At 42.1% G+C, this 144,179-nt stretch overlaps 1 protein-coding gene across 1 annotated transcript; it reads right to left on the bottom strand.

Moving 5' to 3' along the window:
* Positions 1–30,408: 30,408 nt before the first annotated feature.
* On the bottom strand, positions 30,409–119,147 carry LOC309568773 (uncharacterized protein). Its single transcript, XM_082274553.1, has 4 exons — positions 118,994–119,147; positions 113,533–113,620; positions 106,316–106,414; positions 30,409–30,694 (listed from the first exon to the last, which is right to left on the bottom strand). The coding sequence occupies exons 1-4, from the start codon at positions 119,113–119,115 to the stop codon at positions 30,473–30,475; spliced, it is 531 nt and encodes a 176-aa protein (XP_082130679.1). The 5' UTR covers positions 119,116–119,147; the 3' UTR covers positions 30,409–30,472.
* Between the last annotated feature and the right edge of the window lie 25,032 nt (positions 119,148–144,179).

The following is a 144,179-nucleotide window of genomic DNA, read 5'->3' as shown; positions in this document are numbered from 1 at the left end:
GGGACCTGCAAGAGAAACAGGTCACAAAAGAATGAAAAAACAAACAAAGTACATTAAAAAAAAGTACATTAGGAAGAGTAGGACATATAAAATGACTGACACAACAAAAGTTTTTGGATTCTCATCATTAACCGCCCAAACAACCACCCACTGAATTTAATGATGGGTATACACGGCGCTATCCACGTATACCAAAATAAGATTTTAACTGCAGTGCTGAAATCAGAAAATCACCACAGCTGCTATCAGCAAAGGTATCCATATATGCTGAGCGCAAACGCTGTTTGTGTCAGAATATATAAAATCAATGCGTGGTAGCCGACAATTACCTGCAAGAGAAACAGGTCACAAAAGAATGAAAAAACAAACAAAGTACATTAAAAAAAAGTACATTAGGAAGAGTAGGACATATAAAATGACTGACACAACAAAAAATTTTGGATTCTCATCATTAACCGCCCAAACAACCACCCACTGAATTTAATGATGGGTATACACGGCGCTATCCACATATACCAAAATAAGATTTTAACTGCAGTGCTGAAATCAGAAAATCACCACAGCTGCTATCAGCAAAGGGATCCATATATGCTGAGCGCAAACGCTGTTTGTGTCAGAATATATAAAATCAATGCGTGGTAGCCGACAATTACCTGCAAGAGAAACAGGTCACAAAAGAATGAAAAAACAAACAAAGGACATTGAAAAAAGTATAGTAGGAAGGAGTAGAAGGACATATAAAATTACTGACACCACAACAGTTTTTGGATCCTTTTATTTTTCTTTATAACTGTTCCTTTATTTCTTGATTTGGGAGGGAGTGCGATCTTCTGCGATCTTCTCTTCCAGCTTGGGTCTCTCAAAATGTCGATGGACATCCAACATCCTTCGAGACCCTGTGTTTATGTGCCCTACACTGTGTCGTGCTGTACCCTACACTAATACTCCACTAGTGTATGGTAGCGCTCAAAACATTCCCCGATGCAGAGACCAGGATGGTCAGGACATTTGGGACAATAATAACGGGTGTCACGCCTAAATCCGCGCCTGCTACAGACACGACATCGTCTTTGGGGTCGTATTTGGGTAGGGGTACTCGGGAGGGCATAAGGAAAATGCCTCTCATGCAGCCGGCTCACTGCATCTGGAAGGGGAAGTTGGGCAGGCATGCCTCCTGGGTACAGGTAGGCAAGGATGACCGCTTCCTGGAATTCCCGGAAGGGTCCAGTTCGTCCTGACGCCCTGTATAGGACAAAGGCGTTCAGCATAGCCAATTGGAAAAGGTAAACAGACACTTTTTTGTACCAGCGTCTGGCTTTACGGGCAACTAAATACGGCGCCAAAAGCTGGTCGTTAAGGTCCACCCCTCCCATGTTAAGGTTATATTCGTGGACACAGAGGGGTTTCTCCATAACGCCAGTTGCCGTAGGGATTTGGACTGTCGTGTCTGCGTGAAGGGAGGACAGAACATAAACATCCCGTGTATCCTTCCACTTCACCGCAAGTAATTTGTCCGTTTTCAAGCAGGCTCTCGCCCCCCGACTAAGACGGGAATTTACAAGCCGTTGGGGGAAGCCCCGGCGATTAGGTCGCACGGTGCCACATGCGCCAATTTGTAAATCAAGCAGGTGACTAAATAGTGGCACGCTTGTGTAAAAATTGTCCACGTACAAATGGTACCCCTTTCCGGATAAGGGTGACACCAAGTCCCAAACAATCTTACCGCTGCTCCCTATGTAGTCTGGGCAGTTCGGGGGCTCCACAGTGCTATCTTTTCCCTCATAGACACGGAAATTAACTGTATAGCCTGTGGCCCTGTCACAGAGCTTATACAACTTGACCCCGTATCTGGCACGCTTGCTGGGGAGGTACTGTTTGATAGCAAGACGGCCAGTAAATTTAATCAGGGACTCGTCAATGCAGACAACTTGTTCGGGGGTAAACAAGGCTGCAAACCGCTGATTGAAGTGGTCTATGAGGGGCCGAATTTTGTGGAGCCGATCGTATGCAGGGTCTCCCCGAGGACGACAGATTTCATTGTCGCTGAAATGCATAAATCGCAGAATTTGCTCGTATCTCCCCCTGGACATGGAGGCAGAGTACATGCGCATATGGTGAGCTGGGCTAGTGGACCAATATAGCCGCAATTCACTTTGTTTAGTTATGCCCATGTGGAGGGAAAGGCCCAGAAAGATCTTAAATTCGGAAACCGTTATAGGATTCCAGCCGAATCGTCTGGCAAGGTGCGAATTTGGGTTGGCGGCGATAAATTGTTGAGCATATAAATTTGATTGATCCACAATAGATCTGAAAAGATCTTCCGTGAAGAACAGCTCAAAAAAGTTCAGGGGCGTAAAACCAGCTGTCTCCACGTGGATTCCAGGTTGGGCGGTGAATGGGGGAAGTACTGGCGCTGTAGAATCAGTGGGTTGCCAATTGGGATATGCCAGCGCATCAGGGAGGGCACTATGGGCTCTACGGGCCTGTCTTCGAATACGCGGTGGCTGCGGGCCACTACTTGTGCTAGCCACCGCACCAGCTTCAACTGCACTTAGGGGACTCGCCACGTCACCAGGTCTTACTGCAGTGCTGGTTGTACTAGGTCCAGGTTGTACTAGGCCGCTGGCGCTTGCCAGGTCGCCAGAAGGATGAGCGGCACTAGTACCCACACTCTGCTCCATACGAGCACCCTGCGATTCCTGCATTTCAACAACACCAGAATGGGGTCGGGTACGCCTGGGTCTAACAGGGACCCATCTGTCGTCGGAGCTGTCTGTCAGGGAGCCGCTGCTGTCATCTGGTTCGTATACTGACCCTGATTCTGCCGGTGAGGCTTCCCCATCGCTCTCACCTGACATGGTCATCATATTGTAAATAGCTTCATCACTGTACGAACGTTTAGACATTTTGGTAACTAAATTTACCCGTACAGTGATGCGACTCACAGGTAATAAAAGCACCTGGTTGTCGAAGACTATTTCAAGCGCTACCAAAAAAACTGCTAATGCTAGCAGGGATCAGGCCTGACTCTGCTAACACAGCGGTTTTGTGTCTTGTGTTTTTTGTAAGTGACAGTAATCTATTGATTACTACACTTACCTGGGTGAAAGGGTTAAACGCAGGTGCTGGCCGGAATCAGTGCTGATCGTGCAAACACCGCGTTTTGGGAACCCTAAACTATGGGGGCGCTAGTATAGCTCTGATCAGATCAGATATTGATCTGTTCAAACACTATACTAGAAATGGAAGTGTAGGTGCGTGCGTGCGTGTGTGGTGATCAAGGGGTTACTTCTAAACTATGCGCCGGGGATCTGGGGGGGGGTGGCGGGGACCCTAAACCTCCTTTGGGAAAGAAACTAGCTAGCTAGCGCAACCTCAAGTCACAATGACACCAATACAAAATACAGTAAAAACAGTATATTATGTGTGTATTAGTGCTAATGTGACAGAGGGTGTAGGGGTTAACGGGATGTGATCAGGGGGGGATCAGGGGTTTAAATCTTTATTGGGAGGGACTGGCGGGTATCCTAAGGATAAAAGGAACGGTGGCAAGCGCTAAACCTGGTCACAAGTCACACTTATACGGGTATATAGAAAATGCTATATACTGTATACAGTGTGCGTTGTGGCAGGGGGTGTAGGGGTGATCAGGGGGGGATCAGGGGATTAAATCTTTATTGGGCGGGTGGCGGGGACCCTAAACCTCCTTGGGACACAAACTTAGTCGCCTGCGCTAATTCTGATCACAATCACACTAATACAAAAATACAAAAACACAGTATATTACGTTTGTATTAGTGCTGATGTGACAGAGGGTGTAGGAGTTAACTAGCGGTGATCAGGGGGGGGTCAGGGGAGATCAGGGGCTCAAATCTTTATTAGGGGGGGGTGGCGGGTAATTCAAGTGGAAAAAAGGGGGTCGCAAGCGCTAGACCTGACCACAAATCACACTTATACGGGTATATAGCAAAATGCTATATACTGTATACGGTGTGTGTTATGGCAGGGGGTGTAGGGGTGATCAGGGGGGGGTCAGGGGCTTAAATCTTTATTGGGCGGGTGGCGGGGACCCTAAACCTTCTTGGGACAGAAACTTAGTCGCCTGCGCTAATTCTGATCACAATCACACTAATACAAAAATACAATAACACCGTATATTGCGTTTGTATTAGTGCTGATGTGACAGAGGGTGTAGGGGTTAACGGCGGTGATCAGGGGGGGGTCAGGGGAGATCAGTGGGTTAAATCTTTATTAGGGGGGGGTGGGGGGTAATTTGAGTGGAAAAGGGGGGGTCGCAAGGGCTACACCTGTTCACAAATCACACTTATACAGGTATATAGGTATATGCTATATGCTGTATATAGTGTGTGTTGTGTCAGGTGCTGTAGGGGTTAATTGGGGGGGCGATCGGGGGTGAAATGTGCCTATCTAAGTGTGTATGTACGTGCTTGGTGCTGTACTTACAATTAGATGTGCTCTCCTCTCACGCTGGATCCGAAAAGACCGTTGGGAGGGGAGGGCACATCTCCTCTAAGCCTGTGTTTACATTTCACAGGCTTAGAGGGAGATCTGATTGGGCAGGACCGATCAACAGGTCCAGACCAAAAATGATTGGCCTGGACCTGATGACTGATCGGTTCTGAACCCAATTGAGTCATCGGCGGGACCGCGGGTGCGCGCGTGCGCGCGCCAGAGCGGCGAAGGCTAGTGACGTACCGCTACGTCACTCTGCCTGGCCGGGGCTGACCGCCGCAGTATATAGTCGTGCGGCGGTCGGCAACCGGTTAAGGACATTATCTTTATTAAGTTTTTTTTCATCATTATGACCTACCTTTGCTATTATTTCTGATTTACTTAAAGTTTATCACAATTTAGGTTTGTGTTCAGTGCAGCTTTTTTTTACTAATTTATGCTCATCCATTAAGGATATTTTCTTCGCTAATAAATATTATTATGCTTACTTATTGTTATACTTACATTGCTTCAAGCTGGACAAATGTAACTATGTAAAAATTGCCATACCTAAACTTCAGCTTTATGTTTTTGCTAATTCACTGTGTGTCATGGACCAATGCCATATTTTTTTTCCAAAATGACAGTTTTCAACTTTATTTTTATCATTTTTTTCACATTGCTGCTGATCTCCTTCATCCTTTTTTTAGGTTCTCATTGCTTTCACACACTTAATCCAGCATTGGCCGGTTGCTTTGGATCATCTCCTTGGTCGAGCATAACTGTGCAATGTGTGTTGGCACGGTTGATTGCAGTCTCTATCAGGGATACATATGGCAAGGTGACAGACTTGGGAGAATGCTGTCATCCTAGAACAGTCAGGATAACCAGGTATTATTTTAATGAAAGCTGGAGATTAAAAAATATTAAAAATTTGTTTTGAAATGACACAACATGTTAGCAGATTTTAGAAGATTTTAGTGATTATGTTTACATATACCTTACCACCTGTTTTCAAACCTCTTAAATATCTGCTGTAATGCAGCAATACAAACACACACCTTATTGATGTTAGAGGCCATAAACTAGAATGCTACATCTAGGCATATAATGCGTATCCATATACACTGGTCAGCAATAACTTTATGACCACCCACCTAATATTGAGTAGGTCCCCGTTTTGCCACCAAAACAGCCCTGAACCTTTGAGAAATGGACTCCAATCATTCTACAGATATTTTTTATTGAATTTATGGGCACTTGCACTTCAATCCAAAATTATAAAACAAGCTAATATTTATGAACAAAGTCATAAAACCCTGGAGGGTCATTAATTAATCATAAAATTGTAATAAAAAGACAATGCACTCTAGATGTAGGACATGGTGTGATCCCCTATACAACACACATGGGAGCTGTATAATTGGCTTAGTATGATACACCGAGTATTTCCAACTCCTTAAGGTGCAGGAGTTTCACCTTCCACAATATGTAGCTGTACATCTTTCACGACAGGGTCACTTTGTTAAGGAGCTTGTGGTGCAAGATACATATAATGAATATAGGATGGTGTACATACATAGTCCTTTTTAGTATCCAAATAATATAACACTTACTGACTATAAAATGCAAAACTATACACACACTTTTAGAGTTAGGTGGGGACCTCATGAACTGACAGCAGCAACAAATCCTGGCCAGCACACGCATGCCGCCACACTTGATCCACCCAGCCAGGTTGGTAATGGACCAACTGCGCCAGCCACATCTAGGGGTAAGGGCATGCACAGAAGAGACAGGATCAAAATGGCATTGTGCCAAAACAGGATCCTATAGGAGCCACATTGACCACCCAAGGAGCACCATGTCATTGCCCAGCAGAGGGGGTTGCTGCAGGCAGTGAAACCTGTGGCTTAGCAGCCGCAGACCCACTAGGATTTACATCAACGCCAGCCACCAGAATCCCCACACATGCCCTGTAATGATACTAAACATACTGTAACAAAGGTCTTGAGCAATGCCCCAAATTGGTAATCTCCTCTAGAGATACATTAATACAAAATAGGTTTTTACATTGTGTATACTATACTCGGTGAGACTGCAAAGAATATACCCAGATAGAGACCCTCATTGTCATCGCTACCAGACTCAGTTGGGTACCTACTTTCACATGTTTTGAGAGTGCCCTCAAACTTCTACCTTTTGGTCAGCTGTACTTGACCTTTTTAACCTTCGGCCTAAGTTGTTGCGCCCTATGTCTCCAGAACAGGCCCTGTTGGGGATCCACGATGGTGCACAAAGGTCCCATCATAGCAAATTATTGATTTTTTTATGTATTATTGTATGCCAAAAGGAAATTCTCTGTAAGTGGTCCTCCCCCACTCCTCCTGCTGTATCGTCCCGGGAAACCATGATTGATGCTGCATTGCCTCTTTACAAACTGAAATACATTAGTTGTGGTTGGCAATGGAAATACGACAAGGTTTGGCAGCCATGGACTTCCCAGTAGAGTGGATTGGATGTGTCCCCTCCCTCCCCTTGACAAGTGGGCTGAGGTGTTTAGCAACTGTTCCTCCTGACCTTAAATGTGGTCATATAATCTCTGTCTGAATTGGTGGATAGTTTTGCCAATGTAATATGCTCCACACTTGCAGTAAATGCACAATCCCCTGTGTCCCACATTAGCATGGAACCGTAGGGTGAGGGTTTTACCATTTGGCAGCTGGAAGCGCATACCTGTCATGATCCATGGGCAATAAGAGCATTGTCCACATCTATGAACACCCCGGGGTTTGGCCATGGTCATATAAATAAGTGTGCATATCAAATAGTGCAGCGCTAAAAAGTAACTATATTGAATATATTGCAAAAATCATTAGTGCAGTGAAGTCAAACAAAGCCAACATATGAAAGTCCATGAAAATCATGAATCCCAGACATGGATCTGAGGTGGAGAGAAAAAAGTCCAAAAAGAAGGTGAGGTCCCAAGATATGGTGAGCAGGAAGAAAACACCCGTGGTGAATAGATAAAGGTGGCTGCTTACCAAAGGGAATGGGCCCCCAACTTAATGGACAGGCCACTCAAGCTTGAGACAAAACCACTCAGGATAGACTCTTTCCTCCACATAAATGGACATGGATCACCTCCAACAACTTCTTAAATCTCCATGGTATAACATACAGCCATGGTAAAGCTTATGGATAGCTCTGGTGTAAATGGTAAACCAAATGGGAAGGAAGAAGGAAGGAGACCATAGCGTATTTAAGAAGTCGTTGGAGGTGATCCATGTCCATTTATGTGGAGGAAAGAGTCTGCACTATTTGATACGCATTACTGTTTGGATTTCTATAGGTCCAGTGTTCTAGCTGCTAAACAGTATTTGATCTTCTGCCTTTATCATCATCTAGCGCAGGATTCCCCCCTTGATTGTATATATAAATAAATGTGCAATAGCTAGCTGTTATTCTAACCCGGAGGGATGTGGCTTTCCGAAATACTATCTCTGGACGATCCTTAAAGTGGTTGTTAATCCCATTCATGAAATTTGAGCTAAGCACATATATCTGTAGTGTTTACTTATCTTTCTCTGAAGCTCGGGAGACAATGGGCGATTAAAAAAAAAAGTTTGACATTCGGCCCGTGTGTACGTCGGACATGCATGCTGGAAAACGAGCAGCCAACTGACTCCCGATCAGCGCTCTCAGCCAATGGCAGAGAGCGCTGGTCAGAGTGTTTTGGTAGGGGGGCTGTACCCCTGTCAGAACACAACAGCTCAACAAGGGAGTTTGCTTACCTAAGCTTACATAGTTAGTAGGGGAGTTTGCTTACCTAACCTCGCATAGTTAGTACAGTGGCTCCAACCGGAGCTGACAGTTTTTTTTTTTCATTCAACCCGTGGAAAAACGAATAGTGTGTACCCAACTTAATTGTTGTTTATCTCTGGTGTTTCGTTCTTCTGTTATCAGCATAAGTTACTTCTGACAAGTTCTCCGACACATGAGATAACATGAGCTCAAAATTTGTGTCGGGAGGGAGCTTAGAGGGAGATAAGTACATAGCTTGTCTATTCAGAATATAGCTCTGCATGTTCCTTTGTTCCTCTCCCTATGTGGAGGGGGTTAGTGTCCCTTTCCTCTAATCAACTCTCACCCAGTGTAAGTCCAGTCTCCCCACCCACCCCTATGTAATGCTGAAAGATTTTTAACACTATCTGCACTTTTCAAAGGGTAAAGAAAGTGGAAGACAGCAGATATACAAGTAAAACTTATGTAGGAGAATTTGTTTAATCTCTGTGTATCATCTGAGGCTATTCAGTTCACTGGGTATATGTGAGGATTTAAAACCACTTTAATATATTTAGTTATTGTGGCATCCTCCTGCAGGAGGCACCAGTGTCGTAAAGTAGTACACAACTCTTGGTGCTTGGCTGAAAACCTCGTAATACATTTTATTGTAGAGTGTTCTGTCTTAGGTATGTGTGTCTGGTACAGCAGAAATATCCTAGGCCTACCAAGGGCTTTATTATAGGCTTTGCGTAAAAGAGACTAACTATAGGCTTATTGTAGGGGGTGTTGTTGCAACTGTGCAGCTTGTATTTGAAAATCTTGTACAGTTGCCCACTGTATTTTTGTGATATAGCCTGGTTACTAGACAGCTGTCCGTATCTTTATAGATCTGATGGACCAAGAAAGCAATAGATTCTATTTGCCAATTCACAGTAAATTATAGCTGTTCTGATTGAGTTTACTCAACAATTCTTTCAGCTGTTCAATCGTGCCAGTCCAGACAACAAAAATATCATCTATATACCTTAACCAGCAAATTGCATGGTCCAGGTGTTGCTGCATGTTGTCATTGAGCCATAAAGGACATTCATATATTATAATGTAAGACTAATTGTCATGCAATTTCTCCTTTTGGCGAGAGAGAGAGAGAAAGAGAGAAACATATACTGCGGCAAGTCGGCTCTATTGCGCAAAACAATGTACCCTTATGTTGTTTTGTGCATTAGCCAGAAGGGGAGCCAATCAGTGGGTTGGGCTGACAGGATGTATTCTGGCCACCCACGATTGCTCCCCAGAGAGACAGAACAGCGGTCTCTCTAGGTACACAGGGCAGACCTCAGTTCTGTCACAGATCAACACAGGGATCTCGTGTTCCTGCTATTTAGGAACACAGATCTCTATGTTCATCTAGTGAGTACATCCCCCACACAGTTAGTAAGCAACCCCTAGGGACACCCTTTGATCGCCCCTGGTGTTAACCCCTTCCTTGCCAGTGTCATTAGAACACTAACAGAGCATATTTTTAGCACTGATTACTGTAGTAATGTCACTGGTCCCCTCAAATGTGTCAGTTAGGTGTCTGATCTGACAGCTTTTTGGCATACAGAAGTACTGTATATCTCCAGCATTGTCCTTACCTGAAGGACGAGTGAGCTTACTTTTAGCCCATGGTTCTTTGGGCTTCTCTGTGCCCCGTGTGATCCTCTGTGGAATAGCTGCTCCGGCCCCATGTTGACTGTCCTGAGCCGCTGTGTCTTCTTTAGGCCTCATGCACACTGGACGTTTTTACAGCTGCTGTTAGCAGCGTCAGACGTTTTTTTTTGCAGCTGCAGAACGCCCATCCATGTTATTCTATGGCCTCATGCACACATAGAGCTTTTAGGAGCTCCAAGTGGCATAGGCGTTTTACAGCTCCAAAAAAAACCCAGGAACTGTGGGTTCAGGAGCTCCAGCGTCAAGCTGCAAAAAACGTCTGACGCTGCTAAAGGCTCCATAAGGCTTCATAACGTTGCTTAACGTGCGTTAAGCCACGTTATACGTTTTTTTTCTTCCATTCAAAATCAATGGTTCCCTATGGGAGCCTATTGATTTGAATGGAAGTCACACCGCAGGTCGGATCGGGGTGATCCGACTTGCGGTGCGACCTGCACTGTGAGAATCTTGAGGGGGAACTCCACGCCAAAATGGGGAAAAAAATGGCGTGGGGTTCCCCCCCAGGTTCCAAACCAGGCCCTTCGGGTCCGGTATGGAATTTGAGGGTAGCCCCGCGCCGAAAAAACGGCGTGGGGTCCCCCCCAAAATCCATACCAGACCCTTATCCGAGCATGCAGTCCGGCATGCCGGGAAAGGGGAGGGGACGAGCGAGCGGCCCCACCCCCCCTGGATCATACCAGGCCACACGCCCTCAACATGGGGGGGGTGTGGGTGCTTTGGGGCAGGGGGGGCTCTGCACCCCGCACCTCAAAGCACCTTGCCCCCATGTTGATGAGGACAAGGGCCTCATCCCCACAACCCTGGCCGGTGGTTGTGGGGGTCTGCGGGCAGGGGGCTCATCGGAATCTGGAAGCCCCCTTTAACAAGGGGGCCCCCCCAGATCCCGGACCCCCTCCCTATGTGAATGGGTATGGGGTACACTGTACCCCTACTCATTCACCCCATATAATGCAGTGTATGGAAATAACGACAGGAGACGTTTTGGAAAATTTATTAAAAAACTTCATCCGGCTCTTGTCCTCTCCGGGGGTCTTCTGCTCTTTTGCTGTCCGCCAGCTACTGTGGCCAAACGTGCAATAACGCTAGTAGAAAAAGCTACTGAAAGCACGTTTTTACAGCTGCTGTTTCCCGGCGTTATGTAAACAGCTTTGGAGCACGTTTTTATGACGCCCTGTGTGCATGGAGCCTTACTCTTCCACCCTCTGGTAATGGCTGCATGTAAGCAGGTCACCCGAGGTACCGATGTGATCAGGGGAGCCCGCTGCAGCTTTTGGCCGCAGTGTCATCACCAATTACGACTGGGGAAATGATCATTTACAGGATGCAGAACGGGAGCTCAGTAAGACTGATCCACTCACATGCCCTGCACAGCCACGCCCCCTTCAGTAACAACATGTTTACTTGCTGCCTGATATATCCCACCCACTTTCAGATGCTATTTTAATGGAATAATCAATATTATTCACTTTACCTGTCAGTGGTTATAAAGTTATGGCTGATCGGTGTACAATACGCAAGTAGATATAGGAGGAGTCTCTTGTAGTGCAGTAGCACATCTTTCCCAGCAAGGAGTGTTGTCTCCAAGGGTTGGAGAGGCTGGATTCACCCCTTTTTTATGGATAGTGTAGGACTCACTGATAATGGGGTACTTTGACGCAGTGGTGGGCTTGAGCACGATATGGCCATATGGTGGGACTAAATCCCCATTTTTATTTATGGATTGTCTCCATATTTGATAGTCATTTCTTTTGCATGTGTGCGCTATTCTTTTTTAATATACATGTTGCTTGGTCCATAGCTGCACTGGCTTTAGATATACAAGTTCAGGGTTTGCTCCCCCAATTTTTTGCTTGTTCAATATTATTCACTTTACCTGTCAGTGGTTATAAAGTTTTGGCTGATCGGTGTACAATACGCAAATGTTTTTTTTTTTGTTCAATATGTTGTTATTGAAAAGAAGGTAAAACAACACGTCAATAGAAATTGTAGGACATCAAATGTTATGCCAAAGTAAGCAGCAAATGAAGTAACATTCTGTGCCAATAGTAACCTAACAAAAGTACAAAACAGCATCCAGTCAGAAGACATATGGTAGTATAATGGGTAGAGAAGACCTTGAGGGGAGGGAAGAGGGGGACAAAGGGAATGCTCAGAGACAAAAGGAACAAAGAAAAGAATAGACAAATGTTTTATAGTCAGATTTCTCTACTAACTACAGACAGGAGTATAAATTCTTCATTCTTTTTTTGTTTTGGCAGCTGCATACAAAAAAAATGTGGTTAGCTCTAGCTGGGTGCAGTGATGGTATTTGACCTCAGTGAGGACCCTCAGGAATTGGTTCGCAGTCCCTGTTCACTAAGGATTTTACTCAGTTTCCATGTTCCTCCCACTATCTGTGAATTGTTTCTATAGGGTTCATTAACCACTTCTGGACTGGAAGGTTTTCCCCCTTAATGATCAGGCCATCTTTTTGTTAAATCGACACTGCGTTAGTTTAACTGACAATTGCGTGATCGTGCGACAATGTACCCAAATAAAATTGATGTCCTTTTTTTCCCCACAAATAGAGCATTCTTTTGGCGGTATTTGATCACCTGTGCAATTTTTATTTTTTGCGTTATAAACAAAAAATAGCAACTTTCTGCTATATAACATTCCCAATAAAAAATGTAAAAATCTAAATTTTTCATCATTTTAGGCCAATTTGTATTCTGCTACATATTTTTGTTAAAAAAATTCCAATAAGCATTGTGACGGGAGTCACTTTGGGCATGGAGAGGTTGGGGGGCACCATGCCCAGCCTTATGGGGCTCTCTTATGTTTAAATCACCCTGCATCTGTTATGGATGCAGGGTGAACAGGAGGGTGGTGAACACAGAAAATATGGTTTGGACTACTACAAATGGGACAGTAATATTCAGGAATAATGTCGCCCTTGTAACATGAAGACTTTTGTTCCCTTTGCCATGAGGTTTCTGAGCAGGAAGCCCACTCCTAATATGGTCATCCCAGGAAGTTCTGAGGAGCCGGACTGTCTAAGGTGGCTCTCCCATTCAGCTATTGTCAGGTGTGCTAATGACCGCACCTGTTGTCTGCTAAGGGAGGTATTGACACAGAGTAATGTGTATTGAGGGCTCGTTAGGGAACCATTGTTCTGTGTCTGACTATTATGTACATTGATTGCCCCCTGGGGCTTCTGTCTTCTTGCATTGGTCAAAGCTATCTGACCAATCCCGGTGGACTCATTTTCAAGTCCTCATTTGCATTTCCTGGTCAAGCTATCTGACCAATCACTACTGACTCATTTTCAAGCCCTCATTTGCATGTCTGGGGAGGACCTGAATGGAAACTGCAGGTACTTTACAATTGACCAATAGGAAAGCGGTTGTTGGGGGCAGGATGTTCCAAATTCTGTATAAAAGTGTGCCGTGTTCTTCCAATAAATTGTCTTCCTGTTTGAACTTACATACAGCCTGATTGGTGTTTGTTCTAATGGATTCCGAACGGCACATAGCTGTAGTTCGGATCCCGGATCCTTGGTTGACCGAACCATCAGACGATGCGATCTGCAAGCTGGAGAGCGGACAGAGCGAGCAAGGGTCTCGTCACATTTGTTGGCAGCGGTGGGATTTGCTCTCTAGTAACCGGGACACTCCAAACCACCACAGTCAATGACCAGCTATGCAGCATGCAGGAGAACCACGCTGAAAGACTTACTTGAGAGCCGCAGAGGGACCGGTGGGACAAAGAACAAGGCCACCCTGATCAGTGAGCTATCCGAGATGGATAAGAGGGATGGTGATGCAGGACCCCGGTCAGTTGAAGACTTGTTTCAGCAACGGGTTCGGGAGCGGTTGGCATTATATGGTGCTAACCCATCAGAGACCGCCATACAGAATGCCATTAGAGACATCCAGCTGCAGGATGAGCGACAAGAGAAAGAACGAGAACGACAAGAGAGGGAATGAGAGCGGCAACATGAGCAGAGAATGGCAGAAATACGACAATCGGAGAAAACACCGAAAGATGCAACGTCCCCATATGAGGAGGAGTTTCGCTGGAGGTTGCAGCAACACTTGGTCCAACAGGATGGGCCTGGATCAGAGGAAGCCATACTGGACTGGAGAGATTTTACTCGAAAGGAAATGTGGTATGAGGCTTTAGAGGATGTGCAGTGGAGGCGGAGAGAGAACCTTCCCAGCGAAGAACAGCGGTTCCAGGTATACGTTGCCCTGGGGTTACCTTTCCTAGGAGAGCAACCCCGGGATGAGTGGGTGACGGAGCTGTGGAACCTGATTTGGAAGGAGATGTGGCTGGGTGAAGCTTACCGGGCACTAAAGTGGTATGCCACCAGCTACAACCACTGGATGGCTGATGACAATATGCCGGAAGGTGAGGGCTATAGTGGCCCGGGCTTGCTGTGGAAGGCCTTTGAGGAGAGGGACTTTGGATGTCCAGCAGATTTTCGGCGCTGGGAAATCCAGGACACCAGGGAAGCCCTACTGGGTCTCCCCAAAGCGAATGACCTGTGGTCAGACCTGATTAATCTGGTCAGAATGGAGTGGGAACTGGAGCAGGACTACCAACGCCTGCTCTGCTCCGTTCCACCCCAATCTACCCTGCAAGCAGAGCCGGAGTCCTGGGTGGCAGATCCAGACCCACAACCCTTCCGTTGGAGAGACAATACAGACTGGTGGTACTGTGAATACCCACCGATGGCAGGTGGAGATGGGACCGAGGTCTCTCTACCAGCCCTACAGGGAGGCTGGGCAGCCGGCCCAGGTCCCCAGCTACAGCAGGAGTTACAGGGAGCTGAAGGTGTCGTCCTTCCTTCCAGGCAGCAGTGTACCTTCCAGGGAGAGGAGACAACTAATCGTTCTCCCCCAACCACAGGTAGACAACAGCCCTGATCCCAATGGTGCAGATGGGACCGCAGTCTCTGCACCAGACCTACAGGGATGCTGGAGGGCCAGGCCAGATCCCCAACCTGCTCCGCAGGAATACCAGGAGGAGGTAGGCGATCCCTCCACTCTACAGCAGACCCCCAACCAGGTCCTGGGGGTAGTATTCGCCAACCCCAACCCAGCAGAAGAGCTGGCAACAGGGCAGAGTGTTACCGACCTCTGCCCAGCTACAGTCTTCACTTGTACACCCCAGGGAGACAACAGACCTGATCCCAATGGTGCAGATGGGACTGCAGTCTCTGCACCAGGCCTACAGGGATGGTGGGCGGCCGGTCCAGATCCCCAACCTGCCCCGCAGGAATACCAGGAGGAGGAGGTAGGTGATCCCTCCTCTCTACAGCAGACCCCCAACCAGGTTCTGGGGGTAGAATTTCCCAACCCAGCAGAAGAGCTGGCAACAGGGCAGAGTGCTACCAACCTCTGCCCAGCACCCGCAAAAGCTACAATCTCCACCTGTACACCCCAGGGATGCTGGGCAGTCGGCCCAGATCTCCAAAAGCATGAGGAAGTGAGCCACACCACCCTGTCTTCTCTCCAGCGGCTGAAAGGACTCCCAGGAGAAGGGCCAGTCCACACTTATCCACAGCAGCGGGGATGTTCTACAAGAGTGACAGAGGTTGGCTGGGTGAGTGATGTTCTGTCCCGGACAATTTGTTTGGGGTACTTTGTGGGTGCAGACATTGGAGGACTGGAACTATGGACTAACTTCAAAGTAAACCCGGTTAGGGTCTCCTTCTGTGTTAGTCTCCTGCCTAAAGGGGAGAAATGTGACGGGAGTCACTTTGGGCATGGGGGTTGTGGACCCCAAATTCCTTTAGAGAGGTTGGGGGGCACCATGCCCAGCATTATGGGGCTCTCTTATGTTTAAATCACCCTGCATCTGTTATGGATGCAGGGTGACCAGGAGGGTGGTGAACACCGAAAATATGGTTTGGACTACTACAAATGGGACAGTAATATTCAGGAATAATGTCGCCCTTGTAACATGAAGACTTTTGTTCCCTTTGCCATGAGGTTTCTGAGCAGGAAGCCCACTCCTAATATGGTCATCCCAGGAAGTTCTGAGGAGCTGGACTGTCTAAGGTGGCTCCCCCATTCAGCTATTGTCAGGTGTGCTAATGACCGCACCTGTTGTCTGCTAAGGGAGGTATTGACACAGAGTAATGTGTATTGAGGGCTCGTTAGGGAACCATTGTTCTGTGTCTGACTATTATGTACATTGATTGCCCCCTGGGGCTTCTGTCTTCTTGCATTGGTCAAAGCTATCTGACCAATCCCGGTGGACTCATTTTCAAGTCCTCATTTGCATTTCCTGGTCAAGCTATCTGACCAATCACTACTGACTCATTTTCAAGCCCTCATTTGCATGTCTGGGGAGGACCTGAATGGAAACTGCAGGTACTTTACAATTGACCAATAGGAAAGCGGTTGTTGGGGGCAGGATGTTCCAAATTCTGTATAAAAGTGTGCCGTGTTCTTCCAATAAATTGTCTTCCTGTTTGAACTTACATACAGCCTGCTTGGTGTTTGTTCTAATGGATTCCGAACGGCACATAGCTGTAGTTCGGATCCCGGATCCTTGTTTGACCGAACCATCAGATGATGCGATCTGCAAGCTGACTGACTAGAAACAGAGGAGTGTCGGGAGAGCGGACAGAGTGAGCAAGGGTCTCGTCACAAGCATATATTGATTGGTTTGCGCAAAAGTTAGGGGAAAGATTTATGTCATTTTTATATATTTTTTTTTACTAGTAATGGTGGCGATCAGCGATTTTTAGCAGAACTGGGACATTGCGGCAGACAGATCGGACACCTAACTGACATTTTTGGGGGGGACCAGTGACATTACTACAGTAATCAGTGATAAAAATATGCACTATTACTGTACTAATGACACTGGTAGGGAAAGGGTTAAAACCAGGGGCGATCAAAGAGTTAAATGTGTCCCTAGGGAGTGCTTTCTACCTGTGGGGGCTTCATGAACACAGAGACCTGTGTTCCTAAATCAGAGGAACACAGGATCCCTGTGTTCATAACTCACAGAAAAGCAGCCTGCCATGTTTACAATGACCGCCGTTCTGTCTCCACAGGGAGTGATTGCTGGTGCCCAGCGGCAATCACAGCCGCCGGACCCGCTGATTGGTTCCCTCTGTAGCCAACTGGTGCATGCTCGCATGCGCCCCCACTAGCAGTCCACAAAACGATGTACAGTCAATTCGTTTCACGGGACAGAGCCGACTTGCTGCAATATATGTACTGCCGGAGGTCGGCAAGTGGTTAAAGTGTTACTAAACCCAGAACCCTGCATTCAGTATATCTGGTCTCCCACAGTACACAGAACATGGAAATGCAATTATTTTAGTAAATATAAACTGCTATAACCTATTCCATCAGCAGTTAAAGCAATCTTCTGACTTCTGTCAGTGTCTGGTTAAAGCTTGTAGGAGTTTTCATTCTGCTCTGACTGTCCTTTAAGGCTGCAGGACCCCTGACCCTCTGCCTGGACAGTGCTGATTGGCCCAGTGCTGATTCACTCTCCCAAGAAAAAATCTATCAATACACATAAAACTGAGCATGTGCAGCTTGTCCACTCGCCTCTGTTCTATCAAGAGATGATTTGGGGACAGAGGAGGAAGGGGAGGAACAGAGAAGACAGGATCAAACAGTCTCTTTACACAATGCAGAATATTAACCCCTTAGGTTCCACATAACAGGCATGCTTTACTGCATATACAGACTGACTTTACTGTTGTGGGTTTCGTAAAACCTTAACACAAGCCTAAAACGCCATGTTTAGATGCGCACAGTGTAAAGTTTTGTACGAATCTAAACACAGCACTATCAGAATCAATGGAGAAATACACACAGCTGTGTCTATAAAGCAAAATGTGTTCCGCATTTAGAGGCATACCGAAAAATAGGACACAGTGGTGCCCGAGGTTGTATATATCTGCAGATTTTATGAGCATATGCCTGTAAATGCATCTTTTTGTACACACATTTATAAATCATAAATACTTTAGGTACGTGTTTCGAAGGATCTTCTGCTAGTAAGAAACCTGCATTCCGTGCAGAAAATCCACATGTGACCGTGTGAATGAAAACTGATATCCTCCTGAAAGTCTTTGAATGCTCTAGGTGGCGCTGTTGTACTATAAATGAGCCTAATAATTGAACAATTCAGCAAATGCCAGATAAACCTCGCTTTTTTTGGTACAGCTATAGACATCCATCTCAGCCATATTGTAATCTATATCTGAGACCACAATAAAGATATCAAAATGAAATTGACAGTGATAGTGCATTCCAGGACTGAATATGCTTGCATATACTTTCCAAGTTCTTGTGGTTCTTACGACTCCCAATGTCCCTGATTTCGAGGGACTTTTCCTGATTTCGAAGGACTGTCCCAAAGTCCCTCTGTCCCTCTTTCCTCCTCATTTGTCCTTCATTTTGGTCTGATCTATATAGTTGTATATAAAATGCACTTTTTATCTTTTCAAAAAGTGTTTCCCAGTGCTAAATATTTAATCCAATTTCTAAATTGCTGCATTTGTAAGTTTCAAAAGCCAGTATACAGGAATAATAGTGTCAAAAATGCACACGTGGGTCTAACTAATCCTTTTTTTGTATAATTCACTTTTAAAGTGTTACTAAGCCTAGGACCCTGCATTCACAATATCTGGTACGCAGTACACCAGGGATGGGGAACCTTTTTTCTGCCGAGGGCCATTTGGGTATTTTTAAAATCATTCGGGGGCCGTACAAACTTATCAACTTAAAAATGTGCCTGTTATATTTGGGCAAACATTTAATTAACTCACCCCTAATGTGATGGCTGCAACTGCTTCTCTTTGGTGAGGTGTGTGATGTTAGCTGGTATTGATGATGTTGCTACTGGCAACTGGTTTTTCAGGTTTGCGCCCCTTAATGCAGAGTGATTAGTGCCCCATCAATGCAGAGTGATTAGTGCCCCTATCAATGCAGAGTGATGAGTGCCCCCATCAATACAGAGTGATTAGTGCCCCAATCAATGCAGAGTGATTAGTGCCCCCCTTAATGCAGAGTTATTAGTGCCCCCCATCAATGCAGAGTGATTAGTGCCCCCATCAATGCAGAGGGATTATTGCCCCTATCAATGCAGAGTGATTAGTGCCCCCATCAATGCAGAGTGATTAGTGCCCCCATCAATGCAGAGTGGTTAGTGCCCCCATCAATGCAGAGTGATTAGTGCCCCCATCAATGCAGAGTGATTAGTGCCCCCAATCAATGCAGAGTGATTAGTGCCCCCCATCAATGCAGAGTAAATTGTGCCCCAATCAATGCAGAGTGATTAGTGCCCCAATCAATGCAGAGTGATTAGTGCCCCCCATCAATGCAGAGTGATTAGTGCCCCAATCAATGCAGAGTGATTAGTGCCCCCCATCAATGCAGAGTGATTAGTGCCCCCCATCAATGCATAGTGGTTAGTGCCCCCATCAATGCAGAGTGATTAGTGCCCTAATCAATGCAGAGTGATTAGTGCCCCCAATAAATGCAGAGTGATTAGTGCTCCAGTCAATGCAGAATGATTAGTGCCCCCCATCAATGCAGAGTGATTAGTGCCCCAATCAATGCAGAATGATTAGTGCCCCCATCAATGCAGAGTGATTAGCGCCCCCATCAATGCAGAGTGATTGATGCCCCCCATCAATGCAGAGTGAATGGGGATTAGAGCGCCTCCTGATTACACACAGAGCAGGGTTCTTCTACTTACCCGGCATGGGCGAGGGCGCACTCACATGAAGTCCTCCTGGACCGACTCCTATGATAGACGTCACCACTGTGCTGTCTATCATAGGTAGTAGGGATGCACCGAAATTTCGGCCACCGAAATTTTCGGCCGAAAATGGGCCTATCCCATTTCGGCCGAAAATGGGTTAAAAATTCCGAAAGTAATGGCCGCCGTGAGGAAGAAGGAGGGCGCAGCGCAGGTTTGAAAAGACACGCCTCTGGCCGGCCGCTCGCCTCTCAATGATGTCCATACTACTAAGATCTGTGCATGAATGAACTAACAGACCGGGAGAGAGGGCGGGCGAGCGGCCGCTAATAGCTGTAACTATGTAAGCACTTCACTTCCCTGTCAGCGGGACGATGTGCATGAATGAACTGACACTCCGGGCGGGCGGGAGGGCAGGGAGAGCGGCCGCGAATAACTGTAACTATGTGAGCGCATCACTTCCCTGTCATGCGGGTATCTCCTCTGACAGGGAAGTGAAGCGCTCACATAGTTATAGCTATTAGCGGCCGCTCCCCCCGCCCTCCCGCCTGGAGTGTCAGCTCATTCATGCACAATTGCACAGATCGTAGTAGTAGTGACATCACCGGGAGGCGGGCCGCCGGCCAGAGGCGCGTCTTTTGAATGAAGGACACCGGAGGAGCTGTGTGAGTAGGAGAGGGACGCTGAGGCGGGGGGGGGGGGGGGGGAGCTGAAGCGAGCTTACCATTGGTATTAGTAATGTGCAGCATGGGTGGGTTAATGTATTTTCCCTGCTGGTCACTGATGCGTTAGTGACCAACCAGTGGCAGTTAATTAACCCCTGTGTGCTGCATTAGTGCAACCAGTGTTAATTAACACTGATATTGGTTGCACTAATGCAGCACAAAGGGGTTAATTAACTGCCACTAGTTGGTCACTAATGCATCAGTGACCAGCAGTGGCAATACATTAACCCCCTCATGCTGCATAATACAAATACCATTGGTAATAAAATTAACCACTTGCTAACCCGTCACAGTACATATACTGTGACAGGGTGGCAGCGACAGGTGTACGTCGCTGCCTGTTTTTGGTGTATGCCCCTCTTCTATCTAATTTAAAATTATTTGGGGGAAAAAGTCATTTTCGGTTTCGGTTTTCGACCAAGGGCATCCTGCATTTTTGGTTTCGGCCCAAAATTTTCATTTCGGTGCATCCCTAATAGGTAGGAGGCGTTACTTTATATGACAGAGGCCACGCCAGGTAAGCAGAGGAACCCACCCTGTGTGTAATCAGGAAGCACTCCCCCCTCCCCTTCCCCTCCAGAGGCAGCCCAATGGCAGGGCCAGGATCAGATGGCTTCGGGGGCCGCATACGGCCCGCGGGACGTAGGTTCCCCACCCCTGCAGTACACAGAACATGGAAATGCAATTGCGGTATATTAGTAAATATAAACTGCCAAATACCTTTTCTCATTAGCAGTATTTAGCAGTCTTGGGACTACTATTAATTTCTGGCTAAAGCCTGTAGGAGGTGTTTTCATTCACCTCTGACTGTCCAATGAGGCTGCAGGACCCCTGACTTTCTGTTTGGACAGTGCTGACTGGCCCTGTACAGATCACATGCACTCTCCCCAAAAAATCTCCAGGAGATGGATTAGGGGCAGTGGAAGAAGGGGAGGATCAGAGAAGACCCCTAGGTTCCACAGTGAGTATAACAAGCATACTTTACTGCATATGCAGACTGATTTTACTGTTGTGGGTTTAGTAACACTTTAGGGGGGCATGGGAGGGGTTGTGTCCTATGTCTACATACTTTTACTAATAGGTGCCCCTCGTTTCCATCTCAAAAATTTGAGAGGTATGTATCCCCAGACCTCCAAATACCAAAGTATTCTGGTATAAAAATGTGAATCTGTGAATGCCAGCCTTTTCCAGCTCCTTCTATGCACTTCTATGGTCTCATCATTGTGTTTGGTGACTTTCTAGTGAGGCTCAGGAAGGTAGAAGTGGGTGGGCAAAGTAGGAAACCAGGTTGCTGCATTTTGGAGAATTTAGGTACTCTGGGGATGGTCTACAAGAAACTGGAAAGGGGAGATGTAATGTTCTTTTTATAACTTTATTGTAGTTACAGAAACAATTCTTCTTTTATCCTAAGGACCCATTCACACTAGGAACTCCATGTGAATCACATAGGAACGCTGTACAGTTCCTGTATGATTCACATGCAGTTCTGTGCAGTGCGATTTCAGCCCTTTTCATTTTGAATGGACTTAAATCGTACCGCACCAAAATGAGTGCATGCACTACTTTCTAAAACAGTGGTACTTTTGTACCATGCGAACTGGTGCGGGCATATGCACTGCATTTGGGGTGTAGTTAACATTGCACTGGCCCCAGCAGCGGATCACAAGGCAGTGTGATTGAAATGCGGTGCGGGAAGTCACCCAGAAACGCTGCTTTCCCGCACTGCATTCTAGTGTGAACAGGCCTTTAGCTGTCTGTCTGTCTGTCATTGATATTGTGGTGTGTATGAAGACAGTTTGACATTAACATGAATGAGAATCAGACATACAGATTGGCTCTAAGGGCTTGCTCAGACCTGTGGCGAGGGGGGCAGTAAAAGCAGGTGGTTTAGGTTGAGATGGTTTTACTGCTCCCAAACCACCCACCTAAACAAAGATATGCAGCCACTCAGGTCTGTACACATGCTGCAGCTGCAAAGGTTGTTTTTTTTTTTTTTTTGACTGCTAAACAGAGTTTATTTATTGTGGGAACAGACCACAACTGCAAGACAAGGGTTTGGCTTGAGGTTGCAGCGTGGTTCTATTCACTTACATGGGAGAGTTTCACAGAAGCTTGTTAACCTTGTCATGCTCTATTAAAAATGCTGCGGCTGTCGCAATGTGTACTCACTCAAGCAGCACCTTGTTCGCCTGTAGGTGGGCTGTCAAGGGTGGTAAAAACAGGAATCAACCACCTATTTCACTATTTCAGTCCACTGGCCGCCAGTGTGAAAAGAACCAAAAGTTCATGGGGTTGTGCCGAATTCGCCTAGCAACCACGAGCAATGCAAGCAATTTTGGCATGGTGGTTCGGCCTTTTTAGGTCTCTTGCACACAGGATGTTTAAATTTCTCCTCTAAATGTGCAAAAAAAGAAAAGAAAAAAGCATAGACACCGCAGAAGCTATCATCCAAGAATAATTTATTATGATAAAAATCTCAACACAAACAGTGTAAATTGCAAAAAGGCTGTAAACTGGTGCTTACACACCTCGGATCCTCAAGTGATAGGCAGCCAGCCATAGGACCTATGGACCATAAGCCAGTTGGAAAACTGCATAAATAATGTTACATAGTACATAGTAGGTGAGGTTGAATAAAGACAAAAGTCCATCCAGTTCAACCTGTGTAGGTGTGTGTGGCTGTAATCATCTCGCATACCCCTGAATGTTCTGATCCTTGAGATGTACGTCTAGTAGTCTTTTGAAAGCCACCATACTACCCGCAGAAACCTCCTCTTGTGGTAGAGAATTCCACAATCTTGTAGCCCTAACACTAAAGAAGCCCCCACGTTGCCTGAGGTTAAAACGCTTCTCCTCTAATAGCATTGTATGCCCTCGAGTCCTCATGCAATCCCTTCGACTGAATAGCTTTTTTTCTAAGCTGAGATCCCCATTGAGATATTTAAAAATTGCTATCATGTCCCCCCTCAGGTGTCTCTTCTCCAGGGAGAATAAATCAAGCGATTGCAGACGCTCTTCATAATTAAGGTCCTCCAATCCCCTAATTAGTTTAGTTGCCCTTCTCTGGACTCTCTCCAGCTCCAACACATCCCTCCTGAGGACTGGCGACCAGAACTGGACAGAATACTCCAGATGCGGTCGGACCAGAGTTTTATAAAGTGGAAGGATTATAGTCTTATCTCTGGAATACATACCTTTCTTTATGCATGCTAATATTCTGCCGGCTTTGGCAGCTGCCGCTTGACATTGCATGCTATTGCTTAGTCTATCATCTACCAATACTCCCAGATCTTTCTCCATTTTTGATAATGGGCTCAGACTTAAAACAAACTATATACCAGCAAGTCCAAGTGTAACCCGAAACAAAATGTATACAATATAGCAGATGCTAGAAGGTGAGTAATCCAATGATTCACAACTGAAAGCCAATATAGGCAGTTGTTGCTCCAAGGGTAATTATGTATGTACAAGGATGGAAAATGCTAACAAATAGGAAGTCCAGAAGTCCACGTCATAGGATCATTGGCTATAATGATGTCAGGGCTTCTTCACTCAGGGACTGAATGACTGGAATACCAATGCTTGCAGATAGAAACAGTCTATATCCCTGACATGCAATGGATATGTGAAGATTCTGGTTAGCTAATGCTAGCAGGTAAGCAGTTGAATAGAGACAGTATACAACCTTGACTTCTTATGTGTGCGCACCCTTTTGCATTAGGGTGTGTACCTCTAATGCAAAAGGGTGCGCCGTGATAAATGGTGGATGCCGTGTAAACCGTGATAAATGGTGGATGCCGTGTAAACCGTGATAAATGGTGGATGCGGCCAGATTGTGTTTATTGTGGGAGGGGCTTATAGAGTATGGTTAAATAAAACAAAAGCCTTCCTGTACCCATAGAATATGCTTTTGGTCCCCCCCCCCCCTTCCCAGTAGGGTGCATTCACACTGATGCCGTATGGTTTACAAGGTTGCAGCGCAGTGTACCTGCAGTTTCCGTTTGGGTTACTTGCTTTTTGCCATAGACCTCTATTATATCCCGCGGTTTTGGTGCGTTTTCTGAAAACAAAAACTGAAAGGGTGGTTTTGGTGCGCTTTTAGAAAGTGCATCAAACCCGTGGAACATAATAGAAATCTATTGCAAAGTGCAGCTAACCCACACAAAAGCGTACATTGTGCTGCACCCATGGTGTGAGAAAATGGCACCACATTAGGCCTCTTGCACACTGCAGCTTAAAAATGCTCAGTACAGATTTTTTTTTTTCTGAGCTAAAATATAGCCCATTAATTCTTAATGTGCCTATGCACACAGCCGCGTAAATGAGCACCGCGTTTTCTTCAGTAAGAACAAAATAGAAAAATCTGCATTTTTGGTCAGTAATTTGCACCTGATGCGCGCAAATGTGCTCAAATGACCCAAAATGCCAAGTGAATATCAAGAACGCTAGAATAAATTTACGTGCAAATGCGTGAAAATGCGCACATTACAATTACGCCAGAAAACGTAGATGCTCTAACAGGAGTATCGTGTGTAAGCTGCCTTAGTCTGAAAGCCTCCCGCCTCCCTGTGCCGCCCTTTAGTACTCGCCCCTTCCCTGACATAATCAAACAACGTTTCCTCTGTAGCTGTCTATGAGGAGCACAGTTGCAGGGGAGACACAGAGCTGTTTCTCTGGAGCCGAGTGCTGGAACATGTTCTGCCACTGGGACCCGGCAGTTGGGAGGCATGCACATGGGGTGATTAGGGTGTGCCCAGGCACACCCAGTGCACAAGCCTATGCCTGACTTACAATGAATGTGTGGAAATCCTCTAAGCATGATAGTTGCCAGGTATGTGTAACTGTATGAGCATTAAATAAATAAACACCTTCAATGCACTTCTGGAGTTGGGCAGCATCCATCAATCATCTAAACATGGTTCAGTCCTGGTAGCCAGAGATAGGGCATGTAATAATAAGATAATAACTGCTGTTACTCACATAACCTGGTCAGTCCTTCAGACATCCTTCACAATCGATCTCATAGATAGTGCATGGCAATGCTGTAAGTGCTGTTTATCTCCTCAGCCAACCACTCCACCATATATTGCTTGCAGTGTTAAGCCAATGCACCGATGGATTAGGTGCAGACCTGCAGCATAGGTATGCACCTGAAGTGCATCTACATGGCCATACGAGGCACAGGACTTGCGTAAGGGAGGGGGGAAGGGACAGGACCCCACATCTACATATTTCATCCCAACACTGGAGCTTCCTCACAGACTCTCACTGGTCATCATACTGTATATCACACTGGGCTACCCCCTAATTCCATCTAATCCTTAAGGTGCCCATCTCAGATGAGCCTACTTAACCCATGTCATGCCTATGGGGAAAGGGAAAAGACTCAAAATACCTCTGCAACACAAAAACTAATATATATATATATATATATATATATATATATATATATAGACATAGACATTCTCATCCAAAGCAAGAAGATATGAAGGGCTATTCATTAAGGTAATCCTTATAGTGGCGGCAACATACTGCTAAGTATTGGGGGGCACTGGTCAAGGGGGAGGAGCCAGGAGGAGGATTGGGGCTGCTCTGTGGAAAACCATTGCATAGAGCAAGTAAGTATAGCAAGTTTGTTATTTAAAAAAAAAATACTTTAATATCACTTTATTCAATACAGGGCTGTATTAATTTGTAACTTTATATTAGCCTAGAGTTCAGCTTCAGTGGTCTGCAAAATAAGCAATGACATTATAGAGCACTTAATGTGATAAAAGTGTGTTTATTTCCAGACATCAAACAGTTATAAAGAAAAGGCATAGATTTGATATACAATAATTGTTTTTTTTTCACACAGGATTAAGAATATTTGCCCATTGTAACATTTCTGCAGCCCTAACATTTTTAATCAATAGGAGAAAAAAAAAGTATTTTCTACAGGAATCCTGATGAAAAATTGTGCTTTTAACACATACAAAAATAATTTGTTTATTATATATTTTTAGCCTTTGAAGCTGAATTAAATAGAGGTGCTAAAACAGCAAAATCTAAGTGCCAGCATCTGGTTTGCTATCTTGTTCTGTAATTGACAATGTAGTCTGAGTAGTGGCTGTGCACTTAAGACAGTTTATTGAAAGTGTTACCACGCAGCTGACCGTATTATATCTACTATATAGACTAAAACTTCTGGTCACACTAAAATATATCTGCTAATCACATAAAAACAGAAAAAAAAAAAAATAAGGGAAACAACACTAAAATTATAATTGAAGAAGAATCTGCTAGGACGTAGGTGCCTCCTTTATTGTTAAAAAAAAAAAAAAAAAAACTTTTAGAGAATTTTCCCCTTAGCCTATACCCAAAGGGCTGGGGGTCCTACAGCACCACTCTATATACTGGCAGAGGGGAGTTCATTATTTACCAGATGCATTCTTTACATACCGCCCTCTCTCCTTAGATAGGGTTCATTTCCAAAGCTGGTAATTTACGGTTAGATTTTCATTCAAGCATTCATAGAAAAATAGTTACTTAGAACATACTTTGTTGCTATCAACTAAGTCAACTCATTTTGTTCAAAAACCCTTAAAAATTCTTCCAGACCTGTTATTTGAATAAAATCTGAGATATAGTAAACAGGTTTCATTACAATATGTGTGACTTTTTCCAAATGAAAACCACATTCACAGGTAAAATTAAATTTATGTTCCTTCAAGATAATTTTTCCGTACTCCCCCCTTTTGAATATTCTAATCGAAAAAGGTCAAAAACCATTGCAAAATCAAATAAATATTGTGAAAAGAATTTTTTTTAACAAAATTCTACTAGTGTGAGGCCAGCTTGTGGCATACTGCCAACAGGGAGCAGGGCCTGTCTTGCTGGCCAGAAGGGAGTTATATACTGTATGTGCCAATATGTGTTCAAGCACGACTGTCTCTGAGCACCACAAACTGAAAATACTATTTATATATTTAAAGTAAATCAACCCATCCATCCATGTCTCCATGCTTTATTTTGTTGAGAAATTATGTTAAAAAAATAGCCTCCTAAAATTTCTAGCTGCGGCCATCTTGAGTAAGGGAAGATGATTCATCTAACATTTACTTCCTGGAATCCATCTGCCCGTAGCTCAGGCATGCTAGTTGGAGGGTGTGCTTAGCTGAGAAAGCCCCTCCTCTGTATGAAAGAAAAAAAATGCCCATAAAGACTCCTGGGTTGTATGGCATATTTTAGCTTAGGTTAGAAGCCAGGACGCATCTGAAGAAATCTAAAATGAAAAACATTTAAAACAAGTAAATATAATAAACCTTCATATCCATTTACTGATTCATCATAAAGATTAAAAATAGCTAATGTTTATTGAGTTGAGAGATGAGAGTTTTGTTCCACTTTTACATTGTTTACCCCTACTAAATAAATCTATACAAAAAAATGAAAAATTTAATCATATAATTTTAGTAAAGTGGATTGGCTCAGGAATGGTTTTTCACAGGGAATCCAAGGGGATGTTGGGAACAAATGTCACAGTACATTAGAAGTAGAAATGGGGAATTAAGCAAAAATAATGTTCCTTTCAGGGGGGTCAGGTAACACATTTGGGCACATAGTTATCTCCCCTCCCAGGCTTTAAAGGCTAAATTCCCCTTAAAAAAAATAAATAAATAAATAAATAAATGCACATATTTTTTCAGGGAAGAACATTTGCATTTATTTATTTTTTCTGGAGCCGTTAGAACATTGCATTGGAGATCAGCAGATTGTGGGTGCATTGCCAATATCCTGCAGACACCCAGTATAGCTGTCTGCCCATACCTATCGTACAGCAGACAGTAAGTGGAGAGCCAGAAGATCAATGATCTATTAGAGTGCTCACCAGCGCCCCATGGTGGCAGACAGTAATTGTAGTTTATTTATTCACAGATCACTGTGAATTTTTGATTTGGCCATGTGGGCGGAGCCCTGCACAGCCACACTCTTTTTAAATTGTGAAATCCGGTACAGGAAGAAGATCCCCCACCTGCTGTCACAGCACGGGATTGGAGGGGTGCAAGCAGCTGCTCTTTGGTAACATGTTACATCCTAAATACGAGTGTAATATGTAACATGTTACCAAAGGTGAACTTATCCTTAAAAATAGATGGTGTTGTATGGTACTTGATTTTTATGGTTAGAAGCAGGGGCAAATGTATTGGGAGTATGGTTTCGGAAACTCCAGTAAACTCTTATTGGATATATAGTGTGTATGCCTCTAAGTTTTAGTGTGCCAACATCCCTGGTTAGAAATCCATAGGTATTTGGTTCCTCAGGCCTGAGGAACCAAATACCTATTGGCAGGGGCAAATGTATAACTATTTTTTTTCAAATTATAACAGGTGGCAAAGGGATGAGTAGCGTTGAGGTGGTTTGGAGGGACATGTGACTATATTTTGTATTTTTTTTTGAACTGTGTTAGCACTTGAAATTGCAAATTGCAGAAGCAGCCTATCTTATCCAGTGCTGAAAAGGTTTACTGAGCACTGACAGCTGACAATTGACCAAGAGAGAGGAGAAAGGGGCGGCGGTGGGGGTAGGGTGGCAAGCAGCTAACTTTTTACCCGTGCACTTAACTTTCATTACAGCTTACACTTTAGTAGCACACATTTTGTAATATTGACTAATTTTCACTGCATAAACTTTCAATGCAAAGCTTTAGAACATTTGGCAATACAAAACTATGTTAAATAATTTAACATGTACAGATATATTTTTGGAAGTTCAATGCAGACTTTGCATGGTACAAAGAAATATGTCATTTTTGGGTAGGAGTAGAAGAAAATACAATATACAATACAGTATAGTTTGATTTTAAGGACTGTAAAATTAAAAATAAATCAATAACAGGAAAAACTAGAATTAACAATACTTGTAAAACATAAATGTTATAATATACAGTAAATTATACTGTCCCTTTTATCCTACTTTTTTCAAATGAAATGTAACAGTTTAAAATCTAGAATCATCTCTCTAATTACAATTGTAAATTAAAATGTTTGTATATCCATGCACCAGGTGCTCATGTTAGGTAAGAACACTTTGGTCCTTTTTCAGACACACCACTTCAACAAAAAGGCAACCCCATTTCTTGGCATTTACCATTTTGACAATGAAAAGTAAAAGGGGAGGCTTGGAGGGAACGCGCTGTTTAGAGAGTAAAGGCCCGTACACACGTACCGATCGTCGGCATACAAACGTCGGTGGACGAAGGATCTGCCGATTGTACGCGTGTTAGTATGGTGCCTCCGACAGATGTCTGCGCACAATCCGCGGACAAAAGTCTTTCGTGCAAACATGAAAATATTTGTATGCCGACACCAGAACGGACGATTGTTCGCCTGTCAGTACACAATTCGGCCGACAGACCGCAGATTTGCAAGACTGGGCATGCTCAGAAAATAGAAAACACAGGGAAAGTTAACCATTACATGACATCACTTCTGCAGTCGGCGGACAAAATTCTTGTGCTGTCCTTGTGCTGTCTTTGCACTTTTCAGCAGACACCGACATCCCGGGGAGAAAAGAGGAACATTTGTAAGCCGACCATCGGTACGTGTGTACGGGGCTTAAAGGCCCGTACACACGTACCGATCGTCGGCATACAAACGTCGGTGGACGAAGGATCTGCCGATTGTACGCGTGTTAGTATGGTGCCTCCGACAGATGTCTGCGCACAATCCGCGGACAAAAGTCTTTCGTGCAAACATGAAAATATTTGTATGCCGACACCAGAACGGACGATTGTTCGCCTGTCAGTACACAATTCGGCCGACAGACCGCAGATTTGCAAGACTGGGCATGCTCAGAAAATAGAAAACACAGGGAAAGTTAACCATTACATGACATCACTTCTGCAGTCGGCGGACAAAATTCTTGTGCTGTCCTTGTGCTGTCTTTGCACTTTTCAGCAGACACCGACATCCCGGGGAGAAAAGAGGAACATTTGTAAGCCGACCATCGGTACGTGTGTACGGGGCTTAAGGGTAAACTGAATGGAACTAGGTCGTTGGATCTGGCATGCGGGTTCCAGCAGGTGAACACATTCAAACATATTGCTCTTTAGGGCATACATATGGTGCCCGTGAGCCGGCTGCAGGGTAACAGAAGGTAGACTCTGGTGCCTGTCGGGCTTGTGAGTCCTGCATGAAGAATGAAAGTGGCACATAACCAGGATGTAACTGATCCAAGTAGTCCTCCTCGTGGGAGCAGCAATTATTCAGGTACTCGTGACCGGCCAAAATGTCCGTGCAATGTTCTCCATACATCTGCAGGAACAATTAAAAAACAGTGATCAACATTTATTTGGCAATAAACATACATTTTTAATCAAAACTTATGGGAAAAACATTTCCAACTTTCTTGCTTCAAATGGATATTGGAGAGGAGTGTTCCCATCCCTTTTTGTTTTGTAATGTTGGTAAGGAGAATACTAAAATTTATTTTCAAGGTTACCTAATAAGACAAAGTGCAAAGAACCATAAAAACGGAAGTGCAGTAACTATAGCAACAAGATCTCACCTTTTACCTTCGATCATTTTCAAGTTGTCAAAGCAAAAAAAAAAGATGTTGATTTGTGGTAATAGGTTACTACGCCTTCTCTTTTTAAATAAGCTCGCAGGATACTTATCTCCTATATGGAATTGGTTTAAAAAGATATTACTTCTGCTTTAGAATTTTAAGCATTGTATAGAAAACTATATTTTTACCATTATCTGCCACATTTCCTTGGTTTATTAAAAGATGTAATTTTTCTTACTACGGGTTTGAGATGTTAGTCATTAAATTTGGGATGGTCCATTTATCTTGCTGATTAGCCTCAAAGTTCCCTGATAAATCGTATTTGCTGGAGAAAATGTAATACTGAAACAAATCAGAAGACAGTTTTAACCTGTCTAGTTACACTTAATACTGCCAACAGGGTGTGGAAAGCCCTGGAAGCAAGCATCTATTTCCTAATTAATGGACTGTATATTAGTTTACAGCGATGGTGCAGGAATAAAGGACCAACATGTAGGAAGGTGCAGTCTGTACTCCCCACTGTAGGTGGCACTCGACTGAAGCGACAATGCAGGAGGGGAAGGAAGTCGCAAGGAACTTGGTTTCTCTATGCCTTTATGCGGTCAACTGGGGGAACAGCTGTCTAATTAGACGCTGATACCCCCGTAACCTCAGTGGCCATCTTAGGTCTTGGCAGTGTCTATTTAAGACACTTGCCCCCGGGTATGGAACACATTTTGCGAGTAGCCAAAATTAGAGACAGGTTCCCTGTCTGACAGGGAAAGAGCTTAGAGACCGGGAAAGGCTCTGGAAGAGGAGGGACAGTGCAGGGACTATGTCTACCTCCTTTAAGCAAGCCTGCCTTTTGGGTGTGAACTAGGCCAGAACACATTCCGCACCTCATTGCAGATGCTGTCGGCATCTTCAAAGTCTACAGACTGCTGTTACAGTTCATAAGTGGCTCCAAATGGTTGTGCCTACCTGCCGGGCCTAGTTGGAACTTTTCATAATATATTATTCTGTGCCCGCTACACCACGCTGCACCTTGCTCTCAAATATCATGTTTATAGGCTTCACACACAGGTATTCACCTACATGACCAATTTCTTCACTGCTAAATCTTTGGTAGGAGTTCTGAATTCCATTAATCGTTGCCTCATAATGACTTTAGATGCCAATGAAGACATTATTTCCTGTTAGCATAATTACCAATGTGGCATAATGCAAATACAACGTGAGGGCTTGTACCTGGGCTCTGCAGCTCTGTATCAATGAATACAATTCAGCATATGGCAAAGAAACAGATATGGTCCCTCTGATTTAAAGCCTAATCTTTTTGGAAGTTTTGGATAGAATAGGGAAAAATAGAAAATGATTTTAAGTCTAATTTCTATCTGTGATCGATCTGGGGGGATTTTCTGTCACTGTGACATCGGGACAAGAAAGGAGGAGTCACTGTCACAGGGATAGGAAAGTACAGATATCAGTAAGAAGGATGACAAAAATTTCTTCCCTACTCAATTTAAAATGTGGTTTTGTTTTTATTTGTGTCCCCTTTTAAAGAGCTTTCCTATCACTTTGTTTTTTAATGGGAAATGAGAGGAAATCTCCCCAAAAACCACAGGGAAAGCAATAAATATATGAAAGAGGAGATAACCCTTTCTCATTATATCAAAACAAAATAAGAAGTTTTCCCTGGGGTTTGCAAACCACAGAAATCACTTTTGCACAGTGCCTCCAGCTGAGGAGAACTATGGTAAATAATAAACTACAGCTAGATGGCAGAATCCAATTATTCTCTATCTTTAATTAGACAGCTGAAAGAAAATTTGCAAAAGGAGGTATGCATGCACTGTATGTGCCTGCTGTGCATGCCTGTGGATTCCTGATCATTAAACACAATCCTAAATTATATAAAGAAAACACATTCATTATTGTCAGCCTCTAAATAATCTACAAAATGAAAATGAAGACAACTGACATCCAAATGGTGTGATATAAGTGTTTTATCAAAGTACCAAGTAAAGACAGAGGTGGGAATAGTTAATTTACTTATGTTTAGCAACTCCAACACATCACTTCTGTAATAGTTTTCTATTTACAGGTTGGGAGCAGGTTGTGGAATAAGTGAATAAGTGAAAAACTGCAAAGCAGAATAAAGGATTTCAGGCTATGCATGAACTGCTGTTGCCCAGAAATAAAAACGTATTGGTCAGCCTTGCTAGGATTTTAAAAAGTGTTCTGTTCCTGGTAATCATAGCTCCCAACTGTCCCTGATTTTGAGGGACTGTCCATCATTTGGAACAAAGTACCTCTGTCCCTCTTCCCTCCTCATTTGTCCCTCATTTTGGTCTGATCTATATCGTTTTATATAAAATGCACTATTTATTTATCAAAAAGAGTTTCCCAGTGCTAAATCTTTTATCCAATTTATGAATTGCTGCATTTGTAAATTCCAAAAGCCAATATAAAGGAATATTATGGTAAAAAAGCAGTTGTGGGTTTAACCAATATTTTTTTTTTTTTTTATAATTCTCTTTTAAGGGGGGCGAGGCAGGAGGTGTGTCCTATGCTTACATACTTTTGCTAATAGGTGTCCCTCATTCCCATCTCAGAAAGTTGGGAGGTATGCTGGTAATGTCTGTACAAACCAGATGAATAGTCATTTTTATCTGCTTCTTCCTGTTGAATACAACCTTTTGAGATAGAAACGAGAGATACCTATCAGCAAATGTATGTAGGCGTTGGACACACCCCCTGACACAACCCCTCAAAGGAGAATTATACAAAATATATATTAGTTAAACCCACAAGTGCTTTTTTTTACCACTATTCTTCCTTAATACTTGCTTTTTTTCACAAATGCAACAAGTTAGAAATTGGATAAAAGGTGAAACAGTTTTTGAAAGATAAATAGTGCATTTTTTTTACAACTATATAGATCAGACTAAAATGAGGGACAGATGAGGAGGAAACAGGCACAGATGGACTTTTATCCAAATCAGGGACAGTCCCTCAAAATCAGATACAGTTGGTAGGTATGCAACTAAAACAGGTAAATGGCTATCTAGTGAGTTTGCCAGAACACATGTTCCAAGTTGGACTCCTGCGACCACTAGACGCTTCTGAAGGCCACTCTCTGTTCTAGTCTAGCCCCGATTATTGCAGCACAGGTATGTGACAAGAGCTTGCCTTACAGGATGCATACCATGCTTCAATCTTCACTGGATTAATTCACTGGCAGTTACAAGCAGAGGTATCTGCAACTGCATAGCAGTTCTCCATGGCCCAGTCATTGTATGCTTGCCAATAAAGGGGACCTGAAAATATACCTGTGTTGCTTAAAATACAAGAAGGATCCCTGAAAGACTCTTGACTTTCAGTCACATTTAAAGTCACCTTCTATGTTTTGGCTTACCCAGACACATTCTTTCTCCTAAGCTACCAAGGATAAGGATGACATAGACAACTACATATCTTGGAGGATTAGATATATCATATTAAAACAAAACAGGTCAGTGAAACTTGCTACACTGAAGCAATCCTTCACACAGAATATAGTTTTGTCACAAATAGGGTGGATTCTTTAAGATGACCAAAGAAAGGTGTTACTGAGCTACCTGACCAAATACGCCCCTACACTTCACTTCCCAGAATCGACTTTGTGAAAAGATTAAATAACATTCTTTGAAAAACTATGTAGAGGGGGTCAGTGTCACCCCCTTCATAATAGAGGGGTCAGTTTTACCCCCTTCATAATACAGGAGCCCCCCTTAGGGACACCCATTAGATTAGAGTCTTCCTCATATCCATGCCCCCCCCCCTTACAGACCCCCATCAGATCAGAGCCCCTTTATATCTGTGTCCCCTCTCATAGACCCCCGTTAGGTCAGAGTCCCCTTATATTGGGGCTCTCCTTAGAGACGCTAAAAAACATAAAATTGAAAAAAAAATGCAGTGCAACCTTGTCCTATAATTATGTTAATTCATATGTGAAAAAAATATTGTGAATGATAGTGAAAACCCCAAGGGTAATCTAAGTATTAATATACTCCAAACCTATTCAAACTTATATACTGTGAAATCTTGATACACATAATACTATAGGAATAGTGGTGGAAACCTCCAATCCATTCCAAAATGCTAATATCCAACTCAAAAGGACTTTAAAAAGATGTTATGGGTGTATTAATACTTGCATCCACCATCATTCACAATTATTTTTGCACATATAAATTAATATAAATATCAGGGGAGGTGCATTTTTTTAACTGTGGGAAGACATATCAGTGCTAGCAGCCCAACGTTAAGTTTATTTACCAAGTTTTTAATTTTTTTTTTATATTATATATCAGAGCCTTCTTAAATCAGTGACCCCCCCCCTTAGAGACCACCCGTTGATCTCTTTAAGGGGGGTGCTGATATAAGGGGACTCTAATCAAATGGGGGGGTCTCTAAGGGGGATGCTAATATAAAGGGACTCTGATCTAATAGAGTCTCTAAGGGGAGGTGCTGATATAAAGTGACTCTGATATAATAGGAGGGCCCCAAGAGGGTGCTGATATAAGAAAACTCTGATCTAATGGGCAGAGGGTCTGTAAAGGGGGATGCTGACTGCTAATCTAATGGTTGACACCCCAGATGATGTCTACTTAGACGAAACACGTCGGGTCTACTGCAAATGCCATTTTTTATCTACTTGTACAAGCCTTATACCATCAAGTCTGTGTAAGTGTGTTTCTTCTTTTTACCATTAAATGTCTTAAAAGATACACACTGTGTGAGCTTTTTATTTTTTGTGGCTATAGCATTCCTTTGGAAAATTGAGCCATTGATCTTTGGATATTATATTGGTATCAAGTCCATCTATATCTTAGAAACCTGAATGACCCAAAAGGTGTATACTTTATTGGGTCCACTACATCTGGTAAGCCTTTATTACAGTTGCCCTGTTGGTGATGGCCATGCACCTGAATTCACAATTGAAGACTTATCAGCACCTTTGCACGTCTATGGTGAAATCTGTGGACTTATTGCTATGATGAGCAGTTTGCATTAACAACATCAGCCACTTTATCACCCATTCACTTACATATATATATATATATATATATATATATATGTGTGTTTTTTTATGATTTTGTGGTCCATATATAATTTTGCACTTTATTGCTTAGTACTGCAGTAATTTTGTAGTCCATATACATCTTTGCACTTTATGTATTGAAGTACTTAGATACTTTATAAGTTGCACATTTTAGCACTGTTATTATGTGATCTTGCACATTTTAGCACTGTTATTATGCGATTTTGCACATAGTTTATGCACTTTATTTTTGGCTAACATATATTTATATGCATAAGCACTATTGCACTTTATAACACAATCTAACAGCGCTGCAAATTTTTGCTTTCCTATAGTTTTCACAAATTGTCATTTGCTGTTGCTGGCTGCTGTATATTTAAGGTTGTCGCAGTATATATTACAACCAAAACCTGTAGATATATGACATTTAGGGCATTGGTGGTCACGATCAGGTCTGAAACGTGCTAAGCGTGTTGAGGTGAGATATGCCCTATGTACAATATAAAGTTGGGTAAGGCAGTCAGAGATTTTGGGTGAAACATTTTTACAGGAGTCTAATACCTCTTACCATTCCTCATCCTCATTAGCCTCTATAACTCTCAATGTTACAAACAACCATTGGAACTTATAGTGCTATTTGTACTACTAAAAATGATATGCAAAACACAAGGGCAAAATGTAATAATCCATTAAAGTGTTTTTTCTCCAATGCCAGAAGTCTGCCAAGCCAAATAGGGGAGTTGGAAGCTTCGGGGCATGAAGATAAGTATGATTTAATTGGTATTGCTGAATCTTGGCTTCATTCTTTACATGACTAGGCTATTAATATTCCTGGCTACGCACTTTTTTGGACAGACAGGGTAAAAAGGGAAGGTGGCGATGTCTGTCTCTATGTGAGAAGTGATCTCAAAGCAAGTGTGAAAGAGGACCTAGCTGAGCTGAGCTGAGCCAAAAATATTTAGACAGAATAAAGGTAGATAAAGCACCTGGACCGGATGGCATCCACCCACAGATCCTAAAATATTCGAGCTCTGTCATTTCAAAGCCATTGTTTTAATTTTTAGGGACTCGTTAATGACTGGAATAGTACCACTGGATTGGCATGTAAAAACAAAACAATGGCTTGTATAAGGTATCAATCACGACTGAGAATGTGACAAGTGGAAGTCCTCCAAAACCCGACACATTTTAGGTATGATCATCTTTCTTCAGGGGTGTATAGATGGAGTATTGTGATTTCCAGGTGAATGTTCAAGGCGGCAAGATGGCCGTGTACAGTAGAATGCCGTAAGGGGTAAACAAGAGAAAGACTGTACAAAAGAGTAATGTGGATGACACTGCCAACAGGATGGTGCTGCTCACTGACAGGCAGCAGGTGGAAGGTACCACTGATCCTCGGGGGTCTCACAAGGATCCCAAAGTAGACGGTCAAGGTGTTGTCCCTCAACAAGCACTGTTAGGGTGCCTGTATCAAGGACTTTGAAATGTATGTAGTAATTTCTTAAAGGAATCAGATATTAAATGGCATGGTAACACTAGCCCAAACTTGAGAGAAAGAAAACAGCATGTATCTCTGTATATATGTCCAATATCCAGTATCTATGAGGAGTATAATCAGGCAAGTGGTGGAGCCAAAATCTGACCTGTCTGTTGACCCCAGAAGGCATGATGTCACCATATGCCAGTCTTTTCATCTATAATACTCTTTTTGGTGGAACATAAGCTGGCCATAGATGGATAAAAATTTGGCTGGCCCAGCAAGGCCCGGACAAATTTCAATCCATCTATGGCTCTACCTGCTGGACAGAGATTTTCTGTTCATTTTTGTTTGATCAGCCGGCTGGCTCAAAAGGAAACTATCATTTAATGGATAGCTATATGTATTAGGCTTCCAATAAGCTCAATCTTCCTGTTTACCTTTTTTTGGATATGACAGGACAGGAGACAGAAGATATTATAAAATGTATTTTACACCTAATTGTGTGGTAGGTTAGGATCATATTTCTCAGCAAAAAGGATATGAGGTGGAAGTGACCATCTCAGAAAGGTTGCACAGACACTGGGCTCACAAGGTAAAAGGTGCATCAAAAACTTTATTAAGGTGGTAGAATGCAAAGAAGGCATTAAATACAAAAATTACTAAAACAACTATACACAAATGCGTAAGTCATCCGTGGTGTTGGTATGACCCTGGAGACCTGTGTGGGTGGAGAATTGCTGTGTGGCAGCACTACCCAAGCCAAGGTTTACAAGGATTTATGCCTATATCTAAGAAAGGTCTATTATAAGTTGCTGTACTCCGTTGATGAGACGGTTGCTGGTAATGACAATGTGTTAGGCCCAGCTGATCAAGAGGCACTTGACATCTTAAATTCGCTCCTTGAGAAGACTGAATCTGGAGATGATGAATCCCAAGAATATTTATAGGGCCTCAGAAGAGCCAACATCACTATCCGATCGACCGCCATGCCCAAATTTTGCAGTAACAAGTGGTTGAATATATTTCTCACTCTGGTCGAGGAGAACCTTAAAATGGGATTGGTCACCTCCAGATAATCTTTCCAATGACGAAAGAAGTGCCCTCAGTGAGCTTAGACAGGCCAGGGACTTAGTCATCAAAAAGAGTGATAAGGGTGGGAACGTAATGCTACTCTCGGAGGCGATGTACGAGGGGGAAGCAATGAGATTGCTCTCTGATATACAAACCTATGAAAAAATCCGGCAAAATCCCTTTCCAAATGTGGTTAGTAAACTAAATGAGAAGTTAAATTTTGCAAGAGAGGCCGGCCTAATACCTGAAAAAGAAAAAAGATTTTTAAGAGTCTCTAACTATAACACTCCCACTTTTTATATCATTCCTAAGATCCATAAAAACCCACTAGAACCACCAGGGAGACCAATTGTCTCGGCGGTGGGAGGCCCCCTAGAAAAGGTGGGGAAATACTTGGATTCTCTTATAAAAAAACTGGTCCTGGACTTACCCTCCTACATCAGAGACACCGGCGATGTACTCAACAAGATACGTGATCTGCATTTTGAAGGAGAAGTGCTCCTAGTGGGCATAGATGTTGAGTATTTATATACATCTATACCTAACAACTGGGGTATCTTAGCTGTCTACCACTTTTTAGAAAAAAAGTTTCCTCTAAATGGTGCACAGAATGAATTTCTGGTGGAAATTTTGGACTTTGCACTATCCAATAACTTTTTTCAATTCGTGGGCCAGTATTTCCAACAAGTGAGGGGCACGGCAATGGGGGCACCTTGGGCCCTCTCCTATGCCTGCCTACACCTCGGACTCTGGGAGGAGGAGGCGGTGTGCACCTCATCTATGTACCACAGCCATGCCTTGATGTGGCTGAGGTACATAGACGATGTGTTCATGGTCTGGAACGGTACTCCGCTACAACTTGAGATCTTTATGGATGAACTAAACATGAATAGTCATAATATTCATCTTACGTACACTATGGACAAAAACCAGATTTCATTCCTGGATCTCAATATCTGCCTAGAAAATGGTAAGTTAATAACATCCACCTTTAGAAAGAAAACAGCAGCCAACACCTTGCTGAGGGCGGATAGCTCGCATCCAGAACCTCTAAAGAAAGGGATCCCAGTAGGACAATTTGTTAGATTAAAACGAAACTGTTTCAAATATAGTGACTATTTATCAGAAGCAAAAAAATTGTTCCGAGAGCGGGGGTACTCCCATCGTACCCTCCGTAAGGCCAAACGGAAGGCTGGACAAAAAACAAGGGACCAACTCCTCACCCCTCACTTAAATATCAATATCAACAAAAACACAACAGCTCCACCTCGATGGATTACTAGATTTGGTAACCAATGGCAGGGTCTCAGGGAAATACTAGGACGACATTGGCACATCTTACAAAAAACAGATAGATTAAAAAACATCGTAGGCCCTAAACCATTAATGGTGGCAAAAAGGGCGAAAAACCTTGGGGACCACCTTGTACATTCAAAGACCAATTCACAAAGAAATTGGTTAACAGATCTACCAAGACTAAAAGGAATGTTCCCCTGCGGGCATTGTCATATCTGTGAGCATGTAGAAAAAACAACCTCCTTCACCGACTCCTCCGGTACCAAGAAATACAATATAACTTCATTCATTAACTGTGGCACGTCACGTCTTCTCTATCAAATCAAATGTCCGTGTAATAAGCTATACGTCGGCAAGACTAAGAGGTCGCTCCGCATTAGGATAGGAGAACACCTAAAAAGCATTAGGTTAAAAGAGGAAACCCCAATTGCTCAACATTTCATCGAGAAACATGACGGTAATCTGAAGGGGCTTAAGGTAAAAGGTTTCTGGGCGCTTAATATCTCAGCACCTCAAGGGGATTTTGACAAAGTATTATTACGTCAAGAAAAAGCTTGGACTTAATAATGAATTAAGTCTGAAAATCTTTCTTGACCCCTAGTTGTCACTCTTAGGGGGGGGGCCCAAACGATGGTTTTCCTTGATAAAGTAATGTCCCACATTATTCTACGGACCTCTTCCACCATAAGGGATACCTTAAGGCCGTTAATCATGGGGAGACAACTAATACGTAGGGTCTCACAGATGTGTGGATATTTAGGTCCCTGCCACCATGGTTCCCCTAAATTTTTAAATAACTCTTGGTACCCTTTAATATGATATCCAGGGCATTTCCAAGACCATACTTTTAATCTTGGGTCAGATACATGGGGCAAGGTGTTACCCATAGCGCGGGCCCTGGGGGCTCCTTCCCCTTCAGTACTAGTAGTGGGTTGACCACACGGGGCCATATGGCTTGTATGGTTATATGGCTAAACCCACAATCTAATTAAGAATTGAGCTGCAAAATGTGGCGGCTCAATAGCTAAGCATGTGTCCTTTCCTTTTTTGATACTGCTAAAGATGGTTCCCTCTGGCTCTAAGCCACTAATGTGGAGTGGTACTTGATACCTTTCCTTTTTTGCCATGGTCTCTGCTGTCTTGAGATAGCCTATATCTGTTTTGATAGGCTTTATATTCTATGATGCCCATTTAAAAACCAATGCCATTTTTCTTCTTCACAAACGAAAGGGAAATTAGTTCCCTTTATATTTAAATTTCCAAAACAGAAGTCAGTTTTATTAATCTACTACTATACTTGTATTCTATGTGGACTGGAACTACTACTATGAACAGGTAATATCCTGTCCATACCACTAGATGGCCTCCGACATGGCGCTGACTGGAGCCGTGAATGATTCTGTCCAATTAACCTAAGATCCTGGCTACTTAAACAGTGATCGTACAGCGCCATGACGTCCTGAGGAAGCATGCGTCAGCACGCGAAACGCGTCGACGTCATACGCCAGTGCTCCACCAACCCTGCAACACGTCCCTTGATCATGTTTGGACTGAATAGGACACCGTAGCTCAGCACGCTATGTCCAAACGGAGAGGCGGAGAGGCTTACTTCCGGGCCTCGGGATTGTATTCATTACAGCTACGAGGTGGGAGATCGTGCTTGAAATTAAGACGAAGGACGTCACAGCATGTCTGCAGCTCTACACCAACAAAGGGGATACCAGCCAGTGATCTGCTGAAGGAGCGGCAACAAGCGGGAATAGTGACGCCGAAGCAGACCGTTCTCTGGCAATGTGGAGGAGCTATCGGTAAGAAACTTTACCTACTATTAAGCGGGACAGCTTCCTGGCCACCACTGATTGGTGTTATATTTGCCCTTATTCCCATCATCCTCCATTGGAAATCCATTGGTGTCACGATCTATACCGCCCAGCAGGATCTACGGTCCCCCAACAGTGGAACTGTCCTTTGTTGATCTCATTACTGGTTCTCCCCCCACTCCTTCCCCACACCACCACTTCCCCTCCACCTCCCTCCTTGATCACCCCCTGGTTGATCCGAGAGTTGGATGTATCCAAGTGTTGCTGAGCAAACTCATTACGAGCATGCCGGATCCAGCATAAGGTGTCAAGACTGCTTAACCGCACAGACCCATTGAACTTATCAATGATGTTATATGGGCTCCAACGTACAGGTTACTAAGTGCACTACCTTTATCCTGTCTCTGTGATTTTGATATTCATATTTTTATGAACTGTGATGCTCTAATAACATGTCTACATCATAAGGAATCCTGGCGGTAATCTGTCCTCACAGTCATTTGCCATTGAACCCACAGCTACAGCATCTTAGCATTTTTCTAGCTAGCTACGGAGACTTGGTTCTCATTTTTTGGCATGCCTTGGCACTTTGACTTCCAAGGTTGGATGAAGTGATCGCTAGTTCTTGGCAACAGATCACTCCCAACCTGTGGAAGCCGTGCCACTAGGGTCAACGGGGAGGGTGAAGCATTGGCTTGGGTAGTGCTGCCACACAGCAATTCTCTACCCACACAGGTCTCCAGGGTCATACCAACACCACGGATGACTTACGCATTTGTGTATAGTTGTTTTAGTAATTTTTGTATTTAATGTCTTCTTTGCATTCTACCACCTTAATAAAGTTTTTGATGCACCTTTAACCTTGTGAGCCCCGTGTCTGTGCAACCTTTCTGAGATGATCACTTCCACCTCATATCCTTTTTGCTGATTAGTATTTTTTGGTTGCCTGAGGTTCCCGGTTATATTAACCGTTAAGGTATAGCTGACATTTTTTCAGACCCACTGATATAGTAAGGTCTGACGATCCCACTCACATCCTAGGTTTTAGCCAATTTCATAGGATCATATTTCCTATTCCTTTGAGTTTTCTAATTATGGCCCATTTTTTTGAGTTCCTTTATGTTTCCAATTTTTCAAATGTTTATACCATACTCTAGTTACTATGTCAGGAGATGAATATTGTTCAACATTTGTCTCAATAATATTACTTAGTTGCTCGTTCTAGAGATCAACATAGATAACTTGGCATTCTAATACCATTCAGTGTGGTTGATAAAAGAATTGAAGCATGTTCGCTTTGTAAAATAAATTTTCACTTAGCTTAGTATAGTAACCCCTTACCCTAAACTAGTGATAGGAGACCCCTGGGTGACTTAGAGAACTAGCAAAATCCTTCTTACAATGTCCAGATGACTGTACTACCAAGCTCCTCTGCGACACTCTTCAGAAAGTCCTCAGCCCAACTACATTGGGGTATCAACTCCAGCTCTAGCTTAGTTTCCAGGGCCCTCGACTCATGCTGGAACCAGACCTCCCACCAGGAGAAAGCCCCAAACCATACCTTTAAATGTAGCTCCTCAGAGATTAGCTGGATAAGATAAATATGAATAAGTCTTATAGTTGACCCTCTTGCACTGCTTACTGAATCATCTGTCCAGCAAAATCCAGAGCCAATCAATTCCCTGAACTTAGGGAAAAGCTGGAGAGCCCAGAAAAGATAAATAATAACTTAGCCTAGTTACAGCCCAGCCACAATGCACACTAACAGAATTTTCTTTCTATCATGCTTGAAGCCAGCACAGCTTTACATCATTCACAAAGTTTAGAAAAAAATTCACTATGCAAAGTGAAATTTGCTTTGAACATTTCTTATCACTTAAGTGAATCAACCCCACAACCCTGATTTATAGTGAACATTTCCATAGCATATTATAAACTAATATGCATTAGCCTGGCCCAAAGGATTTTGACAAGCAGCTCAACAGCTTTCCGGGCGATATCTCTCTGGATAGGGGATACGTGGATATAACACTTACTGGAGTAGCTGATGGGGGTGGACTGTGCAATATAAGTGCAACTTCATGGAAGTTTACTGTAGGTTACTCTATAAACCCCTACTCCTGGCTGCTGTAAACTTTGCTATTGAATAAAAATTTAGATACTAGGGTCTCAAGAATTAACCCTGAAATGCTATTTAAACCCAATTCTGGGCTGCTTTTAAATTCGCTCATGCAATGAGATCCCCCCTCCACACCATAGGTTAATGCTGAGCTCTAGATATAATTTTTATTGCATATGTAGCACCTTCCTAGTTAGGTTGCTACTAAATCAGGGCTCCATGATACAAGGTGAGCGAGCAATCTATCTGTTGGTGGAGGGCACTGTCACCTTAAGTGTTATGGGATCTCTTTCCACTTAAGTGGATCTTTGTGCTGCATTCTGGACTTTATGGCTACATTGTGAATTACATAATTTGGACTCATTGATCTGGATCTTTATGATATGCTATTTTGAAATTATTTTTTTTTCTTTTTCTTTATTTTTTTCATATACCAAAAAAAGATAAAATTGCATACAATTTGATATATTCATGCATTCATATTACAAAGAAGTAGAAAAAAGGATCCTTGTTCCCTTCTCCCTCACCCACCCCATCTCACCCCCTCCCACCTTTCCCTACTCCCTATTTTACCAATTACTCTATTTCTCCTACCACATTCTTTGCTTTCCTCCCTTCTCTCTTCCTCTTTCTATTTCTATCCAGCCCTTATCTCCACGTATTTCCTCGTTCTTTTGAATTATACCCATTTTTTCCAGGTGGTGATAAACCTCTCTAATTGATCTCTTTTTTTTGGTATTGCCCCCTTTGCTACATTCATCAAATGGGGTAATACCGTACTGCTATATTGCTTTATTGGAATGTTTGTTTTATGAAATAGGCATACCCATGGGTCATCTTTAATCTCTATATACATGATGTCCTTTATATACTGCTGGACTCTTTGGCAATACTCCTGTATCTTTGGGCACTCCCACTATAAATGCATCATTGTGCCCCTCTGATCACGCACAATGGGGATTTTTCTAATTGGTATTTATTTGCTTCCACAGGCGTTAAATACCACCTACCCGAATATTCATCTCTATCAAGTTTATATCTACCGCTATATTATGGACAGCCCTCATAACTTTACTCAATTGGTGCTCCTCCAAATGTGATCCTAATTCTTTCTCCCACTTTTCAATGAATGGCAGTATTCTCGGCTCCGCCATCTCTTTAAGTACAGTGCATTGCGAAGTATTCGGCCCCCTTGAATGTTTCGACCTTTTGCCACATTTCAGGCTTCAAACATAAAGATATAAAACTGTAATTTTTTGTGAAGAATCAACAACAATTGGGACACAATCATGAAGTGGAACAAAATTTATTGGATATTTCAAACTTTGTTAACAAATAAAAAACTGAAAAATTGTCCCCTTTACTTTCAGTGCAGCAAACTCTCTCCAGAAGTTCAGTGAGGATCTCTGAATGATCCAATGTTGACCTAAATAACTAATGATGATAAATAGAATCCACCTGTGTGTAATCATGTCTCAGTATAAATGCACCTGCACTGTGATAGTCTCAGAGGTCCGTTTAAAGCGCAAGGGCATCATGAAGAACAAGGAACACACCAGGCAAGTCCGAGATACTGTTGTGGAGAAGTTTAAAGCTGGATTTGGATACAAAAAGATTTCCCAAGCTTTAAATATCCCAAGGAGCACTGTGCAAGCGATAATATTGAAATGGAAGGAGTATCAGACCACTGCAAATCTACGAAGACCTGGCCGTCCCTCTAAACTTTCAGCTCATACAAGGAGAAGACTGATCAGAGATGCAGCCAAGAGGCCCATGATCACTCTGGATGAACTGCAGAGATCTACAGCTGAGGTGGGAGACTCTGTCTATAGGACAACAATCAGTCGTCTACTGCACAAATCTGGTCTTTATGGAAGAGTGGCAAGAAGAAAGCCATTTCTTAAAGATATCCATAAAAAGTGTCGTTTAAAGTTTGCCACAAGCCATCTGGGAGACACACCAAACATGTGGAAGAAGGTGCTCTGGTCAGATGAAACCAAAATCAAACTTTTTGGCAACAATGCAAAACGTTATGTTTGGCGTAAAAGCAACAAAGCTCATCACCCTGAACACACCATCCCCACTGTCAAACATGGTGGTGGCAGCATCATGGTTTGGGCCTGCTTTTCTTCAGCAGGAACAGGGAAGATGGTTAAAATTGATGTGAAGATGGATGGAGCCAAATACAGGACCATTCTGGAAGAAAACCTGATGGAGTCTGCAAAAGACCTGAGACTGGAATGGAGATTTGTCTTCCAACAAGACAATGATCCAAAACATAAAGCAAAATCTACAATGGAATGGTTCACAAATAAACATATCCAGGTGTTAGAACGGCCAAGTCAAAGCCCAGACCTGAATCCAATCGAGAATCTGAGGAAAGAACTGAAAACTGCTGTTCACAAACGCTCTCCATCCAACCTCACTGAGCTTGAGCTGTTTTGCAAGATGGAATGGGCAAAAATGTCAGTCTCTCGATGTGCAAAACTGATAGAGACATACCCCAAGCGACTTTCAGCTTTAATCGCAGCAAAAGGTGGCGCTACAAAGTATTAACTTAAGGGGGCTGAATAATTTTGAGTTTGCTGCACTGAAAGTAAAGGGGCCAATTTTTCAGTTTTTTATTTGTTAAAAAAGTTTGAAATATCCAATAAATTTTGTTCCACTTCATGATTGTGTCCCACTTGTTGTTGATTCTTCACAAAAAATTACAGTTTTATATCTTTATGTTTGAAGCCTGAAATGTGGCAAAAGGTCGAAAAGTTCAAGCGGGCCGAATACTTTCGCAATGCACTGTATATTATAAATCTGAGAAATACGATGTTTTGACTTCCTCTGCTAGTTACACAGACGTTCAAATGTAAGAAGTTCCTCTTCTGACCTAATAGCCTGCGATAGTTTTAATATGAAGTGTCTCAGCTGGAAATGCCACCATTCATTTAAAAACATTAATTCATTTTTATGTTTTAAATACTAATATAAACAAATTTTCCCTTTTTCATTATGTCCAAATTGTGTCCCATTTCCCGGTAAAAAATAATTTGTCCCTGTGAGTGAAAATAACGGTGCATTATACTCCCATTTTGCTATAAATTAAATCCCAATCTCTAAATGCATTTCTAGTCAACTCGTGTGTATTTACATCTAACTTTCTGTACTTATGTGATACCCAAATATTATCACCCAACCGTGTTTTACTGTTTTACTGAATTTTCTATTTTTACCTATAATTTGTTGCTATTTGTTTTTCCCCATTCCACCAATTGTGATATTACTACGGCATTGTAATCTCTTTTAACCACTTGCCGACCGGTCACGTTGACCGTACTGCGGCAAAGTGGCTCGATTTCGTCCAGCGACGTAGACCTACGTCGCTGGACTCCTCCCCCTGTAGGCGGCGCTTGCGCTGCCGGAGGCGTGCTCCCGCTGTTTTCAGTCACAGCGGGAGTCGGGCCAGGGGAGGAGCGGCGGCGATCACCGCTGCTCTTCCCCGATCGTCGGGGAATCGAGTTTGGGGATCCGCCCGCTCTGCTGAACATGCGATCTGTCCTTGTGTCACTCAGTCACCTCCCCCCCACACACGTCAGTAAGCACCAGGCATACATTAACCCCTCCCTCTCCAATAAAATGAACCCCTTCCCTGCCAGTGTCATTTTTACAGTAACAGTGCATATTTATAGCACTGATTACTAAATGTCACTGGTACCCCCAAAAGTGTCAAAAATGTCAGTCAAGGGTCCGATCTGTCCACCGCAATGTCGCAGTCCCGCAAAAAAAAAATCGCAGATCGCCGCCATTACGCGTTAAAAAAAAACACCAAAAATGACAGAAATCTTTCCCTTAGTTAGTAAACGCAATAACTTTTGCGCAAACCAATCAAAATACGCTTATTGTGATTTTTTTTACCAAACATAGGTAGCAGAAAACAAATTGGCCAAAAATTTAAAAAAATTTTAAATTTTTACATTTTTGGGGGGGGAATTCCATATAAAAAATTTTAAAAATATTGTTATTTTTTCAAAATAAACACTCTTTTTTTGTTTATAGCGCAAAAAGTAAAAATCGCACAGGTGATCAAATACCACCAAAAGAAAGCTCTGTTTGTGGGGAAAAAGGGACGTAAATTTCGTTTGGGTACAGCGTCGCACGACCGCGCAATTGTCAGTTAAAGTCGCACAGCGCCGAATCGCAAAAAGTGGCCTGGACGTAAGACAGCAAAATCCTCCGGTGGTAAAGTGGTTAAGGTCTGGTGCCGCTAAACCCCCTTGTGCTTTATCTTTACTTAGTGTTGAGTACTGCATTCTTGGTTTCTTTTTCCGCCATATAGACTTTGGTATCATTGCTTTTATGATTTTAAAATAGTTCTGTGGAATATGTGTTGGTAACATCTGAAATTTATAAAGGATTTTCGGAACTATCAACATTTTTACCATATTAATCCCTCCCATCCTTGAGAGTGGTTTGGCTGTTACTTTTTTTAATTTCTGCTCTGGATTTGTTCAGTAATGGTATATAGTTTGCTTGATATAACTTTTTTAAAAATTAGGTTAGATTTATCCCAAGATATTTTAGCTCTTCTCCCCCCCCCCCCCCCCCAGGTAAGTGGGAATTCTTTATGTAAGGCTAGTTCTTTTTTTTTTTTTTGTTCATATTTATATTTAGAATTTCAGATTTTACAGGATTCATTTTTAAATTTGATAAAGCTCCATACCTTTTCATTTATTTTATTCAGTTTGGTAGTGTAATTCTTGGTTTGGTTATATAAAACAAAATATCATCGGCATATGCCTCAACTATATGTTATGCATCTCCGATCTTTACCCCTCCTATATCTGCGCTGTTCAGTATGGTGGCAAAGAATGGCTCCAATGACAACATGAATAAGAGGGGGGAGAGCGAACATCCCTGTCCTGTACCGTTATACATCTCAAATGGTGCAGATAGGGTTCCATTAACCTTTACCGATGCAGGTGGATGTTTACATAATGGTTTAATCTATTGGATCATCTTTGGGCCCAGACCTATCACTTCTATTGTATTCATCATGAATTCCCAGTCTACCCTGTCAAATTCTTTTTCAGCATCTATTGACAAAGGTTGCGCCATCACCTCCCTCTTTTTTGCATTAAGAGCAGAGTTCTTATCACATTATCCGTCCCTTCTCTCCCCATAATAAATCCCATCTGATCTACATGTATCCATTCGAGCATCAACTCTTTTATTCTGGTAGCTAAGACTTTGCGTATAATTTTGTATCCGCATTTAATAATGCTATAGATCTGTAGCTGGAATACAAATTACATATTTTCCCTTATTTGGTATCACTGTGACAAAGGCCTACAATGACTCTTTCCTCATACCCTTTGCTTCTCCAAATCCATTCATATAGGAACATAGTTTAGATAATAATCGTTCTTTAAATATCTTATAATATCTAATCGTGAACCCATCTGGCTCTGGGCTTTTTCCTATTGCTGTATTTTTTAATGCTGATTCAATTTTTTCTTTTGTTATTGGTTCTTCTAGTAATTGCAGTTTTTCCTCTGATACTTTAGATAGTTTTGCATCTCTAATATATTCCTGTATTTTTTTTTTTCATTCTATTTAATTCTATTTCCTGAGGCCCTTTTAGTCTTTCCGAGTACAGGGAACTATAGTATTTTTGGAAGACTTCTGCGATTTTTGATGTCGAGTACACTATCTCCCCTTGCTCATTTTTCATTTTTCCTATGAAGTTAATTGATTTTTTATTTTTTAAAGCTCTTGCTTAAAGTTTGCCAGGCTTGTTTCCCCATTTATATCTGTCTTTAGCTACTCTATTAAATACCATTCTTGTTTCCTGTGCCATTAACTCTTTTATTTCTTCTCTTTTTAGAACTAGGCTGTATAATATTTCTACATCTGATGATTTTTATGTATTTGTTCTAACTCGTATATTTCTGTTATTAAACTTCTCATTTTAGTTGTCCTTTCCCTCTTTTTTTTTTTTGCTTCGATAGAAACCAAAGTACCCCTTATACAAGCCTTATGTTCTTCCCATGTTGTGGCTTCTGATGTTCCTGGGGTTTCATTAGGCTTAAAGTATAGTTGTAAATTTTTTTTTTTTTTTTTTTACCTACTACCTCATTCTCTTGAATCAGTTTCTCATTTAACCTCTAGTTGCTTATCCTATGTTGAGTTTCCACCATTTTTTTTATCTTCATTAGTACTGGGGCATGATCCGATAAAGATATTATTTCTATAGATGTTTTAATTACTGAATCCATCAGTCTATGGTATACCATGATGTAATTCAGTCTAGAGTACGTCCCATGCACTGGGGGGTAGAATGTGTAATCCTTTACACCTGGGTGTTGTACTCACCATACATCCACCAACTGGGTTTGATACAGTTCCTTCTTCGCCCTCCTCAGCTGATGGCTTTCATTCCCCAGTGCATGTGACGTACTATCTATCTATGGGTCCATAAAAAATGGAAGTCCCCAGCCAGTATCTCCATACCTTTTTAAAATTATATTAACTTTCCCACCACCTTCTTCACGTATCGAGTCGGGTTTTTATTTGGACAATATATGTTCACCAAGGTAAATTCCCTCTCCTGTATCTTTCCCCTCAGGAACATATATCTCCCTTCGGGATCTACTAATCTCTCTTCCAGGGAGAATTTTATCTCTTTTGCAAAGCCTATAGCTATGCCTTTTTGCTTTTTTTGTTGTGGAATCTCCATAGTACCATATCGGTGTCTTTTGAATACAATCTAACGTTTACATCATGGGCTATGTGTGTCTCCTATAAAAAGATTACACTTGCAGAATATTGTTTGACTTTTTTAAGAACCTTATGTCACTTTGTTGGGGTATTTAACCCCCTAACATTGTACAGTAAAATGTTTATTGACATCATATTGTCTCTCTTTCCCCTTCCCCACTGCAACCTCCACTTCTCTTGACATTTATTTTCTTTACTAATTGAGTCCCTGGGCTCAAATATTTCCTCTAATTAGAGTGGAGTACATTGGTTTGGAGAACGTGAGAGGATTTCTTTAGTAGGGAGACTCCTCTGCTTATGGTAAAATATACTATCCCCCCATTCCCTTCACCAATCCCCCCCCAACTCCCCTTCCCCACTTCCCTACCCTCTCTCTTCCCAATCTCCCTTACTACTATTCAGTAGAAGTGGAGCTTTTGACCTCCCCCCCCCTCTGGTCAGCGGGTGGACAGGTACCTCCTCCATCTAGATCTTCTCTATCTGTCTATTCTTGGGCTGGGGTGGAACTCAATCTACTGTACCTGGTAATGTCCTACCTCCCTTCTTCGGGATGAGACGGCTCCAAACCCTCCAGGTGCCCACCAGATATCCAGGGATCCCTCCTTCTTATTAACAACCTTACTTTCCCCTTCCCTACTTTTCTCTTTCTGACTATATCTATTCTTTCTCAGGCTAAATGTCCTTATTCCATTGTCTCTTTAAATTCACATCTTATTCTTCTTTGGGACCAGTTGCCATTGTTCAACATCCAGTGGTGGGCCTTCTTTTCTTCTATTTAACCAACAGGAATATCTATCATCGGTAATTACAATTTTTTACAAAAATCTTGGAGTTCCTCCGGTAATCTCAATTTTAGTTAAGGTCTGTTTTTCCGACCCACTAGGCACGCTGGAAATTCCCAATTTTACTGAATTTTATGTTCCCACATTTGGTACAGAAGTGGTTTTAGGACCCTCCTTCTTTCAAATGTTCTACGTGAAAGATCTGCAAAAATCTGAATGATTGACTCTATATACTTAAGTGGCGGTTTGCCTCTCATCCTTCCCCATATTCGTGCCTTTTCTTCATAATTGTTAAACTTTACTATTATGTCTCTTGGAACATCCTTTGCTATATTTTGTGATCTTCTAACCCTGTGGACTCGTTCTATTTTCAAGACTTCTGTTATTGGCCTGCCTAGAAGTGGGTTAAATATTTTTTTTATATTTTTACTAGATCTTCTCCTTGTGGTGTTTTTGTTTGGCCATTTTTTTTCTTCGATTTCAATTTTCCTGGTCTTGTTTGTAATGAGTCCATCTCCTCTTTTAATTCCCTCATCGCTTGAGAATGAGTATCCAGCCTCTTTTCTATATCCTCCACTCTTGTTAATAACTGTCCGAAGTCATTATGTAACATTGCCAAATTTGTCTTCAAGGAGAGTCCTAGTTTATAGAACATTGTTGCCAATTCTGATTTTGTAGGCAATTGGGCTTCAGGATCATTTTCATCGTCCAAGTCTATTTTTGGTTGGTTAGGTGTATTCTTCTCTACAGGTATCTTTTCTTGGACATTTTTGTTTGTTTGTTTCCCCACAAGCTCCCAATTGACTTTCAGAGGTGGCGAGTGGGGAGGGGCCTAACAATGGCGCAGAGCCTGTGCTAGGTACACCAAGTATGCCAGGGATCACCTTCCACATAAAGCGGGCAGAAACTCCCCGCTAAGAGAGGAGAAGCCTGGCTGGCTGGCCCGAGATTTCTGGGGAGTGGTGACTGCTGGAAAGCTGAGGGGAGCTGTGAAGCCGTGGATCCATCCCAGGAGATTCCTCGCTTGGCGGAGGTGGAGGGAGAGCCGAGAAAGAGGACAGGCGGAGGCAGCAGCGTGAGCCAATTCGAGGCAGGCCCACCGATGGAAGTGAGAGATCCAGCGGAGGCCATGCCCGGCGAGGCTAGGAAGCTTGAGAGGAAGCTACAAGAGGGGACCACGCTCGGAGGCTCTCGGCCTGTACTCGAAGGGAACCGACAGCCAGATGAAAGTGGATGAGGGAGGAAGGCAGCAGCAGTTAAACAATAAAGCATAACTTATATTGCAAGATAATATGTGGACATCCTAAACCCCAAAGGAGAAACACGTGCAGAAAAGAAAGAAAGAAGGTCACCACCTGAAGAGTTGCCCCGATGTAGGAGTGGTGAATTATCTCCTCATTTGAACTGTTATCTGTATTTTGTCACCTGTCACTCTATGTAAGATGTACATAGTATGGACTGCAGATATAAAGTGGACATTGTCCAGAAGGGAGACAAACATACAGTAGTGATAGAAGAATTTGTGACTATACAATTGAAGGACATAAAAGGAGATACTCAGAATGAGGGGTAAAACTGGAAGAGGTGGCTGAACAGCAAAATCACCTAGAGTTAGCGATGGCCCTGGGACTATAAAAAAATACATGTCTCACGAAGGAATCATAGACAAGTCAGCTTCTGCTATTTTGAATTTAATTAATTGCCTACAATCTGACTATTATCTATTGCGCTGCACAGAATGTATTTTTATAGGCTGTTTGATGTAAATTAAGAATGTTTTCAGAAATAGAAGTGTTAATAGTTTATTTTTATCAAATACCAAAATGGAAAGTAAATGAACAGACCAGAAGTGAAATCTAAATCAAATCAGAAGATGTCCAGCAGTGCCATCGGCACAGAACAAGCCGAAACCAGTGGGACCCAGGCACACCCATCTACTGTCTGGAGAAGTCAGGGCAAAAGTGGTCTTCATGGAAGAATCGTGCCCAAAAAGCCATACCTCTGAAGTGGAAACAAGGCTAAGCGACTCAACTATGCATGAAAACATATGAACTGGGATGCAAAAAAATGGCAGCAGGTGTTCTGGACCGATGAATTAAAATTTGAAATATTTGGCTGTAGCAGGAGGAGGTTTGTTCACCGAAGGCCTGGAGAGCTGTACACTAATGAGTGTCTGCAGGCAACAGTGAAGCCTGAAGGCAGTTCCTTGCAAGTTTGGTGCTGCATTTCTGCAAATAGCGTTTGGTAAGGATCAATGGTGTCTTCAATCCTGAGAAATACAGGCAGATACCATCAGGGAGGCATGTGATTGGCCCCAAATTTAATCTGCAGCAAGACAGTAACCCCAAACATGCAGCCAATGTCATTAAGAACTATCTTCAGCGTAAAGAACAACAAGGAGTCCTGAAAAGTGATGGTTTGGCCCCCACAGAGCCTGATCTCAACATCATCATGGAGTCTGTCTGAGATTACATGAAGAGACTGAAGGATATGAGGCAGCCTACATCCACAAAAGATTTGTAGTTAGTTCTCCAAGATCTTTAGAACAACCTAACTGCCAAGTTCCTTAACCACTTCAGCCCCAAAAGGTTTACCCCCCTTCATGACCAGGTAATTGTTTGCAATGTGGCACTGCATTAGTTTAACTGACAATTGTGCAGACATGCAACGCTGTACCAAAATAAAATGTATGTCCTTTTTTCCCACAAATAGAGCTTTTTTTTTGTGGTATTTGATTATCTTTTTATTTTTAACAATTTAAACAAAAAAAGACTGACAATTTAAAAAAAAATAAAATAAATTATATTTTTACTTAATGCTATAAAAACACATCCAATAAAAAAATGTAAAAAATCGAATTTATTCATCAATTTAGGCCAACATGTATTTTAGTAAAGAAAATCCCAATAAATGTATATTGATTGGTTTGTGCCTCTACAAACTATGAGATATTTTTATGGAATTTTTATTTATTTATTTTTTACTAGTTATGGCGGGATCAGCGATTTCTAGCGGGACTACAACATTGCGCTGGACAAATTGGACCCCTAACTGACACTTTTGACACTTTTTTGGGGACCAGTGACACCAATACAGTGATCAGTGCTCAAAAAATGCACTGTCATTGTACTAATGACACTGGCAGGGAAAGAGTTAACATCAGGGGCGAGCAAAGGGTTCATTGTGCTACTAGGGAGTGCTTTCTAACTGTGTGGGGGGTTATCGGAACTGGAGGAAGACAGAGATCCGTGTTCCTGCCTAGCAGAAACACAAGATCTCCATCTTCCCCTCTGACAGAACAGCGGTCTGCCTTGTTTACATAGGCACATAGGCAGACCACCATTCTGCCTCTCGTTTGAATGATCGGTGGGTCCCGCTGATTGGCTCCTGCTGTGCCCCAGACCCTGTGAACGAAATCACGTACAGGTACATGATTTTGCGCAGGAGAGCCGCCCTGCCACAGTATATCTGTGTAGGGCAATCCATAAGTGGTTAAAAAAGTGTGTGCAAGTGTACCTAGAAGAATTGATTCTGTTTTAAAGCCGGGGGGGGGGGGGGGGTCACATCACATATTGATTTGATTTATATTTTTCTTCTGTTTGCTCACTTTGCATTTTGCAAATTGATAAAAATAAAGAATTAAACATATATTTTTAAAAGCATTCTTTCTTTTATAGCATTTCTTCACACCTGCCTAAGTGCCGGTTCACACTAGTGCGATGCCAGACATCGCATGTGATTCGCACCGCATTGCTGTGCAGATCACATGCAATGTCTGTGCGATGCGATTTCAGCCATACAAAATGTGTGGCTGAAATCGCATCGCATTCGCACCAAAAAGCTGCAGGACTCTTTTTTGGTTCGCACTGGAATTGGATTGTATGGGTGTTCACACCTATGCGATCCAATTCCTGCACCATTTCACAGTTCGCACTGTGATCTGCAAACTAATATGGGGGTGTCATTAACTTTACATTGACACCCCCCCCCCCCCAGCGATTCGCAGATCTCAGTGTGAATCATTGAGCGATTCTGGTGTAATGCGGGAACCGGCACTGATTTGCAGGGTTTCCCGCATCGCACCAGTGTGAACCGGGACTAAAACCTTTGCACAGTATTGTATGTCTGTGGAAGAAACAGCAGCTCATCCCTTATCTCAGAGAAACAATAGGCCATTACTCTGAACAACTCCAAAGTAGCTCAATGTTTTTCCTCTTGAGTTGTCAGTGATTCGTAGCCTGAGCTTCATCCAATCCTGCCAGAATTTCCGGCATAGGAAATGCTTATCTATTGGTTCAGCAGTGGTGTGTTTGGGATCAGAGAGATGCAATCCTGTTGGGCTCTTATTTATCAATGTATTGGAAAGAAGGTTGTAGAGATAAGATTGACAGGCATGGAAAGTGAAAGAAGATGGATGGGCAGTAAAATTAGGTAGTCTATTGGTCAGCAATGTAAGCAAAAAAAACGGAGCATGTGTTCCAAAAGGAAGGAGAAATGACATTGTTAAGATAGACATACACTCCTAGAATTTAATGCAATTTATTTCATTTTAAGAATGTTTGCTTGCTTCTCTAAATGTTGTAGGCTCAAATCGACATTTTTTTTTAAACACGTAGTGAGGAGAAAATTAGAAGGAACTAAACTGTAAATTTTTCCCCAATGAACAAATTTAACAGTGTATATACAGTATCTTACCAAGTGTGTCTTGTCTACAGTCAAGCATGGTGGTGGGAGTGTCATGGTCTGGGGCTGTATGAGTGCTGCCGGCACTGGGGAGCTACAGTTCATTGAGGGAACCATGAATGCCAACATGTACTGTGACATACTGAAGCAGAGCATGATCCCCTCCCTTCAGAGACTGGGCCTCAGGGCAGTATTCCAACATGATAACAACCCCAAACACACAAGACGACCACTGCCTTGCTAAAGAAGCTGAGGGTAAAGGTGATGGACTGGCCAAGCATGTCTCCATACCTAAACCCTATTGAGTATCTCTGGGGCATCCTCAAATGGAAGGTGGAGGAGCGCAAGGTCTCTAACATCCACCAGCTCTGTGATGTCATCATGAAAGAGTGGAAGAGGACTCCAGTGGCAACCTGTGAAGCTCTGGGGAACTCCATGCCCAAGAGGCTTAAGGCAGTGCTAGAAAATAATGGTGGCCACACAACATATTGACACTTTGGGCCCAACTTGGACTTTTTCACTTAGGGGTGTACTAACTTTTGTTGCCAGCGGTTTAGACATTAATGGCTGTGTGTTGAGTTATTTTGAGGGGACAGCAAATTTACACTGTTATACAAGCTGTACACTTACTACTTTACATTGTAGCAAAGTGTAATTTCTTCAGTGTCGTCACGTGAAAAGATATAATAAAATATTTTCAAAAAATGTGAGGGGTGTACACACTTTTGTGAGATACTGTAGTTTTTGTTCCAAAATCGAACGTTAAAAGTAAACAAAATTTTGAAGTATTATTGAATGACATTCATCAAACTTTAGAATGTTCATATAAATGTTTGCTTGAAAATATACTAGAGCATGGCCAGCCTAATTTGCTTCTAAATTCAAAAAGTTTTTTTTACTTGAATTCATTCATTGCATTAAGGTAAAAAAAAAAAACATTACCTGTTCTACTGACCCCCATCCAGAAACACCTACCTGGCTTCTGTCACCACTCTCATCATTTCCTGGTCTAATAGGGAGATAATGAGGGCAGCAGAAGCCATAGGCTACTCCTGCTGTCAGTCAAACTCCTTTTAGGTGGTGTAAGGGGCGTAGGTTGCTGGTGCTGTGTGTGTCTATGGACACACGCAGCTCTGCTCAGGAGTGCGCGTGCATGGGTGCCTCCATATCACCCCACTTGCTAAGCAGACACCAGGAGGAGGGAGGGGTCAGACAGCGCTGGTGGGAGACTGCCAGAACAGGAGGTAAGGGACCATTCTGTGCAATATTGATGGAGATAAAGAAAATGAATAAGGGAATACAGTAGAAAAAAAAAATGAAATGCAGATATAAGTGAATGGTCTGTATTTTAATTGCGGGGCTTGTCCTTATGAAACATTCTATGTGTTTTAGATGGCTCCACCCTACGGCTCTTTCACACTTGCGGTGCCCTCTAAAGAGTGTTTATTTCAGAGGTCATTTGACAGGTCGAGCAGACCCCCACCCCCACAGCAACAATGGACTACCCACAACAAAATACCACCCCCAGCAAAAAAATAAAAAAATACCCCCAGCAGTAACAACAGATCTCCCAGCAGCCAGTATCAATAGACCCCACAGCAGCCAGCAACAATAGACCTCTCCCTCAACAGTAAATACCCACCAGCAACATAAGACCCCCTAGCAACCATAGATTCCCCACTAGCAATAATAGACCCTCCAGGACACCCCACACCCCTTGCCATTAAATACATTCAGTGATGGAGGTGCCGGTACTGCGTTCCCCCACAATCCCACTGAAAAAAGGCCCTGGTTAGCATTAGGCTCCGCCACTCCCAGCCACCTGTCTGAAAGAGCCCTAAATGACCTAAAAAAAAACACTTTCTAAACATGCTAGGGATTGTGTACATAGTCCTAAGAAGTACATTAGAGTGTAACTAACAGCAAATTGTTTTTTTATTTTTATTTTGGATAGAGTAAAGGGGGGTTATAACCCCTGCCAGTTTTTTTTTTTTTTTGCCATCTCTGTCCAATTGGATACATTTCTCTTTACTTCCTGTCCCATAGCCAAAACAGGAAGTGAGAAGAAATCCCTCGGAAGTGAGTAAATCCTTCGGTGCCCCCAGGATCATCAGAACTAGTGTCCCAGTTGGAAGATTTCCCTTCTATTACTGTGCTGATGTTAACTCAAAATTTGTGATTTTCATTGATAACGGTAAACATGACCTCAAGTCGCCCCAAGTCGCTTGTCATTACAAATTCAATGTAAATGAATGAGAGCCATCTTAATATGCACTACTGAAGTAGCTCCGACTTCAGAAAAGGTTCCTGTACTACTTCAAGGCGACCTCTCTCCGACTTGTGCACATAGACTTCAATGGGAGTCGCCTCTAAGTCGGATCATTATCTATTTTCAAGCGAATGTGATCAGACTTTCCAGGAAGAAGAAAAAGATTACCCAGGCATTCACCACAGACAAAGTCGCCTATCATTTAAGTCTCTTTTAAAGTCTCGCTAAAGTCGAACTAAAAAGTTGCTCCTTCATGGGGCGGCTTTCCGGTTGCAGTTGTGTGAACCGGCTCTAAGTGTTCCTAAATTTCTTTGACTTGCCTCTTTGCTGCGTTAATTTGCCTTAGGCACCATTCACATATAGGCGTTTCGGATCGCTGGCAGAATTGCCACGATTCTCCCCGCGATCCCGAACCATTGCAAGTCACGGAACGCCTGTGCGATTCCCGTGACTTGCAATGGCACCCCAAACGCGGCTCGATTTTGCCGCGATTGTCGCACAACGAATCGCGGTAAAATTGCGCAAATAGAATCACGGGACGCCTGTCACCCAAAAAAAGTACAAGAAAATTCTGTTTGCATGATTTTACTGCGATTTATTGGGGGACAATTGCAGCAAAATCGTGCTGCGTTTGGGGTGCCATTGCAAGTCATGGGAATTGCACGGGCGCCCCACAACTTGCAATAGTTCAGGATCGTGGGCAAAATCGCGGCAATTCTGCCTGCGATCTGAAACACCTCTATGTGAATGGAGCCTTAAAGCTGCTTTAGGGTTGTTTTGAGTTGCTTCAGAGTTGCATTTAGTTACATTTGCATTCACTTTGACTTGTATGGGGAAACATTGATCTGATGCAGCTTCTAGCTACAGTATAACCACAACTTCAATGTGCTCCATCCCTGAATTTTTAGAAGCTGCAAACAATTGTTCACCTTTATATCTTTTGTAACAAGAAAAAAACATTCTCCGCAAATGGATATGTCCCTATCAGCCCAATGTCTCCCCATATTGTTTGTAGATAAGCTGTCTTATGTTTTCTGTAGACATGTGTGGTTCGTTTCGTTCCCAATAAATATTCCGACTCATTTTTAGTTATTCGGAGGTTCAGATGTATCCGAATACCTAAATAACAGCATAAATGAAGTTTACCAAATGCTCCGAATAACGAAACGAAATTTGTCTGAATTTCCGAAAATTAGAATTGAATTTTACATCCAATTTCATTTGAATCTGAACTGTACACATATTTCTGAAATCAAAGACATAAGTCAAAGACAAAAAATAATGCTGTTTTTGTTAAACCATATATGATTTAAAGAGTCATTGTATTCATTTGATGAAGATTTTTCTTTTGTTTCTTCATCTTGCAGCATTCGAATAAAAAAAAAAAATCTTACATTTTCAATTCATCTAATTCGAAATGTATCGGTTTGAATGTTTTGAGTCGAAAAAAAAAATTGGTAAGTTCGAAAAAGACATAAAACGAATTCTGAATATCAATTCCAAACATGAATCCCGAATACAAATTGAACTAATCAACCAAATTTAACAGAATTAAATAACTAAATTAATGAATTTAAATGAAACAAAACTAATTTTTTTGTCATGCACATGTCTAGTTTTCTGAATATAACATGTGGAGGCCTCCCTATACAAGGCAGCAATATTTTTTGATGTCTGGGAATCCTTCATTCAAGCTTTGCCTGTTGATACTGTGCAGTCTATAGTACAATGTTTTCAATATACTCAATGGTATCAAACCAGACTATAAACTAATGACCCTCCAATTGATCCCCCACCTTCCTCCTAAACCATATTTTATGTCCCATTAACCACCAGTGCTTTGCTTTTCGGCACTACACTACTTTATATGGTAATTGCGCGTTCATGCTACACCGTACATAAACTAAATTTATATAATTTTTTCCCACATATTGAGCTTTTGGTGGTATTTGATCACCACTTGTTTTTTTATTTTTTGCAATATAAACAAAAAAGACGAAAATTTTGAAAAAAACTCAATATTTTTTACGTTCTGCTGTAAAACATATCCAATAAAATGTTTTAAAAAAATCAAATTTCTTCTTCTTCTTCTTTTGGTCAACATGTATTCTGCTATATGTTTTTGCTTTTGGCTGTTCTGGGTTCTGCTGGTTGCAGGCTCAACTGCTTTCCCCTGATTTCTGGAAGGTTCCAGAATTTAGTGGGTGGACGAGGCAGACCCTCACTTGCATATGCATACAGCCTCAGTCAATCCCTGGCAGGAAGAATGGCCAGTAGGGGGTTGAGATGTGTATAAATAGGCTGGGGTCCGGAGCAGTAAGGTCTCTTGTCCTGTGGGAGAAGATCCAGTCAGAGTGCTGGGGCCCTCTGGAGTACATAGCTGATGTTCACAAGAGGCCAGACTGTGCTGGCTGTATTGTTCCAGGTTCCTTTCCCTATGAGGCACACTGCAGCCAGGCACATAGTTCACAGCCTAGCTCAAGTTAGAGCTGGGGGACCCACCTCCAGAGTTCCTGGGATCAATTACAGGAAGTTCACAGAGGATCTAAGCTGGAGGCACACAATACAGGAACTGTCTGGTACTGGTGGAAAGCATTCAGGTACCCAGGGCACAGTGAGTGTCAAGCTTGAAAAGATCCCAGAGACTGTCTCTGTTAACTTTTGGAAAAGTTAACTGGCTTTGGCTTTACTTTTGCAATGGAGCCCCCTGAGCTGTAGTCCACTAAGCACTAGCTTCATGAGTGTGGGTGAACCCTGAAGAGACAGTATAGTTAGAAGTGTCCTCCATAATCTTTTCTGCTAAACGTGGAGTATCCTAAGAATCACCCTGCTCCCTACGCCAGGTAAATCAGCATTAAACTGCATAAAGATATGCGCTGCCTATTTCATAAGTTGGGAGACTGTGAACTATGTGCCTGGCTGCAGTGTTCCTCACAGGGAAAGGAACCTGGGACAATACAGCCAGCGCAATCTGGGGTATGTGCTACACCAGAACAGGAATATGGGGGAAATCATCCAATGAGGACACTAGTTCTGGAGAGCCTGATAACAACCAGGAATTCCATCACTTTGGATGAATTCCCTCTTCCTACTTCCGGTTGTAGTTATGGGATGAAAAATGAAGGGAAATCTCCCCAATGTGGCACAGATGGCAAAACACTGTCAGGAGTTATAATCCTTCATAACTATATCCAAAATAAAAACTAAAAGCTATTTTTTTTTCTTAAAATAAGAAAAGGGTGTGCTTACCTACTCTGTGTACAACGATATTGCATAAGGCAGCTTCTTACCTCATATTTGGCAGCCCTCCTTGGCACTATCAGCTCCTTTTTTACTACGAGCACCTCATCAGCAAGCCGGCTGGTAAGGGAGCACCCGTGCATATGTGTTCCCAAGCCAGGCTGTGTGCCTCCATAGACACCCACAGCACCGACAAGCCATACCTCCTCACTGGAATTTGACTAACAGCAGCAGGAGCCTATGGCTCCCACTGTTTTTAGTGTCTCCTGTGAGACCAGGAAGATAGAGCAGCAAAGATGGCGCTGGAGCGGTAATGCAGGGAATGCATTAGGGTAAAAACATTTCAACTTTAGCACCCTTTTAAGTCTACAAACAGGGCCAGTGCTACCACTAGGCAAACTAGGGCACAGTCACCTGGCAAAGGCTGACTGGGCTGGCCACCACAGACTTGCCTTAAAACAGGGATGGCGCCAGCATTGTAGGAGGTGCAGCATCAGGAGAGGCGGCTTCCCTCTGTAGGCTCTATGGTGGCGGACTGCCTGTCTAGTCTCGCCACCGCTGCCTACCTGTTAGAACTATTGGTTGCTGGACCCGCCTAGCATCCTAGCAACCAATCAACTGCAGGGAGGCATTCAGTAGAGGGAGCTGTAATTTCCTCTACTAGCTACTCCGCCTTCCAGTGCTGCACTTCCTAGCTTCCTTTTCCCTTGAGGGGACCTACCTGCCGGCCTGGGAGTCCGGTAGTGACTGATGATGATCATGTGAGTGAGGGTACTGGCAGAAAGAGACGAGCAGAGGAGTCCAGGTCGGGTCAGTCTGTTAGGAGAAGCAGTGGAGAGGGCACAGGTGCTGTCAGTGAGGAGTGCAGGAGTGTCCTCACACATCGATTCCTAACCTGTTCCGCACCCAGAAGGGGGGAAGGGACAGAGATAGATTACACTGTACAAGTCACTGACTGCAACATCACCTACTCTACAGGAATGTGATCACCAGAGCCCCCCCCCCCATCAAAGTTCCTAAAATTCCCCCTTAACACAGAGTTCCTATTTACATCAGTATCTGCAGGGTTCCCCCTTACAGTGCAAGGGGGATCTCTGCATGCCCTGATGTTAAAGGGAACTCTGATGTAAAGAGCAATACTGTGGACCATAATGTAAAAGGTAACTCTGATGTAAAGGGGTACTCTGCAGATCATGATGTAAAGGGGAATGCTGCAGACTGTGATGTAAGGGGGAACTCTGTGGACTCTGATGTAAGGGGGGGGGTTCTGGTGACCAGAGACCACCTTACATCAGAGTTCCCCTTTACACCAAGGTCCGCAGCATTCCCCCTTACATTAGGGTCCGCAGGATTCCCTTTATTTCCGGGTCCGCAGGGTTCCCATTTGCACTGTAAATGGTCCTGATGTAAAGGAGAACTCTGATTAAAAAAGGTATTCTGTGAACTCTGATGTAAGGGGAACTCTGGGGACTCTTGTGTAAGGAGGGACTCTGGTGATCAGAGACCCCCTTACATCAGAGTTCCCCTTTACATCAGAGTCTGCAGCATCCCCCCTTACATCAGAGTCTGCAGAGTTTCCCTTTACATCAGGATCTGCTGAGTTCCCATTTAGTGTAGTTCCCCCTTGCAATGTAAAGGGGAACCCTGCAGACTCTGATGTCATGGGGAACACTGGGGGCTCTTATGTAAGGGAAAACACTGGGTACTCTGATGTAAGGGGGGAACACTAGGGACTCTGAGGTAAGCCTGGGCTCTTGGAGTCCTGATGTATGGGTAAGGCTGGGGACTTTGATATATAGGGGAACTCTGATGTGAACACAGGGCTCACCCTAACTGCTGCACTCTTGTTTTGTATGTTGCTAGATTGAAATGTCTCTGTCTTATATAGGGATGTCTCTTTGCTGGAGTTGGCTGTCTTTTTGCTGAATTGAGATGTCTCTTTGCTGGATTTTTGCACATTAAAGGAAATTTAGCAGTTTCATGCTTAGATGTTTTAATATCTTTTAAAAATGTAGAAGTTTGATTTCTTTTTTTTTTTTTTTTTTTGGGGGGGGGGGGGGGAGTGCAAGTAGCTTGTCTTGCCTAGGGCACCAAACAGTCTAGCACCGGCCCTGTCTACTGAAGCATGCTATTGCATAGTAAATCTATAAGCAACAATTAAACTTTCTTGTATTGGATGAGTGCACTTGCAAAGTGTTTGTAGTTTATTCATGTTTTAATGTCTTTTGGTCAGTAATTAAAGATAATTATTACTGATACAGAGTCCCGGGTCATTCCCACAGAGAAATGAAAAATTAAAACAAATTAAATCTAGTGTTTTAGCAGTGTATCTTGTCAGCATGTCATAAATGAGCATCTACTAACTTTAGTAGACACAAGCAGCAATGAAAGCAACCTTGTGCTGGGATGTCAGCACCTACAAAGTGTTAGTAGTTTATTAAATGTTTTTATAATGCCTTTTGGTCTGTAATTAAATACCATTGTTACTGATATAATGTCCCTAGTCAGACGCACAGGGAAATTAAACATAAAAACAATTTAGAACTTGCACTAAGCCAGTTTATCTTGTCAGCAAGCCATAATGAACAGGACTGAGCAACAAAGAAAAAAAAAACCCACATCCAAAACAAATCAGGAAAATATACCTCCAATATCTTTACAGCACCGCTAAAGGGTTTGTCAACCTAAAATTGGTTTTTAGCACTTTTGACATCATGCCTCATTTCGTAAGCATTTTTTTACCTGTAGATCCTGCCAGTAACAACACTTTCTGTTGCAAGGTGGCAACACTAAACCAATGCCTTGCAATTGGCAGCAGCATGGACAGCCTGTTGGGGGAGCTCCCTCAGTTGGCAATTGGGCTACCAATCTAACAGACCTGATAAGCAGCTCAAGGACCAACTAAAGGAGTGCATATGGCAGGTTACCATGTTGCTGCTAATTGCAAGGTTGTGGCTTTCTGTTGTTGGACTGTAATAGGGAGAGCGTCTACTGGCAGGATCTCCAAGTAAGAAACTTTGCAACAGATGCACAAAAAACTATTGTTTAACCACTTAGGCTCCGTTCACATGTAGGCGTTTTGGGGCGTTTTTGGGGAGTTTTTCTGCTCTAGGATCAGCTCTCAAAACGTGCAACAAGACAAATCCTATTCATTTCAATGGCCCCTGTTCACATCTGAGCGTTTTGACGCTGTGAGCAAAACGCCCAACGCTCAAAAAAGTACATGAGCTTCTTTATGGGCAGATTACAGGCGTTTTCCATTGGTCTCTATTCAATCTAAAAATGCCTGCACAAAAAACGCCTGTAAAAACGCCTGTAAATCGCAGTAAAAATTGCGGTAAAATTGCGGTAAAAAACGCTACGCTCAGGTGTGAATGTAGCCTTAAGGACCAAGCCTATTTTTGACACATGTTGTTTACAAGTTAACCAGTTCTGGACTGGAAGGATTTGCCCCCTTAATGACCAGGCCACTTCATTATTTTAACAGACAATTGCGCGGTTGTGCGACGCTGTACCTAAAAAAAATTGATATCCTTTTCTCCCCACAAATAGAGCTTTCTTTTGGTGGTATTTGATCACCTCTGCAATTTCTATTTTTTGTGCTATAAACAAAAAAAGAGCGACAATTCTGAAAGAAAAAAAATATATATTTTTCACATTCTGCTATATAACAGAATGCGGGAGAACAGCAGACCAAACAGAAATAAACAAAACCGCCAATCACGTTTAACTTCCGTAAAACTAAGAGGGGTATATGCTAATGCCAGGAGCCTAGCTAATAAGATGGATGAGTTGGAAATGTTAGTACATGAGGAAGACATAGACCTTGTGGGAATAGCGGAGACTTGGTTCGACCCCTCACATGACTGGCTGGCCAATATCCAAGGGTATTCGGTGTACCGGAAGGACAGGGTTGGTAAAAGAGGGGGAGGGGTATGTCTCTATGTCAAGAACAATATAAAGGTGCTAGAAAGGAGTGACATTACGGATGGGATGAGCATGGATTTAGAATCTGTGTGGGTTGAACTCGATAGGGAAGAAGATAAGGGAAAAGTAGTTGTGGGGGTTTGCTATAGGCCACCTAACCAAGGGGAGGAGGTAGAGCTGGAATTTTTAGCACTAATAGGTAAAGCGGCAAAACTAGGATCAGTCATCATATTGGGGGACTTCAATTATCCCGACATTGACTGGGAAGAGGGGACTGCACACTCGCATAAGGCCCGGCTATTCACGGAAACCTTACAGGATAACTACATGTCGCAGTTGGTGGATTCCCCTACTAGAGAGAATGCTATCCTGGATCTATTGATCACTAATGACCCAGACATAATCTCGGAGGTAGGAGTCCAGGACAACCTGGGCTCTAGCGATCACAGGATGATCACATTTAGTATAAATAACAATATAAAAAGGCAAGTGGGGAACATAAGAACCCTAAACTTCAGAAGGGCAGACTTTCCAAAATTGTACTCATTGATGGAAAGGGTAAACTGGGACCAAACCCTGGGATCACTGACCACAGAGGAAAAATGGGAATGCTTTAGAACAATATTAAGCAAAGGCATCTTGCAGTGCATTCCTATGGGGAATAAATTTAGAAGAGACAAAGCCAAACCTGGCTGGCTAAACCGTAGCGTTAAAAAACTTATTAGGGGAAAAAAATTGGCCTTCAAGAAATATAAATCAGAGGGCACAGTATCGGCCTTCCAGCAATACAAGGAGGAAAATAAGAAGTGTAAACACGAAATCAAGATGGCTAAAATCAACTTTGAGAGACAAATAGCGGAGGATAGTAAAAAAAACCCAAAGAAATTCTTTAAATATATCAACAGCAAAAAAACTAGGGCAGAGCATATTACACACATAATTAACGATGATGGGAGGATGGTTACAGAGGACACTGAAAAAGCAACCGTGCTAAATGCTTTTTTCTCGTCAGTCTTTACGCAGGAAAAGGAAGGGTACACTGACCATGACTGTATGGTTAGTAGTAATACACAGGACTTGCCACTATGGCTAACAGAGGGGGAAATCAGGGAAAGACTGGATAAACTTAACACAAACAAATCACCAGGCCCGGATGGCGTACATCCGAGAGTGCTCAAGGAACTCAGTATGGTTATATCTAGACCACTGTTCCTGATCTTTGCTGACAGTATTAGGACAGGAGATGTACCAGGGGATTGGAGGAAGGCTAACGTGATTCCGATATTCAAAAAGGGCCAGAGACATATCCCGGGAAATTATAGGCCTGTCAGTCTGACATCAATAATATGTAAACTTTTGGAGGGGATGATAAGGGACTATATCGTAGAGTATGCTAAAGACAACAACATCATCAGTAGTAACCAGCACGGGTTTACAAATGGGCGTTCTTGTCAAACCAATCTCTTAGCATTCTACGAGGAAGTGAGCTGTGAGCTAGATAGGGGGAGACCAGTGGATGTGGTGTACTTGGATTTCGCTAAGGCGTTTGATACAGTTCCCCACAAGCGCTTAATTTATAAAATAAGGTCTGCAGGTATCGACAGCAGGGTTTGCTCTTGGATACGGAATTGGCTAAAAGGCCGTGTCCAAAGGGTAGTAATAAACAGCGCATACTCAGACTGGTCTGAGGTAGTAAGCGGGGTGCCCCAGGGCTCAGTCCTGGGACCAACCTTGTTCAATTTATTCATAAACAGCATTGAGGAAGGGATCAGTAGTTCGTTATCAGTTTTTGCAGATGACACAAAATTGGCCAGGGCAATAACTGCACAGCATGAAGCAGATATCCTACAGAATGACCTGGACAAAATTACGGAGTGGGCAACGACATGGCAAATGAGGTTTAATGTGGAGAAGTGTAAGGTTTTGCACTTGGGGACCAAAAACATAAAAACACAATACACGTTAGGAGGGGAACCCTTGGGGGAATCAAAAATGGAGAAAGATTTGGGAGTCTTAGTTGATGATAGATTAGGCAACAGCATGCAATGCCAAGCGGCAGCTTCCAAAGCCAACAGAATATTAGCATGCATAAAGAAAGGGATGTATTCCAGAGATAAGACTATAATCCTTCCACTTTATAAAACTCTGGTCCGACCGCATCTGGAGTATTCTGTCCAGTTCTGGTCGCCAGTCCTCAGGAGGGATGTGTTGGAGCTGGAGAAAGTCCAGAGAAGGGCAACTAAACTGATTAGGGGGTTGGAGGACCTTACCTATGAAGAGCGGCTGCAATCGCTCGATTTATTTTCCCTGGAGAAAAGACGTCTGAGAGGGGACATGATAGCAATTTATAAATATCTTAATGGGGATCTCAGCTTAGAAGAAAAGCTGTTCATTCGAAGGAATTGCATGAGGACTCGAGGACATACAATGCGATTAGAGGAGAAGCGTTTTAACCTCAGGCAACGTGGGGGGTTCTTTACTGTTAGGGCTACAAGATTGTGGAATTGTCTACCACAAGAGGTGGTTTCTGCGGGTAGTATGGTGACTTTCAAAAGACTCTTAGACTTACATCTCAAGGATCAGGAGATTGAGGGCTATGTTAGATGATTACAGTCACACACACCTACACAGGTTGAACTGGATGGACTATTGTCTTTATTCAACCTCGCCTACTATGTAACTATGTAACTATGTAACATTCCCAAAAAAAAAACAAAACGTAAAAATCAAATTTTTTAACATTTTAGGCCAATTTGTTTTTCTGCTACATATTTTTGGTAAAAAAAAAAAATCACAATAAGCGTATTTTGATTGGTTTGCGCAAAAGTCACTGTGTCTACTAATTTCAGGAAAGATTTATGTCATTTTTATTGTTTTTTTTTTTACTAGTAATGGCGGTGATCTGCCATTTTTAGCAGGACTGCGACATTGCAGCAGACAGATTAGACCCCTAACTGACATTTTTGACACTTTTGGGGGGACCAGTGACATTACTACAGAAATCAGTGCTAAAAATATGCACTGTCACTGTAATAATGATACTGGCAGGGAAGGGGTTAACACAGTGGGTGATCAAGAGGTTAAATGTAAGCCTAGGGGAGTGTTTCTAACTGTGTGGGGGATGGGCTTTTGAAATGATCACAGAGACCTGTGATCCTATATAGAAGGATCACAGGCGCTCTGTGATCATTCCAGGGAGAAGAACGGTCAACTGTGTTTACAACAGCTGACCGTCCTTCTCTCTCAGCGGCGAGCAATCGCGGGTTGCCGGCGACAATCGGACAATTTATGTATTTTTTTTTATTTTTTTAGCAAAGACTCTGGAGAATAAAATGGCAGTCATTGTGATATTTTTTGGCACGTGGTATTTGCGCAGCGGTCTTTCAAAAGCAATTTTTTGGGAGAAAATACATTTCACTGAATTTAAAAAACTAAACAGTAAAGTTAGCCCAATTTTTTGTATATTGTGACAGATGATGTCACACCAAGTAAAAAGATACCTTACATGTTATGTTTAAAATTGCGCACACTTGTGGAATGGCGACAAACTACGGTGCTTAAAAATCTCTATAGGCAATGCTTTAAAATTTTTAATGGTTACCAGTTTAGAGTTACAGAGGAGGTCTTTTTTCTAGAATTATTACTCCCGCTCTGACAAATGCAGTGATACCTCACATGTGTGATTTGAACACCGTTTTCATTTGCGTGACTTACGTATTCGTTTTCGTTGGTGCGCAAGCTCATGGGGATGGGGGTGCTTTACCATTTTTTTTCCTATTCATTTCATTTTATTTTTTATTTTTAACGCTGTTTTGTTTAAAAAAAAAAAATCTGATCACTTTTTATCACAAGGAATGTAAACATTTCTTGTGACAGTAATAGGCAGTGATAGGTACTCTATATGGAGAGATCGGGGGTCTAAAAGACCCCAGACCCCTCCACTGCTCTTCAAAGTATTTAAAATGACAAAATCAGCATTTTTGAATACTGGCATTTTTTTTAAATCGGCACCATTAGCAGTCGAGTAAACGGGAAGTGATGTCGTTACATGATCGGAGACCCGATCGACACTGAATCCAGGTTCGTTCGGGACTCCAACCAGCCGGCGGATGTGCTGGCTGGTTACTTGGGTCTTCCGGTAGCACGGGAGCCGCGGAAGGCGGCAGGAGGGGGCATCCACTCGCTGGGATAACAGCCAAGTGCCTGCTGAGCCGCATCGGTTGTTATCTCCTGAAAGGCAACCGCCGGCTCTAAAAAACAGTACCGGGTTGATGCCTGCGGCTGCAGGCATCATCCTGGTACAATCACTTCTTCAAGCTGATGTACAGGTACGTTTGCAGGAAGTGAAAGTTGTATACAGTAAAGCCTCGTACACACGCAACAAATTTCCGCCAACCGGTCGTCCGTCTTTTGTCCAGAGTAGTGTCTGTTGGTTGGAATGTGCCTAGACTGCACACGAATTTTCCCACACGACAGAATTCTACTTCAGAAGTGATGTCATGTGTTGGATTGCATTCTTTGTGTTCCTTCATCTCTGAGCATGCCTAGTCTTGCTCATCAGATTTTTCCCCATCAAAATCTGTACTAATGAGACGAAAATCTGACATGTTTTGACAGTCGACAAAAATGATATAGCCTGCACACCAGGATTTTTTCGGCCGAAAAGTCGGAGTCGGCTGTTGGAAGCACCATACTAACAAGCCGAAAATCGGCAGATCGGTTGTCGGACGAAAATTCCTGGCAGAATTTCGACTCGTGTGTACGGGCCTTTAGGCATGATACAATGCACACCTAAAATAGCTCTTAGGTTTACATACACTTCAAGCAACACATTGATCCATTTATATCACTCCCCAAAAGAAGCTTACAATCTAAACGCCCTATCACATTTGTTTAAACATGATAAATTTAGCCAATTCCACCAGTTTGTTTTAAAAAGTATCAAGAGGATGCCCACACAAAAAAATGGGGAACAAAAAAATGTTATGCAATGGTGTCCAAGATGGGATTCAAACCCAAGATCCAGTGCTGTGAGACCAGACACTGACCACTTATTCACCATGCTGCCCTGTCTAAGCATGGTGTTTTGCAATTTATGGACACAGACACAAAGGGTTTAGTTTATTAAAGGAGAAGTACAGCCGAAGCTTCCTATTTTGGCAATACTTTTCCTATGGATCACAGGAGAGCAGTTCATTCTTCAGTGCTGTGACCAATTTTCAGCCAACAGCGGGCTGAAGTCTATTGTCACCTGATGCCGCAGAGCTGCTCCAGGCTCTGAAAATATCCTGACTGTATGGTCACAATCCACCAGAAGCCTCTACCTCCACCTGGCTCAGCCACTCAGCGATGTATGGCCTGCTTAAGGAGTAGAGATGATGTTCTCCACTTTTCGTCTCAGTTCAGTGAGAAACTTCCTAAGAGTTCTATACAAACTGGCCAGTTTCATTAGGTGAACTGTGCATTTTCTCGCTCCCTGCTTCTCAACCGCAGAGGCGGCGCTAGCAGGGAGAGAAGTGGAGAAGTGGGAAATGGGCGAGATGTGAGGAGGAACCAGAGGATTATGCCCCCTGTTTCCTCTGTCATCACTTGGCAGCCCATGTAAAAGATTGAACATCATATATATACTACTCAAGAAAATGAAAGAAAACACTTTTAATTAGAGTACAGCATCAAGTCAATTAAACTCCTGGGACATTGTTCTGGTCAGTTAAGTAGCAAAGGGGTTTGTTAATCAGTTTCAGCTGCTTTGGTGTTAATGAAATTAACAACAGGTGCACTAGATGGGCAACAATGAGACAAACCCCCAAAACAGAAATGGTTTTACAGGTGGAGACTACTGAAAAAAATTTTCCTTACTCATTTTTTTCTGACTGTTTTTCACTAGTCTTGCATTTGGCTAGCGTCAGTGTCACTACATGAGCCGATACCTGGACCTTATAGAGGTTGCACAGGCATTCAAACTCCTCCAGGATGGCACATCAATACGTGCCATTGCCAGAAGGTTTGCTGTGTCTCCCAGCACAGTCTCAAGAGCATGGGGGAGATTCCAGGAGACAGGAAGTTACACTAGGAGAGCTGGACGGGGCCGTAGAAGGTCTTTAACCCATTAGCAGGACTGGTATCTGTTCCTTTGTGCACGGAGGAACAGTATGAGCTCCAGCAGGCCACTGGTGTGAATGTCTCTGACCAAACAATCAGAAACCGACTTCATCAAAGGATGTCGTCACTTTGTCCTAACACATTACCCAGTCCATATATCCAGCATATTTTTCCCCATTGAGGTCTGTGTTTTCAAAGTGTTCCTTTAATTTTTTTGAATAGTATACAGTCAGGTCCATAAATATTGGGACATTGACACAATTCTAATCTTTTTGGCTCTATACACCACCACAATGGATTTGAAATTAAACAAACAAGATGTGCTTTAACTGCAGACTTTTAGCTTTAATTTGAGGGTATTTACATCCAAATCAGGTGAAAGGTGTAGGAATTGCAACAGTTTGTATATGTGCCTCCATCTTTTTAAAGGACCAAAAGTAATGGGACAATTGACTGCTCAGCTGTTCCATGGCCAGGGGTGTGTTATTCCCTCATTATCCCATTTATAAGGAGCAGATAAAAGGTCCAGGGTTCATTTCAAGTGTGCTATTTGCATTTGGAATGTTGCAGTCAACTCTCAATATGAGATCCAAAGAGCTGTCACTATCAGTGAAGCAAGCCATCATTAGGCTGAAAAAACAAAACAAACCCATCAGAGAGATAGCAAAAACATTAGGTGTGGCCAAATCAACTGGTTGGAACATCCTTAAAAAGAAAGAACGCACCGGTGAGCTCAGCAACACCAAAAGACCCCGAAGACAACAGAAAACAACTGTAGTGGATGACCAAAGAATTTTTCCCTGGTGAAGAAAACGCCCTTCACAACAGTTGGCCAGATCAAGAACACTCTCCAGGAGGTAGATGTACAGTATGTGTGTCAAAGTCAACAATCAAGAGAAGACTTCACCAGAGTGAATACAGAGGGTTCACCACAAGATGTAAACCATTGGTGAGCCTCAAAAACAAGAAGGCCAGATTAGAGTTTTCCAAACAACATCTAAAAAAGCCTTCACAGTTCTGGAACAACATCCTATGGAAAGATGAGACCAAGATCAACTTGTACCAGAGTGATGGGAAGAGAAGAGTATGGAGAAGGAAAGGAACTGCTCTTGATCCAAAGCATACCACCTCATCAGTGAAGCATGGTGGTGGTAGTGTCATGGCGTGGGCATGTATAGCTGCCAATGGAACTGGTTCTCTTGTATTTATTGATGATGTGACTGCTGACAAAAGCAGCAGGATGAATTCTGAAGTGTTTCGGGCAATATTATCTGCTCATATTCAGCCAAATGCTTCAGAACTCATTGGACGGCGATTCACAGTGCAGATGGACAATGACACGAAGCATACTGCGAAAGCACCCAAAGAGTTTTTAAGGGAAAGAAGTGGAATGTTATGCAATGGCCAAGCCAATCATCTGACCTGAATCCAATTGAGCATGCTTTTCACTTGCTGAAGACAAAACTGAAGGGAAAATGCCCCAAGAACAGACAGGAACTGAAGACAGTTGCAGTAGAGGCCTGGCAGAGCATCACCAGGGATGAAACCCAGCGTCTGGTGATGTCTATGCGTTCCAGACTTCAGGCTGTAATTGACTGCAAAGAATTTGCAACCAAGTATTAAAAAGTGAAAGTTTGATTTATGATTGTTAATCTGTCCCATTACTTTTTGTCCCTTAAAAAGTGGGAAGCACATATATAAACTGTTGTAATTCCTACACCGTTCACCTGATTTGGATGTAAATACCCTCAAATTAAATTTATGGACCTGACTGTATATACAGTGCCTTGCGAAAGTATTCGGCCCCCTTGAACTTTTCGACCTTTTGCCACATTTCAGGCTTCAAACAAAGATATAAAACTGTCATTTTTTGTGAAGAATCAACAACAAGTGGGACACAATGATGAAGTGGAATGAAATTTATTGGATATTTCAAACTTTTTTAACAAATAAAAAACTGAAAAATTGGGCGTGCAAAATTATTCAGCCCCTTTACTTTCAGTACAGCAAACTCTCTCCAGAAGTTCAGTGAGGATCTCTGAATGATCCAATGTTGACCTAAATGACTAATGATGATAAATAGAATCTACCTGTGTGTAATCAAGTCTCCGTATAAATGCACCTGCACTGTGATAGTCTCAGAGGTCTGTTTAAAGCACAGAGAGCATCATGAAGAACAAGGAACACACCAGGCAGGTCCGAGATACTGTTGTGGAGAGGTTTAAAGCCGGATTTGGATACAAAAAGATTTCCCAAGCTTTAACCACTTAAGCCCCGGAAGATTTTACCCCCTTCCTGACCAGGGCCTATTTTGAGATTCGGCACTGCGTGACTTTAACGGACAATTGCGCGGTCGTGCGACGCTGTACCTAAACTAATTTGATGTCCTTTCTTTCCCACAAACAGAGCTTTCTTTTGGTGGTATTTGATCACCTGTGCAATTTTTACTTTTTGCGGTATAAACAAAAAAACAGCGTCAATTTTGCAAAAATAACAATATTTTTCATATTTTTTTATATGAAATTCCCCCCCCCCCAAAAAAAAGTAAAAATCTAAATTTTTTAACATTTTTGGCCAATTTTTTTTTTTACCATATATTTGGTAAAAAAAAATTGCAAAAAGCATATTTTGATTGGTTTGCACAAAAGTTATTGCGTTTACTAACAAAGGGAAAGATTTATGTCATTTTTGTTGTTTTTTTTTTTAACGCGTAATGGCGGCGATCTGCGATTTTTTTTTGCGGGACTGCGACATTGCGGCGGACAGATCGGACCCTTGACTGACATTTTTGACACTTTTGGGGTTACCAGTGACATTTCTACAGTAATCAGTGCTATACATATGTACTGTTACTGTAAAATTACACTGGCAGTGAAGGGGTTAACTTTTTTTGAGAGGGAGGGGTTATGCGTGTCCCTAGGGGCGTGATTCTAACTGTGATTGGCTGTGGCTTGAGGTGTAGGAACAGTGATCAACAGTCCTACATAGTAGAACCGTATGATCACCATTCCTACACAGGGGAGAATGACAGACGGCTTGTTTACATTAGCCGCCTGCCTTTCTCCCTCACCATCCGTGACCATGCGGGAGCGGGAGCGCGCCTTTGGCGGCGCGCGCTCGCTCCCTAGACCCTCACAGGCTAGCGACGTAGCCCTACGTCGCTCTGCCTGTGAGGGGCTGACCACCGACATAAATAGTCGTGCGGCGGTCGGCAAGTGGTTAAACATCCCAAGGAGCACTGTGCAAGCGATAATATTGAAATGGAAGGAGTATCAGACCACTGCAAATCTACGAAGACCTGGCCGTCCCTCTAAACTTTCAGCTCATACAAGGAGGAGACTGATAAGAGATGCAGCCGAGAGGCCCACGATCACTCTGGATGAACTGCAGAGATCTACAGCTGAGGTGGGAGACTCTGTCCATAGGACAACAATCAGTTGTATACTGCCCAAATCTGGCCTTTATGGAAGAGTGGCAAGAAGAAAGCCATTTCTTAAAGATATCCATAAAAAGTGTCGTTTAAAGTATGCCACAAGCCACCTGGGAGACTGTCAGGGCACAAACACCAGGAGAAGGGCTCTAGGACCCAGCAGCGCTATCAGCAACTTAGCAGGAGAAGGACTTTAGGACCCAGCAGCACTACCAGCAATTTACCTGGGCCTATATAAGGAAGCCTGCCAGTGATTTTAGTTGCTGGTTGATCTTCGGCTCCTCCAGTGTGTTATCCTTGTGATATTCCAGTTCCTGTTTCCTGTTACCGACCCGGCCTGTCCTTGACCTGTCTCCTGATTGCTTCCTGTGTTTGATCTTGGCTATCCACCTGACTACGCTTGCTCTGATATCCACCTGGCTCCTGATCTTGGCTATCTACCTGACTACGCTTGCTCTGATATCCACCTGGCTCCTGATCTTGGCTATCCACCTGACCACGTTCCAGTCTCAGTATTATCCAAGTCCTGCAAACACCTCACGGGTGCCACCTGTCTGCTGATTTCACTCCAGCACTCCAGCTGTACTCTGGATCCTTCTGTACACAGTCCAGCAGGCGACCCGTGCTACTTTGGGCCTGACCTCTCCTGTTCTCATTCTCAGGGGGGTCTGGAACTTAGCCGCAAGGGAAGCCCTCTCTCTCCATTGGCCTCCAGCACCAGGTACGTGATAGAGACACACCAAACATGTGGAAGAAGGTGCTCTGGTCAGATGAAACCAAAATCGAACTTTTTGGCAACAATGCAAAACGTTATGTTTGGCGTAAAAGCAACACAGCTCATCACCCTGAACACAACATCCCCACTGTCAAACATGGTGGTGGCAGCATCATGGTTTGGGCCTGCTTTTCTTCAGCAGGGACAGGGAAGATGGTTAATATTGATGGGAAGATGAATGGAGCCAAATATAGGACCATTCTGGAAGAACACCTGATGGAGTCTGCAAAAGACCTGAGACTGGGACAGAGATTTGTCTTCCAACAAGACAATGATCCAAAACATCAAGCAAAATCTACAATGGAATGGTTCACAAATAAACATATCCAGGTGTTAGAATGGCCAAGTCAAAGTCCAGACCTGAATCCAATCGAGAATCTGTGGAAAGAACTGAAAACTGCTGTTCACAAACTCTCTCCATCCAACCTCACTGAGCTCGAGCTGTTTTGCAAGGAGGAATGGGCAAAAATGTCAGTCTCTCGATGTGCAAAAACTGATAGAGACATACCCCAAGCGACTTACAGCTGTAAACGCAGCAAAAGGTGGCGCTACAAAGTATTAACTTAAGGGGGGGGCTGAATAATTTTGCAGGCCCAATTTTTCAGTCTTTTATTTGTTAGTGGTATATATATATATATATATATATATATATATATATATATATACATACACACACACACACACGTGTCAGAGGAGTGTCCTGATATAAATAAAAACTCAATTATGTATGAATAGGCCCTCTCACATACAGTAGGTCTTTTATTAACTTTAAGTTATTTTTGTACTGTCACTGTTATTCTGTCAACATTTTCATTTTATTTTTCATGCAGGAGCATTTAAGCCCCTGATTTTGTGAGATCAGGGGCTCAAATCTCAGTTCCACTGCACGTCACAGCCATTCACCATGTGCTTTATTTCTCAGCCAGAGAGGAGAAGTGAAAATGTTAATAAAACAGCTCAAGTGGTTAAGTGCCACGATGTTTAATGTGGCAGGAAATATTGCACTTTAATAAACGTACACCTTTAACATTGATTCATTCATACCACTACGATTTTATATTTCTTTTAACGTTTTTTCTTATTCATTAACAATATTTTTGATTGCTAGTTTATTCCTAGACGAGGGGGTGCGTGGTTGTGTTCTATGGTCAGTCCTTGGATGTACAATACTTTACCATAGTTGATTATTTAGCTAATAGATATCTGTAACATAGTTAATTCTGTAAAATTTTCAGCAGGCGACTATCTTTAAAAAAAATATTAACTCCATAAAATATTGAAAACAATTTTACTATATTTAATACTATTTATTTTATTATGATCAAGAATATAGGATTATTATATGAGAATTGTCTGTTGATTACCTTGTATGTTGCAAACTTATATACCTCAATTCCACAGCTCAAGGACATGGTAGAATTCAGAAAATGCTAGCGTACAGATTCTCAACTTAATTATTTATAAAGTGAATTTCTCATGTCTCTGGTACAATTTGTACTACATCAAAACTACTTTTTGTTTCAGATTTATTTTCTAGAAATCAGCAACTTGGTCCTATATAAAACAATTTTGATGTACAATTATTACAGCAAACCTTGATCAAACTAACTAGACATTTTAAAATGTAATGTGTATGGATGTATTATGTAGGTGATGTGTTCATAATTTGGTCAGAGAAGTTAAAAGATCTACATAATCTTTCAGAATTTCATAGCGTCACATTTTAACATTTCAGGCTTACCTTGCAATCTGAAAAAAATCACTGTAGTTATAAACTGTGTAGAGTATAATTTACAGTGTGTCAGCCTTCAAATGTTCCCAATATGTCTATAGACTTGAGCAAATAATATATTTATCCACTTTTCTTTTTTGATAAATTATATCCTGTGCAAGAAATAGTCACTGTCTAAACATACAGAATTACTAACATTAGACCTCCAAAATGCACTGGTGAAAATGATTTTTTTTTTTACTTATTATGTAACATGCTTGAATGTATTATCTCATAGGTATGCATTTTACTTGCAGAAAAAAATGGTCCTATAAGTGAGAAAAAATATGGTTGTGAAGAATTAAGTTAAATATGAAGAGCATATAAACATATAATACAGGCAGTCCCCCAGTTACAAACATCTGACTTACATACAACTTGTACTTAAGAACAGAGGCAACTTGACATCAGGCCAGTTAAGGAAACCACAAGGCGGCCATCTTGCTGCTCCAAACATGCTGCCACCTACTGTCCTGCAGACTTGTCAGCAATCCCACATAACTGCATGGCCAGTTAAGTATTCCCATGCTATCCAAAACATAAAAATATTTTTTTGGCTGGAGTTACACTTAAAAAATGTACCAGTTCCAACTTACATACAAATTCAACATAAGAACAAACCTACAGAGCCTAGCTTGTTTGTAACCAGGGCACTGCCTGTACTAACATTTGCCCCTAACAGCAAGCACTGATGGTGGCTACATATAATTTTAGTTGTCAGCAAAACTTTTTCTGTGGTCCTGGGATGCCCTTAGGACAGACAAAGGATGTATGAATTTGACTTGCATCCAGCAGTGCAGTACTGGCACCTCTTTATTGTTGATTGAATTTCCCACAATGCCTCCTGGTGTCTGCCTAATGGGGTTATGTGTTATTTTTTCTTAAATGCTTTTAACCACTTGCCGACCGCCGCAAGTACATTTACTGCGGCGGTCAGCCCCGTACAGGCAAAGTGACGTAGTACTATGTCGCTAGCCTGTGAGCCTCTAGGGGGCGAGCGCGCGCCGCTGGAGCCGCGCTCCCGCCCCGCTCGTTACCTAAAATGTCCGCGCGTGTGACCGGTGGACCCGATGTCCGCCGGCCACTCGCGATCTCCCGGTGGAGAGGGAGAAAGGCAGGCGGCTGATGTAAACAAAGCCGCCTGTCATTCTCCCTGATCTAACTGCAGAGATCATACGATCCTGCTATGTAGGATCGTATGTCTCTGTGGTTACATCACTAGCCACACCCCTTTACAGTAAGAAGCACGCCCCTAGGGACACACTTAACCCCTTGATCACTAATAAAGTTAACCCCTTCCCTGCCAGTGTCATTTTTACAGTAACAGTACATATGTATAGCACTAATTACTGTAGTAATGTCACTGGTACCCCCAAAAGTGTCAAAAATGTCAGTCAAGGGTCCGATCTGTTCGCAATGTCGCAGTCCCGCAAAAAAAATCGTAGATTGCCGCAATTTTATTAAAAAAAAAAAACAATAAAAATGACCAAAATCTTTCCCTTAGTTGGGAAATGCAATAACTTTTGCACAAACCAATCAAAATACGCTTATTGCGATTTTTTTTACCAAACATATGCAGCAGAAAACAAATTGGCCTAAAATGTTAAAAAATTTAGATTTGTACATTTTTTTGGGGGGGAATTACAAAAAAATTTGAAAAATATTGTTATTTTTTCAAAATTGTCGCTCTTTTTTTGTCTATAGCGCAAAAAGTAAAAATCACACAGGTGATCAAATACCACCAAAAGAAAGCTCTGTTTGTGCGAAAAAAAGGACATCAATTTCATTTGGGTGCAGTGTTGCACGACCGCGCAATTGTCCGTTAAAATCATGCAGTGCCGAATCGCAAAATAGGGCCTGGTCAGGAAGGGGGTAAAATCTTCCGGGGCTTAAGTGGTTAAAGAAACATTACTTATATAGTGACTAATTGTATGTCTGCTTAAAGCTGAATCCTGAGCACATAAACATTAATTTAAATACATTCCTCGACAGTTACAAAGGATATACATCCACCTTGTGGGCCCCAAATGTCTATGAAAACCCAGATATTAACTTGTATTTGTGGCAGTGACATTATCATTGTCCTGCACATAGCCTGTACAGTGAGCAGAGCAGTGGGTAGAACCAAACAAGTCCACTCACTACAGGCTGCTTGAAGAAAACTATAGAGGGTGGATACAAGACCAGTACCCTACACGAGGAGAGAGGGGCAGCAGTAACGTGTATGGGTTGTTTAATGCTAGATACTGCACAGATCTGGAAAAAAAGGACACCAAGATATAAAGTGTAATTTCACATTTTCACAAAAAAATGAATGGATGATCTAACACTGTACATCATCATCTCCTCACACCTTACGCCCTCCTGAGCCCGCTGCACTTAGCCTCATAGGTGATTAGCTGTCACTACCCCCACACCTAGTGCAGCTGTCCAAGGTTTGAAAGCTCCTCTCTTCTTCACCATCTTTCTTTATGGCTTCCAGGATGAATCAGAGTGATTTTGATTAGTCAAAGTGGCCACGTACCAGCATGATCCTTCCTGGAAGCCTTGAGGAAAGATGGGGAAAAAGAGTGGTGCGTTTAAATTCCTGTATTACTGCACCGGCTGCATAGGCAGTGACAGCTAATCACCCACAGAGGTAAGTACAGCATAGACTAGGCGGTCGGGAGGGTGTATAGTATTCACTTTTTCATTTTTTGTGAAAAGGTGAACTTACACTTAAGAATATCCTCTTGTATTCAGACCATACTTGTAAAGCCCGAATTTAAGCTTTAAGATTAGGTTCTTAATCAGCTTATAACGACACACAAAATAAATGTATCACAAATAACTTAGCCTAAGATTTTCTTCTAATGATGTTCCTTTGTGTATCTCCTTGTGCCAGTGTCACGAGAAATTAATTGAAGAAAAGCCATCAAATACAAAGAGACATTGAAAATGGTAAACAAATGAAACCGCTGTACAAATACACTAATGGCTTTTTCTAAGACTAACTAGTTTCTTAAGTGCTACTTGTGACATGTATAGGCGGACACATGCATGGAAGTTGACACATGCAGGAAATAACCTTTAGCCGTGGAAGCATAAAGGAACATGGGTAGGTAGGGAAGGTAAAGCATAACAGTGTTGTGCTGATGCAGACTGATGATAAGGAGCAAAGGGAGCAGAATACCTTGAGGCCAGGCTGAGGGAAAGGGCCTAGGCTGCATGCTTTAGTGTAAGAGAGGCTGGATAGTTGCATACTCGACAAGGTCTCCGCTGGCGTGGACGGAGCTCCCGGTGATGGGAGGTGACGCCAGGGCAGATGTGTCCAGCTCAGCATACTGAACATCCAGGTCCTTGTGACAGGAAGTCTGTAGATCAGAGTACCAGAATGTGAGAGAGATAGGGGGCAAAATAGGGATCAGTAGGATAAGGACAAGGGAATCAGGCAGGAAGGCAAAAAACATGCAGCCAAGTAAAGTGTCAAGAAGGGTAATTAAAGTAAAAATGCAAAGATTAACACATACAAGATCATTTTTAAACTTAAAAGGCACCTAAAATTGGGGAAAAAAACAATATTATGTAAAGAAAGTAGGAGGAGAAAATCAATTTGTACTGGTTTGCTCCCATTACAAGGGATTCCTTCTATATTAGCCTTTTATATAAGTATTATCTGTATTAGCAGGTCTAACCTGGATATTATAAATGTCACTTATTTTGAAAGAAACCACATTCAATTTGAAAAAGGTCTGCTGCCACTATCAGTCCTTGCTGTGTTGCCATAATAACAAGAAAAACATCATGGCAGCACAAAAAACTTAAAGTATCCTTAAGCAAGATGGTTCAAAACTTCCATAACATATTTTTTCTTGGAAGCACAAAGTCTATCTTTTTTACATTAGTTTGCTACTTAAAGAACATCTAGAACAAACATGTTGCAGGCTTCATTCAAAAATCTCATTGGCTTCATTTATACAGGAGCTACTGCCATTGCTCCTGATACACAGGGCTATAAAACTGACAGTGAACCCCAAGATTACACTAGGAGAGTTGATGTAGAACAGAGTTGACTTTCTATGCAGAATGCCCTAATCACAGCAATTGAAGACCCACATATGGGTTATAAATACTGGACTATTTGGTTCAAAATTGGGTAGGTAGCAACCTTGCTGTGGAAGAAAATGTTACATTGTAGGCTGGCTAACCTCTGGTATATTTTATATTGGGGGTTTTTTATCACATTTTTTTAATCCAGCTGTGTTGATTCCCATTACTACTTAGACTTACATCACACTAGCAATCATGTTGAGTTGCTTCCTAGGTTGGCCAAAACACTGAAGACTCTCAGTCTCCATTGAGGAAGCAAAGTTTTTAGAACAAGGAATATTCTATTTAGAGATCCTGATGCTGGCCAGCTGTCTTTAGCAATAGACCTTCTTTGCTCCTAAGGACCCTTTCTATTAGCGTTCAATGCATGAGACATTCAAGCAGTCCTGCCCCATTCTTCTATAGCTCCCATATAAAATCTATTTGCAGCTCTCTTGAGCTTCAAAAAATGAGTACAGTTCATTTAAAATGTTATAAGAACAATTTTAAACATTTAAATAATCATTTTAATTAAAAAGTTTTCCTACTGCCAATAACGTTGTATATCTTCAGAGAAACGTCATTAGCAATAAGTGATTAATAATAATAAAATGGTTATTTAAAACGTTTTAAAATCAATCTGATCAATAGTGCTTGCCAAAGATTTACATATTATGTAACAGTGCCATTAATAAAATTCATAATAGCTTAAATGAAATATTAAGCAGTAGACAGCCTAGATGTTGTATATGTGTACTATATAAACATTCATTTTCCCAATCACAAAGCAGCAGCTGAAAATCGGATTTCTAATACAAATCCCAAACTCTGGAAGAGAATGACTGTGCTTGCAAAAACGAGAAATGCAGATCCCACACAGAAAGCTGCAAAAACTGTTTGATCCATGTTAAATGTTCAACCTAAGAAGTTACACCTGCACTCAGATACACCATCTCAACTTGTTACACAGCTCCACTGGTCTCCCAGAATCCTTCTCAGTCAATAGGTACTTATTTTCGCTCTGCCCAATGACTCTAGGCAATGTTGTTCCAGCATTCACAAAGGGTTATTTTCTATATATGACATCACTGTATCTACTAGTGTAATAGGATGGGTAATCAGCTAAATTATCAAATAGGGAGTAACTGTATAGCCGGCCATAGATGGATCGAATCTCGGACGATTCAACAGGGAACAGTGGAGATGCAATCCTTCTATGGACAGGCTGGTTGTACTGAAGTTGAACCATTGACTTTAGTACAACCAGCCTGTCATATTGTTTTCATGTGACCACTGCTGGTGGCTATGGCCACCAGCAATGATCATTGTGTTCTGCCAACAGAGAAGGCTCCCCTCTGGCAGAACACAATAGCACCGTGGGAGGGAACAATGAATGTGTTGATGGGGGAATTGAGCAATTTTTTTTCCATAATCTATGAGCTGCTTAGCTTAACTTGCAATTTAAAAAAAACAGCTGCAAAAAATATCAATTATGCAAAACAGGTTTGAGATAGTAAAGAGCTTGCATACACTGCAGAAAAAAATAAAAAAAATATTATGAAAGCTGCACAAACATGGATTCTTTACAGCAAATATCAGGGTAACATGTGGCTGCATAGTATAGCCTCTAATAAACTCTATGAGAATTTGTGTAGAAGGGGAGGTTGGGGCCTATTTAAGCAGGGAATTTATTGGCACCTTCCCCCATAGACAATATAGAAAACAGCAAAGGGACATAAATTGACCCAATAAATAGGCCAAGTTATGCCCTGAAGAAAGGGGGGATTTAAATGTGCCTCTATAAATCACTAGATATGCATATGTTTATATAGGTAGTCAACAACGCACATATATTTTGTTAAAAAAGTAATAAATCTTTATTTATACAAATAATAAAAACAGTAAGTACGTCTTGTTATCTTTCTAAATTGGAGGTATCAATAACATTTACAAACATGTGAAAAATATTGCTGGAGCTACACGTTTCGCATTATGCGCTTCCTCAGGGTCCAGCAAAGAGAATCAATCTTAGAAATCTAGAGATACATAAAAAACTTGTTAAATTCATAAATAAAGCCATATGAATAAAGTATTTTTGTTTACAATTCATCGTATATACATTTTATTTTAAATTACTAATACTTTCACCAATGGAAACCAATATATTAGCTATAAATGACCATTTTTACCATTGTCTCTCATAAGAGAGACTCAGAATATGTTTAGACAGTAGAAATCTTCTATATATGTCTCGCAGAAAAGATCATTTCGTCTTACATTTCAATTAGAGAGGCTATAGAAAGTTCAGAATTCTCTGTAAGAGTGAGACAAAGCATCAGAATAAGAAGTAATAGCCTTCTGATTTATAGAAAGAAAAAGAAAAAAGAAGGAGAAGAGGGAGACAGAGGGAAGAGGGAGGGAGAAATTAAGAAGCAATGTAGGGTGTGAATCAGCACGTGACCCAAAGGGGGGGCGATGAGGGGATAGGCTGATCCCCCGGATGAATAACAATCCGGGGGTCATGTCCATCCATAAAAGAGGTGCAGGGAGGATACGACAAGATGACCCAAGTGAAGATCCACATCCAAAAGGGTCCAAATGAAAAAAACTCAGATGTCTCTATCGCTTATTAGTAAAATATTCTTACCTAAATTTAAAGATCACAGTAGATAACGTAGATCGTACTAGTTTTGGCTTAAAATCAAACTTATGTAGAGAAGGAGCCGTGAGTCCCTAAAACTAAGAGAAAAGAAAAAGGATATTCCCCTGAGTCCTAAATTTAGGTTGAGTGTGGCTGGTAAAGAAGTGATAGAAAATTCATTTGTAAAAACGATGCTTACCAAGGATTCTTTTTAAGGGATCATGCTTGTAGTGACAGGGGTATCAAAATTACGTGAGAGGTGTCGATTAAATAAATAGATTGCAAGTCATTGAAAATATCCCAGTCACTTGTTTCCACAAATAGTGAATAGGCGTGTATAAAGGTGACCGTGTTAAAAAAAAGTTAGGGGTGAATAAGGTGCAGGAAATATGCAGTTTGATAAGGCAGGATCACCAAATGGGCGCTTTCTCATCAAGGATCTGAAATAATATACATTCAAAAAAAAGGCTGTACCTTTGCTGAACCTTGTGATTCTAATGATCGGTAAGCGATACCCCCTTTCATCATCATTTTTTCTATCACCAATATTTATTCAATTAAACCTTCAGAGCAACTGAATACTTATGGGCTTTTTTTTGAATGTATATTATTTCAGATCCTTGATGAGAGCCAAGCGCCCATTTGGTGATCCTGCCTTATCAAACTGCATATTTCCTGCACCTTATTCACCCCTAACTTTTTTTTAACACGGTCACCTTTATACACGCCTATTCACTATTTGTGGAAACAAGTGACGGGGATATTTTCAATGACTAGCAATCTATTTATTTAATCGACACCTCTCACGTAATTTTGACATCCCTGTCACTACAAGCATGATCCCTTAAAAATAATCCTTGGTAAGCATCGTTTTTACAAATGGATTTTCTATCACTTCTTTACCAGCCACACTCAACCTAAATTTAGGACTCAGGGGAATATCCTTTTTCTTTTCTCTTAGTTTTAGGGACTCACGGCTCCTTCTTTACATAAGTTTGATTTTAAGCCAAAACGAGTACGATCTACGTTATCTACTGTGATCTTTAAATTTAGGTAAGAATATTTTACTAATAAGCGATAGAGACATCTGAGTTTTTTTCATTTGGACCCTTTTGGATGTGGATCTTCACTTGGGTCATCTTGTCGTATCCTCCCTGCACCTCTTTTATGGATGGACATGACCCCCGGATTGTTATTCATCCGGGGGATCAGCCTATCCCCTCATCGCCCCCCCTTTGGGTCACGTGCTGATTCAAACCCTACATTGCTTTTTAATTTCTCCCTTCCTCTTCCCTCTGTCTCCCTCTTCTCCTTCTTTTTTCTTTTTCTTTCTATAAATCAGAAGGCTATTACTTCTTATTCTGATGCTTTGTCTTACTCTTACAGAGAATTCTGAACTTTCTATAGCCTCTCTAATTGAAATGTAAGACGAAATGATCTTTTCTGCGAGACATATATAGAAGATTTCTACTGTCTAAACATATTCTGAGTCTCTCTTATGAGAGACAATGGTAGAAATGGTCATTTATAACTAATATATTGGTTTCCATTGGTGAAAGTATTAGTAATTTAAAATAAAATGTATATACGATGAATTGTAAACAAAAATACTTTATTCATATGGCTTTATTTATGAATTTAACAAGTTTTTTATGTATCTCTAGATTTCTAAGATTGATTCTCTGTCTAAATAAATCCTTTTGCTGGACCCTGAGGAAGTGCATAATGCGAAACGCGTAGCTCCAGCAATATTTTTCATATGTTTGTAAATGTTATTGATACCTCCAATTTATAAAGATAACAAGACGTACTTACTGTTTTTATTATTTGTATAAATAAAGATTTATTACTTTTTTAACAAAATATATGTGCGTTGTTGACTACCTATATAAACATATGCATATCTAGTGATTTATAGAGGCACATTTAAATCCCCCCTTTCTTCAGGGCATAACTTGGCCTATTTATTGGGTCAATTTATGTCCCTTTGCTGTTTTTAATAAACTCTATATCAACAGAAAGTCTAGCTGAGAATCACTACTTCAGTAAAACAGTTCAGAACACAAACAGCCACTGTACTTACACTTATCCTCATAAACATTATCCCTTTCACTGTAATCCATGGTAGCTCTTGCAACACAGGTGAGACAGTTAGAGGGATACAAGACCTAGGGACCACAGGACAACCACCCTACTAAAATTAGAGTCAGTCTTCCAGAAAAGCTATATGCTATTAGGCTCCAGCTGTCTGCACACCAGTTCTAAATCCATGTACATGTAATCTAATGAAAATGCCAAACAAACCTCCAATAGCACAAGATTACTAATGAGAACATTGATTCATAGGACAAAAAGCCTTGCCTTACATGCCTGTTCTGACCATGAGGGGCCTCTGCTGCAGATCTCTTGCTCAGCTACCTCTGCATCACCAGCTGTGTCCTTTCTGAGCTGCTGAGGAAGAGAAGCTGAGGAATTTCATTTTCCTAGGAATGTCAAGGAACCAAAGGTGTCGTCGTCCCAGTTTTTTTGGGTTCCTTCTCTCCGTATATAGTAGACTGGCATGCCTAGAATTGGCTGTTGTTGGAATACTTCAGGGACTTATTTCCACAGGGTTTGCGATTGTCCTTGCTAGTGTGTGCCCTTACGTCGGACTAGCACTCTGTTCTCAGGTTAAAGGTCAAAGTCTGCCTTAAGCTCTCCACACTCCACTCATAACTAGCCTTTAACAAACTGTTAAACTTCAGACAGGTGTCATTTCCACTCCTGAATCTAGGAAGTCAGAATGTGTTCACGTTCTTTCATGGGGACTGTGGCCTATTGGTTTTTGCCCCCCCTAGTGAATGGCCAAACATAATAGATGAGTGGCCTGTCAATGAGTGTACTATATGGTTGTATTTCCAGGCCACTTCATCTAAGTAATGAGTCGATTTCCTTAATTTCTCACATGCAAAGCCTCTCAGCAGTTGCATCAGGGTGAGTTTCTCGGCCTTTTGGCTAAGATCAAGTGTAGTATCTGTTCTTATCAGTTGGTAGGGAACCTGATGGTTAGTATCGGTGGGGGCCGAAATGAACCGGGGTGCTCTGGAACTACCGGAGGACCGGAAAGTAAGCCACACCAGAGAAAGCCGGATGGGTCCATTGCCTTCTGATTTGAATGGGTCCGCCCCTATCAGTTTGAAGGGAGCGGGAAAACTGGTGTAGGCAGTCACACCGGTTAGTACTGCTCCTGGATGTGATTGGTAAGGAATGGCGGATAGCGGTGGGGGAGCCTTTCCTCCTGGGTTGAATCTGGCCTTGTAAAAGGCTTGTCCCCAGTTGAAGGTAGGTTCTCCCTAAGCTGTCCAAAGTTCTGATGCCTCCTGGTAGGATAGGGCTACACTGGGTCTGGCCATGGGCCAAGTTCGGAAAAGCCCGTGGTGTACGTGCCCCTGGGGTGGCAGCCCAGGGGTGCCTTAATTCTCACTGGTGAGGGGCAGCTCGCCTTGAGTTTTTCAGCACCTTGGTCACTGCACCATCACACTTTTTTAGCACCTGCCTCTTGGGCAAGGCCTTTTGGCTTCGACCAGAGGAATTTTTATTCCGGCCAGAAGGCCTGCCTATGTATTTTACACATTGGCATTAATTCCCCTCTCCACTTCCACTTCCACTTCCACTTCCACTTCCACTTCCCCACCTTTTTGTTTGTGTGTGCTTTTTCTTTGTAGTGTTTGTCACTTCACTGTCACTTTTTTTCCTGCACGACGAGTACGGTGTGGGTCTCTGGGCCTACCTTGAAAGTCTTGGGAGGGGGTGGACATGGCCTTCTGGCTTAGTTCGCCCTCTCTCATGGGGTCTCCCTTCGGGGGAGCCCCACCCAGTACTTGGGGTGGGCTGTTTCGGCAGTCCCCCTGGAGAATGGGGTTTGCCAGGTCTCGGCCAGGCAAACCATAGGAAGTACCTCAGTCCCTTTCAGGAGTCTTGCGCCCCGGGGGATCAAGGTATAGGTCCAACCTCTTCGAAGGCCAGACCATTTTCGCACACCCTGTGCAGTTTTTGTGTTTCCTCACGTTTGTGTGTGTGCACTTTTTATGCACCGGGGTGTTAAGTCTTTTGAGTGTGATTCACACGCTACGGGCTTTAAAAAAAAAAATAAAACCAGGGTGAGTTCCACCTTGCTGATTCCATGCTTGAATCTTGGCAGTGGCACATTCTAGTTTAATGGCTTCCTTTCTGTATGGTTGAGGCAGCCTGTTTGGAGTTTATTCAAATGAATAGCCCCAGCACGGGGATTGTAACCTTGCCCACTTTGTCTCCCTTTGAGGCAGTGTTTGCCTTCTCCATAAGAGGACATGCCCTCTTTGCCCCTCAGAGAAGTACTCCTGTCTTCACTTCAATGCAGATAACTCTGTCTGTTACTGAGCCATCCTTTTTGCCAACTTATGCATGGTTACCTCTAATGGATCTAATTATTTGGTTGTCAGTGGTTCCATCGATATCCCACCTACAGTGGCAATGGGTATTCTGAGCCTGTGTCTTTCTGCTCCTGACATGCTAAGGCTGCATCTAAAAGTTTTTGAAACTTCAAATGGGGTTGCTTCTGTCTTTCTCATGCAAGGGTTATCTTGCCAGACAGCAGTCCATCTACAAATTGGTCTTTCAACCATTCATCAGCATCACCCCATTCCACTCAGCCCCTACTTGGCTGCTACGTCTCGCAGTTCCACTGCATATTCTGGAATTAATTTTTCCAACTGTCTGCTTTCTGCCAATTAAGTGGCCCCCAATGCTCCTCAATTTTACCATTTGTCTATACATTGCTTTAAAGTGACTAACTACTGTATATTGTCAAGAGAATTCTAATGTTGAGCCTATCACGCAAGTCCTGACCTGGTCCTGTGTACATGGGTGATTTTCTCAGGGGAAAACCGGAGAATGGGCAATGAGAGTGGCAACACTGAGGAATGGCTGGAATTGCATTCCAGTCTGAATAATGAACTAGAGGGAAGTGACAAGGTCAACTAGGTATTTACTATGTAAGAATATAGTAAGGAAAGAAATGTTGTGCACACAGACCAATACATTTTAGAGCCAACGGCACAAAAAAAGTTTGGGTTTACTGACACTCTTATATAAGTTAGAATATGTGCTACAGTTTCTGTGAAAACACATAAACTGACTCTTGAGTATATCCATAATTTATTAAACAGGTGACAGCTAGTATTAAGAATGTAACAGTTAAAAATCACCTGGTATCCTATTATTTTTCTAATGGATTATTTTTAATACAAATATGCAAGTCTAAAAAAAAATAGCCCCCATTGCACTTGCTGCATGGCTGAAATGTAGGTTAAAATAACGTTTTAATAACAATATACAGCATTTGCTAAGTCCCCTTTAAGATTAAAATATCATCAATATATCTCTTTTAGAGAACAAAGTCTTCTTCCAGGTTTCCCCCATAGCAATTGGGAAGAGACTGCCATGTAGCTACAAATAGATTGGTAACTGTGTGCACCTGATGCGATGCAACAAAACATGATATTATGCATTAGAGAAGTCTTTGCTGTATTGAAGCAGGAGGTTCAACATTACAGTTGGGTAAGTAGAATTTTCAGAATAGGAATTCAGCATTGGAAGCTTTCAAGTTCTTCATGGCAGGTTTACTTTAAAGTGGTATTAAACCCAAAAACAAAAATGAAATATATTGCAGCTTACCATTTATTAGATGTGGTGGCTGCAATCGTTCTCTTTTTTTTAGGCTTTTTTTCCCTCTGTTTTCAGCTGGTGATCTGGCCAATAACACACCTCACTTGGATAAAAGAGAATAGGGGGGGCACATTTGGACAGCAGCATTGTCAGTCTGGGGGAGTGGAGTGTTAGATACACTAGCAGATTTAGATTTATTAACAAATTGAAGCCCAACTCAAGCTAATACTTTATAATCAGTTACAGCAAACCATTTTTTCTTATTGTGGTAAAGATTTTACATAAATTAATAACAGATGATCCTTGTAAGTACCCCTATCAGTGTTAAATGGTTTGTCTTATCCCTCTAACTGCTACATCTGAAGGACAGTTGAAAAACAACAGACTTACTGGCTGAATCAACAGGTGAAAATCAGATAACTAATGTAGCCATTACATCTAAAAATTGGTAAGCTGCAATATAATAAGTGTTTGCTTTTGGGTTTATAACTGCTTTAAAAACACAGTTTCTCACTAATAGTACTTTACAGTTGTACTTACATGGTGTTTGTTCTAAAAAGAAAATGCATATAAATGTTGTTGTTTATATTTCTTTATCCGTTATGGTCAGGATGAAATAAAAAAATAAAACTATGTAATTCTTTTTAAAGTGATTGTAAAGTTATTTTTTTTAACTAACAAACATGTCATACTTACCTGTTCTGTGCAATGGTTTTGCACAGAGCAGCCCCAGTCCTCTTCTTAGGGTCCCTTGCCAACTTTGCTCCTCCTCTTCTCCGTGTGAAAGCAGAGGAAGCTGCTTCCTATGATGGCAGGCGTGCAGTCTTGATCCTGACCTAAGTTGTTTACCTGGGTTACATGCATCTATAGACACACACAGTGCGCCTCCCACTCCCTCCTCATTGGATTTGATTGACAGCAGTCAATGGGTCCCGTTGCTGCCTCCATGTCCAGTTAAGGAGAGAGAGAGAGAGAGAGGACAACGCTGCTCTCTGGCACAGCACTGGATCAAGATCAGGCTCAGGTAATTATTTGGGGGGGGGGGGGTAGGCTGGGGGGAGTTAAACATAGAAGGTTTTTTCAAAATGCAAATAATGCATTACTGTAAAAAAAAACCTTAATCTCTACAAGTTAAAAGTAAAACAAAAATGCTGAATATTACCATTGTGCATTGTTTCACTGTTGCACACTCTGCTTATAGGACACCTGTAGAGAAAGAAATATACGACGTATGGCATTGCGGATCTCCTTCCAAAAAAGGCTAGTTGCCAAGCATGCATGCAGATCAGGACAGTCAGTGGGAAAGCAGAATTCCTGATCTGCATACATATTATGTGTTAATGGCTCTGAAGGTATTTGAGACAAGGAGGCTGATTTTTTAAAGGCAAATAGACCATTCACTTTGCAAGGGAAGTTGCACTCAATCAAGAAAGCAAAATGGCTGTGATTTTTATTTTCCTTGCACATGATTGTTTATTCTTTGTAAAGTGAAGTTTCATCACATTCACTAATCTCTGGGGAAAATTTACTTGCAAAGTACCTATTTACCTTTAGTAAATCAAGCCCATTGCATCCGCATGACAGCCTACCAGCTAGCATTTTCAGAATGAGAGGCTTCCATATTCTGTTCGTACAGGTTTTCTTGAACAGTGAGAAGACTATCTTTTCATTCCCATTCCTGTCTGCTTGTCCAGAGAGCTCTATATGGACATTTTATAGAGAGAGTCTGAAAGTAAACAATGTCTGCCGTGCTCCCTGTGTAGAAAACCTATACTGCCTATTTATAAAACCTAGATTTTAATTAATTATTTAAAAACTACATAAAACCTTACGGTAAAAACAAATATATTTAGAAACAACAGGAATAAAAAAAACATGATATAGCACTGTGATACTCTATTCTGGTGGTTTTCAATGCCTCTAATTATAGGTCCAAGGTCTTACCACAGCTAGAAGACAAGGTTATATCGCGTGTGTGTGTGTGTATATATATATATATATATATATATATAGATAGATAGATATATAGATATATAGATGTATATCTATATATATCTATATATCTATATATATAGATATATATATAAAATATGTAGATATTTCTATCTATCTATCTATCTATCTATCTATCTATCTATCTATCTATCTATCTATCTATATATATATTCTATAGATATATATATATATATATATATATATATATATATATATATATATATATATATATATATATATATATATATATATATATATATATATATATATATATATATACACAATATATTGTCAAAAGTATTGGTACACCTGCCTTTACACGCATATTTACTTTAATGGCATCTCAGTCTTAGTCTGTAGAGTTCAATATTAAGTTGGCCAACTCTTTGCCGCTATAACAGCTTCAACTCTTCTGGGAAGGCTGTCCACAAGATTTAGGAGTGTGTCTATGGGAATGTTTAACCATTCTGCCAGAAGCACATTTGTGAGGTCAGGCATTGATGTTGGAAGAGAAGGCCTGGCTCTCAGTCTCTGCTCTAATTTATCCCAAAGACGTTCTATCGGGTTGAGGTCAGGACTCTGTAGAGGCCAGTCAAGTTCATCCATCCCAAACTCACTCATCCATGTCTTTATGGTGTGAAGTCATGTTGGAACAGGAAGAGGCCATCCCCAAACTGTTCCCAAATAGTTGGAAGCATGAAATTTTCCAAAATGTCTTGGTATGTGGGTGCCTTAAAAGTTCTCTTCACTGAAACTAAGGGGCCAAGCCCAACCCCTGAAAAACAACCCACACCATAATCGCTCATCCTTGTCTTTATGGACCTTGCTTTATACACTGGTCCACATAATTTGGTGGAGGGGGGTTATGGTGTGAAGTTTGTTTTCATGGGTTGGTCTTGGCCCCTTAGTTCCAGTGAAGGGAACTCTTAAGGCATTTCAACATGACTGCACAGAGTCCTGACCTCATCACGATAGAACACCTTTGGGATGAATTTGAGTGGAGACTGCATGCCAGGCCTTCTCGTCCAACATCAGTGCCTGATCTCACAAATGCGCTTCTGGAAGAATAGTCAAACATTCCCATAGACACACTCCTAAACCTTGTGGACACCCTTCCCAGAAGTGTTGAAGCTGTTATAGCTGCAAAGGGTGAGCCAACTCAATGTTGAACCCTATGGACTAAGACTGGGATGCCATTGAAGTTCATATAAAATATAAATCAAGTCGCGCTAAACATTAAGAATGGGACAGATAAAGTCCATATAAAGTCCATAAATTATAGATGGTGCAATTCGTGGCTCTCAAACCAGGCTCCTCATGGATATATGCTTACCAGAATGGTGAACAATTAATGCAGGTTCTTTAGACCAAAATCTTATCCACTTGATAGAAGAAGAGAACCAGAAGGCTCATGATAGTAATGTGAACGTTGGGTCATGAATAAAAAACAAAAAGAAAAAACGCAATAGCGTAAAACCCAACAAAATTTGGTACAATTTAACTATTGACACCAATGTGATTATCCAGTGTTTGAAACGGGAATAGTGCTCAAATGATTATTTTGATAATAGGTTTGATTATTTGTCTAGCCTGGCACTTAATTTATTAAGCTAGGGCATTTGGTTCCGGTCCTTGGTGAGTGTTTAATTCAAAGGTTCCGTTTCCCTCTTCCAAGATGGCCGAACCGTTACCACCAATTTCCGGGTACCCAGCCCCATTCCTTCCATAAATAGATGGCGTCAGTACGCCGTCCTCACCTTTGAAAACGTCATCTGTGACGAAACGGCGTAAGGACACGGCGTACTGACGTCATCTTACTGCGACCAGGAAGTGCGGATGTGCGGAGCCGTCCGGCCGGCGGCCTATACACAACGATTTCTTTGTACTTCTAAATTGTGAGTTTTATTCCCTTCTTTTTAATAAGTTTATGCGGTTTTACACTATGGAGCTTCTTTTTTCTTCTTTATGGTGGTGATCACCTTGGGGCCATTCCTTGGAGATATCTGGTTTGGAACCTGCTTCAAATAAGGAGTTCTAGATACAAGTGCTTTCATCTTTGGATTTTGAGTTACCTGCAAGCGTTTTACTACCTTCTGTTTGGTAAGAGGCGATTTTATCTGGTGAAGGATAGCACTGAAACTTGGGTGTTTATGTGATTGCCAATATTGATTTTTGGTAAGGAGTACCTATAGGTGTCTTTCTATATGGGATCTTCATTTCCTCTGATGTTTTTGTGCACGCCCATGTTTTCTGTTTTGCAAGCAGTGCATAAGATTGGTGGAGGTTTCACTTTTTTTACCATTTGAGCACTATTCCCATTTCAATCACTGGATAATCACATTGGTGTCAATAGTTAAATTGTACCAAATTTTGTTGGGTTTTACGCTATTGCGGTTTTTCTTTTTGTTTTTTATTCATGACCCAACGTTCACATTACTATCACGAGCCTTCTGGTTCTCTTCTTCTATCAAGTGGATAAGATTTTGGTCTAAAGAACCTGCATTAATTGTTCACCATTCTGGTAAGCATATATCCATGAGGAGCCTGGTTTGAGAGCCACGAATTGCACCATCTATAATTTATGGACATTATATGGACTTTATCTGTCCCATTCTAAATGTTTAGCGCAACTTGATTTATATTTTGTTTCACTGGGGTGTGGTCAAACTTGAAGTTGCAGCTTTTCTTTATTTTTCCATTAGCGCGGTTATTAATTCTATCCCACATTGAAGTTCATATGCCTGTAAAGGGAGAATGTCCTTTACAAAATAATCAGGAGTGGGTGACTGGGGACAAAGAGAAGGCACATTTATTAAATACTTTCTTCAGCTCTGTATACAAAGGAGCATGGGGGAGCTCATGACCATAATATGGATGGTATTGACACAGCCCCAAATGATCCACAAAAGCTCAAATGTGATATGGTCCAGAAATATTTAGATAAAATAAGGGTGGATAAAGCACCTGGACCAGATGGCATCCACCTACGCATCCAGTGGTGGGATTCAGCCGGCTCGCACCCGTTCCACCGAACCTGTTACTAACATTTTACAAGTTCGTGGAACCGGTGCAAGCCGGGAGTGGCGGCAGAGACGGCTCTTTAAATAGGCAGTTGCTTTAAACCTTGTGGCCGCCTAATTAAAGAGCCGTCTCTGGGGGTGGACAGCAAAGCTTCCTGCTCCACTGCCGAGGACAGGGACTCCATCTTTCCTGGGGAGAGGGACCCCATCTCCCCTGGGGACAGGAACCCCATCTCCCCTGGGGACAGGAACCCCATCTCCCCTGGGGACAGGGACCCCATCTCCCCTGGGGACAGGGACCCCTTCTCCCATGAGGACAGGGACCCCTTCTCCCCTGAGGACAGGGACCCCTTTTCCCCTGGGGACAGGGACCCCTTCTCCCCTGGGGACAGGGGCCCCTTCTCCCCTGGGGACAGGGACCCCTTCTCCCTTGGAGACAGGGACCCCTTCTCCCCTGGGGACAGGGACTCCTTCTCCCTTGGAGACAGGGACACCTTCTCACCTTCCGTGGCTATCTCCCACCAGGAGCTCTTTCCCTACAGGGAGTCCCGGGGGACCTACTGCTGCCCGACGGGGATGATGAGACCCCTGAGGTGAAACTCACACATCAATTTTTTTTATCATTTTAGGCCAATTTGTTTTCTGCTAAATCTTTTTGGTTAAAAAAATCCCAATAAGCGTATTTTGATTGGTTTGCGCAAAATTATCATGTCTACAAACTAGGGGAAAGATCTATGTCATTTTTATTTTTTTTTTACTAGTAATGGCGGCGATCTGCGATTTTTAGCGGGACTGCAACATTTCGGCGGACAGATCGGACACCTTTACTGAAAGTCGGAACTGGTTACTAAAATTTTTGAATCCCACCACTGCACGCATCCTAAAAGAATTGAGCGCTGTAATTTCAAAGCCTTTGTTTCTAATTTTTAGGGACTCGTTAAGGATTGGAATAGTACCACTGGATTGGTGTAGGGCCAATGTGGTGCCTATATTTAAAAAGGGATCAAAGTCTTTGCCAAGTAACTATAGACCTGTTGGTTTAACTTCTATAGTCGGGAAGATACTGGAGAGTTTAATAAAAGACCACATAGATGAGTTCTTTCTGAAAAAAAAATATTTTAAGCAACATTCAACATGGATTCATGAAAGACAGAAATTGTCAAACAAACCTTGGACAGAGGGGTGGCTGTGGACGTAGTATACTTGGATTTTGCAAAAGCGTTTGACACAGTTCCCCACACACGGCTAATGTGTAAGGTAAAATCTACAGGCTTGGAAAGATCCATTTGTAAATGGATAGAAAATTGGCTAAAAGATAGAATTCAGAGAGTAGTGGTTAATGATTCTTACTCTGAACGGTCTAAAGTTTTGGGACCCTTACTTTTTAATATCTTTATAAATGATATGGGGTCTGGAATTAAAAGTACCATTTAAGTCTTTGCAGATGACACCAAGCTTTGCGTTGGAAAAACGTATTTAATGTTGATAAATGTAAAGTTATGCACTTGGAGGCTAAGAATATGCATGCATCATACATACTAGGCAGAGCAGAACTGGGGGAATCCATAGCGGAGAAGGATCTAGGTGTTCTGGTAGATCATAAGCTTAATAATAGCATGCAATGCCAAGCTGTGGTTTCCAAAGCAAGCAAAGTCCTTTCTTGTATTAACAGAGGCATGGACTTCAGAGAAAGAGATATTATTTTGCCCCTGTACAAATCATTAGTAAGACCTCATCTGGAATATGCAGTTCAGTTTTGGGCACCAGTTCTTAAAAAGGATATCGGGGAACTGGAGAAAGTGCAGAGAAGGGCAACCAAACTGATAAGAGGCATGGAGGAGCTCAGCTATGAAAAAAGTTTAGAGGAACTGAATGTATTCTCTCTTGAGAAGAGGAGATTAAAGAGGAAGTAAACCCTCCTCTGGCACTTTTACCTATAGGTAAGCCTATGATAAGGCTTACCTATAGGTACTGTAAATATCTCCTAAACATGTACCGTTTAGGAGATATTTACCTTACATGCAGCCAGTGACGTCACTGGCGCATGCGCTCTGAAGGAACGGCCGCTCGTGCCGTTCCTTCAGAGCTCCGTGTCGTGACCATCGGCTCCCGCGCGCGTGCGCGGGAGTGACGTCACCGCGGCTCCGGCCAATCAGATGGCCGGATGCCGCGATCCCGGAAGGTAAGCGGACTGCACGGCGGGGGCTCGTTCTAAGGTAAGTATTTCATAATGAGCTAGTATGCGAAAACATTTTTTGGGGGGTTTACAACCTCTTTAAGGGGAGATATGATCAACATGTAGAAATACATAAGGGGTCCATATAGTGAACTTGTTGTTGAGTTTTTCACTTTAAGGTCAACACAGAGGACAAGGGGGCACTCTACATCTAGAGGAAAACAGATTTCGTCTCCAAATACGGAAAGGTTTCTTCACCGTAAGCGCTGTAAAAATGTGGAATAGACTCCCTCCAGAGGTGGTTCTAGCTAGCTCACTGGATTGCTTTAAAAAAGGCCTGGATTCTTTCCTGGATGTACTTAATATAAGTAATATAAGTAGGTACTAATATTTATAGGTAAAGTTGATCCTGGGAATTTCCAATTGCCTCTCGGGGGATCAGGAAGGAATTTTTTCCCCTGCTGTAGCAAATTGGATCATGCTTTGCTGGGGTTTTCTCGCCTTCCTCTGGATCAACTGCGGGTATAGGATTGTGTATATGGGATTGTATGGTTGGGTTTTTATTACTGGGTTTTTCTTTTTTTTGGTTGAGCCAGATGGACTTGTGTCTTTTTCAACCTGATTAGTTATGTAACTATATACTGATATTTAATTTAATTGATATTTTTTATATAATTTTATACTGTGGCTTTTAATCCTGTACTGCTTGGAAGCAATCTAATGACTTTCTTTGTTGGCCAATTTTTGTATTATACTTCAAGATGGTTTTATATTCACTATTTATGCCATTTATTTATTTATATTTGCCACCTTATTATTTAATATGGTTTTAAATTTATTGTATATTCATAATTTGTACTAATTATCTTATTCTTATTTGTCATTTTAATCTTGGAATTATGTACAGGGATAACGTTTTTCTCCTCTTATAGACTTTATAATGATGCTTTATGTGCTGTTGGGCATACTCCCTCTGCTGGTGTAATACGGTCACCACAGCCCTATACGATATTTTTATCTCATATATATCGACTCCTGTGTGTATCTATCTGTTTGGAACCATGCACCTGTGATCGATATTCATATTTCTTTTAGCTTTAAGATATGATCGTGTATAGGGACATATCTTATGTGTAGATTTAAGGGCAGCCGTTCCAATACCCAAAATGGTGGCCGCTGCCCTTGAGGCACAATTCAGATTGAGGCTGGTTCCTGATTGGTTGTTTGATATATATATAGGGTGAATCAGCACGCCGCCCGCATTCCCATTAGAAGTCTTTGCAGACGAGCGCGTAGGGTACGGCGTGCTGACGTCACTACGCTGCCCCGAGGACGGGCTACATGAGAGCCGGCCGGCTTCTTTACATGCGATTCTTTTCATCTACCATGTGAGTGTTATTTTACAATTTATTTAATAAAGGCTGTACGGTATCACACTATCCAGTCCCCTTCTTTTCTTTATGGCGCACTGAGCCCCATCTTGTGGTCAGCACCGGTAATACCATCCACTTGGCTGTGACCTGGAGGTTTGTTGCTGCTGTGATCCTTTCTGAGTGGCGCTGTAAGGAATCAACTATTAGATGCTCATTTATATCAGAATCTGGTAAGGAGACATGCATGTCACTTGTGTGGGAGCACCGTGGTGATTAGCCTTACTGGATTTTTCCTTTCACTCCACTGATTTTGGAATTCACTTCTGGGACTTTATGAAGATATATTATGAACTGATTTACTTTGTGTGTTTGTGATTTCTGGTCACAATCAATTTACAATGTATTGTGTTGCATTCATCCATGCTTAGGTCTACCCTTCAAGGTTTATTACTTAGTAGACACCTGTTATTTATTTATCCAGTGCCTTGTTTGCCCACCAGGCACCTGATGGTTTTACTGTCCTTTTTAGGTGATTTCCATTTTTTGATTGGTGTAGGACATATACCCATCAGTTCTCATTAGCGCAGCTTTTTTCTATTTATTACTTGCGTTTGGTGCTATCTCACCTGAAGCTGCAGATTTTTAGTACATTACATTGTTAGCGCAGTTAATTCACTTTTTTACTTTTTTATTTATATATATACAGTTAGGTCCATATATATTTGGACACAGGCACAATTTTAGATTTTTTTCAGGAATTTACCAAAACATATTCAAGCTATAATTAAATTATGGATATGGGCTGAAAGTGCACACTCTCAGGTTTATCTTGAGGGTATGTACATCCAAATCGGAGGAAGGGTTTAGAAATTACAGCTCTTAAGAATAGCCATCCCCCCTTTTTCAAGGGACCAAAAGTAATTGGACAGTTGAATCAAAAGCTGTTTCATGGCCAGGTATGGGCTACTCCTTTGTTATTTATTATTTCAGTTATTTCAGTTAAGCAGGGAAAATGTCTGGAGTTAATTCTAAGTGTGGTATTTGTATTTGGAATCTATTGCTGTAAACCTACATCATGCATTCACAGAAGCTGTCCATGCAGCTAAAACAGGCTACTGTAAGGCTTCAAAAATGAAACAAATCCATCAGAGAGATAGCAGTAACATTAGGAATGGCCAAATCAACAGTTTGGTACATTCTGAGGAAAGAAGAATGCACTAGTGAGCTCAGCAACATAAAAAAAGCCTGGACGTCCACGGAAGACAACAGTGGTGGATGATCGCAGGATCCTCTCTATGGTAAAGAAAAACCCATTTACAACATCCAGACAAGTGAAGGACACTCTCCAGGAGGTGGGCGTATCATTGTCAAAGTCTGCAATCAAGAGAAGACTTACGAGAGCAAAGGTTCAAACCATTCATAACCCTGAAGAACAGAAAAGCCAGATTAGACTTTGCCAAAAAACATCTAAAAAAGCCAGACCAGTTTTTGAAACGCATTCTTTGGATGGATGAAACTAAGATTACTCTGTAGCAGAATGACGGGAAGAAAAAAGTGTGGAGAAGGCTTGGAACAGCTCATGATCCAAAGCGCACAACGTCATCTGTAAAACATGGTGGAGGCAGTGTGATGGCAGGGGCATGCATAGCTTCTAGTGGCACTGGGTTATTGGTGTTTATTGATGATGTGACAGAAGACAGAAGCAGCCGGATGAATTCTGCAGTGTTTAGAGATATACTGTCAGCCCAGATTCAGCCAAATGCAGCAAAGCTAATTGAACGGCGCTTCACAGTACAGACAGACAATGATCCAAAACACACTGCAAAAGCAACACAGGAGCTTTTGAAGGAAAAGAAGTGGAATATTCTGCAATGGTCGAATCAATCACCCGATCTCAACCCAATTGAGCATGCATTTCACTTGCTGAAGCCAAAACTAATGCCATAAACAAAGAACAACTAAAGACAGCTGCAGTTAGAGCCTGGCAAAGCATCAGAAAGGAGGAAACCCAGTCTTTGGTAATGTCCATGGGTTTCAGACATCAGGCAGTCATTGTCAGTAAATGATTCTCAACAAAATTAATATTTTATTTATGATTATATTAGTTTGTCCAATTACATTTGAGCCCCTAAAAATGGAGAGACTGTGTATAAAAATGGTTGCATTTCCTAAAATTTGTACTTGATATTTATGTTCAACCCATTAAATTAAAGCTGAAAGTCTGCACTTCAAATTCATTTGAATGGTTTCATTTTAAGCCAAAAGTATGAAAATTGTGCCTGTGTCCAAATATATATCGACCTAACTGTATATATATACAGCTGCAAGAAAAAGTATGTGAACCCTTTGGAATGATATGGATTTCTGCACAAATTGGTCATAAAATGTGATCTGATCATCATCTAAGTCACAACAATAGACAATCACAGTCTGCTTACACTAATAACACACAAAGAATGAAATGCTGCCATGTTTTTATTGAACACACTATGTAAACATTCACAGTGCAGGTGGAAAAAGTATGTGAACCCTTGGATTTAATAACTGGTTGAACCTCCTTTGGCAGCAATAACTTCAACCAAACGCTTCCCGTAGTTGCAGATCAGATGTGCACAACGGTCAGGAGTAATTCTTAACCATTCCTCTTTACAGAACTGTTTCAGTTGAGCAATATTCTTAGGATGTCTGGTGTGAATCGCTTTCTTGAGGTCATGCCACAGCATCTCAATCGGGTTGAGGTCAGGACTCTGACTGGGCACCTTCAGAAGGTGTATTTTCTTCTCTTTAAGCCATTCTATTGTTGATTTACTTCTATGGTTTGGGTCATTGTCCTGCAAACTGTAAATGTTCAGCAATGTTTTGTTTGTTCAGCAGTGGCTTCCTCTGTGGTATCCTCCCATGAAATCCATTCTTGTTTAGTGTTTTACGTATTGTAGATTCGCTAAAAGGGAAGTTAGCATCTGCCAGTGACTTTTGTAAGTCTTTAGCTGACACTCTAGGATCCTTATTCACCTCATTGAGCAGTCTGCGCTGTGTTCTTGCAGTCATCTTTACAGGACGGCCACTCCTAGGGAGAGTAGCAGCAGTGCTGAACTTTCTCCATTTATAGACAATTTGTCTTACCATGGACTGATGACCAGCAAGGCTTTTGGAGATACTTTTATAACCCTTTCCAGCTTTATGCAAGTCAACAATTCTTAATCGTAGGTCTTCTGAGAGCTCTTTTGTGCGAGGCATCATTCACATCAGGCAATGCTTCTTGTGAAAAGCAAACCCAAAACTGGTGTGTTTTTTTATAGGGCAGGGCAGCTGTAACCAACACCTCCAATCTCATCTCATTTATTGAACTCCAGTTTTATGACATCTCACTCCAATTAGCTCTTGGATATGTCATTAGTCTAGGGTTCACATACTTTTTCCACCTGCACTGTGAATGTTTTCATGGTGTGTTCAATAAAAACATTTCAACATTTCATTCTTTGTGTGTTATTAGTTTAAGCAGACTGTAATTGTCTATTGTTGTGACTTAGATGATGATCAGATCACATTTTATGACCAATTTGTGCAGAAATCCATATCATTCCAAAGGGTTCACATACTTTTTCTTGCAGCTGTGTATATATATATATGTAGTTCTCGAATCACACATTTTAAGGGGGTTAACATGCAAGTAACATCATTAGATTCTCACCTCCAAGGGAGCCAGTTACAAGTAGTTTACACGTTTATAAGTATTAAAATGAATGCTGTCCATCTCTTACAACCTCCCACAAGGCCCAGAGGATGGAAAAACAAATCCCGTAGCAACTCTTCTGCCACACAGGAGAAATACTCACTCTTATCTTTGGTTAGTATTAGTTGTTTTTAAATTAGATTTTTGATTTTACATTACTACCCCATATGAGAAAGCATTCTTCATATTAACCTCTTTTTCTGTAGAAAAGTCTCCCTACTACATGTATGTAGCAGCATGTGATATATTTATAAAATACTTACTCATCCTATCCAGTGATCTGGTTTATTCTGAAATCATACTATAAGTAATGCAAATAGACCTCAATGTGAGCTCTTACACCAGGCTAGTTACTCAGTTTGGGACTCAGGACAGAAATCTATTAAACTGATTACATGCCAGTTATACAATTAAATGTAGCATGGCAAGATGTGTAGATGTTCAAAATTCAGGACTTGTGTCCTTTTAGAAAGGGTTATGCTGTGAAGCAGGGCTGTGTAAATCTAAGTAAAGGATGACTACAAATATAAATACTTTGATCAGTAAAACAACTCTCTTATAAGCAGAGTTTAACTTTATGGAAGTTCATTCCTCCTAAATATAAAATAGGTGTTGCAATACAACATACATAATTTACTTCATTACATATAGAGCGTGCCAGGCTCAGTACACCTTGGACAATAAGGCCCCATGCGACAGAAAAAATGAGCTGCAAAGCTATTTCTGACGCCAGGAAAAAGCGGTGTCAAAAATGTGCCTTTAGCAGCATTTCGCATTGGCGTCAATGCATGTTTAGGCACGTCGGCGCTTAGCAGGGTTTTTAAATAAACACAACCCTCTTCTATATGTGACCAATCACATTTTTCATTTTTCACATTTTAAAAAACGCCTGACACTGCTAAAAGCCGATATATAGCGTTAAGCTGCGTTTAGCTGCGTCGGGCGTTTTTACAGCTTAACGTTGCTGCTCCTGAGTCCTGAACGCACTGGCCCTGGGTTTTTCTTGAAGCTTAAAAATGCCTATGCCACTTGGAGCTCCTAAAAGCCTGTGTGTGCATGAGGTCATAGAATAACATGGAGGGGCGTTTTTAAGCTGCAAAGAAAAAAAAAACGTCTGAAGCTCCTAACAGCAGCTGCAAAAACGCCCTGTGTGCATGGGGCCTTAAAAATAATATTTAAGATCTATTTGATAATAAAATAACAAAAATGCCATTGTAACTAAAAATGTCAGTTGGTTTACTCAAATATACTGTGCACTGCAAATGCAGTTGCTCCAGAGCTTAGTAAATGAGGTAAAGCTTCACTATGAAAGGAATACCCAATCACATTTTTGCTTGCACATGATAAAAATTAGCAGAGCTTCCCCTCATTTACTAAGATTTATGCTAGATCAACTGCACTTGCAGTACACAGTATATTTGCTTTTAGTAAATCAAACCCATTTTGTAGAAGAGCAGAATTCTAATTGTAGATTATTTATGGTAATGGGTGAGAGAGGGGGAGCCCCCCCTTTAAGAGAAAATAATATTTGATTTTTAACACACGAACAAAATGTTCGTTTTTTAATTCAAATCAGATTTCTCCTAATTTTACAAAATATTTCTCCGTAATTTTGATTGTTGCCCAGCAGCCAAAAGTATTGTCAACCTGTTAATTTGACGCAGGGTTTGCTATTAGATGCCAGTACAAGATCCATCTTTTTATTATACGAATTTGTTTGCTTTATAGTTTAACAATTAAAGGGTTCATATGTTGATTTAATTAGCGTTGCTAGGAAAGACACTTTCTTTAGCCAGAAATTTTTATTATCACTCTTCAAGTGGTAATTTCACACATCAATTTTGTTTTGCCAAACGAAATTAATTATAGCATAATATATATGGCATTTTACATTTTGCTGTAGTAATATTCGTTTTGGTTCTTAAACATTGAATTTCAAAGTTTTTTCAATATTTAATTGCAGTTAAATAAATGAATCACCATTCTCTTGATCAGTGGCATTAGACATACTGAATGTTTACAGTATATAATTCACTTGTCACTCATGAAATATGTGAAATACACTAACGGGGCTTTCTCCAAAATCAAAAATGCAAACAGATGCCTAGAAATGCCCGCAAACCAGAAAATGGAGGCAGCTTATCATGTCTAATAGCTTGACACCCACAGGTACACTTTAATAGCAGGATGTCTTGATAAAGACTTTTCTGTTGAATCAATAATATATTAATTTGGCGGTACACATATTTATCAGTTGTTAGACTGATAATACACGTCAGTCACTGCAAGAAAGAAAGATTGCATACTGACAAAACATTGATCTTAGTAGTCTTCAGCTGACAGACAGCAATGGATTCTTTGACATCAGCTTAATATTACTGGCAGAGACAAATATTTGATTTCTTTCTAGATTCAATAATATATAAAGAGTCAGAATACTGCTTTGATTCTCATGCTATTTCTCAGAATTGAGTTTGTCTACAGGACACGTTCTGTAGACCTTGTAGATTTGTAGATCACAGGGTATACAGCATAAACAGTCTATGTTCAATCTGTTTTATAAACTACATGTGTATGGAACTAGGTAAAACATTTTGGCATCACTCTTAAAGCGGAGTTCCGGCCACGGGGGTGAAATCTAGCTAAAAATACCCCCGGGACAGTCAGGGCTAGTACATTCCACAATGGATAGCCTCTGTACTGTCCCGGGTCGCACTTACCTTTTAGAAGAAATACTTACCTTGAAAATTTCTTCTCCAGCGCTGCCATCTCGGATGTTGGCAGCTGAAGCCAGCGCGTCCTCTTCTGTGTCCTCTTCTGTGTCCTCTTCCGTGTCCTCTTCCGTGTCCTCTTCTCCCAGAATGCGCCTGCACCGGCCCCGCTCGTCACTTCCGGTGCCTCCACAGAATGAGGCGCCAGCACCGGAAATGACGAGCGGGGCCATTGATTCCTGGGAGCGATGACGTTCAGCTCCCAGGAATCAATGCAAAGAGGAAGTGACGGCGCGGGCCGCGGCCACAGAGGGAGGAAGTTGAAGAAAGGTGAGTATATTTTCTTCAATAACAAGGTAAGTAAACAAAAAAAAAAATCGTAACTATCCATTTGTTTTTCAGGTGACTAAGAGCAAGCGGATGGCCCAAAATCGATTATGTCGATTTTGTGGCCGGAACTCCGCTTTAACAGTTATTTCTTTTTTTTCAAATTGATAACAAAGGTGTGTTCATTCATGAACTAGTGCGCTTAGGCTGAATATATGATCCATAATGCACTGGTATCTATTAGTTACCAATAAGACAATATTGTAGCTGGTGACGTCTTGGTCAAGTGTGTCTGATGGAAGAAGACAAAGTGTAAACTGGTCATGGAGCTAGGGGGTAGAGGAGGCAGAAAGGGAGATGGTCATACAAGAAGCAAAGTGGCAACTGCTCATAAATCTAGAGAGCAGAGAGAGGATACAGATGGTGGCTGAGCATGGTGGCTCTTGTGGGACTACAGGAGGTAGAGTTGGCTCATAAAACAAGAATGAGGATGGGGGGGTAAAATAGGTGGACCAAGAGGCAAATAAGAAGCAGAGTGGAATGTAATATGAATGAGGGGAGGGAGCCACCAGGGAAGCTGCTGCAGACAGCATGGGAAGTGCGAAGAGGAGCAGTACAGTGGTGCATGTGGTTTCTACTATATTCATTCCTGGTGGTTGCATTCTTCAATACCAAAAGCAAAAGTTATAAACTCTCTATTTACTATGCAGTAGAGTAGCTGGCACTGTGGCTGCTGCATTGTTAGTATTGTCAGTATCATAGACACAACAAGCTGTTGTGCCAGCTCCCTAAGTCTACTTGCTAATCTTTACTTTAAACGCAGCTTGAATCCAAATACAAGACTTTGATTAAGCCTTGAAATATGGGAAGTCCGCATCCCCTGCAGTCTGTGGGTTGTACCTTATTTTCCTAACCAAAGAGACTTGTCAAAGGAATTTCTTGGCTGTATGATTGTCTTTACCAGGCAGTCCTCAACACACTACTTTAGACTACTTTAGATTTTTGTCATAGATGTCAGTTTTCTACATGGGTGCTCCTTACCCTCTTCTCACAGTCTGATGCTGAGATATCATAATAAGGAGTCTGTATGGGCAGCGCAATAATCTCTTCTTCTGCTTTCACCGGGTCTAAGTGTACAATCTGGGGAGACATTAATGGACACATTTATTATTACAATTTTGAAGAATTGGATTATTTATGTATACACAAACACATTTGCAAATCTGAATGACACATTGTAAAGAGGAAAGGATCGTCGCTACTCCTGACCAGCCCCAGTGAATAAACGATGTAGCGCAGCCTCAGTCTACTTGTCTCCACCAAACCACACACCTTGATGCCTGAAGCATCAGGGTGTGTGGTTTGGTGGAGACATGTCGGCTGAGGCTGCTCTTCATCATTTTTTCACCTAGGCTGGTTGGGAGTAGCGACGATCCTTTTCCCTTTACATTTACTAACCCCCTGGATTGGTATCAGGACAAGCCTGCACCCCATGTTCTGGGACACAGGGATACACTTTCACCTTCACCTCATAAGCAATTAAACAGGTCTGACCAACACATTATTTTAACCCAAGTTTATATTATATCATTATTATTCCTTGGATCAAATTATTTTACTTACACCACTGAACCATTTCATATATACAGTTTTTATATAATTGTATTTTTTTAAAGATTTAAAAAATACAAAAATGTGCTATTAAAACCTACAGCGAATAAAGTATATCTCATAATGTACATTAAGTATCACAATGTGCAAAGATAAAGAGTATATTCCCCTTGGGGACGGACAACATGTTGTTTATAGACATTGAAAAGTACCTATTTACATTTTTATTGGTTAAATTAGATGGATTTGTGTCTTTTTTCAAACAGACTAACTATATAACTATGTACAGTATCTCACAAAAGTGAGTACACACATCACATTTTTGTAAATATTTTATTATATCTTTTCAATCTGACAACACTGAAGAAATGACACTTTGCTACAATGTAAAGTAGTGAGTGTACAGCTTGTATAACAGTGCAAATATTTGCTGTCCCCTCAAAATAACTGAACACACAGCCATTAATGTCTAAACCACCAGCAGCAAAAGTGAGTACACCCCTAAGTGAAAAACTCCAAATTGGGCCCAAAGTGTCAATATTTTGTGTGGCCACCATTATTTTCCAGCACTGGCTTAACCGTCTTGGGCATGGAGTTCACCAGAGCTTCACAGGTTGCCACTGAAGTCCTCTTCCACTCCTCCATGATGACATCACAGAGCTGGTGGATGTTAGAGACCTTGCGCTCCTCCACCTTCCGTTTGAGGATGCCCCACAGATGCTCAATAGGGCTTAGGTCTGGAGACATGTTTGGCCAGTCCATCATCTTTACTCTCAGCTTTTTTAGCAAAGCAGTGGTCGTCTTGGAGGTGTGTTTGGAGTCGTTATCCCAGCAAATTTACACGGTTATACAAGCTGTACACTCACTACTTTACATTGTAGCAAAGTGTCATTTCTTCAGTGTTGTCACATGAAAAGATATAATAAAATATTTACAAAAATGTGAGGGGTGTACTCACTTTTGTGAGATACTGTATGTAACCTATAGTAAACCAGACAGATAAAACAAACTTGTCACATAAGTAGGTTTAACATAACCACTGTATCTGGTAACCAGAATTGCTAACAAAACTCTTACAGTAACTGTGAATCTAGAAACATGTAGAAAGCATACAATTCCATATCTAAATTGATTGATTCGGATGTATCATGATTGAAGTCTATTCATATATATATTTTTGGATATATATTTTTAGGTAAAATGTAACTCTACTTGCAGACATATATGTACAGTAATCCCCCGCTCCATCGCGGTTCAGTTTTTGCGGTCCCGGTAATTCGCGTTTTTTTTTGTAATGTTATTTTACTATATAAATCATTAAAAATGAAATATTTTTGTGTTTTCCATAGCTCTTGCTATGTCTCTCAGTATCTTTTATGTGTTTAAATAAGTTTCTATTGTTTTAAAAGTGTGTTTAACCACTTCCTTACCGAGTCACGTAAAATGACGTCGGCAAAGTGGTTGTCTAGATCCGGGCCGCCGTCATATGACGTCGGCCCGTTCTAGCTGCTACTGCGCGCCCCCGGCGGCGCGCAGCGGCGCGATCAGGGATGAGGCTCGTCCCTCGGACATAGCCCATCACTGATCAAGGTAAACAGCCAATAGAAATTGGCTGTTTACCACGTGATCGGCTGTGTCAATCACAGCCGATCACATGAGCGGCTCCAGCACGAGCCGCTCGTTCTCTCTGCTCTGCGCGCCCCCGGGGGTGCGCCCCCGGGGGCGCGCAGAGCAGCGATCGGGGACGAAGCTCGTCCCTCGGACAGAGTCGATCCCCGATCTAGGTAAAGAGCCAATGAAATTGGCTCTTTACCACGTGACCGGCTGTGTCCAATCACAGCCGGTCACAAATGTCAACAGAGAACACGGTAACTAGCTGTCACCGTGTTCTCCTCCTCACACACTGATCCTGTGTGAGGAGGAGATTGTGGTAACAGCTAGTTACCAACTACAGTGCACCCTAAACACACTGATTGCCCCCCCCCCCAATAAAGAGCACCTGTCACTAGCCCATCAAAGTACCCGAGTACCTGTCATCAGGTACTCAGATGACAGGTACTCGGGTACTCTGATGGGCTGGTGACAGGTATTCGGGTACTCTGATGACAGGTACTCGGGTACTCTGATGACGGATACTCTGATGACAGGTACTCGGGTACTCTGACGGGTACTCGGGTACTCTGATGACGGGTACTCGGGTACTCTGATGACGGGTACTCGGGTACTCTGATGACGGGTACTCGGGTACTCTGATGACGGGTACTCGGGTACTCTGATGACAGGTACTCGGGTACTCTGATGACAGGTACTCGGGTACTCTGATGACGGGTACTCGGGTACTCTGATAACGGGTACTCGGGTACTCTGATGACGGGTACTCGGGTACTCTGACAGGTACTCGGGTACTCTGATGACAGGTACTCGGGTACTCTGATGACAGGTACTCGGGTACTCTGATGACAGGTACTCGGGTACTCTGATGACAGGTACTCGGGTACTTTGAGTACCTGTCAACGGAGTACCCGTCATCAGAGTACCTGAGTACCTGTCACCTACCCATCAGAGTACCCGAGTACCTTCCACCTGCTCATCAGAGTACCTGACGCCTGAAGTACCCAAGTACTTGCCACCTGCTCATCAGTACCCATCACTACTCATCAGTACTCATCAGTACCTATCACGTATCAGTACTGATCATCAGTACCCATCAGTACAGTATCACCTATCACCTATCAGTCAGTGAGTACTACTCATCAGTACCTATCACCTGCCTGTCACCTGCCCATCAGAGTACCCGAGTACCTGTCACCTGCCTATCGGAGTACCCGAGTACCTGCCACCTGCTCATCAGTACCAGAGTACCTGTCACCTGCCCAACAAAGTACCCGAGTACCTGTCACCCTTCATACAGCCACCATGTCCAAGTCCAAAAAGGTTTATATACGTCGTCCGTTTAAACCTAAATACCGGTGTTATGGTAGCAGATAGCTGCCATAACCCTGGTATTTTTTTAAACGGTGGACGGTTGGCTTTCCGATAAGGGTGGTCCCAGCGGCGGATTCGCCGTGGGATAACCCTTCCGGGATGGCGGAAGAGGCGCCCCCCCCCCCCCCCTCCCGACGCGTTCCGGTCCTTTTCCCCGCTTACCGGACCCGCCGGCAGCGGGGAAAACGATCCGGTCCCGAATCCTCACAGACAGGATGTCGAGTGAGGGCAAGCTTGCCCTCACTTGACTCTATGGTCTTGGAGGACCGGAGCTACGGAAAATGTTGTTGCCTAGCAACCGGTTTAAAGGTCCTTTTTTTTTTTTTTTTCATTTTATATTATAATTATTATTTTTTTTTTTTTTTTTCTATCTTTTAGTGTACTTGTGAGATCTGAGGACTTTTCACCCCAGATCTCACAAAAAAGAGGTCCTGTCGTGCCTATTTCTATTACGAGGAATATTTACATTTCTTTTAATAGAAATAAAAATGATCAATTTTTTTTTTTTTTTTTAAACGGTGTAAAAATAAAAAATAATAAATAAAATAAATAGTAAAAAAAAAAAAAAAAAAAAAAAAATTAAAGCGCCCTGTCCCCGTTAGCTCGCGCGCAGAAGCGAATGCATACAGAAACCCCGCCCACATATGTAAACGGTGTTCAAACCACACATGTGAGGTATCGCCGTGATCGTTAGAGCAAGGGGAATAATTTGAGCCCTAGACCTCCTCTGTAACTCAAAGATGGCAACCTGTAGAAATTTTTAAATTGTCGCCTATGGGGATTTTTAAGTACCAAAGTTTGTCACCATTCTGTGAGCGTGCGCAATTTTGAAACATGACATGTTGGGTATCTATTTACTCGGCGTAACATTATCTTTCACATTATGGAAAAAAATTGGGCTAACTTTACTGGTTTCTTATTTTTTAATTAAAAAAAGTGAATTTTTTCCAAAAAAATTGCGTTTGGAAGACCGCTACGCAAATACGGTGTGATAAAAAATAGTGCAATAATCTCCATTTTATTCTCTAGGGTCTCTGCTAAAAAAAAATATATAATGTTTGGGGGTTCTAAGCAGTTTTCTAGCAAAACAACTGATTTTAGCTTGTAAACACCAAATGTCAAAAATAGGCCTAGGCAAGTGGCTAGGGATGCATGATGATGCTCCTTGGATGTTCGGCCCCTCTATATGGCTAGGCTGTGAAAAAGTCTCACACATGTGGTATTGCCATACTCAGGAGGAGTGGCAGAATGTATTTTGGGGTGTCATTTTTGCTGTGTACATGCTATGTGTTAGGAATATCCTATAAATTGACAACTTTGTGTAAAAAAAAAAAGTTTTCATTTTTTTCCCACATTTTCCAAAAACCTGTGGAGAAAAATGATATGTTCAAACGACCCATAATGCCTCATAGAATATACGTTGGAGTGTTTGCTTTCCAAAATGGGGTCATTTTGTGGACTTTTCCATTGTATTGGTGCTCTAGGGCCTTGAAAAGTGTGATAGGTAGTAAGAAAGTTTTATGTGTATTTATGCTCCTAGAACGCCTGAATGTGCTTCTTGGACGTGGAGTCTCTTTTTGTGGCCAGGCTGTGTAAAAGTCTCACACATGTGGTATCGCCATACTCAGAAGGAGTAGCAGAATGTATTTTTGGGTGTAATTTTTGCTGTGTACATGCTATGTGTTAGAAATAGCTTATAAATTGACAACTTTTAGGGAAAAAAAAGAAAAAAAAATTTTTTTCTTCATTTTCCCAAGAATTGTGGGAAAAAATTACAACTTCAAAAAACTCACCATGCCTCTTACTAAATACCTTGGACTGTCTACTTTACAAAAAGGGGTCATTTGGTCGGTATTTGTACTGTCCTGACATTTCAGGGCCTCAAGAAAGGAGATAGGCAGTCAGTACATCTGGTGTGATCAATTTTCAGTAATTGGTACCATAGCTTCTAGACTCAATAACTTTCACACAGACTAAATAATATACACTAATTTGGGTTAATTTTACCAGAGACATGTAGCAGTATACATTTTGGCCCAAATGTATGAAGAAAAATTTATTTTTTGCAAAATTTCATAATTGAAACTAAAAAAAAGTGTTTTTTTTTCAAAATTTTTGCTCTTTTTTTGCATATATCACGAAAAAAAAAAACCCCAGTTGTGATCAAATACCACCAAAAGAAAGCTCTATTTGTGTGAAAAAAATGATAAAAATTTTGTTTGGTTATAGTGTAGCATGACTGAGCAATTGTCATTCAAAGTGTGAGAGTGCTGAAAGCTGAAAATTGGTCTGGGCAGGAAGGGTGTCTAACTGCTCTGTATGGAAGCGGTTAAAGACCTTAAAATGCTTCTACACGTACAGTGACAGTAAAATAAACATGCCTACAATGCATTTTAATAGGGTTTTTCTATTTCGCGGAATTTCACTTTTCGCGGCTGGGTCCGGAACGTAACCCCCGCAATGGAGGGGGGTTTACTGTATTACCTTTAAACCAGAGATGTATAGTAACTAAGTAGAACTACTTCACTACTGTACTTAAGTACCGAAAGGCGGTATCTGTACTTTCCTAGAGTATAATTTTTTTCTCCTACTTCCACTTTTACTTCACTACATTTTTCAATGATTTCAATACTTCTACTCCGATATTTTTTTTTTGTGCTGCATAGTTACTCGTTACAATTATAAAAATTACCACTGCCAGAACAGTAGATGGCAGGTTTCATGAAGCTCAAAACATGTGTATTATCAGCGCATACGAAAATAAATGCTACTGTATGTATAAATAAAAGCTGCATTTGAAATAATAAAAAACAACATGATGTTCAAACTTTTGACTTCTTTCTTTAATAACTACATAACACAGTACTTGTACTTTTACTTTCAGTACTTGAGTACCAAATTTTTTAAAAAAACTACTTGTAATACTTAAGTACAAGAAATGTTGAATACTTTAGTACTTCTACTCAAGTCACTTTTTGATCGAGCACTTCCACTTCTACTCAAGTCACTTTTTGATCGAGCACTTGTACTTTTACTCAAGTATGGGTTTCGAGTACTTTATACAACTCTGCTTTAAACTGAGAAAGTGGCATGTTTGAGCCACAAAACACATCTTCAGTGAAATAAAGAAATTTGATGTTCATTCAATACAATGAGCCTGATCCTATCTAGACAACCCCCAACATACATTCCTATGGGCACCTCTGCAGTTTGAACCACCGACCTTTTTTTGCTCCTTTTCAAACAAAAGGTGGAATATGCCCCATCATGGCACTGGTACAATGCATGTTTAAAGGTACTGTCGTTAGGTGATAACAAGCAGTTTGTACTATTCTAAAATCCTTTAATTAAAATGCTGATAATGTAAAAAAGTAAAGGCAGGAGCCAATTTGTAACAATTAAAAAACATCAAGAGAACTATATTTTTTAGCCAATGGGTTCCCATTCAGCAATAGCAGCATTTAGTGCCTTTAAATCGAGTTCCTTTTCATTATCTTGCAAGCCTGGATCTCGGCTTTTAAACAGAAATAACAGAAAGCACTTATTTTTCATTCTCTGGTCTGTACTAGCAGAAGGACAAAAGCAATATACTGTAATTGATTGCTACACAACGTTTTCATAGTTCAGTCCATCTATCTAGGTTTGTTAATGAATCTGTATACCTGAATGTCTTGTGCGGTTATGTGGGTTTTTACTTCTGTTTTCTTCTTTGGTGGAGGTGCTGGTTTATGTGATGGAGGAGGATCTACTCTGAAGACAGAAATAAAAGACGGAAACAATAGATTACTTAGCATGAAAACTGTGTTTTATTTTATCTCCAACCTGGGAACCTTGGATGTGTGGGGAATATTAAATGAAACCATTCAAAATGCAAAATACATGTGTTAAAGGTCTCAAATGCATTAGTAGGAAACCAAGACCTATCAGTATGTGGATAGGTCGGAGACCCATTGTAATTATTGTGTATTCAAAAAATGAATACAAAAAAATTTTCCTTTCTTGTGGTGTATTAATGCTGCATCATCAGATCTTTTATCATAAATAAACAGTATTTTTATAAGAATCAGAACACTTTATACAAGTGTGCTTGCACCAAAGAATTGAAGTGTAGGATAAAATTATGTGAACAAAAAGACAGCTTTCAAGGGTAAGATAGGAAGAATGGAGTATTCAGGCAAGCAAAGGTCATATCCAGTCATGGGCTTAACTACAGGGGTCGCAATTGCGACCTGGCCCCATCCACCAGGGGCCCGTGCAGCCCCCCCCCCCGTACACCTGGATAGGAGGGATTGGAAGAGCGGCATATAGAGGAACTGCTCCCCTCTATTTTCCCCCTGGAGCCACTGAAAGCCTGCTTCTCCTCTCCCTCCTGCAGCCATTGTATGCCTGAAATATGGATGTAATCAGTTTCTCTACTTGCTGCCCCTCCTATATAGGTCCTGCTGCCTCCCTGTGTTCTCTCCTGTCCCCTCCCCTTGTCTGTCAGCAGAGCTGCATGCATCCTCCTTCTCCTGCCAGTTGCTGCAGGGGATGTGTCAGGGTGGAGAGCATGTAATTTACCTGCCCTCTCTTTTTTTGAATGGACAGAGTCTGTGATCGGTACCAGATCGGGGTCTATTCATAACTGAAGCATTGTAAACTGTGTTTATTATACTTCAGTATGTGAATGGACAGGAAGCTCTGTAGAGAGCTATCCCTGTCCATTTATTCTTTGCAGCTGAGGCTGGAAAGATTGGAAATCTTATTTCTCTGCCTCAAAGGTGAAACATCAGAGGTCTGTTTAGACCCCTGACATTTCACCAAAGTCCCCCAATGGATTCCTACAAAAAGAAATGTAAAAGAAATGTAAAAAAATAATAAAATATTTAACAGTAAAAAATAAATAAATCAATAAAACGGTACAAAAATACAAAAATACTACTGAGACCAGAGGCGGAACTACCAGGGTCACAAAGGTCGCAATTGTGACTGGGCCCTGACGTTCTGCCATCGGGCTTGAAAGGAAGGGCCCTAAGCTCAGATGGGAGGGCTCAGGCTGGAGGTCAGGGGGCCCTTCATGGTTTCTTGCACCAGAGACTTGAAGGTTTTACTGTATCCAGTAGGCCAGAGCCAAAGTGAAGAAAAAAACAGATTCAAGAGAGCTGCCTAAGGTCATTCTCAGGAGTTACTAGAGGGGAGCATTAAAACCAGAGAATGAGGCAGAGACGTAGTCAGGAACATAGTAATGATATAAGGCAGTGGAATACTAGCATGGTCAAGGCATGCAAGCGATCAGATCAAAGGCAGTTCAGAGGTTGGGAAGTAACAGATTCAAGGAGATCTCAAGTAGAAAAGCAACACTGTTGACATAGATTGAGAGCAGGCAGAAACATGGAGGGAAATGAGAAAGAAGACTAGAATATAGGAAACTGAAATTAGGCAAAGGCACGGTTGACAAGGAACACTAAGAACACAAGACTAATAGGAAAAGCAACAAGGGTTAAGAAACATAGAGCCAAACCCTAGGGACAGGAAAAGGAATTCTAAAACGGCCAGCCAGAGTATGGACCAATCAGTAGGCAAACAATTGATCATGCCCAACCTTAAACAAAGCTCACCTGAATAGATAACTAAGGCACGCGTGTCAAAAGGAAGTGCTAGAGCGCAGGAAAAGCCAGAAAGGAATGTAAATGAAGGCCAACCAGTAAGCAGCAACATGCAGATGGCAGAACCCGGGAATGAAAGGACAGAACAAGATCAACGGGTAGACAGCAGGTCCCAGGGAAGACAGAAGGAGCAACAACAGGTTCCCATCAGAAGAGTCCAATGACCAACTGTGCCACAGAGAAGGAGCAGACCAGAGATAATTTACTATTTAATCCACTCAATGTGTAAAATTGAGATATATTTGCTGATCTATTGTGGTTTTGCTCACTTTTGAAGCAGTTATTTTTTTGATTTTCTTTGTGTTCAGAATATATAAGTGCAGCATCACCCTTTTTCACTAAGCGCGCAATTCTTTGTGGGATACACATTTGCTGGTTTGGCAGAGACCATGAAGCCCTATAGTAAATCATTATTGTGTAGCAATTACCCCTGAAAGGGGTGCTGGATTTTTTTGGTCTTTACCCACACAGCCAGGCATTAGGAATTTCCACATTTTATCAAAGGCTCAATAATCAGTCCAGGGGATTTGATTTTGTTTTGTTTATTTAAAGGGATGAACTTGGATAGGGCATAGGAATGCATGGGATGCCCAGAACTGAAGAACTTGGATAAATACTTGAGGACTTGCTAATGTCTCTTGGGTAATCAATGTTGGAGAAGGATCTGGGTGTTCTGGTAGATCATAAGCTTAATAACAGCATGCAATGCAAAGCTGCGGTTTCCAAAGCCAGCAAAATCCTTTCTTGTATTAAGAGAGGTATAGACTCCAGAGAGAGAGAGATAATATTTTGCCCTTGTACAAATCATTAGTAAGACCTCATCTGGAATATGCAGTTCAGTCCCAGGTACCAGTTCAAAAAGGATATCGGGGAACTGGAGAAAGTGCAGAGAAGAGCAAACAAACAGATAAGAGGCATGGAGGAGCTCAGTTATAAAGAAAGATTAGAGGAACTGAATGTACAATATCTTCAGAAGAGGAGATTAACCACTTGCTGTAGTTTTACTGTGACAGGTCGGCTCTGTTACGCAAAACGACTTACATGTACGTTCCTTCGTGTAGCAATTAGTATGGGCGCGTGCCGCCGCTGGAGGCGCGCACATGTGTCGATTGGCTAGAGGGGGAGCCAATTAGCGGGAGCCAATTGCTCCCCATGAAGACAAAATGGCAGTCTGCTGATGTAAGCACAGCAGACCGCTGTTCTGTCCTGTGTTCCTCCTATTTAGGAACACAGGTCTCTGTGTTCATCCAGTGAGCCCCCCCCACACAGTTAGAAAGCACCCCCTAGGCACACATGTAACCCTTTAATCCCACCTGGTGTTAACCCCGATCCCTGCCAGTGTCATTAGTACAGTAACAGTGCATGTTTCAGCAGTGATTACTGTAGTAATGTCACTGGTCCCCCAAAAGTGTCAAAAATGTCAGTTAGGGGTCCGATCTGTCCACCACAAGGTTGCAGTCCCACTAAAAACTGCTGATTCCCACCATTACTAGTAAAAAAAAAAAGACAAATCTTTCCCCTAGTTTGTAGATGCGATAACTTTTGCGCAAACCAATCAATATACACGTATTGGGATTTTTTTTACCAAAAATATAATATGTAGCAGAATACATATTGGCCTAAAATGATGAAAAAAATTGATTTTTTAAATTTTTTTATTGGGAATGTTTAATAGCAGAAAGTAAAAAATATTGTTTTTTTTTTTCAGAATTGTATTTTTTTGTTTATAGCGCAAAAAATAAAAATCGCAGAGGTGATCAAATACCACCAAAAGAAAGCCCTGTTTGTGGAAAATAAATGACATCAATTTTATTAGGGTACAGCATCGTATGATTGCACAATTGTCAGTTAAAGTAATGCAGTGCCATATCGCAAAAAATGGCCTGGTCATTAAGAGGGAAAAACCTTATGGTCCTTAGGTGGTAAAGGGGGATATGATCAACATGTATAAAAACATAAGGGGCCCATATAGTAAACTTGGTGTTCAGTTATTCACATTAAGGTCATCACAGAGGACAAGGGGGCACTCTGCACGTCTGGAGGAAAAGAGATTTTATCTTCATACTGTATATGAAAAGGCTTCTTCACAGTAAGAGCTGTGAAAAGGTGGAATAGACTCCCTCAAGTGCTGGTTCTGGCCAGCTCAGTAGATTGTTTTAAAAAAGGCCTGGATTCTTTTCTAAATGTACCATAAAAAATATAACTGGATGCTCATATTTATAGGTAAAGTTGATCCAGGGAATATCTGATTGCCTGTTGCGGGATCAGGAATACATTGCCCCCACCCCACCCCCCCTGCTGGAGCAAACTCTGGATCATGCTTTACTGGGGGGGGGGGGGATTTCTTTCTGTGTGTGTGTATCCCTTCTATTTGTGTGTGTGTTTTCTTTCTATGTTAGTTGAACTGGATGGACTTGTGTCTTTTTTCAACCAGATTAACTATGTAACTATTATAAGAAATGACTCCAGCTATGCTGTCCACCCGTGAAAGTGGAGATGCAGCTGCAATGACAACAAAAATTTCCAAAACTGAAGATGCAGGCACTGCTCCTGGCAGGAATACCAAAGCATCTGGCTACTACTGTCCCAAATTAGAGATATGGGGGTGCTTCTGGCAGCTTTGCGCTGGCTCTAAGCTGTCCCCTGGTCCCAGACATGTAGAGTATTGCATCTTACTGTCTTCCCTATACAGGCTTAGGTTAAGTTGAAATGGAAGTTACTTACTCAGTCCCTTTAAGTGGTTCCTGGAATCCAAGCATGGGCACACTGCAGGGCCTTGATTTCAGGTTGGCTTCAGCTAAGCCTAGCTGAGGCTGGTAGACGGTGTGAGGCTTCAAGCTGCTCCTTCTCTCTTCCTCTCGCACTCTCTTACTCCTGGCCTTCTTTCTGCCCAGGGGCAGAGCCCGCAGCACAGTGGTCCTCTCCAGACAACTGGACTCTGCTCCCAGACTCAAGCTGCTCCTTCTCTCTTCCTCTCGCACTCTCTTACTCCTGTCCTTCTTTCTGCCCAGGAGCAGAGCCCACAGCACAGTGGTCCTCTCCAGACAACTGGACCCTGGACTCTGCTCCCAGACTGCAAGGCTCCTGAATATTTATGGGTTGCTCCCCCACCATCCGGTACTCGCCTCCCCGGGGATTGGTGGGAACTACATAAACATTCAGGCTTCTTCCTCTGCTCCTCCACCCACTAGATTCTAGAACTATTCACAAAGTTTCAGAAAACAGGGGGAGGGGGGTAACAGAGCCACAGCCCTTGAAGCACTGCACAGTAAAAACACAAATTAACCCCTTCTCCTCTGCCTACAAAGTAGCCAAACTAAATGTACCTTGCCTAGTAACACTGTGCGTGCTACACTTGCATTATGATATTTATTGTGCTGTGCCATCTGTGTTTCTTTTAATATGCTAAAGAGATTCTGAATAATGTATTTGGCATTGATATTTGTTCTGGGAGTTATTGAAGCATTTATACACTTACATGTCACTGTCTGTGTCTGATTTATGCTTCTTCTTCTTCTTTTTTCTTCTTATCAGGAATGCAATCACTGCAGCTGATAATATAAGAAGTGCTGCTAATGCTCCTCCAAGAATACCCAACATGAGTGTGGAGAGTCCCTGGTATATGGGTTTATCTGAAAAATATATACAAAATCAAATAATTAGCTGGTAGATGACATAGAAAGCCACAAGCAGACCTTACCCTAACCAATTTCCTGCTGTCTGTCCCCAAAGATCATCCACATCAATACAGACATTGTGACAAATGTTCACTCATTCACTCACTCATGTGTACTCAATGTACTGCTGGAACTTTGCAGAATTACCCAATATAAGGCAAATCGTAAGGTTTTACTGTTATCATCTGCAGCGTGGTGTTGTGTGTAAATCAAAAGACTGGCTAAACCAAATTACAAATCTTTTGAGAAAAAAAAAGTTTATATATTCCCTTTAACAGTGCACTTTCTGGTAGCCTTGAGTTCTTTAAATTCATTTTGTATGATACAAGTAAAAGAAAACACTTAACACCTAACCTATTGCTGTAATATGGATAATCATGCTGGTCGGTCATGTGACCTTTCCCAAGCCACAAGTCAAGAGGTCTGGGCTGATGTGGAGGGTCTTTGAGGAAGAACATCTGTAGACAGTTCTCTTCAATCCTCTGAGGGAGACCTTAGACTGCTGTAGGTTTGCATTTATTATACCACAACGTAAGGTTTTAGGCTCTTTCATTTATATTATGGCTGTATATTAACGCAGCAATGAAGAGGTGTTCATATTTACTTTCCAGTCGAATGAATAACAAAAAACTAACTGGAGCAGAACTTCTGCATCTCTTGATTAATAATTCCCATAGGATAGAAAAGTAATACATTTTAATTTTGTATGCAAATATGGATATACCCATTATTAAATATTTATTTTTAATTCACAGCTTTTTTTTATATCTTGGTGATGCTTTCTATTTGTAGACATAAACAGCATGGCAGATTACATGGGAGCAAGGCAGATTACATGGGAGGAGGGCACTTTGAAGGCAAGAAGGGCACAATAAATGGGAGCAGGGCACATTACGAGGGAAGAGGGCACATCAAATGGGAGAAGGGCACATTACATGGGAGCAGGGCACAATAAATGGGAGCAGAGCACAATAAATGGGAGCATGGCACATTACATGGGAGTAGGGCACATTACGTGGGAGGAGGGCACATTACGTGGGAGGAGGGCACATTACATGGGAGGAAGGCACATTACACGAGACCAGGGCACAATAAATGGGAGCATGGCACATTACATGGGAGTAGGGCACATTACGTGGGAGGAGGGCACATTACATGGGAGGAAGGCACATTACACGAGACCAGGGCACAATAAATGGATGCAGGGCACATTACGTGGGAGGAGGGCACATTAAATGGGAGCAGGGCACAATAAATGGGAGCAGGGCACATTACATGGGAAGAGGGTACATCAAATGGGAGAAGGACACATTACATGGGCGCAGGGCACAATAAATGGGAGCAGGGCACAATAAATAGGAGCAGGGCACATTACGTGGGAGGAGGGCACATTACATGGGAGGAAGGCACATTACATGAGACCAGGGCACAATAAATGGGTGCAGGGCACATTACCGGGGGGGGAGAAGGGCACATTACGTGGGAGGAGGGGACATTAAATGGGAGCAGGGCACAATAAATGGGAGCAGGGCACATTACATGGGAAGAGGGTACATCAAATGGGAGAAGGGCACATTACATGGGAGCAGGGCACAATAAATGGGAGCAGGGCACAATAAATGGGAGCAGGGCACATTACATGGGAGGAGGGCACATTACATGGGAGGAAGGCACATTACACGAGAGCAGGGCACAAAAAATGGGACCAGGGCACATTACATGGGAAGAGGGTACATCAAATGGGAGAAGGGCACATTACATGGGAGCAGGGCACAATAAATGGGAGCAGGGCACAATAAATGGATGCAGGGCACATTACGTGGGAGGAGGGCACATTAAATGGGAGCAGGGCACAATAAATGGGAGCAGGGCACATTACATGGGAAGAGGGTACATCAAATGGGAGAAGGACACATTACATGGGCGCAGGCACAATAAATGGGAGCAGGGCACAATAAATAGGAGCAGGGCACATTACGTGGGAGGAGGGCACATTACATGGGAGGAAGGCACATTACATGAGACCAGGGCACAATAAATGGGTGCAGGGCACATTACCGGGGGGGAGAAGGGCACATTACGTGGGAGGAGGGGACATTAAATGGGAGCAGGGCACAATAAATGGGAGCAGGGCACATTACATGGGAAGAGGGTACATCAAATGGGAGAAGGGCACATTACATGGGAGCAGGGCACAATAAATGGGAGCAGGGCACAATAAATGGGAGCAGGGCACATTACATGGGAGGAGGGCACATTACATGGGAGGAAGGCACATTACACGAGAGCAGGGCACAAAAAATGGGAGCAGGGCACATTACATGGGAGGAAGGCACATTACGTGGGAGCAGGGCACATTACATGGGAGCAAGGCACATTACATGGGAGGAAGGCACATTACGTGGGAGCAGGGCACATTACATGGGAGCAAGGCACATTACATGAGAGCAGGGCACATTAAATGGGAGCAGGGTACATTACATGGGAGGAAGGCACATTGCATGGGAGGAAGGCACATTATATGAGAGCAGGGCACAATAAATGGGAGCAGGGAACATTATGTGGGAGGAGGGCACATTACGTGGGAGCAGGGCACATTACATGGGAGTAAGGCACATTACATGAGAGCAGGGCACATTAAATGGGAGCAGAGCACATTGCGTGGGAGGAGGGCACATTAAATAGGAACGGGGAAGATTACATGGGAGCAGGGCACAATAAATGGAAGCAGCAGGGCACATTTAATGAGAGCAATGCACATTACGTGGGAGGAGGGCATGTTAATTGGGAGCAGGGCACAATAAATGGGAGCAGAGCACATTACGTGGGAGGAGGGCACATTAAATGGGAGCAGGGAACATTACATGGGAGCAGGGCACAATAAATGGGAGCAGGACACATTACATGGGAGCAAGGCACATTACATGGGAGCAAGGCACATTACATGAGAGCTGGGCACATTATGTGGACACAGTGCACATACATAAGAGCAGGGCATATTACATGGGAGAAGGGCACAATATGGGGCAGACAGCAGGGCACATTACATGGGGCATATTATGGAGCACACATCACTGCACATCATGGGGCACACAGCACGGCACAGCACATTATGAAGCACTTCACAACTGCACTTCATTTAGAGCTTGGAATGTACCGGGTTGGCGGCCAATTTCTTCTATAGGGAAAAAAAAGGTCTTGCTGCCTTTTTATACATCATGGGGCATGGTGAAGATGTGTTAGGGTGCTGTTAAAAATCAATAGCACCACAATGCACAATCACAGTTCTCTACTACACGTTGTAGTAATACATGAGTTTACAACACATTACAGCAAGGAGGAGAGTGTGAATGGGCCCCAAGCAGCCATATGCAGCATTCAGCATATGTACAATCATTCTGGCTGCTGTTGGCAGCTGGAGACAGCTGGCGACTGTTAGACAATGAGTGACAGATTTTTCAGCTGCAGAACAAAGAGAAAGAAGTGTGCAACCTAATGCTTCTACCAGAATATGTGAGAGAGGGAGTGTGAGAAGCAGGAGTTCATTGTTCTTGGGCTTCTGTTGGGTCACAACATGGAGAACACAAAATATAGTCGCTTTCTGAACTCTTGCCAGTTCATTAAGGGCTGATTAATGCAAGTGACGTTATTAGCAGGCAGTTGAGCACCCACCTAAACAGAGCAATGCAGCCCCTTAGGGTTGTATCCATTCTGCAGCCGTGATGATTTGCTTCATGACCGAGGCAAATGGTAAATGGCATTTCATATTTGGTAGGAGGTACAGCCGCTAAACGCAAACTGCTCAAGTGAACAGGAAACAATCCACAACCACCCTGTAACCGCCAGCAGTGTGTTCAGTATTCTGAGGGTTAAAGCAGGTGGTGAGATGACATATTGTCATCCATCAAACACCCTCTGAAAAGTGATCCACCGCAGAATAATAGTTGAATAATGATCCCTTATTCAGTTCAGCTGAGGCAGCAAAGAAGAGAGTAGCTTGAGACCAATGCTTAAAAATTAATAAAGTTTTCTGACATACAGAGATCACTACAAGGGGGCAGGAACAAATATGAAAAAATACCAATTAACATGTCAGATTAGTTAGAGAAACAGCTGGATCAGCTGCAGTGAAGAGGTGATGTTTGTCGGATGTGGGGAGGAGAGGCTGCAGATGGTTTTCCGAGTTTAACCATGACAATTAATATATTTAATAATGTCCCTGAAAAGCTCGACAGTTCAATTAGTAATGTCTACACTTTGGGAAAACATATCCTGCAAATGTAAAGATCAGTATGTCATTTCCCAAGATAAGAAAAGAAAATTCCAATGGCGGTTCAGCTAGTCTTCTCTCCCTGAAAATATGCATAAAGACAACTAGTTGAACCAGCATTAGGTTTGTGAATTTTGATTTAATATTTGTCTAAAATTTGGAAATGGTCAAAAATAGGCTTAAAGAGAACCTGTCATCTTTGGCTTAATGCAGAAATTTGAATATGTCGTATTTAATATTATCAATCCTTTAAATAACTACCATTCCAATGTGCAAATGGAATGAATGTGCAAATATGCCAACGTAATAATAAATGTGCCTTTAAATAAATCACATAAAATGTGTAAAAGTATAAAAAATGTGCAAATATTGAAAAAAATACCTAAAAAAAAAATGTAATTTATCAATGTAAAGTTAATTATATGAATATGAACATATATTTTATATATATGCACATTATATGGTTCATTATTGGTTAATAAAAAGAAATAAACCATAATATCGACATACAGTATACTGTGGCAGAAATACAAAAGTAGTGTATCACTTCCCAAATATTCTGAATATTAGCATATATGGATAACCTACCATATGCAAAAGAGTTATACACAGATACACAGTGCAAAATCTGTTTGAAGTGCAAACAACAGTGCGATATTGCAAAAAAAAAAAAAAAAACTACATAGTATAAAGTATACATATATTGTATGAATATATTGTACCAATAATATGTGTCTTCAAATATTATATATTCTATTTGAAGACAAGGTATGAACACTAATTTGATAAATTACTGTTTGTGTTTAGTAAAGTTATTCACATTTTTGCACATTTTTTTTTTATAATTTTGCACAGTTTATGCAATTTATTTAAGGGCATGGTGCATTTATTATTACTTTTTATATTTGAACAGCTATGGAATGGCATTTATTTAAAGGAGCAGTGCAACAATATTTATTTTTACTTTAGCTAGAGTGTCAGGGGTTAGAGGTCATCTTAAAGGGAAACTTACCTTTTGACCTCACAGGAGATACACAGCATATTTGCACATTATGGCACACTTTCCTTGTAAAGTTCCCTCCTCCGGCAACACAATATCCATTCCCACTCCACCTACAGAACTTCACTTTCTCCCCCTTCTTCTAGATCTGGAGTCTTCAGCCATATGTGATCAGGTAGGTCAAGATGATGTAATTCCTGCACATGCATGCGGAAGTTACTTATTTCCTGCATCTCACTGCACATGTGCGACTGTCAGTGTACAATTACTATAATACTGCTAGCAGGCAGGAAGAGATATTTTATGTAACAGACAGAAGTGTCTCTTCTACCATAGGTTCTACCACTCCTAGCATTTTGCTGGAAGGTTCACTATGTCACCAATTTCCCATGGGGGGTTGGGAGGGGGGGGCAGATTCTGCTTACTCTAATGCATCTCACCCTTTGGCCAAGCCTAATGGGAGAGTGGGAGAATCCAGGCAGGGATGTGCTATGAAGCATCTGGATCAAAACTAATTTTTAGCACTTAACAATGACATGCAATGGTTGCCCCTTCTTTGGATTACAAACAAAAAAAGTTGCAACCACAATATCTAAGACCCAAAGACATATACAGTGAAAAAACATCTTAAGGCCCCTTTCACACTACGTCAGTTGTCATCCGTTTTTCGTCAGTTGTTATCCGTCTTTCATCCGTTGTCATCAGTTTTTACATAGAGATGCATCGATGTCCGTTTTTCATCCGTCAACGGATGGATGAAAAACGGACAAACGGACAGCGTGTGTTAAAGGGGCCTTATAGAGACCAAAATGATTGGACATCTACAAAAATGTAAACAAAAGAAACAGAAAAATGAGTGAGCATTTCCCCAACTTTTCTTTATTTTCCTTGACATTCTTTCAAAAGTGTCCATATAAATCTAAGGTATAAAGAGCACCTGAGGTGTATATCTAATACTCTTCCATAAGTGGTGAAAAAATCCTCCACCAACACCACAGCACACTGAGCCTCTTACCGTCAGGTATACAGTAGACCACCAATATATAAGCGGTCAAACAGGGCTCAATTAGCCTCCAGACATGGTCAGACTCCCAATAGACTTCAAAGAAGTCACACATAACTTCTGTAAAGTCTATTGGGAGTCTGACCATGTCTAATGGCCGAATAAGTGCCGTTTGACCGCTTATAATTTGGTGGTATATATCTGAGGGTAAGAGGCTCAGTGTGCTGTGGTGTTGGTGGAGGATCTTTTCACCACTTATGGGAGAGTATTAGATATACAGGTGCATCTAAACAAATTAGAATATCATCAAAAAGTTAATTTATTTTAGTAATTAAATTCAAAAAGTGAAACGCATATATTATTTAGATTCATTACACACAGAGTGATAGATTTCAAGCATTTCTTTCTTTTAATTTTGATGATGATGGCTTACAGCTACTAAAAATCCAAAATTCAGTATCTCAGAAAGCGAGAATATTGTGAAAAATCTCAATATTGTAGACTCATGGTGTCACACTCTAATCAGCTAATTAACTCAAAACACCTGTAAAGAGTTCCTGAGCCATTAAATGGTCTCTCAGTCTGGTGCAGCAGGTTACACAATAATGGGGAGACTGCTGATTTGACAGTTGTCCAGATGATAGTCATTGACACCCTCCACAAGGAGGGTAATGCCCCGTACACACGTGCAGATTATCTGAAGACTTTTGTCTGCAGACTTACCAAAACCATATAATATGAGGTCAAACCTAAACACTTTCAATTTGTATGCAATCCGGCAGGCCCTTGCACTACATAGTAAAGGTAAGTCTGCAGACAAAAGTCTTCAGATAATCTGCACGTGTGTACGGGGCAAGTCACTAAAGGTCATTGCTAACGAAACTGGCTGTTCACAAAGTTCTGCATCCAAGCATATTAATGGAGAGTTTAGTGGAAGGAAAAAGTGTGGCAGAAAAAGCTGCAGAAGCAACAGGGATAACTGCAGCCTTGAAAGGATTGAGTTGAGCTGCGGATTCATTGCATTTTATACTAAAGTGGACTATTCAAGGGAATCATAGATCTGTTGGATTCTTCTAATTCTCTCTCCTTTCCAAAGCTCTGCAGTTTCCTAAATAAAATCAATGCACAGAGTGGGCAATGGCGATAAATAAAATAAAGAACATTAGCATTACCCTATAAAAATGTACTATGGCTTATGGTGAGAGGGCCACTTGAGCATAGATTGTGGGACATAAAGTGGTAGTAAACTCAGCATTTCTACTTTCCTGAGTTGAAATAATAAACAATGTGCATAGTGCTGTTTTTAAAATCTGTTCGGTAGAAATTGAGCGATCTTCAATCTAAAAACATCACTGGCGCATGCGCATTTTTGCTTTGATTCACGACATGGTCTGTGTGCCGTCAGTCCTTTCCGTAGGATGCTGTGTCTGGGTCATCTACTCTCAGCTGCATTTTTTTGCAATCCCATGAGAGCACATGCCCATTCTTAACTTCCTGAAACACCCCATGTGACTTGGGCGCCGATCATGGGACAAACAGAGAGGAAAGACGATCACTTGCTGTTTGCAGTCTACGCGTGAGAAGTTGGCCATTACTGAGAGAAAGGGTGTAAGTATACTACACTATAGATGCGGAAGACAACAGTTAAAGAGTAAGTAATTGTGTAGTGAGTCCTCAAGTTAAATTGAAGCTACAGGTAAGACTATAAGAAAGCTTATCTGTACCGTTTAGGAGATATTTAGTGTGCATGCATCCAATGACGTCATCGGCGCATGCTCTCTTAAGGTCTGGCTTACTGTCCCGGACATTCAGAGCCCGTGCAATAAACAGCAGCTCCCATGCGCATGCGTGAGAGTGACGTAATCACAGCTCCGGCCACTCACAGTGCCACACTTGGCGTCCGTCTGCAATAGCTCACAAGCATCATCTAGTGCTCCCTGCTCTACACTATCAGCCTGCTGATCCACCCTGCTGTGAAGCTTGTCAGTGAACCCTGTAAGCTTTCAATAAACTTTGATGTTTAATATGGACTTCACGATGGAGATTTGTATTTCTTTTCTGGCATTCCATTGGGACTGACTGTGGAGTGATGACCATAGTTTTCCTTGCTGACCGCCCATCTTGTGTTAATATCTTATGCGCTTTTGGCCATTATAACCTTTGGCCCATCTTTACCGGTAAGAGGCGTGATGATCATTTCTAGTTGTTGGTAGGTCTCTTTACACCTGAGTTGGAAGAACACATGCTAATGGTCTTTGTTCTCACTATGGACTTCGCAATGTCCTTTTCATTTTGACATAAGGACAATTTTATATACGCCATGTTTGTTTGCACATTTCTTGTTACTTTTATGCAAAGTTGACTGTTGGATGTATGTCTGCAACTTATTGAATCTATATTGCACTCTCTGACACTTTATCTTACTGGAACATGCATGTTTAAATATTTGCTGTCTCATATTGCACTTTTAGCACTTTATTTGCTGTTTCATATTGCAAATATTTACACATTATTTGTTTGAACTATAGCGCTGCTTTGACACATATATTACGAGAATTGGTATCACAATTTATTACCAAGCTGCTTTTTGAGCCTTACTTACTTAGAGTGGATTTTTCTTCACTGTTTTAAATCTTCCACAGTATCTAACATCTTCCACAATGAACTACCACCAAAGATTATCACTAAATTGGGGTGATATGTCTTCAATTTATTTTATGGAAGTGTAATGACCCAGGTTTTTGTACACATTTGTTTCAGGGACAACATGCTCACTTGCTGCCTAACATACAGTATGTCACACAGTTTCAGGTTCCATTGTAACAGTATACTTAAAGTTGTTCACTTTACCTGTTAGTGGGGATAATGTTTTGGTTGAACGGTGAATATACCGAGTATTATAGGGTGAACAATTCAGCCCGAGTTCTGGCCAAACATTGGCTGTTTGCTCATTAGGTGAATATCTGAGTTGTTGGAGCGTTTGACTATTTCTTTGGCCCGCCAAACACCCCACAATTCACAGCGCGTTTGAAGCCCTGATTGGCTGAAGCAATGAAGGCTTTGCCCAATCAGGGCACAGAACACTGTCAGAGCCATGATTTGAGAAAGTAATGATGACTCTATCCAATCATGGCTCATTGCTCTTAGTCCCACCCTACACTATAAAGGATTCCTTCCCACAATAGCCATTTTCAGTGTGATATTCAAGTGGAGATAGATAAAACAGGGCTCTGGTCATTGCTATTAGCAAGTTAGTTTGCTATAGTTTGCTATTGTGATTCTGTTGTAAGTGTAGCGTGTCAGTGTAAAGTGAATATAGTGATAGTACAGCGTGAGTGTAGTGTATTTAAGTATGTCAGTGTAGAATGTCAGGGCACGTTTACTGCAGTATATTGAAGTACGTTTGTGCAATTTTGGAAAAAAAATGGTGTTAAGCACCAAAAACACCTGCGCAAACGGAATATAGGTATATGTGCAATAGATTGTGCAATAAATTGTGCAAATTGCAAACAATGTGCAAATTGCTAAAAAAAAGTGCAGTGCAGTGTATAAAAAGACCAAATGTTAAATATAACAATAACAGAATTAGTGCATAAGTTCAAAAAACATCAACAATTGTGAGCAGCATGTAGCTGTGTGAAAACGGAATGATGGTAGCCTTATATAGTAATATATAATACCGCGCTCAAACAAAATATAATATATGTAAATTGATCAATAAATAAAGTCAATTATATAAGGTGAATATATAAATAAAGTCCATTCAAAAAAAGTGCAAGAGTTGATTGGACAAAACAGGGTGAAAATCAGCCTCTTAAATCCATGAATAAACTTGATTTATGGATATCCTTACTCCTCCACCATGCAATGACCACCCAGTGTGCACACACTTCTTACCCGATGTACCAGACCCCTTAATTACAGGGGGTCGGTAACCGCCTTGAATCGCTCAGATAGCTGACATAGGATACACTGGAAGTAATCTAGCCACAGGAATGTGTGTCCTCCATATGCAGGCACCATTCTCCTTATACCTTCTCTACTCAAAACAATCCACTCGCACTCCGGTGGGCTAACGTGGATCAATGGGGAGACAAAAGAGGGCTCTCATAGTGCAGTAAATCACATTGGTGTTTATTAAATAATCCACATTGCACTTACATTTGAGCAGCTTGTAAAAACACAGTATCAATCACAGCGGTTCTCCTGGTACGGAACGCCGCTTCCGCGTGCCAGTTGCGTTCCACGGGAACCTGGAAGTAGCGTAATTGCGATACCACGTCCCAACGCGTTTCGTCAGCGCGTAGCCAACGTCATCAGGGGTTAGTGCAATTTTACTGCAGTATATTGAAGTGCGTTAATGCACTTTTAATGCAGTATATTGAAGTGTGTCAGGGCACTTTTACTGCAGTATATTGAAGTGTGATAGTGAACTTTTACTGCAGTATATTGAAGTGTGATAGTGAACTTTTACTGCAGTATATTGAAGTGAGTTAGTGCACTTTTACTGCAATATATTGAAGTGCGTTAGTGCACTTTTACTGCTGTATATTGAAGTTTATTAGTGCACTTTTACTGCAGTATATTGAAGTGCATTAGCGTACATTTACTGCAGTATATCGAAGTGCATTAGTGCATATTTACTGCAGTATTTTGAAGTGAGTTAGTGCAGTTTTACTGCAGTATATTGTAGGGTGTCAGTGGAGTGTGTCTGTGTAGTGAGTCCTCAAGTTAAATTGCACCAAACACAACTTTCCATTGATTAAAGTGCATCCAAGTAAACATTTCCTTGTCTCTATTACATTTGGGTAATAAGCCCCCCCCCCCATCATGTCTGGGAGGCCAACAAGGAGAGGCAGATGATCTTATGAAAATGTGAGAGGCCAGCAGTGTATGTGTCCAAAGGCAAAGGTGGACATGGTCGATTCCTCAGGCAGGGCAACATTTCCTCTGTTTAGTGATGTTACCTGTGCTATCCAGCCACAGCATGCAGAGTAGGTGGTGGACTGGCTTAGTAAACCATCCTCATCCTCCTCATCCTCCCATCATCCAAGCAGAGACTAGTGCGCAGTCCACCGCAGCTGGCAGAACAGCTTATTCTGCCACCTTGTCCTCAGTTACTCCTGCCATAGCCATCAGGCATGGAGGAGTCAGCTGAGTTATTTGAACACAGTGTCAGCTACTTGCTTCTTGACAATGCACAGCCATTACTTGGTTCTGGTGTTGCTTCTTACTTTGAGGTTGAGGAAGGTAGGAACGTGAGCCTACAGAGAGGGGAGAACACTGGTACACAACACATTGGCAGTCATGTTCCGCGATGAACTTAACTCGAGTGTACTATAATTTGGATTCTTCACATAAGGCTTACCCACTGTGGTGCCAAACTTTGTTATTTCCATCCAAAGTCTGCCAAAGAGACACCAGAATTTATCTAAACAAATCTCTAATCTTGTTCCGAGTGCATTACACTGTGGCCTCCTTATACAGACTGGTTCCCCAAGCTGTTGTTTACAAACTAAAGAAAGCCTGCAGGGAAAATCAATTTAAACTGAATTTTTTCCCTATATAAATGTCCTTTTTGCTGCAGCAGGTCCTATACATGCGACACTTTACAGGCACTATATTTAAAGGAATTTTTCATTTTTATTATTTCACTTTTAGCATAAGTAAATCACTGCTCATTTAATAATTATGTTTTTTACACACTTTTTTTCATTGATACATGTCCTCCAGGGCAGTACCTGGACCCCCATAACCATTGTATTCCCAAATACTTGCATATAAGTCTTCAAAATGGGCACTTTTGATTTTTCCAGTTCGGGTCCCAAAGGCTTCAATGGGGTTCGATGTTCGAAAGCTCTGGCACAAACTGAACAGGGGGTCGTTCTTTCCATCTCTAATATTGAGGGGAAAGGAAGACTAGATTTGACTGGGTGAAGAGACCTACACTAAAAGGGAAACTACCCCCTCTCACATGCTGATAGGAGGAGACAGCAGATTGACAGATCAATGAGCCCATCAGTCTGCTTTCATTGCCCAGTCACAGGCTGGGAGAAGGACAAGATCTATGAATTTTACTTTACGTTTTATCCATGTATTCAGCTGGTTGCATAGGTGTGCGTAGCCTATCGCATTAGGATGTGCACCCCACATCTCAAACACACATGGCTTTCTCTGCAGCCTCAGCTGCACTGGACAGTGAATGAATGGGAAGTTCTCTGTGCTGAGCGCCTTCCTGTTCATTCACAAATTGAAGCATAGTAAACACAGTTTACTATACCTCAATTATGAATGAATGTGTAGTGAGTGAGTAGGTTCCCTGTGTTCATTTTAAAAAAGGAAGGCACTGTTAGATTACATATTGACTAGACACTTCCCCCTCCTCTCCATCCTAAAACTTTCCCCGCAGCAACCTGGGGGAAAGGAGGAAAGCCAGCAGCGCTGTAGGTGGGGGGGGGGGGGGGGAAACAACACAGGGGAAACCTGGGCAGTAGGGGGAATCGTCATGGCACGTAGTGATTAGGGTGTGCCCAGGCACACCTGGCACACCCACTGCACATGCCTATGGCTGGTTGCATGGAGTTCATCTTTAAGATGGGCTGACATTTAAAAAAAAATAATATTTATTCTTATTATTTTTGATTTCCTGTAACAGCTGCTTATCACCCCAAACCCTATCAGAAATCTGTGGTTGAATGCATGCTTTGAACAATGACAACTGTATGACATAGGCAGCAGATGCTGATGAATCAGAGATCCAAGTTCATTAACTTTCTTTCCTAAATAAGCGGTTTCACTTTCTAATTCATATACCCAGATGTTTAATTTTTAAATAACCCTTTTACTTCCTGAGACAATACTGTCATAATTAGGAAAGAAGATCTATTGTTTTATTCATGGCATGATGAGCCCACGACAAGCCTTTCTGCAGATATCCAACGTCTAAGAAGCACAAGGCAGCTTGTTCGGAATATTATCCTTATTTTTAAAATGTTCAAGAGAAAATGTCCTAAATAATTTTACTGTTTCACAGCGCAAAGAAAAAAAGTTAACAATGAGCTACCTAAATCTCTGCAGTGTTCACTTTCAGGACCCATTTATATGACGCTATGCCCTGCATTGTATGTGTTGTATGTTTATGCATGTTGTTTTGCTTTGAAAACCCTGTTCAAAAAGAATAGGCTGAAACACACCGCAACTAATGTAAAAATAGGGCCGCACAATGCAACACACTGCCCAGGCGGAGAACACATGCAACTTAGGCCCCATTCACACCTAAGCGATTTTCTGCTTGAAGTTTGAAGATCCAAGATGCTCAATAAGTAAAATGCCAATCATTTCAATGGCCCTTGTTCACATCTGAGCGTTTTGTTGCTTGTAGAAAAACATCTGTCGCTCAAAAAAGTACATGAGCTTCTTTTAGGCATATTGGAGGTTTTTTGTCCCCATAGACTTCAATAGGAAATAATAAAAAGTTTGCATTTTACAAGCAATTTGTTGCTAGTTTTCTGGCCAAATGGCATTTTAACACCCTTGCCTCCATCCCCTAGTGCTTTTTATTGGCTAAAATATAAAAGCTAACTTTACTGTTTTTACTAACTTTACTGTTTTTTTTCAAAAAAATTCCGTTTAAAAAACCGCTGCGCAAATACCGTGTGACATAAAAAATTGCAACTCATTTTATTGTCTGCAAAAAAAAAAATATATCATGTTTGGGAGTTCTAAGTAATTTTTACATGTAGGAGCGAAGTGTCAAAATAGGCTTGGGAAGGAGGTGGTTAAACCCGAGAGTGCTTTTTTTTTTTTTACCACATTATTCCTTTATATTGGCTTTTGACATTTACAAATGCAGCAATTTACAAATTGGATGAAAGGCTTAGCACTGGAAAACACTGTTTGATAGATAAAAAGTGCATTTTTTATACAACTATATAGATCAGACCAAAATGAGGGGCAAATGAGGAGGAAAGAGGGACAAAGGGACTCAAAATCAGGGACATTCCCTGCACATGGAATATGATGTCTTGTGCCCATTAGATTGTAAGCTCTTCTGAGCAGGATCCCCTTAATCCTCTTGTATTTTATTGTATTGTAACTGTATTGTCTCCCTTTTATATTGTAATGCGCTGCATAAGCTGCTGGCGCTATATAAATCCTGAATAATAATAATATAGGTGTAGAAGGCAGAGGTAAGACTGGGATGGGAACATCACAGACTGACTACAGCCACATTCTAGATCTACAGTGTCCTAATGTGTCCATTATACAACCCTACCCAGATGGAGTGTGATACATTTACTCACTGCTTCTTACTACATGTGACTAAGGCTAGGTTCACACTCATGCGTGTTGTGATCACATTTTTTCCAGCGCATTACGCTGTGCGTTCTGCATTTTTGAACACACATTTTTTTACGTTTTGTGCTTTTTTTTCTGTTCATAGAGTGTGATTTTTATGTGACTTTACACTCTCTGGCACTCAAGTCACATCAAAGTAGTTAATAATATTAAAGAATGAGGTGCGCAAACACACATTGCTCACATCTAGCGCACCCATTTTTTGCAGTTCAGTAACCTATATGTGTCCAAAGTTGCATGTTAGGGTTAACGGCTGGAGCTAAGGGTTAGGATCAGAATTTTGGAGTTAGGCTGGCCATACACTATACAATTTTCTTGTTCAACTTTCCTTTAGATTTACCAAAACCATATAATATGAGGTCAGACGTGGACACTTTCACTTTCACTTTTGTATGCAATCAGGCAGGTCCTTGTACTACATAGTTGAAGATAAATCTAAAGGAAATTGAATAGGAAAATTGTATAGTGTATGGCCAGCCTTAGAATTACGGTTAGCAGTAATTGTAAGTGCCGGTGTTCTGTCGAATAATGCAGATCATCGGATAATGCCTCCAACGATCTCCGCATGCGCAGTAAGTAGCATCACTCTATCTTATCTGCCCATAAGCTGTGGAGTGAGGTCACTACTGATCAAGAGCAGATCATCGGAGGCATTATCTGACGATATGCAATAATCTACAGAACTGGCTCCTCTTGGATACAGTGAAAAGAATGGCTGCACACCATGGTGGAGCCAAGTCCATTTGATGGAAAAAAACTGTATAACACACACCAGATGGCAGTGGACAGTGGAAGGTTGGCGCCTTGGCATCAACCTTCCACTGTCTCTATCATCTGGTGTGTGCTATACAGTCTTTTCCAGCAAATGGTCTTGGACTCCACCATGGAATGGCCAGTGGGTGGATTTGGTGAGGCGGCCAGAGAGCGGGCCCTGCAAAATGTTGGTGGTCAGGCCTGGTGGAGCCACGTATCGGTGCAAACCTGTGCAACGCCACATAAGGGCGCAAACCTGTGCAACTCCACGTATGGGTGCAAACCTGTGCAACTCCACGTATGGGTGCAAACCTGTGCAACTCCACATAAGGGTGCAAACCTGTGCAACTCTACATATGGGTGCAAACCTGTGCAACTCCACGTATGGGTGCAAACCTGTGCAACTCCACGTATGGGTACAAACCTGTGCAACTCCACCTAAGGGTGTAAACCTGTGCAACTCCACATAAGGGTTCAAACCTGTGCAACTCCACCTAAGGGTGCAAACCTGTACAACTCCACGTATGGGTGCAAACCTGTGCAACTCCACGTATGGGTGCAAACCTGTGCAACTCCACGTATGGGTGTAAACCTGTGCAACTCCACATAAGGGTGCAAACCTGTGCAACTCCACGTATGGGTGCAAACCTGTGCAACTCCACGTATGGGTGCAAACCTGTGCAACTCCACCTAAGGGTGCAAACCTGTACAACTCCACCTAAGGGTGTAAACCTGTGCAACTCCACCTAAGGGTGCAAACCTGTACAACTCCACGTATGGGTGCAAACCTGTACAACTCCACGTATGGGTGCAAACCTGTGCAACTCCATGTATGGGTGCAAACCTGTACAACTCCACCTAAGGGTGTAAACCTGTGCAACTCCACCTAAGGGAGCAAACCTGTGCATCTCCACGTATGGGTGCAAACCTGTGCAACTCCACGTATGGGTGCAAACCTGTGCAACTCCACGTATGGGTGCAAGCCCTGACTCGCTTCCGAGATCAGGATCAGTGAAAAGAATGGCTGCATTCCACCGAGTCCTTCAGTGCACCCACTTCAATTTTGACACTCTTACAACTTAATATAGGAAAATGAATCCAAGCCAGCAAAGTGACATCCCCATATATTCAGTAAAGAGACATCTCAATCCAGTAAAGAGACAGCCTCATATATTCAGCAAAGAGACATTACAATACAACAAAGAGACGGCCTCATATATTCAGCAAAGACACATCCCAATCCAGTAAAGAGACAGCCTCATACATTCAGCAAAGAGACATTACAATCCAACAAAGAGACGGCCTCATATATTCAGCAAAGAGACATCCCAATCCAGTAAAGAGACATCATCATATATTCAGCAAAGACACATCCCAATCCAGTAAAGATACAGCCTCATATTTTCAGCTTAGAGGCAGTGCAATCCAGCAAAGAGACATCTCTTCAGATGCATCAGCTTGCCCTGCAGCCACCCTGCTTTAGCAATTGCTAGCTACTACAGCAGCAACAACTTGGTCTCGTTAGTTGAGGCCTTGGCGGCCGGGCCCCTCGGAACGCCCGGGCCCCCTACTTGTGTATGGGCTGTCCCCCCCTGATGGCTGCCCTGCATGTGGCTTTTGAGCATTTCTGTAGTGCTTTCCATGTTTTTTTACCACCATTTTACTGCGATTTGCATTTTTTTATGTTTTTTTTCTGTAAAAGTTTGTTGTTGGGCAGATTTAAAAACGCAAAACGCAATTTGTGGCAACATCTCGGTAAAAACGCAATACTTGCATTATGGATGCAGGTCTATTGAAGTCTATTACATGCAAAATGCTGCATTTTGCAGGGAAAAAAAGTTACCTACCCGTTCCAAAAACGCAGAGGCATTTTTGATGCAGAGGCGTTTTTGGTTTTAAAAGATGCATTGATGTGAACGTGTTCCATAGGAACCCATGTTAGAAAAAAATAAAAATTTCTGCAAAAAGCATGAAAAAACGCATTCGTGTGAATGGAGTCTTAGCAGTAGCAACCTCACTCCACAGCTGATCGGCAGATCAGATGGAGTGACGTTATTTACTGCGCATGTGCAGATCATCGTAGGCATTATCCGATGATCTGCATTATTTAACAAAACACTGGTTTACACCAATACAAATTTGATTTGAAAATTGAAATTTGATGCGTTACAAAAAGCCTAGATTCGCAGGTCATCCAAAAACACATTGTGTTCAATGACATCGTTCTTTTCGTTGCACTTGCTATGTGAATTCGATGTGGCAACAAAAAGGGCCCTGTGTGAGTTTACTGTGTTGTGGTGAGATTTTCCTCTCCATAGACATCAATGGAAACGGACATAAAAATCGCACCTTGTGCAAATACTGCTTTTTTTGTGCAGATTTTTACATATTTCCCCCCTCGCAGAAATTGCAGCTGTGCCCAATCCCATCCAAAAATGCATTCAATTTGCATTACAATTGTACTGTCTTTAGCACAAATTGCAAAGCAAAACTGCACTGAACTCCAGCAAAAATCTGCATGAGAATCGCACCCATTTGCATCGCATAAGAGTGAACCCAGACTTAGGGTTAGTGTTCTACCCTAACAATTACCACTGACTCTAACCCTAGTGATTACTGCTAACCCTAACATTTAACCCTTACATTTAACCCTAACCCTTAACCTTTACATGCAACTTTGGACACATTCTGCAGGTTCCTGAACTACTTTGATGCGACTTGAATGCAAGTTGAGTGCTAGAGAATGTAATGTCTCATCAATGTCGTACCCCATGAAGAGAACTCTCATACTTTTTAGTAAAGTTAGCTCAATTTTTTGTATAATGTGAAAGATAATGTTACGCCGAGTAAATGAATGTAAAAGAAAGATGCAGCGCTTATGCTGAAAATAAACCTCAAATGTGTGTACCAAATCTCACAAAAATTACTGAAAAAATATAAACTTAATATAAACACACCAATGGTGAAATTGTTGTGTCAATCCTGCAAATACCATTAAAGAGTAAATCCACTTTTCTTGAGAAAAAAACATTCCCCTCTGGGTGATCTCTGTACATTGCAAAGATTTTAACAAACTTTGTTGCAGATTTCTGCCTTTTGTTATTCTGAAGAAATCATTGTTTGTTTCTCTGTGCCTCTGTGCTGAGATGGTCAAATTGGAGTGGTTTCATATTTATCTATCTGCTCTGACAGCTGCAGAGCTGCTGGGCCTGCATCCCTTAAGACATGTTCCTATTGGGAGTATCTCACCAAAAATGACATTTTTGTTGCAGGGAAGGCCAAAAATCTGATTTGTATCTTAGGCAGACTTCTAGGAAAATTGGTGAGCCAATCACACAAGCAGGAAATTATGTTTCTTGGGTGTGGTCAGTATACATTCTGTGTACAGAACAGCTCCAGGTAGCCACATTGCATTGTATTTTCAGAAAATTTCAACAGCTGCAGACTGAAAAGGAAAGGTAATTTCTAATAACATTGAATTATAATAGAATAAAATAGAGATTATTGCGCTAACTTAAAAAATGTAAGCAGCTGACATCAATCACTGAACTAAGGAGGGTGATAAAACAATAAATACAAAAATATGTGCAGCGCTAGAAGAAAAAAATTCCCAACAAAATAAATTGTCCAATCGCAGGAAACATTCCACAAGTAACGTAAACAATTGATGGTGAGAAAAAGTCCAATATATAATGGTGCAAATCATATATAAGTGCAGCAAATCCCGTCACCAGTGAAGGTAGAAATATATTGCGCTCACCAGATGGATGGGACCCCAAAACACCTTATAGTGTAGGAGTCAAACAGGCTTAAAAATGATGGAGTGTCCCCACAGATTTTTCACCGATTCCAACGGCAACCATGCAAATCTCCGGTAGATGGAATAGTTCAGAGATTCCCCTTCCACATGGTGGGTGGTAAAACCGAAAAAAATGGAGGGACATATAGCGTAATATTGCTAAAATCAATTTAATATCAATAAAGCTGATACACTTACAGACATCCGTGAAAGACAGGCATATAAGATGTAAAACAGCTGGGCTGACCAAGTCCTCTTTACATGTTTCGGCATAAATGCCTTTTTCAAAAGATCTTTGACCTATGTGATATTATATGTGAGTGATACTATATCTTTTTTAAAGAAAATTGTTATGATTTTGTTATGATTTTACACAATGTGAGTTCTTTCTGTTTACTCATGGTGATACGTGGGAGGCAAAGTGGAGAGGAATTATGGAGGAGATCTTACACAGTGACAGCACTAAGGAGATTTGTATACAGATTATATAGATCCCGTCCTTGAGGTGAGCTGCCATCCACACATTAGGAATCACTGCATGAGGTGGAGAGTGATAATCACTGGATTTTTAAAGAAGGAAAAACGTCACTACTCTTTAAATGAAATAATCTAGGCACAGAGCGAAGAGCACGAAAAAAATGGATTTTTGTAAAATCTTACCGTAAAATCCTTTTCTCTTAGCTCATTGACAGACGTAGTCCTCGGTGATACAGCACCTTCGGGTTATGTTGCCTCCACAGGAGCAGGACTAGACAGGAAATTAAAATGCTCTGGCCACACCCTAGGGGCAGTCCCAGAGGGTATATCCTCTCTCTCTCTGCCTCAGCAAATCAGTTATGTCAAAAAGCAGTCTTTAGAGATTTTAACCCAACCCAACTCCAAAACAGAGGGGCGGGGACTACGTCTGTCAATGAGCTAAGAGAAAAGGATTTTACGGTAAGATTTTACAAAAATCCATTTTTCTCTATCGCTCATTGACAGACGTAGTCCTCGGTGATACAGCACCTTCGGGACGTCCCAGAGCAGTATCACAAATGAGGGGTGGGAAAATGGAAATCAAATCCCAATCTAGAAGGCCCAACCGGTGCCAACTAGAAGTTTACAATGCTCATCCTTAATGATGAGACTCAACAAAAAAGAAATTTTTCAAACAGAAAAAAACTCTCGAGGTAGACCACCGGTCTCCTCAAATTGCGGCCTGCAAAACCTTGCGGCCAAATGAGGCATCCGCCGATGCCGTCACATCAATTTTATAGAATTTTGTAAAGGTATGTACCGACGACCAGGTGGCCGCCTTACATACCTGGACCACTGACGCCTGATGGCGAAAGGCCCAGGAAGTACTGAGCGCTCGAGTGGAGTGCGCCCTAACAGGGAACGGAGGACTCTGACCCTTAATAGAATAAGCCTGTACCACCGTCTGTCTAATCCATTTGGCAATGGTCGTGGCAGATGCAGGCAAACCCTTTCTGGGGCCATCCGTGATCACAAAAAGTGAATCCGTCTTACGGAATGATTCCGTAGCTTTCAGGTATACTCTGATTGCCCGAACCACATCCAAGGAATGCAACGCATGTTCCCGATGATGCTTAGGCTGAGGACACAAGGAAGGTAGTACAATATCTTCATTCAGATGAAAATCTGAAACCACCTTAGGAAGAAAGGATGGCTTAGGATGAAGTACTACCTTATCCCTATGAATCACTAGGTATGGGGACTGGCATGATAATGCAGCCAGTTCTGACACCCTGCGAGCAGAAGTGATAGCCACCAAGAAGGCCACCTTCTGGGATAAAGTAAACAAGGGAATCTCCCTGATGTTTTCAAAGGGAGGTTTCTGTAGAACCGACAAAACTAAATTAAGATCCCAGGGCGGTAAGGGCGCGCGGACTGGTGGAGCCAGGTGCCGCACCCCCTGGATGAAATTCCGCACCAAGGACTTGGTAGCTAAAGGTTTCTGAAAGAAGATTGCTAATGCTGAAACTTGACCCTTGATGGTGCTCAAGGCTAGCTTCTGCTCAACCCCTTGTTGCAAAAAAGCCAATATTCGAGTCACCGAATAGGTACGTGGAGAAAATCCTAAAGATTCGCACCACGCAATATAAGTCTTCCATGTGTGATAATAGACCTTGCTGGAAGTCGCTTTCCTTGCTTTAATAAGGGTAGGAATGACTGAAGCTGACAAACCTCTGTCCTTCAGTACTTGGGTCTCAATGGCCAGGCCATTAAAACCAGCGACTGTAAAGCACGATGGTAAATTGGTCCTTGAGACCACAGACACTCCCTGAGACGAAGTTCCCACGGAACGTCTGCGACTAGCCTGTCCAAGTCGGCCAGGCCGGCTTGACGAGGCCAGCCTAGAATTTCTAGGACCACTGGTGCTGACTGGATCTGAACCAGGCGTCCCTAGAGCTATCTGGCCCTGACCATCCGAGAAAGTCTGGTCGTTTTCTGTTCCCACACATTTATCAGATACCTGATTGCTATCAGGAAGGGTGATCTTTTCTGGTTGAACCTCAGGGACCGAAGTCACCCGGCTAGAGGCTTCTTGGCTTGTCTGGTCAACCAGATCCGATTCCTGTGGGGAATTGAGACTAATCTTAGGAAAAGGTAAAGGAAAAGATCTATTCAGGGAACGGTGACTACCGCTCCCTGTAGTACTTAAATGTTGGAAGGGAAGAATCGCACCGGTAGTAGTAGTTGATGCTCGATCTAATGTCCTGAATACCGGTGAAAACGTCCCCCCACCCTCAAACCGGGTGGGGGCGCACCTTCAGGCTGTGTACTCCTTTGCTTCGGGTTTGGCTGAGTTGGTCCTCTGTTTGTCCGACCAGCCTTTCTTGAACCCTCCTGAAGGAGTCTTGCCTTTCCCGCTTGTTCCAGCCGGGCGTACAAACCCTTTATGGGCGGTAAAGAAAGGTCCTCGCTTGTTGCGAGGTCCCTTAGCTTTAGCAGCCTGTGGCAAAAAAGTGCTCTTGCCCCCAGTGGCATCCTTAATGATTTCATCTAGGGTGGCCCCAAATAGACGATTCCCCTGAAAGGGGAGATTCGTCAAGGTCTTTTTGGAACCTAGGTCAGCTGACCAGCATTTTAACCACAGCACACGTCTGAGGATTACCGCTGACATAGATGCATGCCCTAATAGGGGAGTAGTGTCCAAGGCTGCGTCACAGATAAACTGTAGCCCTTGTATAATCTGTTCCATCCAATCAGATGTTTCCTGGGGAATATCTTTTCCCCTAAGGTCTTGGCGTACCAATCTCGCCCATTCCGTAAGTGTCTGGGAAACTAGACCAATAACAATTACTGGTCTAAATGCTGACCCTATCAGAGAGAAGATGGTGCGGGACTCTGCTTCCATCTTTCGATCCACCGGATCCTTAAAGGACGAAGTGTCCTCCACTGGGATAACCGTGGCTTTATTCAGCCTGGAAATAGGTGGATCCACCACTGGTGGTACCGTCCATTTCTTAATGATGGATTCCTCAAACGGATAGCGTCTAGCAATACGCTTGGAAATAGTAAAGGTACGTTTAGAATGCTCCCATTCTCCTTTAATCTTGTTACCAAAACACTTGGGTACAGGAAAAACCTTCACCGTTTTGATGGGCTTGTTAGTACCAAAAGGAATCTCTGTATCAGTTGCTTCTGCCGGTAAAACCTCAAGTTTTAAGGTTTCCTGCACTGCCACAACTAGTGCGTCCACCAATGCTTCTTCCTGAATTATAGCGGGAGAAGGAACGTCCTCCTCACTGTCTGAGGGAGCTTTACCTGAGGTAACAGCCCTTGCAGAGGGACCTGCAACTGCAGTGACCATCTCTGAATCTGAGTCAGAGGTGTCAGATAATATAGGGGTAGGCGGGGGTCGCTTCCTTGACCCTCGTCCCTGACAGGCCGCCTCCACCCGAGCCACCATAGACTCCAAAATTGCTGTAAATGCCTCTACACTCTGTGCACCGGCGGGTCCCGTGGCCCCCTCGAGGGAAACAGGTGGGGGAATTTGTGTGGCAGGGTCCATGATTATTCCAGTAACTTCCCGGATAATATAATTCAAAAATAAGAAACTTTTTTTTTTTTTTTTTCACAGACCCCCAGCGCCACAAAAGCCCCTTAGTGTTACCTGCTAGGGATCCCTATCGATCGAGAGAGAGAGAGAGATAGACCCCCAGGCTCACCACTTGATGCTCAGAGTTTAACTGCAACAGGTTACAGCGCTGTCTTGACAAACAGGAAGTCTTTTGGCTGGCTGCCCAGGAAGAAAGGAGGCGGCTCCGTCCCTCTGCACGCCTTCCGGCGCCTCCCCTAGCTCCACGAGGTGTTTGGATCACCTCAAACATGGCCGCCCCCATGCTGGAGACACGAGGCTACGCCAAAATGGCGGCTCGTGCAATCCAGCAAAATAAATGGCGGCGGCCTGTACCGAATAGCGGTGTGCTGCAGGGCACACAACACTATCTCTGCATGGGGATTTTTGGCGTGGTTGGCGGTACCGGCCCTGGCGGACCTCATGGCCGTTCGGAAGGCCTGCTATAGCTGGAGATTTGACTAGGAAGGCAGTCTACATGTCCGTGGCTTCTGACTGGTAGGTACCTTATTCTTATCACAGTAAGATTCCCAGACTGCCACTGATTACAATCTTTTAAACATGTATACAATTAGATTGTTAGCTCCCAAACCAAGCCTCCTGGCTTTTTGCACATAAAATCACACTCAAAGTAGGGGGATCTGTGCCATGTTATAGGATAGAGGGGGACTCTATCTTACCATACAGAGAGGGGCCCGCGTTCACCACAAGACCCGTCAGGGGGAAAAGGGGGAACATACTACTCACCATACCGAAACCAGGCGGGCACCAACTCCTGACAGTACCCCTCTCCACCGGGGCGGGAGGGCTGTCGACCAATACGGACGCCGTGACTCATGGTCTTTGGCGTTTCAGCGAGACGTTTAACTCGCGGGGTCAGTCCCTTAATGGGACTTTGTCGCGGCCGACCCAGCGCGGAGCTATGGCCTGCACGCGCTCGTAGGCTGAACTGGGGTGACCACCGGATCTCAACATCCAGCCCGTCGCCCAGTTCAGCTTTCTTGCTTGAAGATCTCACAGGAACACTGGAGAAAAAAGCTGTCTAAAAAATCTTTTTAAGAAAAAAATCTTGCCAGGACCGAAGATCCCAGCAAGGTATCTAGGTCCTTACTCCTAACTAGACAGAAAATAACTGATTTGCTGAGGCAGAGAGAGAGAGGATATACCCTCTGGGACTGCCCCTAGGGTGTGGCCAGAGCATTTTAATTTCCTGTCTAGTCCTGCTCCTGTGGAGGCAACATAACCCGAAGGTGCTGTATCACCGAGGACTACGTCTGTCAATGAGCGATAGAGAAATATATTTATGTTTTGGGACTAGGTTTATGTTAGTTCAATCATTTTTGTGAGATTTGGTTCACACATCTGAGGATTATTTTCAGCATAAGTGCTGCGTCTTTGTTTTACATTTTTTTGGTTCAATGCGGGGACACATTTATTTGATGTAAGCAGCGGCTGAATGTATAGTTTTCTATTTTTTTGTAGCAAATAGTGAACCCCCTCATTCTGTGCCGAGTAAATTGATGCTTAAAATGTCATGCTTTAAAATTGCACATGTTCGTGGGATGGCGACAAACTTTGGTACTTAAAAATCTCCATAGGCGTCGTTTTAACATTTTTTACAGGTTACCTGTTTAGAGTAACAGAGGAGATCCTGTGCTACAATTATTGCTCTCACTCTAACGTTCGCGGCGATACCTCACATGTGTGGTTTGAACACCGT

The sequence above is a fragment of the Pelophylax lessonae genome, assembly GCF_965119305.1.
Source record: "Pelophylax lessonae genome assembly, chromosome: 12".
Taxonomy (NCBI): Eukaryota; Metazoa; Chordata; class Amphibia; order Anura; family Ranidae; genus Pelophylax; species Pelophylax lessonae.
The sequence above is the reverse complement of the archived record's forward strand: the minus strand, read 5'-3'. Positions and strand labels throughout refer to the sequence as shown.

What these genes read in the sequence shown, in the direction of transcription:
- LOC309568773 (XM_082274553.1), bottom strand. Translation starts at nt 119,115, where the DNA reads ATGTTGGGTATTCTTGGAGGAGCATTAGCAGCACTTCTTATATTATCA. An exon ending in TCAGACACAGACAGTGACAT is followed by an intron (nt 113,621 to 118,993) that starts GTAAGTGTATAA and finishes TTCTGTCTTCAG; the next exon opens with AGTAGATCCTCCTCCATCAC. An exon ending in TAACCGCACAAGACATTCAG is followed by an intron (nt 106,415 to 113,532) that starts GTATACAGATTC and finishes ATGTCTCCCCAG; the next exon opens with ATTGTACACTTAGACCCGGT.